Below are 121,896 nucleotides of genomic sequence, written 5' to 3'. Positions count from 1 at the left end.
TAGACTATCCTTTGTTAATGACTGCCGGTCTCTCGGTCCCACACCGAGAGAAGCGTTCGCCTCGCAAACGAGGAGAAGAGAGTCGGTCACAGGCAGCCGCACCAACACATTCTCGAGGGGCCCACGTGGGGTCCCAGATGGACGAGAGGGGGGCTGGCGGATGGTCGTCGGTCGGCACCGGATTTCTCGGAGGGACTCCTTGCTAGTCGCCGCCGCTTCCTTGGGCCCATCGCGTGTCGCGTCTGTAGCCGAGAGAAGAGCTCTCCGAGTCTTTTGCCCCTTGGGTGTTTTGGTTTTTGTTCGTACGTCACTCCCTTTTTTCTTCTTCTTATTCTTCGTTGTTCTTCTTTTCACGATTTTCGAAACCGCGGTGGATCGATCAACTCTCAGATTGTATAAAATCGATCCCGGTCTCGATGGTGGTTCACTCCACTCTCGTCGTTCACAGTGCGCGTTGATCAATGCGATCAATGAATTCCACCCCGTGTGACCCGTGTAATTAAACGTGCGTGATCGTCGGAAGGTGGTTTCTTTTTTTTTTTTTTTTATTTGACAGTGTCGTGGATGGTGCAGTTTTGTGTGTGTTACTCTTAGTTTGAGAATAATTCGGCTACGTGAGAGATATAGAGACGATGAAAACGATGCGTTTGGATCAAGGAACGTTTCTCTATTTTTCTGAGATGCTGGGATAAGCCTCGGGTACGTACTTGAGCATCTAAAAATCACGAATTTTCAATCCCGTATAAAAGTTTGTCCTCTCTACCTTCAATTTAAGTGACTGTTTATTTGGCCGGAAGGAAAAACTAGTCTGGATCGCAGACTGCGGGTCTGGACTGCATCGCGTCGTTTTTCATGCTTAGTTCAGCTTAGTTCGGAATGCGTTTCATATTTACCTTGTGTAGAACTGGAAGAGGAAGGAACGATCGTGTCCACCAGACTGTTTTCTAATTCGAATTTCACGCGCTTCTGAATGTTAGATCCTCTCATCCGTTTTTTTTTCCCCCGGCTATTGTCAGACGCTCCAAATAAACAACATCGGTATATTGATAAGCGTCTAATTCATTCCCTGTTAGTTCACGTGCCGCTACTGCTGTTGCGTTTTTCAAATTTTTATTCGGTTCATAAATTATTCTCTTCGCATGTATCTATATATAATCAATAACTTTTCACAACGTATACAACTAGTTCAAACATGCGTGAAAAAAAGCTCCATAATTATTTCCCGTATCATGTTTTTTTTAAATACTACGTTACAAATTTTCAAATTATTCTTCAAGTTCTGACTTCATCATCAAAAACTTCCTTAATTCAGGCATTCGCATTTACATGAGTATGATGAATATATTGATGCATGACATATGGCTTCGCTGCGTTCTGGAGTCCAATCACAATTACCGACATTGTTCTGCTTGTCCATTATCGTGAGTCAGAGAGCCTTATGGTGAATGTGGGAGGTGAAAGAGGGAAGATTGTAGATAAAAGATAAGAAAAAAAAAAAATGAAATTAACGCTTTCCGCACGCACACGGTGCATAAAACTAGTCCGAGATAACGCGTCCTCTAATCTACGAACGTTTCCGCGATTCTTCTTCCGCTCCTCGAGCGGATGCTGAATCCTAATCGCACGATGCAGAATCCGCCGTTCACGTTCACATTTCTGTCGTTACGATGGATGAAAAATTGAAAGTTAAAAAAAAAAAAAAAAAAATTGCAATGACGCGCTATTTTTTATCCCACTTCCGTCACGCGTCTGCACAGCAGAGTGAGATTTGACACCCGTATCAAAAAGGCTCTGGGGGGGAAATCCTATTTCTGTCGGTAGTATTGCAACGTAAGCACGTGTCCAGCCGCGTGACTCTTCCGTTATCTTATCTTCGTTCCCTCGTACCGTACATCATTCACAAACACGGCTAACGAATTACATCGAAACCGGGTAAATTTCCTCGCGTTTAATTTTCATCCAATCTAATTGAGAATACCGAGTCACGAGGAGCGGAAAAAGATGAAACGAGCCGTTTGATAAAGCTTCTAGACGCAGTCAGTCAGTCAGCTGCCCCGGACATCGTAAAGCACGCCCCCTCTCAGATGGGAAAAACAAAAAAAGAGAAACAAAAGGAGACGCGAAGCAACGATTGGGAGTCTCGTACAAAAGCTGTCCTAAGAAACACATCGCGCATCGTGATTTTTCCGGCCGATTCGTCGATCCTCCGAATGATAGATAGAAAGCTTCGCAAGCTCTCGGAACGGATTCTCGATCGATCAAATCCCGAGCGTAACGACGACGTCGAGGCGGCGGAAAAAAGCGGGAATTTCGGTAGGATCGACACTCTGCGTGACCGTAAATTTCAGCAATGGATGAGATTCTTATGTGTGTCCCGGGAGGAAGGGGGAGGTTGGCGTTTTACACACCTCCTAAACCCGGGCGCGTCCTCCTCGTCCTCGTGAAAGAGTCTGGATAGAGGGTCACGAGCCCGAGTTATGACTCCGGCGATTCGAGATACGGCCCATTAATCTCCGTAACAAATTGGTGTTAACCTTTTGCCCGATAAGGTGCGGTTCTTTCCTCGGTTCCTGTCAACTACGGTACCAACGCCGGGAGTTGTTAATGCTGCAACGCGGTCTGCAGTCACGTCGAACAGATTATACCCATTCACGGAGTATTCACACGTACCCGGCTGATATCTTCCCCACCTCAGTCTTTCGGAGATTCGTGGGAGTGAGATCACGTACGTCGTCGCTTTCGAACCTCGGCGAGTATTAATTCGTACGCACACTGTGACTCGTCTTGGTATATTTCATCGCTCCAAGATGAGCGATCTACCAAGACCCAACGCTTGTAACGTATCTCCTTTAATGCTCGTCAATGGTTAGGATGCCGCGATCCTCGCTTTGTTCACGAATAAATTACATCGACGATGATGCCGGTTCTTCGCGATATTTCAGTATGGATATTTTTGTAAATAACGATTAAACAAACTTCAGTTTTCCATTCAAATCACTATCATTCAAAAATGATAATTAATAATAAAGTACAAGTGTGAAAGAATTGATAAACAAAGTTTAAAAATTTATACTCTTCGTACTTTTTCTATCTTCGTACGGACTTTCTCGTATCAAACCCCAAACCTAATCTCCCATCATGCTATCGTTAAACCGCCCCTGATAGCGTTAATAACGACAAGGTCCATCGCATCTTAGCGAAAACGTTTTCCTTTTTCTTCCGAATATACACCCATATCAGCTATCAACCGAAAACTTCAAGACTTATTTATCGACGTGAAAAAGACAAAAACAAGCTTTGTAAGTAACAAATAAAGGTTTTGGTTAATAGTCGATGTACAGAATCGAAATTTATTTATCTGAATAGAAACTCTAAGAGGAATTTTTATTTTTTTTTTTGTTCACCTGTATAATTTTTTCAACAACTACAAAAAAAAGGCTCAAATGTGGATCGTACAAAGAGACGATTAGTTGCATATTTGGCTAAACTATCAGAAGAGTGTAGATTTTTACTCTACAATACAGTTGAAGGCGTAATGAAATCGTTGATCAGATTCAATATACCTATAAAAAAAAAAAAAAAAAACATTCATTTTCATCAGTTGAGACTGTTCTTCCCTGTGATATCAATTTCAGATTGCGAGTCATAAATTTCCGAACGTAATTTTCACTGGTTTTATTCGTTTTCCTCGCGAAGGCGTCGAATTTTCACAGCAACGTTACACCTTCCTTTCCAAAAGTATTTCAAGAGCCTCTACGTGTAAAGCGAAGTGTAAAAGTTTTGCTCCACGAGTTCCAAAGACTCCGTTGATCTTTCGGGATCACTGCGTTGGTCCGTAGAACCCGTTTGCTTCGGTTATAACGCTGACGTTTCGTAGAGTCCACATGTGTTTCGATCTTTTTCCAAACCGCTGTTGGTCTCCGTGGATATCTTCCTTTTTCCCCCCTTCTCTTTATTCTTCCTCTGCAAATAGAGCACGTGTAAACGTGTAGGCATATATACATACAATAACCGGCTAGAAATAAACGAAGCATAGCGAACTGCAGTTTGAAGAGACGTCGTCCTGTTCCGTGACTTTTTTTTCTCCTTCACACATGCATGTATACATATATAGACGTACTCGGTAATAACCGATGATCACTGAGATATTTTTAGGCGTTAATCCAACCGTCTGCTTTACGAACTCCGTTATAACAGAGACGTGTATGATCGTTACATCAGAATTAGCAAGTGAATTGACTCACGTTGCAGAGCTTGGCGATGACTGACATCACCGGTGGGCCAAAGTTATTATTACGATATATATATATATATATATATATATATATATATATATGTTTAGTAGTGCAAGAGTGCCCGTGACAATGGTGTAATTTAAGCAGTCGTTTGTAGTGGTTACAACGGCCCGGACCGAAATTTGATGCAAAGCAATTACAGATGCTTGACCGATAATTCCTCTTATTCCACCTCGTCGCTACGTCTTTTACGGACCCAGCTGCGTTGTTAGTACAATTATTGCACAATATCGCCGAGATTAGATCTCGCCCGTTCGTTGTTTACACGTGATTAACAACCGGTATACGGTTTTGATCTGTCTTCAGATTACAACCGTTGGTTAATAATGTGCGGCGAAAATTAATTATCTTCGCGTCGGTTATACGTATCAGAACGGCGGCAGCTTGCAATAGCCGATTGATCGTATTTCATTTATTCCGAAGTCCGGTGAAGGAACCAGATAAGTCGATGAGTAAAGTCTCGTAAGTGTATAAAAATAAAAAAAACAAAAACAATCAATGTTTCCGTTTACCTGGTCTGCGATTCACTTTGAAATGTTACAGTAGAATCCATTTAAGAGGTTATTTCTAGTTAGGAGGCCGAAAAAAGCGATATTTCAACCAGAGACATTTCAATTTGATGACATAAAAGTTTATATACATATTGGGGCAGCATTGAACTTGATTCTGATATTTTTTATTTGTAAAAGTGATGATTGTTGAAGCTTGATGCTTTAATGCATCTTGCGGTGAGCGAGATATCTCTGGACTGGATCGTGTGAAATGAAAAAACAAAAAATACGAAGGAATAAGCAAAATATTAATTTTTAACAAAAGAAGAAGTCGGACAGACGTGATATTTTCTTTGTAAGCACTTGAGCATATGCAAACAACGAAAATGAAATAGAAAAGAATGGATTTTCGAAATATCCAGACCAAGTACAACCCCTTAAGCAGTGTGATATCCCTGCTTCTCTTCTCGTTCTTTTTCATTTTCGTCGGACCGGTCACTAAGCTCTGGTACAATGCAGTTGACCCTCTGACGTTTGAAAATTGTAAATGAACACAAGGCACGTACACGCGTATATGCAGTCACATGGAAGCTGAGAGTGAAGAGAACTGACGAGTCGCTCGGAGCGTCGCCAACACTTGAAACCCGTTTGAAACGGCGCGAGGTAAAGTTTTTTCTTACCGTCATTCCGGCGCCGCTGGTCTTCCACAGGCTCGTGTGAACGGACCCTTAGAACTTCCAAGGCTGACAATGAGAAGACCGCGCGGTTCACCGTCCATTAAGACGAACAATCGCACTTCGAGCCTTACCTTAAGGGTTTTTATCACCAATGGAGTCCGAATTGTCCAGCGTCAATTCCTCCGCGCACATTCGCACGGAGACACCTTGATAATCCGTCGAACCAGTTCAGGGTCGAACCGAGCCGAACATGGCTAATTGTCCTCCATTTGGCCGGTCACGTACCTCGACGTTTCCATTTTCAATCCTATATCCGGTTTGAATTAATTCACCTATCGATTAGGGGCTTTGATAGGTCGTTAAACCCATGCATATTATACCTGGGGAACCGTGACTGGCGTGGCTAATCGGCAACGCGTAATTTCGTCGGTTCGTTGCGAGCATGTGCGGTAGGGTGGTTCATATTTAATCTTTATTCTTCTTTTTAAGGTGCCACTAGAAGAATTTGTGACAAATACTGAAAAATAAACGTCGTAAAACCTGCAGGAGGTGGGAAAATACTTAGAGGTGTGCACATAAAAATAAATAAAAAATATTACAACAATTGTTAGTAACGTCTAAATATTTTCCTACCTTCTCCAGGTCTTACAACAATTTTTTTTTTTTTTTCAGTATTTGTAACAAATTTTTCAAGTGGCACCCTAAAGAAAATAGTTCACAAATGTTTCAACCTAATGGGCAGTGATGAAATCACTCGACCAGTCACGACCAGTTTCACCAATTCACTGCCAGACGATAATGTCAAGACCGTTTTTGTTCAGTACATATTCTGATCACTTGTGATTTCTGTTTCAGACCGAGGAGTAAGGTATAAATCGAGTAAAACAAGCCACCAGATTCTCCCCCGCAAAATGTGACGTCGTTGGTACCATGATGAGTGGTTTCGAAGAGGTCGCATTCAAGCCGCTTACAGGAGGCGGCAGCATCCCGTTCGCCGACGATGACGCTTCGACGATACCGAGCCAATCGGCTCTCTACCCACCGGAGAACCTGCAAGTGTTTCCGGGGGAACCGGAAGCGCGGCTTACCATTGGCCACTTCCGGGGTCCGCTGCTGAAGAGCTGCACGGAGAGCAGCGTGCCGTCGACGCGGAGTCTGAGCCAGAGTCTCGGAGCGGCGAGATCGGCGCTGAGGAAGAGCCGGACGGACGGGTGCGTTCCATTCGCCGGAAGTGGAGCGGTGGGGACGCGGAGGCGACCAGAAATCGGTCCGGGGGTGGAGAACGGAGCGCAGCAGGAGTCGTCGAGCGGAGAGGACAGGTCGAAGAGCACGAACTCGATCGACGCCCACTCCGTGAACAACATCCTCGACCAGTACGAGGAGCTCGATTACAGTCCGTCGTCGGGTCTCAGCGACGTCGGTAGCATAGACGTGAACAATTTCGAGGCGACGATGAACCTCCAGAGGCAAAGGGAGGCGGCATCAAAGTTGAAGAAGCCGAAACCAGGGCCGATTTTACCGCAGACAAAAATTGGCGCGAAAATCGGTAAGCCGATCGGTCTGCAGACTGACCAGCATCGGGTCAACTCCGAGGTCGAGATCCTTCTGCGGAAGGGCGAGGTCCAGAAGAGGGTCGACGCCTGGCTCAGCCAGAGCCAGAGCCAGGGATTTAAGGGGGGCAAAGAGCGCCCTCTTGTAAGGTCTAACAGTAGCAGCTGCTCCGGGTACGGCAAGGCCCCGAGTGCCGAGGGTATAAGGGCGAAGCCTAAGGGAGGGGCTGAGACGCTGAGCTGCGACGAGCTGAGCGAGGAGAAGGTGCGTCGCGAGAAAGTCAGCGTGGGGGTGAACACAAGCCGTGGGCCCTACAAGGAGTACCTGGCGAACAGGAGTAGGGCCCGGCAGCAAGAGCAGGCACCGAAAACTACAGCGTCGCGGATCCCGCAGCGGGGAAACGCCGCGGTTAACGTGAGTAAAGCCCCGAAGACCGGTGGCGAAGCGGAGAGGGATAAGGAGAAGGCCCGGAACGGGCCCATCGCCGTGCCGACGCGGCGATCCTCGTTGAAGCGCGCTGCCGCCGCCGGCGGTGAAGTCGGGACAGTCAAGGCCGCGGGGCCCTGCGCGAAGGGCCCGAGTCCGATCGGCGAGTCGCGGCCAAATAAGGAGGGAGAAAGCTGCCGCTCGGTTATCGACGCGACCTTGGTGCCGACGCTTCGGGCCCCCGCCGATCGGAAGGAGGGCCGATCGCGGGCCCCGCCGGTACCGAGGAAGGCGAATCCCGTGTCGAGCTTCAAACCGAACAACGCGATGTACGCGACCCTCCAGACCGAGGAGGATCAGCCCTTCGCCACCAGTCTTGGTAGCGAATCGGTTGTCCGGTCTCATTACGCGACCCCGAAGATCATTGAGAAGATTTACGAACGACCGATGCTCGTCATTCATGCCGATGACCTGGAGGACGTTCTCAGGCCGAACGCTGCCGCAAAGGTCTCGGCTTACGGCGATCGGCAAATCGGAAAACCGCGTACCACGGTCGGCGGGGTTTTTGCCCCACCGCCGGAAGACGATCGTGCCTTTATCGAGATCGAGGCTGGATCGCGGAGTGAGCTGCTTGAGACCATCATGGAGGACCAGAGGAAGGAGAATGGGGACCACCGGGAACCCAGGTTCGGCACCGCGAACCACCTCGAGACGATTTATGCCTCTCCGAGATCGTCGGGGATAGGGAAGGTCGGAGAATCGGCCAGGAACACCTTCACTACTTTCCGACAATCGCCAAGCGTGGTGAATTCTCAGGACGTGCAAAATGGGAACCAGGAGCTCGAAGCGAAGCCGGAAACGCCGTTGACGAACGGTGCTCTTCGTCCGGAACCGGAAATCGGCAAGGAGAAAATTCCGCCGGTTGTCAACGCGGTCCTGATGAAGACCCTGCGGTTTGAACAGGATCTGCCAGCCGTTGTGATAACGCCGAAAATCGAGCCACCAGAGAAAATTGAACCGGTTTTTAACCCACCGATCAACGGTTTCAACTCGCGGGACGTTCTCAGCAGCGATTACGACAACGTTTTGCTTCAGGATTCGCTCAGGGCCAAGGAAGAGAAGCTCTACGTTACGAAAGAGGAGATGGAGCATGAACGGTTAATGGAAATGCTGCGGAAGGGCGACTTCGAGGCAGCTAAATCGGTAAGTAAAATCATGAAAATTGTTTTGTGCGGGTTCTTTTACCGCCACTGCGGCGCATTTCCGAACAAAAAAAAAAAAACTTGGTCCGAGGTTCAGCCGTTCTTCGCTCCTCGTCAGAGATCACTGCTCGACACGCGGGAGATTCAAGGGTCAGACGGATTCGGTATTTCTTGTACCTCTCGTTAGTGCCGTTACGGTCTACAAATCGCGTTATCCTACGCGCGGTAAAAACTGCGTGTAATTTTTCTACGGTTTCGGATTACGGGAAGCGTAAGAAGAAGAATTATTATCACTCTTTTACTATTCTGCCTTTGAAACCTACTCTTCTTGCTGTACGAGGTCGAAAAAAGAGCCAGGAATAATGGATGGTAAAATCGTACTGGATTTTAGACCTTCCAAACTGTACCCCTCCCGCCCTTAAACAAGAATTACTGATTATGAATACCACCTATAAACCATCTTCGAGCAATTTATTACGCTTATGGTCTCGGGAATAAAGGACATTATAAATATTGTACCTAAGTATTCGTCGGTAAAAAGGATCAGAAAAGATGATGAAATCCCGAATGAACTAATCTAACAATGAGACTGTACTTGCAATAATTCTAGCCAAAACAAATGACAAATTTTGTCTACCGATGTGCTAGCGCGTGTTTTCTTGCACGAGATGGAAACGACGGGTTTGTGAATTATGTCGCAATTGCGGAGATTGATGAGGCGAATGACGTAAGTTGGAATTAAGCCGTCGGAGGGTGCAATCAAAGGGTAAACCGTACACACGCGGTTCTCGTTTCGGTGATAAATCGAGGCGGATTTTCCTGGCGGCGATTAACCCGCGGCCAAAGTAACTCCGGATAGACAATTCCCCGTTCGTAAGTTCTCCAACTCGCTATTCGGGAAGAGATTAGCGGTAACCCTTCAACCGACGAGTCTAGAATCGGTACCGAAACGCCAGGTTATAAAATCAAGAGAGTGAGCGAGCTTCGATTGATCCTATTTCTCAGATATAACGGAACACACTGCTACCACGGTTTTCCGCAAAACCACGGGGAGGAGAGATTTTCCTTTGAAATATGCCCGCCATTCCTCTTACCCGAATAAATTACACCACCACACCCTCAAGGATCTTTCATTTCACCGAATCTGACTCCTCTTGTAGGAGATTTTCCCTGAATTCGGAAATTCAGTCTTGGCCTGGATCACGGAATAAGTAACAATATAATAATAAGTAATAATAATTTCTTACTCGCGACGTGAATGATTTGATTCACTGCGAAACAAGGTAAACACGTGTATTCCACTGTCGCTCGAAAATTCGTTCTCCTTCGTAATTACTAACGCCCGCAAATGAATTCCAAAGAAACTCCTAAATCGAATGGTTGAGAAAACTTCAAATCGATCATCAATTACTGACATCATTCGGTGTAGATGTGCGAAATGCATTTTTAATTATTCGTAAAGCGACAGTTGCGTCAAGTTTTTTTTTTTTTCTTCTCTTATTTCGCTTTTTGGCTGATATTTCTTACAAGTTTCTCTTTATCTTCTCTACTCGCAACTCTACGGCGTGAACATCGTGCGGCTTGTAAGACTCCGAGGCGAATCTTCACCGCGTTCACTTAGGTTCTCACTCCTGGCCGCGACCTCGTTGAGCAGTCAACCTGTCCACCCACACCTCTATAGTCAACCACCTCGGAGATCGTGCCTTATTGGCCTTTCTCTGGCGCAATAAATTCCTATCGACAACGCCCGCTTGACCGTCCAAGTGTGGTGAAAAAAAAAAGGAAAAAGAAAAGTAATATAAAATGAGAAAATAAGAAAAATGATAAACACCCGGCTAGATTTAATACGCGCGTTTAAACGCGTGTCTCTCGAGAACGCAATAAAGCGAAATATACGGCTACGAGTTGTTGCCGGAGCTTTCCGAACGCGAAGAACGAGAGATTGCTTCTTCGTTTTTACTTTGTGTTTGTTTTTTTTTTTTTTTTTCTCTCAGTTTTTTCTTCCAAATCACTACCGCACGGTAACCTTAACTCGGATTTGCCAAGTTTTCACCCTTCGGGTTATTACTGCAGTGTAACGCAGGATGAGCTGGAAGCTCTGCTTGTACAGGATTATTTCCGGCCGTCTGTCTCTCGCGAAAACCCTTCCCTTCTGTACACTGAAAGGGCGAACAGGAACCCCATACCTATCCAAAGCGAAACTTGAGCACGAAAGGAAATTGAATTTTGCGCAGGTATACGGATTCGCTGCCCTGCTCGATTAACGCTGACAATATCCTATACGTAGGTATATATCCGTCTCTATGTGTCGGTTATCAAAGGCTAAAGAACTCCGCGAAGCTGCTGTTTATTATGCTTGTATGAAGCAAGCATGTTTTATTCGGGTTTCATGCTTTACGTACGCAGTTTTCGTTTTCACGACCGTAGAGTCAGTCTGCTGATGCGCATGCGCGGAGGTGTTAAAAGCGGTCCTTTCCGTACTCCGCGCAGGCGCCGTCGGGAACAAGTCCGACATTACGTGACCCTAACCTCAATTTCGCGCATCGTGAAAAACGCGTAACATACTCGCGTTATGTAAAGAATCGTGTGTCCCACTGAAATTGAACCGAAGTTAGACTCATATTTCACTCCGATTACGAAAGAAATCATTACTGTACAAGCATTTCAATGAAATTCGAAACAGATTATGCAATAAATTTCCGCGTGTTGAAAATCTACAAAATATCACATTTTCGAAAATCCCATGCCGTAGCTCGATTCTATTTTCCGATCCATCGGCATTCTCACCCTCGGACGAATCTTCATAACGACGGTGTAAAACCGAACTCAAGGACATATCGCCTTCCGAAATAATTGTATAATCTATCGAAGGATCCGCCCGACGTAGCCAGAGGCGAGAAAAGTTACGGGACGCGTCGTCGCGCGATTCGGTTGATCTATTCACGGTGCGAGGGTGGCATTTTACCTCCAGCATTGCGGGGGGTGAATCCCGCAGAGCCTCGGTCGCTGGCGTCTCTCGCTTCGTACGTGATGAGACTCCGGTCTCCGTAGCTCCATACCGAACACGCGGACGACTTCCGGTGCGGAACACCTTCCCCGCGAAACCCCTCAACGGCCTCCGGATCCGGACTCGGGTGGCTCTACCCTGGGGAGCATTCGCCCAGCGAATCGTCGGCTGTTCCGCTAAACTCTGTGTTTAGGGTCGGCGTGTATACGTATAAGCTCCGAGTCACAAGTGCCGGGGTAATTGAAACGCTCACGCGATTTCGTAGTATGCTAAATAAATTGATGGTTAATAGCGTTGCAACAATCTTTGAAACGTCGTTGATATAACAAAAAAATATCTAGCAAAAAGTAACTGTTCAGTGTAGGTATACTTATAATATCCAATTATAAATTTCTTGAATATTTTTTGATTGTAATAAATAATCAATATACACATATGAAATTTTCTCCCTGCGATGGCGACTTCTTTGTTTTTTCAGTCCATTTTCAACAAATTTTGTGCGCCTATTTTACATACTTAAACACAGACTTTTCTAATCCTGAGACACGGTTGCATAATTTGTTTATGTTGCATGTATATGTACGGCAGTGAATAGCGAAGGGGCGAAAGTTGTGCGATAAAATTTGTCTTAATTTTATGGCAGGTTCCATATTTTGGCAGCCCTTTGGGCGCAGCCCTTGCCACGCGATGGGCATAAATACTAATTACCAACAAGTTTGCCACCTGCCGTTGGAAAATCCGCGAGGTAATTGAGCCTGAGACCCGACCCTCGAATTCGCGGCTAAGGATCATCCCTAGCAAGCCTCGAGAATAATATCCGACCTGGCTGGCTCCCGCGAGATCGCAGAGAGACAAACGGGGCGACATCGGCTTTAGTTAATCTTCGTTTGGACCGGTGGTTCTGTTACAGGGGCGAGAAATGACCCCGCGGGTCGAAAAATGGTCGACATTGACGTTCACCATCCGAATATCGCACGGTGTTTTTTTTAAATCAATGTGATTCGTGTGAGGTGGAAATCGAGGCTTTTTGGTATTATTTCGATCACGGGCTTTATCGCACGTTGTTGAGAAATTATCTAATTAAATAACTTATTAAATATAACCGCGACAATTGTTTTAAGAATGAGGGAAAAACGATAACTGAAATGATAAACACGTGCTCAGATATCGATTTTTCGTTTTAAATAGTTTTTGAATATCAAAAAATTGAGTACATTTCGTTTACTTCACTACAAAATAACTTGTACTTTGTTAGGAAAACTTTTTTTTTTTTAAGGAAGAAATTCGCTGAAACGGAGCTCCTTCTTCCTTCAATAGTCAACTAAATGTTGTTGTTTGTTGATGAAAAATGAATGTCAGTGCAATCGTGAAAATTTAAATATTCGACGATACCGAAAACGTAGCGAAGAAAAAGGGGATCAATAAACTGCTGGGGATATAATCTTCTTATGGGAAGGGGGGTGAGGCTGAGAATGTGCGCCGTGCCAAAAGATCAGTAATCACTTGGTGAAATCGAATGAATCTGTTGGATTTTTAACTATTTTGAAACAATTTGAAATGCAAAATCAGCATGATAATATCTTGGTAGTTACTTAGTGATTTTTATTCTCCTTGGATTCTTTGTAAAAATTGAAGTTTCGCAAACAGTCGATGCACGATTATCTCTCAACGAAGAATCGTCGAAAAAGTATCGACCCTTGCCACTGCACGAACCCCTTCTCGACTCGAAGAAAACTGTGTAATATCTATTCTGCTTACCTGCCGACGAAGCGCACGAAATTTACTCGTTAGCTACGATAGGCGGTGCAGTGAGTCGAGGAGGTGGATTTCCGGAGAAAGAACAACTCGGCAAACAGGCAGGCAAATAATCCCATACCTCACCAGGCACAAGAACTCTCGAAGTATACCTCGAATTGTGGGGTGTGCGGGCAATAACCGTGAGAAAAGAAAAGAAAATCGCAACTGAAATTACGAGAGGGAAAATAAGGGGGAATTTCCAGCGTGTATGAGCCAATCAGCAAACTGCGCAACCCTCTCCCGTAGATGTGTCGGAAACAATTTGCGACCCCCCCGGCCATTCACCGCGGACAAGAACAACGTGGTCAGCATCCCAGATCGAGGGACTGTGCCAATCCTGAATTTCTGCGAGGATAACTCATTTACTTCCACTAAGGAAACGGTGCCGGATACCGAGCTGCGATCAGCTGGGAACAGAATTTCAACTCCACAGGTATAAAGGCACTTTTGTCCGTCTCGAAATCGGTTTAAAGAATTCTGATACTCGTTTCGAAAGGCGATGGGAAAACTCGATTTATACAAAGCTCTCTTTTCTTTTGCTGTGCGGTATGAAATATGTCTGATATTTCTTGGCCAATATTTGATAGTAACAATATTTGACACTTTTTGGTAGTTTACAATGCTGGGAACAACGATAAACGCAGGTTAATTGGCTCGGAGCGATAAAAGCTCGCTATAAGAAAGGCGAGGATGTTTGACAGCAAGGACAGCGAGGAGAGGATCGGGCACCGCATATCGCATATCCTGCAGACAGTGACTAAATCGAGGCAGGCGGTACATGGGGAGAGTTGCAAGTAAGGCCAAACCGCAAGCTCTGCTAATTAAGTCTGGCTCTGGCACACCGGGTTTATATATCAAGTCTAAAACCGCCGGGTGTGCACCGATGAAATTTGTTTGTTGCAGTGGTAACCGCGGTAATTAGCCGGGAACAAAGCACAACTCGTTGCAGTTGCAGGAAGGGATGAAAATTCCGGGACCAATGCATCTGAGTGTAATTAACGTTACAATGATGCATTAAGGAAAATTAAGCTCTTTGCGGAATCGCGTTTTGTTCGAGACAACTGACATACCAGAGACTTTAGGCTGCATCGCGACTAAACCAGCTGCGGTTTGTTCGTTCACTCGGTCATCCGATCTCCGTGGTTTCAATTCTACCGCCCCTGCCCAAAGCTCACTGTTATAGTTTCTCTCCAGCCAGTTGATGTATTCAGACCGAATTCAAACGCGGTGCCGTTTCATTCCTGACTGACTAACCCTCTTTGTTCTCGCTCCTTGATTGGTATCGAAGCGACCTGCAGGTAGCCGGCAGCGAATTTCACCTTGTTGTACCTAATTAGGATCATGAGAAGAGCGACTGATCAATGAGAAAGTGGAATTAATTTAAGACGGTTGAACCGGTGCTGGTTAATTGTCGAGACTTAAAAATTCTTTCCCAAACCATTTCAATTCGATTTCGGCTACTTTGCCAATTTCGAGATCCTGTTTGGTCGGTGTTGAGAACAGACGGTGGATGACTGATGACGAATGACGCTGGAGTTTGGCTTTGACTGAGGAACAATCGGTGTGGGGACGGCTCACAACGATCGTCGACGAACTGGGTTGGGAATAGAGAGAACGAGGGTGTTAGAGAGGGTGAAAGGGAGGCTGGAGGTTCCCGCTGTGGCTTCAATTACTTATCAGCATCTCACGCGGATGACAGATCGCCTCAACCGATGTGATACAAACGTGAAAGTGTGAGGGAAACGGGAATCGAATCCGCATTAGGGACGGAGGGGAGGTTCAGAAGAGCGGGAACAGCTGGGATTCAAATCGCGATCAGAGTGGATAAATGATCGGGAAAATTCTCCCCGATTTCAACAGGAATTAAGCGAATGTGCGTATCATACTTACGTCTGGCACAGGTGCAACAGTTTAGAGAGAAAAAGAATACCGAAATACGATGAAGAAGGAATGGCGAATTACTCCGTGGAACGGGTGTACAAAAAATTGGAAACTATTTTCTTCCCTCAGCGATGTGTTGGAGTATATCGAAAAATATTGAACACGTATTTCTCATCACGTTCTAATTTCTCTATTTAAGGGGTAGAAGACAGCCTTGAACTTCACCCCCAATAAATAAGGTACGCAATTTATCGTCTGTTGATGATCAACGATGTTAATCGGTTTTATCAAGAAAATCATGGTCATTATCGAGAACTTTTACAATACCGATTTTTGGGGTCAAACTTTAAGGGCGCTTCTTTCCCTTCAACGGCTCAGTTGGCACGTGAAAAAAAATACCTGTCCAATCGTTTTTGGTGTACAACAACATATCCCAAAATCAGTAAAATCGATGATGTACACTTCGAGTGCTTTCCACGCGAGTTGATCGCCCCTGTTTTTCTACCAGGCGTAGAATCATGGGCGACGGGTTTTTGCTACCGAAAATATCCGTCGAAAGGATAGTCCGTGACCCGTGGAAGATGTCGGAGGGCAGAGATCACGGGACGAGCTATCGTCTCGCAAAATCTGGGATGTCACCCACGGGACGAGGGGGATACATGGACATGAAATCAAATCGAACCACATGGTCGAGGTCTCGGGTGATCGGAGCGGAAAAACAGGAGCACATAGGAGGAGAAATAGAGATCAGTGGGACTTGGTTATTTCCCTGCATCGCGAGAATTCTCAACCCGCCCCCCTTATTGTCCCCGGCGTTAAAACCGACGCAGCTCGCGTGCTTCGCCGAGGTTATTAGACGTCCGGGTGTCGTTCCGGTAAAAAAGTGTCCCGGCACCTGGACCCGGGGTCTCGTTCCACGAGTTGATGGCCGTTGTTCGGCCATCGTGCAAGAGTCCGAGCCCCACTTCGTCGAATTGACTCTTACTTTTTATTATTCAAACTTTGCCACCCCGAAACCCTCCTCTCGTACCGCTTGTCAAATATTTATCGAGGTCGAATTCCGGCCAAAAATATACTATACGCACATAGGCTTGACCTTGAAATAAAGAGTTGCGCCACTATTTGATGTACCAAATCAGAACTCGTGTTTCACGCTTCAAACGGTGACATCCACGCGTCCTGATCAATGGACCTGGAAACTTATTCAGGATCACTCCGACCGGTGAACCTCGTTCACGGAATCCTTCCTACGAAATCTCTCGCTGCTTCTTTCACGTATTTTGATACCGATTCAAAAACGGCCCCTGCGAATTCACCGGTTCACCGAGGAAAGAGCTTGGAACTGGATCGTTGATTTCGCCATTCAGACCGATTCCCGCAGTCTGCACCGTCACAGCTGCATTCGCCCGGAGGGCAGCGGCCTTTGGTGCTCTCTTGGTGTGTACCCTGGATGCTCCACGCTTCAGCCTCGCCGCTGACAATGGCTTCGAGATTGTCGAGGGCTCTTTGTGGCGAGGTGCACGACTGGTCTTGGCAGTCCTCCTCGCCTAGACCCCCGTCTCTGAAGATGAATTCCGGAGAATTTTCCGACTGCGGCAGGGCGTCAAGACAGCAAACGCTTCCTTCTTCCTCTCTCCGCCTAGCTATGATACAATTTCACGGCTAGGTGGGATCGCCGGCAATAAAACCACCCCGGCCGTGAATCCTTGACAAAACTCAACAGCACCCATACCCATCTTCGTAATTGGAGCTTGTTTCGCGAACTTTTTGCAAGGTGTTCCGTTACGGATCACAAAGTTCTCGGACCGCTGTTGCAAGCATCCGTACTCGCCGTTCAACCGACGAGCAAACTTTCTTACAGCCTATTTATAAACGTCCGACGATTTCGCCACGTCTGCAATTAAGTTCAAACGGGTAGCGATAAAAACTTCACCACCGACGATCGTTTCCTCTGCTTGTCGATTCGTTTCTCCTTATCTTTTTTTTTGACTTCACCCCACCGCCGGTATCCGCCAGTTATTGTATTCGCGAGTCGTCGCGCCTCTGGACGTCCGAGAAACGCGAATCGCGATAGGTGCTGTAAATCAGGAACCAGACGGACCGTGAGTCCTGGACGACGCGTACACCCCCAAGCCTGGTCATGGGACCCAGAGAAGGATCCACGGCACATCCGCACCATCAGCTCGGAGATTGGATTGAATCGTAGATGGGCGAGAGCGGAGGGTCCGCCCTCGCGAATCAATTTGGTTGTGGCAGGTCATGCATCAAAACGCGAACCCGACACGACATTACCGCCGCCCTTGTCCAGACCACGGACTTCCCACATCAACCAGCCCATTTCCTGCATCCCTCGAGCTTGAGCCGGCGATGCGGAATCGACGGTATTCGGGGGCGAATCCAGCGATCGGTGTTTTCGAACTTGACACCCCATTGCGGATGGCTGCGATGACGTACATCCATACCCATAAATGTAATCCGAGAGACAATGCAGCGTTCGGATATGTCAGACGGTGCTGGCAACTTGTATTGTCCAGGACTACTGGTCTCCGGGTTGGCATTCCGCCTCCGGGACGCGTGCGTCGTGTCGGGTTGCTGTAGCAACCGTTGGGGATGAATCTGGCGACGCCGGGCGTCGCGTCGCGGGCGGGGCTGTTAGACTCTCAGTGCGCCTTGCGACGCCGGACTTGTTGGTACCGCGTTGGCGGTGGTCAGCCTGGGAGAATAGACTTGTTTCCGAAACGAATACTTCGAGACAAACTTTCTCGCTGGGTGAGAAAAGTCGCGTTAAAGTGCTTCGGTTCTGTGAAGTGCTGAGAATAGTACAACATCGAACTTATCGCGCGACGGAGGAATATACTTAGTCGAATGTACAGAAACGCGAAGTAAGGGAGACAACCGAGCGCGTCGCGATGAAAAGCGACGAACAATGAATTATCGTTTATTGCAATAGTAAGGACACGTCGTCGCTCCTTTATTCCTCGATGTGCGGACCATCAATCCTGAAACACATTTTGCACGTAGTCCGACCGGCTGGTTCGACGACCTCGCTATTCTCAACTTCCTCGTTTCTTCCAATATCTGTTCTTCGTTACACCTCGTAGGGAGAATTTTTTTTTTTTTTCCTTTTCTTTTCTTGTTCAAAAAACTTGTTATATTAATTTTTACTCGATGAGTACAATGCGACGCGGTATGACAGGGACGATCAACGACGGTTGAATCATCGTTCCCGAAACGCACGAGCCAACAGGTTACTCACGCATTAACTCTGCCGAAATACACCGTCCCACGGTAAAAGTTCTGGCTTTAATTATAAGGGCGGAGAAGAACGGCTCGTTTCGGATTAACCCTCGTCCTTATCCCTTTTTACCACACGGCGCCATGCGCCCTAATTATAACCGATTTATTCACCTCCGATTTACTTTACTTTCCTGCATCTCACTGTCAAGATTTACCTGAAAATAATACACAACTAAAACCATTTTCTCACGAAATATAAACAAGTGATAGTAAATGAAGAGACGAGTCGCGAAACAGTCCGTTTTTGACTTTTCATCCGAAATTAAGCTCCCGGAATTTTCAACACCCGTTAAGCTGGGTGCTTAGTTTAACCAACCGTGGTTTAATTAATTGAAAATACACGATGGGCGATCCCATCACCCTCTCGGCTCGACAATATTCGCGGTTTGTTGTTGGCGACTCCTAAGCCCCGTTCGTTTTCCTTTTTGATTTACCTTTATTCCCTATATTTTAAGTGCGCTTTTTTACCATTTCTTTCTTCTCACCCTCATTTTTCGCTTGAAGCAGCTGCTACAGCCGATGGTGGATGCCTGTCGTTTTCCCGTAAGTCCGGGGTAATTACAGGTTTATATTTTACGCGCGAATTACGATCTCAGGACAGCGGTTAACCGCATCGGCGTTAAGGGGCAAAAATTTGTACAAACAGCTGCAAGCGTGCGATCGTATTGCACGAAAACTGCAGTTTCGCACTTTATATCCTAGGCACTTTACGTTTTTTTTTTTTTTTCATTTCCGATCCGTTCTACGTGTGTCGCCGCAGCGTTATTGTGAGCAAAATTTCCCTGCGGCGATGTTACGTTAAAATACGTACCTACGTCGGGAAAATGCAACAGAAATAAAAAATATGAAATATAAAAGGAAAGAAAGAATAGAGTAAAACCGAAGAAGAATAATGAAATAAAGAGGAGGGGAAAATAAACAGGAATAAAAATCTGGTAAAATGTGGTCAGAGATATCGCAGAATTTTATACATTGTGGACATAACCGCGCGCATCTATGTATATATTTTATATACATATTATACGTATAGGTACAGGTATATCAGGATGTACAGGCATTCATAATATTTTCCAGAAACATTTCAAGCGAAAAATTTCGATGGAGGATTTTTTTTCACAGCAACCGCGTCTTGTCGGTATATTTTTCCTATTTTACAAAAACAAAAAGTACGTGTCCATATTTTCTCACAAATTTTGATTCAAATTTTCGATTTTCCATGATATTAAAAAATACTCTCACGTGTTGCGTGTTACGGCAAGTACCGATGTAAATAATAACAATAATAATAATAATAATAATAATAATAATAATAATAAAAATAATAATAATAATAATAGTATTATTAACAGAACGATAAGAACGCGAGCGTTGTTCAAACTGTACGGAAAATTGATTTATTAGTACAAATGGCAAAAATTCTATAGATAAAAAATGAAATATTGAACGTCGGGGTTGTTTATTTTGATGTTTTTTTTCACCGATCGTTCATCGCGTGAAATTTTCATAATTAGCATAGTAACGGAGACGATTGTAAGGGAAGAGCGTTGATAATAATAACAGTTATTAATATTCGTATAATAAGAATGAAATAGCGGTAATTAAGAGACGGTCCTCTTGAATCGAAACTACCTAACCCAACGCTATCTCCACCCTCTCGTATAACTGCGCCTTTATGTGTGTATATACATATATATATATATATATTTACATATTTCCCTCTGTCTCGTTGTGAATAATGGGTTTTAAGGATTGGCCGCGAGAACTAAGAGAATTTATCGCGTGCTAGAGACGGATGCACCCGCTGCAGACATAAATGCATTTAAACAATTACGCTGCATCTGCTAGGAACGAAATTAATGCCTTTTGTGATATTCGTTCAACGACGTAATGATATTATTAGAAAATCCTTGAAAAGTTCGGTATATATTAATTACGCAAGTTGATTAAAGTCGATGTATTATACTCTTTTCGCTATATACAATCAGAATAAAATACTTCCCTTAATTATTTTCAATTACTCAACTTTGCGAGAGCGATCGAATTACAGCGGCGTAAGGTCGTTAAGGTATGATTCGAAAAAATTAGATCTCAAACTCTCGGGACACGTGAATAAGTAAGAAAAGAAAAGAGAAAATGAAAAAAAATATATATATATATATATATATATATATATATATATTATATATAAGGCAAAATGAGAAAGGAGAGGGAAAATATTGCGCGACAAGATCGTGTCTCGCATTTAAGACGAGCCTGTCACTCTCTGGTAAAAGTCAAGCAGAAATTCTCTGCCGTTGAAGAAGAGCGATGAATATAATATTAATTTATCCGGTTGTACCAACTCCGTCAGCCTCCGAGACGTCGGTGAATTTTCTTCCTCTTGCCAATTTCAGCGCAAAGCCTTCGCCCCTAAATGCCAATTCATTCCTTTGCTGCAAAATTCATGGTATGTAAGGGTGCGATTAAAGAGCTCCGACCTGCGAATCGCTAATTGTTATACGTATAAGTAAAATGAATTTTACGGATTAAAAATTGTCGCCGATTCTCCTTAATTTTTTTCTTCGTTCACTCTTCGCTCCTCTTTTCGCCGTATGCTCAGTAATGATCGCGATCGAAACGTCTCCTTCAGCTCGGGCAACGATTAAGCGGTGAAACGAAATGAAAAAAAAAAAAAAAAATCTAAAAAAACCGTCCCAAGTGCCCGATTTCGCCCGGGGGAAAAGATAAATAATCTCGTGTCTGCGGTGTTGTGTGCACGCGAAAAGGGACCGAGGGGTGGGAATCGGTATGCTCGACGGGATAACTTCCGTCTCAGCGAAATATCCGTCGTATCCGGGACGCCGGGGCGTCGCGACGTGCACAAAGGGCGCGGATTCGAGCCAGAGTTATAGGTGTGTTGTATACATGTATATACCTAGGCGTATTTCAACCCTGGGAAAACTTTCATACAAGATCCTTAGGGGTGGCGTGGGACGAGTTCCTCGGACTGCAGAGACTGGATTCGATGCAGGGCGGCAAGAATTTACCCTCCGTGACGTGGGTAACTGACCCCGAGAAATCAACCTTCGGCTAAAGAGAAATAATGGCGTAAACACGTATATATATATGTATCTATATATATAAGTCGGAAATTTTCCTCCCCAAGTCCATTTTGCTCTCCAGCTTTCAACGGATGACCAGGAAAGTATTACGAAACTTTTCGCTTATCGTTCATCAACCCTTGTGCTTATATTTTTTGGTTCAGTTCCCGTAGACGTTAAAAAAATTTAAAAAAACATATATATATATATATATATATATGTATATCCAGCCCAGAGATGGATTCGATAGCGAAAGGTGAATGAAACGAATGAATTTTCGCACCCTCGGAGAGTTGGAATAAGAAAATGGGGTCCAGGAGAGCGATTACAGGAATAAGAAAAAAGGGATGAAATTAATTAGTGAAATTAACCGTTTGCGAGGGCTGGAAAAATTAACGCAAGGGGGCTACTCGATTTTCGGTTAAATTCGTTTCCGTGTGAAATTAGCAGCGAGTCCGCTTGCTGGATGTACCCGGCATCGAGGGTATCGAAAATCGAATCTCCGTACTATAAACATTCACCTTAACCCGCGTCAACCCCTGTCTGCTCGAAGCGAAGGTCTCCTACCCTCTTGCCGGCTATAGACGTCACTCCAAATCGCTCGTTTCGAGCTGTTTGAAAGCGACAATGACACATTAATCTCACTGCCATTCTGCCGGACAACGATCGCTTCGCTCATTTTTTCATTATCGCACAGGTCGATAAGAGAGAAATTTTTTTCTAGAGTTTTATACATCGGGTGATAAACCAATACCTTTATTTGTTAATTATAAACTCGAAATTCGTGTTAACCGGTGTTATCGTTACCACTGCTATTACGTTCATTCTTTCCATAATTCTCCCCTCGATTCGATTGTTATTCACACGTATTGTCTTCGCCACCCTGCATTGAATTCAGAATGTTTTCCTCTCGCGATTTCAATTAACACCTCAAATCCATTATGCATGTCTATACGTATGCGAGTGAACTCTGCATACGCGCGAGTTTCACCGCATTAAATAATATCTCGATGGCTGCACCGGGCGGCGGTTAAATTGGGGCTTAAATACCGGTCGCAAAACAACGGAGCTTTTGTCTAGCATCGTGGTGACCAGCTGTTTGCCAAACCGGATGATTGAGGAACTTTTTTAGTTTAATTTGCGCCCACATAAAGGAGCCAACTCCACGTGCCTCCGACTTTAATAACACCCCGTGTGCTTTATTCTATTTTCCTCGACCGTGAAACGTCGAACAATTTGTCCGAGAATCCATCCGAGGATTTCGATCCGAAAAATCCTCCAAATTTTCGACGCGCGATGCTCTAAACTCAAAAATGAAACAAAGAAAGGAAAAAAAAAAAAATAACAACGACGCAGTTTTCAAGATGATTTACAAAGAAATAGACCAATTGTACGGAAATTAAATAGTTATCGGAACAAAATAAGGAATAAAGGAAAAGAAAGATTAGAGAGACGGAAAAATGTGAAGCTAGTACAGCCGTGATGAGATATGGAAGCGAATGGCTCCGGTTTTCCGTTTTCAGCAGCAGTCGTGAAAGAAGCCTTGAAGTGCGCTCTGGTTGATTGCGAAATTACTGTGGCGAAGTGAAAGAATTTTCAAATTGTTCGTAGCGGGGAAATTTTGTCTAAACTCTTTGAAACCATCTGGTATCTACACAGTTAACGAAGAAATATTCGTCAACGCGCGACGTTTTCTAATTTATTATAAAATAATTGCTCCGTATTAATCAAGCAGCCCGATAGTTGAGACAACGAATTAGCCTCGTTCAATTCAATTCACGATCTGCAGAGTTGATTCGGGAACGATGAATTTTTTCCTTTTAATCAATCGATAATTGCGATACGAAATAAATCGTTCACGAAAGTTTAAACGGAAGAAGTGACAGAAATTTATACAATATTTGTTTAATTATGTAAAAAAATTTGAAAAAGCTCAATCATCTCAAAAAAGGAAAGTTGGAAGCCTCTTTACAACGGATGGGAAATTATATTAAAACGAAGATGATTAATTCCGTGTCCCGTTTTCGAAGATTATAAATTCCGAGGATCCAAGAAATACGAGGCTCGTGATCTAGATCCGTTCGCCGTTCGTGCAGCGCTTCGCTCTCAGCCGTCAAAAGTTTGAAAGTCTCGAAACTCACGGGGCTCGTTACAACCTCGGCTAATTATCTCTCCCTCTCCCTCTCTCTCTCTCTCTCTCTCGGAAGATTAGTAATTGCAAGTAAGTGAGCAACGGGGGAACAGGTACAAATTACGCAGCAATCTAGTCGAATTATCGTGCCGAACAAAAACTCGGCTCACTCGAACACGTCCGGAACTTTCTCAGATCATCCTTGTGAATTTTCAAACCGCGAGTTCTTTTTCTCTCTGTTAGAAACAGCGTCAAGCGCCAATAATTTTCCACCCCACCTTAATTCTCTCCCTTTTCTTTGCGTAATATTTGACTTTCCGCCCCCGACGTTTTCAGAAATATACACACATACAATATATATATATATATAAATAATACCGCGACAATTGTGTGATGAACCGAAATCGGGGTTTTTCTCAGTTTCAGGGAAGCTTCTCGCCCCCATTGGGATTTCAAACATCCAAAACGAATTTGAATAATTTCGCCCTTCCGTAGCTTCACGATTTACGGTTCCGGTTTTTTTTTTTTTTTTTTTTTTTTGGTTCTTTTTTTTTGGTTTTTTTTTTCGACACGCTTCCTCCTCCCCTCGTCACCCGTATACGCTACACCTTTGAATTTCTCCTTTACTTCCACCCTCTCCACCCCCTCTCACTTTTTTCCGAATTACCGCAGGTGCGCGCCTCTTCTCCTCGCCTCGGCGTAATGTTATAGGCTTCTTGCATATTTCATCTCGGAAGGGAAAAGTGTCACGAGAAAAGTGGAAAGACAAGAGAGCGAGCTTGTCCCGGCTTCTTTTTCTTCCTATTATTGTTATTATTATTATTCTTCTTCTTCTTCTTCTTCTTCTTTCTCCTCGTCCCCTTTTATTCGCTTATTTCGCCCCAGCGAGCATTTGTTTTCGCGTTATAGAGACTCGATGGAAAGTTTTTCGTCTCGCGGGTTCTTCTTTCTTTTTTTTGCAAAATAAAATGTAAAAGTAAAAAAATCTCGAGTCGCAAAATTCCTTCGGTAGAAACGCGTATAATTTTGAATGAATAAACGATGTTATTATACACGCGTAATATATTTATTATTATTGTTATTATTATACCTTCGCGGAAAGAGGAAAATTTCTCGAAAAGGAGTGTAATTTTCACGGAGCGTGACGCCTTCCAATGACCGCAAAAACTTTACTGCGAATAATAAGGAAACTCACGGCTCCATCGCTTGTACAACGATAAGCGGCACGAACATGCGGAATTTCACTCAATGCGACCATGCTCGTCCTTTATTACAACGGATAATTAAATTCGGTCTACGTTTTGGCCGCGGCTTTATTTAACGCGTGCGAGAGATCGGCGGATAGCGGGAAAAGGGTTGAGAGAAAGTGCCAAAATTCGAGTACATTAAACGCGAGAATGGCGGGTTAAAACTGAACTTTAAAAATTTTAATCTCTGATCAGTAATTAATTGACGAGGGTTACGTGATTCCAATGATTTGATCAAGGTAGCAATTTATCGGTTTCAACGGGGTTGGGGTTGAAATTGCGAATTTTGAAAGTTCCGGAAGCGTCTAATTGCGAATTAATTTTATGGCGAAACTTGAAGTGAAGGAATCATACTTTGAAAAAACAATAAAGTTTCGTATGGTCGGAAATCAGACGGCTTAAAATTCTGCAATGCAAGATTCCAAAAATTCAAATTACGGTAGAGCAAAATTCTAAACAATAAAGTTTTGATACGGTAAAATTCTGAAAATTAAAATATACCAACATAGCGTAGTTTAATCAACGAGTCGGTGTGAAGAATCAGAAAAACTGAAAGTTAGAATGACCAGGATTCCGAACGTAAAGATATAGAAAATCCAAAACAAAAAAAGATAAAATTTGTGAAATTTCACCGAGCCAGATATTCGCGGAACTGAAAACCGTGGATCATTCGGAATTTCGATGTTTCAGATTTTCAAATTTTCTCATTTTCGGAACTTTCAACGTCTCGTTTCGAACCATTCAAGACTTTTGATGTTTCGTCAAAGTTTGATTTCCTTACTTTAGGTTTCGCCACAAGAAAATTCGAAATTTGGCGGTTTCGGAACTTTCCAAATTTTGAATTTCAACAGCACCCCGTATCAGAGCAATTAGATCCTACGCTAGAGTGTAGAAGTTTTTGCGGACCAGTAATGTAATAAATCGCAGCTCTTCGGTGAAAAGTATTTTAAACCGGATATCATAGCGACACGGGAAGCAGCGTGCGTCATTTTCCGTTCGACGATAGGATTGAAATCCCTGCGGTTCCCAAGGGAGCATGGAGAAGAGGATCGAGTGTGGGAATAGAGGAAGGAAGGAAGGAAGGAAGGAAGGAAGAGAGGCGCAGAATGAGGTGGAGCAGCAGGTTGACGGGGCTAAGAAATCGTGGCACTGTTGGTTCCATTCCGTTTGTCGACGGGGGAAGAAAAAGTCGAGCTTTGCTCACGCGCCCGTTGTGCGAAGAAAAGGAAATGAAAGATTGCGTTAACCGGCGAAGCGTAAAAGTGGAAAATATGAAAATAGAGTTGAGGTTTTATCTGAAATACCACCACTGAACTCAATTTCCGTTTTCATCCGGTTCGCGGGTTATTGACGTTCCATCGAGTTACCGGAATGAAAAGCGAAGAAAGGAATGTAGCTGAGGAGAAGCTGAGAGAGAGAGAGAGAAAAATATGAGAAAAAGGACCAAGTAAAATGGGGGAAAATGAAAGAGTACAGAAAAGAGCGTCTTAAAAGGTCAATAAAAATTCCCCCCCTTTTTCATCCTCCTCAACGGGGATCAGAGAGTCACTCTCTCGTGTTTACCTCCCTTCCTATTTTTCCGTGCTTTTCCTTCACTCGAAAGAAAAAAAGAGAAAGAAACAAAGAAAGAAAAAAAGGAGAGATGGCGAGAGAGGAAAAACCGCAATCAACTAAAATAGAACGCAAAAAAAAAAAAAAAAATTCTTCTCGATACTTTTCATCGGCAGCTCCGTCGGGGGTTGCAATTCCGTTAATTGCGGGGGATGAAAAATTCGTAGATCATCGAGTTACCGGTGCAATTTTACGCGGTGGAAAACGCGACGACGAATGTAGCGGAAAACTACGGGAATGAAATTACATTGACCAGGGTTGTCGGCTCCCACCCCTCGGCTTCACCCCCCAGCCGCCTCCCTCTTTCCGTATTATACAGGCGCGTTGGATCCGATGTTTTATTGAAATTTTCCAAGCCGTTCTTTAAACCCCGTTACGTGGTTTGCGGCTCGATCTTCTCCGCCTTCTTTCGAATATCCGAGCTCGGCCCCGTCTATAAGCTCGCTGAATTTATCACCGCGTTTCGAGAATATGATTCACCCTGTTCTAGACTATGGGGAAAATGCTTTCTCAGGAAAAAAAAACGCAGGCTTTTCTTTCTTAACATGGCAGTTTCTTTCAGGAAACTCTGTATCGACTCACTGAAAATAATCGTAGAATTATCCCAGCGCTGTTTTTGAACACAGAAAACAGGAATCGATTTTCGATCACGCTACCGATGAAGCACTGCGTTATCTTTTTTTTTTTTTTTTCTATCGCGGGATTTCATTTCTGTACTTAAATACGAGTACATGAAATGATTTATAAGTTTGTAAGAATTAATCAAGTCATTACTTGAAGACATTTACGAAAGTTAATGAATTTCTACGAGCTAGGTTAAAGTTGGTTACGTTATCGTGTAGCGAGACTTCAGGAAAGTGATCGCTGTTTTCCAGTTGTCGGACGACTGCGAAGGAGCCAAGTTTTCGTAACACGAGTACGTCTTACTTTGTTACGAAAATAACGGTTTTTCCTTTACATCGGTATAACAGCGTTGCTAATATTAACGGGGCGGGGTTGAAATGCCGAATTTGAAAAGTTCCGAAAGCTCCAAACTACGAATTTTTTGGTAGCGAAACTTGAAATAAAGAAATCAAACTTTTGACGTAATATCAAAATTTCAAATGGTCTGAAACCCGACAAGTCAAAGTTGCGATAGTGAAATTTTGGAATATAATTTTTTGAAAATTTGTTTTTCATAATTTTGCTCTATCGTAACTTGAATTTTCGGAATCTTGAATTCGGAACTTGGAGCCATCGGCTTTCCGAAGATTCGAAATTTTGTCGTTTCGTGAGAGTTTGATCAATGCAGTTCAAGTTTCGCCAGCAAATAATTCGGAACTTGTCAAATTCGGAACTTCAATAAACTTAGTACTGCAGCTCGAGCCGATCTCAGAATTTTTATAAGAAACGAGGATGACCCTGTAAAGACCTAATTAATTATTCCCACGCGAGTGTAAGATCGTTGAAAAATCGTGCGGACCGAATTGACTTTGGTGTCAGCGGTGGGACGATCCTCCAGTGCGACAAAAAAAATGTCGAAAAATCACTCTCCCGTTCCGGAGGGTTGCGGCACGATACCGCGTCATTGAATTGCGAGGGTGAAGTCGTCCTCCCGAGTTCCGGGGGGGGCAAAGCGTCACGATAGGTTGCCTGCAGAGCGGGGGTGGCGGGTCTCGGGGGTTGGAGGAAGAGTCGAGCATGTGCTGCGTTCTTCAGGGTGCCGAGCGGGTCTTTCCGTCGACGGGGATGCGGCCGGGAAGCGGTTCGTTGTGTCCCGAAGGCGCGGACCTCCCGCTGGAGTCGCTCTGGGCAGCGGGCCTCGACGAAGGGATGGGTTTCCCTCAGCGTTGCTCCTACGCCCACCACTCTCTACCGACGCCGGAAGACCCGTGGCGGGACCGGAAGCCGGGCTGCAGCCGAACCCCGACGACGTCTACGGGTATCGGCTCCTCGGTGACGGACGAGATATGGACCTCGGCTCCGGAGCGTCGTCTGCTGCGAACCTCGACGACGTCGACGGGCCTCGGCTCGTCGTTGAACCTCCACGAGTCTCGCGACGCCGAGCTCGACGACTGCCGTCGCTTCTTTCCCGGCACTCCGGCGACTTCCGGCCTCGGATCTTCGTGCGAACGTCGCTCCGTCGGTCCCCCAGATCTACCCGACCACCTGTGGCCCGTCTCCGTCGACGACTCCGGCTGCTACTCGGCCCGCCTTAACGCGTCGCTTCGCAACACCGTAACCAGACAGCCAAGGCCCAACCACGATTGGATGCGCGCCGAGCGTGTGTCCAGGTTCAACAAGCATCGGACGATCGGAAGATCCCCGCAGAGGGAGCCCGAGGTTTGGAGGTCGAGGATCGACGATCTTGATCCTGGATACGCTACCGGCAGGATCACCCTGCCTCACAGGTGTCATCATCAGGCTAGACGCAGCTTTTCTACTTCCATTGTCGCCGACCTCGCAAACGCCTCGCCTAAGGGCTCCCAGCAGAGCCTCGGAAGTCGCGAGTTCATGGTGAGTTTTATGTGAACGTAAATTTCAGGACTTGACGAATGAACGTTGACGAATTAATCGATCTTGTTGATTTGTTTGTGATTAAAAAAAAAAAAGAAAAAAAATGAAAAAAACACCCATAGATGCTGTCAACGTTTCAGCCCTTTGGTCGGAGCCCTCCTCGGCACTGTGACAAATTTTATTTCACATCACTTAAGTTATATATGGTCCGTTTCACAACGATCAAAAACGAGAAAAAAGAAAAACGAGGAACTACTCTTGCTATGTGGTACAACAATTCTCAAGAATCAGTAGGCGTTGCAGACACAATAAACAATTCAAAACCCGATAGTATACTTACTAATCTTGACATAAAAGGACCACTCAAGGTAAATTGCTGAACCGTAGATGAATGAACACCTGAAATTTGAAAAAATGGAAATTATTTTTATTTTTTGGACCATCAGCGGCGCCGATGTGGAAATTTTATCGATTTTATTTCGTATAATTTTCTCTCAGTGTAAGATAAAATTCAGGATAATTTTCACAACAAAATTGAAAGGAACCCGATTTTTCTGCAGATTTTTCAAAATCGACAACGACAATCCGAAGCGTATAAACGATCTATTAGAAATTCGATGATTCCGGCCTAAGCTTGTTACTCGGGGATTTTCGGGGTCGCTGATCACGAATCTGAAGTCAGAATTTGATCGTTTCTAAATCCAAGATAGCGGATCCAACATGGCGGATGTAAAATCTAAAAACCTATAAAAATTCAATCACACTGTTCGAAACTTGTTACTAGGAGGTTTTTGGGGTTGTACGAAGCAACAAAGATCTTCCGAAGTTGTACAATAAACTGTGATAAGGCTATAAGGACATGGACATTTTTTAGGTGATTGAAAGGGTTGATACATACACGGTTAAAAAAAAAAAATGTCCCGTTAAATCCACTAAAATTTTTGGGTTGATTAAAACCATTTGTTAGTATACGACTAAGTGGGGGAAAAAAAAGTAAAAATTACAACTCGAAGATTGATATGATAATTCAATTGTAAAATTACCAAAAATTTTTGTCACACTCGTTAACAGAAATGTAAGAAATTTCACAAATATGAAGTCAATCTCTTGTTGTTAGTCAAGTTTTTTCTAACAGTGATACGACGCGAGTATGCACGACATATATATCGTATATATATATATATATAAGTATATGTGCATTACATATGTATCAAGGATCACCGAACGGTATTAATTAACAGAAACTAGAGCCGTATTTACGGCGAGCTTACCAGTGTAAATTCTCGAGAAGTTGCCTGCGCGTGCATAACCGAATCCAATTACCGGCGGTACCGGTAAAAGGGGCGAAACTCGGTGACGCCGGGGGGTGGAAATGGCCGAGGGTAAAGCCCGTGGCCCGTGACGGGCGGATTCCGCGGGTTGCACCATGAAGGTTATACGGGAAATAGTGCGTCCCGTTAACGTCATCGAGTATACGGTAACGAAATTGCGTTCGCAAAACGGCTGCGAGCTCAAAGACCGAGAGCGCGAGGATGGGGTTGATTAAAAATTTTTAAACTTCGTGGCCCTGCATGCATGCGACCGTGTTCAAATTAAACGTAAATTTCTTCCTACTCCTGGAGGGCGGCTCTGAAATTGGAGAGGAGTTTGAAAAACGGAAGGTTGTAAAGTCGGAGGGGGGAAAAAAAAAAACGATAAAAAAAAGTAAATAAAAAACCTACACGACGGGTTAATTTTTGCAACGCAGCTTCTTTTTTTCAAATTCTTTTTACCGTTATCTAGGGGGGGTGGAGGGAAAAAATTGCGGATGATCGATTTCAACTCTTCACCTACCGGCGTTTGTTAATTGATAGCCCGACTAAAACGGATCGCTCGGCAATTTGAGGGAAAAGTTCGACGCGTGGCTGCAATTGACGGTCCGAAAGAGAGATCGTTGAAAATTATCACACTTGAGCGTAAAAATATTCCAATTTCGGGCGCAAGGTGTTTTCGTTACCAGGTGGAAAATCAAATTCGAAGGACGTCGACTTTGACCCCTTCGATATATGTTACAGTGTATCCTTCCCACTATCCTGCGGGATAGTTTAATAATCCCCATTTACGATAATCCAGTATAATCGGGATTAACTTGATCCCGTTTGCTCGATGGCGCGTAGCTTTGTCACCGCTTCGACGATATTGCTCCGAAGGCCTAAAAGACGACGCGATTCCCGGTTTGTGCTGAAGGAATTCAACCTACGGGATATTAATCATCGATGAAAAAATAAACAAGTATTATCCTGCGATAGATTCTGCGAGAAGTTGACTTTATTTCAGATAATTGGAGAGAAGGATCGATAAAGACACAGCGGTTTTTAATTTAACGTAATTATATTCAATGTTGTTTATTTTGTCATTCTTTTTCTTCTTCTTCTTTTTCCCTCCGACGAATGACGAACGAGGGATGAACGCGACTTTCACTCTTTCTCTCTCTAACTTCCACCTCTCGGGGGTTTACGTATAATTAGACTTGAATTTCAAAGCCCCCCCGTAACTCTGCCATATTTTCATTTCATCCCATGAAAATCCGACTAATCCCGTAACCTTCCCCGACAGAATATCGAGCCTCCTTTCGTTTTCACCTTCGCATCCGAAACGACGTTAAAACGGCTCGAGCTTCGTTAATCCGAGTATTTGAGATAAAAAATATTCTGCGGGGTTTCAAAGCTCGTTACAGTTATTTGAAAATTTTTGTCTCCAGATTCTAAAAAAAAAAAAAAAAAAGAATATTACACTACTATAAATAACGAACCGTGCGGTGTGGGAAAAATCACAATTGCGAAAAGTACGAACGCGCGGTACGTATTGCAAGCGAAAACTCGGAGTAAATTGAGTTACAGTTTCCTCAGAAGAATAAAGTCGACTAGGTTATATTACGTGTACATATATAAGAGAGGAGACGAAGCAGAAGAAGAATAAAAAGAAGATAAATGAAAAGAAACACTGATGAAACAAGAAAAAATAAATAAAAAATAAAAAAAAAAAAATGTTAAAAAAACTCTCGCGCTCACTCTTGCAGCTGCTTTTGCTTTTGCTGCAACTGCAGCGACGAAACTTTTATATTAAACCCCACGGACTCGTCTTCAACCCGTCGCCTCGCTTCAGTTCAAACTATTCCCCCGTGAAACGGTGTTTTCGTCGCCGTTTATTCCCAAGAATTTACGAAAATGCGATCTTGCGATAAAACAATACGCGTGGCATTTGTGCATTATTTATTTATTTATTTTTTTTTTTATTCATCTCACGCTCGACGAAACTTTGCTTTATTTATTTTTTATAACATACAACATCGACAAGTTTCCGAAATTCTTTTTCATCCGCAAAGTTCGGACCAGCTGGCGAGTAAATGACAAATTGATACGGTTTCGGAACGAGACGGAAGAAAGAAAGAAACAAAAATTTACAGAAACTTGAGCAAGTGGTGAGGAAATTGCGAAAAAGAAGCTCGAAGGTAGGAACAAGAATAAAAATTAGCCGACAACTTTGAGGCCGTTTTTATTACGACTAGTCGGAAAAGAGAAGCGCGGATAAAACGAGTTGATATCCGAACCGGTACGTATGGAAGTTGAAAGTTCGTCATAATCGTGGGTGAAAACACCGCCGTGCAATCTTGCGCTGCAGCAAAGTGCGCCAAAGCTTGACCCGATTTTCCGCAAGCTGCGTTATAGTTTCCAAGGGATATACGAGGTGGGAAATCCACCCGATATTAGCCGCCGTTTTCGCGATATTAAGAATGCGGCTATCGGAGCCTCGAGCTTTCATTATACGCCCCGGTTAAATCGACTTCTCCGCGTCAAAAAAAAAAAGCTCGGATTATACTTGAGCGGAATTTATGCGAGGCGTGCGAAATATTTCTTATTCTCATAACGGCAGCTCGTTTATATATGCGTGTATATATTTAATACTTCACATTTTCGGTCGTTAATGCTTCAACGTGGACTAGATATATTGCCGCAAACTTCAACGTTTGCCTTTATCCGATTGTATATTAAAGCACGTATGTATTTGTCGTTGGTAAAATTTTAATTTATTATATTTACACGCGTGAAAATATTTATTTATAATAATTCATGTCGCACTTGACCGTTTTCGAAATTACAAGAGAGACACGTAAAATCGATTAAGAATGTTGAGAATGAAAGTATACGCTCGATAAATCGATCGCTGCCATTCCAATGGGTTATATATGTATTTACACAATTATGAATTGAATCGCGAGGTTTTCAACTACGAGTTGAATTAAATTCGATAGATTGAACACTCGATTTGAATCAGTAATAACCATTAATTAAACCGGCAGGCGAGTTATTCTCTACGAATTGAATACGGTGAAATTTGGAATGAGGGGAAACTTTTTTAACGACGAACGAAATCAATCGAATGGGTAAAAATTTTCTGGCCATTAAAAGGAATAGGTCCAATTTTTCCGAAGCCGAACCGAAGCTTCGGAATGCATTCTTAAACAGGCGAACGAAGAAATAACTTTTTGCAGATTGGAGGTGACACCGTTGAAAAACAGGTTTAAACGAAGAGACTTCTCACTCGCGTAGCTAGTGGAGGTCTATAATCTACACATGCAGCAGAACCAACGAACCGACCAAACGAGCCATGGCTCTAATAATCCTTGCGGGTGTCCGAGTAAGAGGAAAACTTTCTCGATGCAAATGTAATTAGTCGAGTCAAGGGTCAGCAATTCCTGCCGCGGATAGTAAAAGCTGCCGGATCGCGTTTTCCACGTACCAACAGTAAAATAACGTGCACCACCGACGGTAAATTTCCACCAGGCCGGGTTTGAAATTCCCAAATTTGAGAAAGTTCCTAAAGCGAAATGTTTCAAATTATTTGATGCTGGAACTCAAAGTGAAGAAACCAAACTTTGACCAAACGTTAAGGTTTCGAATGGTCCGAAACTCGCCGCTCAAAGTTTCGAAAGGACAAAGTGCCGAAAGGGCGAGAATGAGAAAATTTGAAAATCTAAAGTATCGAAATTCCGAATGATCCAAGAATTTCAGGTCTGTGAATTTCTGGCTTGGCGAAATTTCACCAGTTTGATCTTTCCTTGTTTTGGATTTCCGATATTTTTGCGTTACAAATCCTGGTCATTCGGCTTTTCTGTTTTTCTCATTTTCTCTACACCCACCCGTTGATTAAGCTACGCTGTGTCAGTATATTTTAATTTCCGGAAGTTTGCTCTATCGAAACTTATTTTTCGGAACTTTGCTCTATCGTAACTTGAATTATCGGAATCTTGCATTTCGGAACTTTGATCCGTCGGCTTTCGGATCATTCGAAACTTTGTTGTTTCTTCAAAGTTTGATTCCTCAACTTCAAGTATCGCCAGCAAATAAATCAGAATTACGCGCTTTCGCAACTTTTCAAATTCGGAACTTCGACCCCACATCCATTTCCTCTTTACTTGTCTCGTGACAAAACCGTTTGGCTAGATTAAAAAAAAAGAGAAAAAAAACCGCTCAACTGAAATCCGAAAATTGTTCTCCCGCCACTCTCAGACAAACAGATTACACAAAAACCGTTCGGGATTCCCGATTCCACCCACACGAATCGTCTACATAAGTCGGCTACTAATAAGTGGACAAGAATAGACGCTGCGGTGTTTCGAAAATAGTAAATATTAAGGCACGAGGAGCCAGCTGCCGACCCGAAAATGGCGGGAAAATTGCGAATTCCGAGGGAAGACGGCTGGCTAGACGGGCGGAAGATCAAAGTCTCGTTGCACCTTCTTTCACCACCACCTCCGGGTCTCCACTCTGGCATTTTGCGATCACCGAGCGTAAGACGCGGTGACGTGACAAACGGTGACTAAACGTGTTAAAATAGTGACAGAGGCCGGGAGCGGCGAGAAAAGGGGAACGAGAGAGAGAGAGAGAGAGAGAGAGAGAGAGAGAGAGAGAGAGAGAGAGAGAGAGAGAGAGAGAGAGAGGAGTTGCATTCCAGTCCAGGAGACCACCTTCTCGGAGTCGGCCGGCTTTCGTTTAGTCCGCGTTCCAAGTTTCGAATCGGGTCGAAATTAATCGGGAACCATTACAAATGGTCGAAAGAAAAATATTGTGCGATGTAACGAAGAGTTCAGTGCAGGTCTTGTGTATTTAACAAGTGAAGTGAATTCCTGCAGCCGATCTTCACCGGATGTGAGAAAATCTACGTTGTTTTGCCGAAAAAAATATACAATTAGACGGGATGGAAAATTTATTAAAGTCGGATAAGCGAATTTTGAGCACGAAGATTGCGATCTAAGTTTCGACCAAGGGTGGTGACCGGAGTTTGTTCCGGTGTCTGGTCGCCGGAATTGCTTTCTCGAGTTGGAGCGTGAAGGATAATACGTAGTGCAGTCGGCGGATAGCGAAGTGCATTATACAGGTCACGTGGCATTTTGCAGAGCGTGAAGAACCGATACGGTATTCTTGTGTTATTGTGTCGAGGAAGAGAAACGAGAGATCGAGTTTGCGCGGAAGGAATGCCTGCGTGCATCTTACGGAAAAAGGATTATTACAAGGATGTCGATAACGCGAGGTTCGCGGGATCGAACTTTTTGGCTGGCCGAATGGCGGGAACGGTGGCTTTTTCCTTTAATATACGTTTATATTTGTTCCGAATAATGGAGAAGAGTAATTAGAAAACAATATGCCGCAGCAGAAGTTTTATTGCGGTGATCGTGACAGCGGACGATTACCAGATCTCAGAAGTGAACTTTGTCAGTTGATTTCTTACAGAAATCTTAACGGCACGATTTTAAGAACCGGTGAGGAACCGATCGTTGGAGAGAAAATCAAGGTACGAAGGGGCGAGGTTGGAGTTACGAATTTCGAAAGGTTCGAGAGCGCATAATTATTTGGTGGCGAAACTTGAAGTTAATGAATCAAACTCTCACGAAAGAACAAAATTTTGAATGGTCGGAAAGCCGACGGCTCAAAATTCCGGATGCAAGATTCTGAAAATTCAAGTTACGATAGAGCGAAATTCCGGAAATTAAAATGACCAGGATTCCGAACGTAAAAATATCGATAATCCAAAACAAAGTAAGATCAAATTGGTGAAATTTTACCAAGACAGAAATTCATGGAACTGAAAATCTTCGATCATTCGGAATTTCTCATTTTCACACTTTTGGAACTTGGAGCCTCGATTTTCAGCCAATTCGAAACTTTGATTTCTTTACTTGAGCTTCGCCACCAAAACATTCGGAGTTTAGCGGTTTCAGAAATTTTCAATTTCGGAATTTCAACCCCGTCCCGTTATACAATAATTTCGGCACTAATATGAAGGACACGGATGCTGCAATTTTTGAAAACTTGCAGAGAGACAAAGAACGAACAATTTATACAATCTTGCCTCATTCGTTTTTCCGTATTCTAACTCAACTTACAACTCTAATTAATAGCAATCCGCTCAGATTGTATAAAAGGAGCTAATGATCGTTTATAATTCTCTTCTTGTTTCGTACAATTTTCTCCTTTGTCTTATGAAGAAGACTGGCAAACATAAAAAGACGCTCCGCGATGAAAAAGTTGGAGCTACGCGTTTTCCTCGTTCTCTCGGGGTTTGTTTCTTCTCTCCGAGCGGTTGAATACTTTCTTATCGTTGGTGAAAAAAAATCTCGCTCTGATACTGAAAATATCGGACAAGAGTGAAGCAATTTTTGTATAAAAAATGCGAGACTACGTCGAAACTTTTTATCGTTACCGTGAATTGCGGATCTCCTCGCTAATTAAAAACTACGCAAATCGCGAGTCCCGGCTTCCCGTTCCCACGGTAAATGTTGACACGTTATAATTCAAGGCTCAACGGCCGTTCTAATTGTATAAAATACGAGTTTAAACAATTCATAGTGATAAAGCTCATCCCGCGGATTAGAGCCACGTACAGAAATCCGTACAGTCTGATTAACGCCGCGGGTTCTGCAAAATATGCTTCACACACACGCGCACACGGATATTAAATACGTGATTTTATCCCCGAGCTTACGTTCAACGCTGAAAAAATATGTCCAAAATAATGAATCACCGAAATGATTTACACATGGGGAATTCCATGCGGATCCGACCCTCGCCAATTCTGATTTAGTCGAAAATAATTTCTGTAATATTCTCAACCCTCAAACAATACGCTGAAATTTTTCAGATTTTTTACTCAGCGTCTCAATTATTCATAAATATTTAAAGTGATTTCGAAAGTGACCTTGTTTAAGATTCTCAAAAAATTTTTACAAACTTTATCTTCTATTAAAAACATTTCAAGACCGGTTCCATAACGGGCCGAGTTTTTCCCATTTATTTTCAACACGTTCAATTTTTTCACTAATATTTCTATATCGATCCCATCGTGAAGCGATTTCTGTCTATTTTTTTGGCACGTTCAACTTTTTTTTTATCAAGTTCATAACGATCCCGTGTATAAATGTTTCAAGTGAAAAGCCAAAGTTTTGAAATTTTTTCGGGCATTCCCAAGCCGTTTAAACGATGTTTCGGTTGATCAAAAAAATTGAAGGTGCTTTAAAAAAATTGAAATAAAATCTGCTCATTATGCGCCTGGTCTCGGAATGTTTGGAAAATTAAATAAAGTTTTGAAAAGAATTTTTGAGACTCATAAAAGAGGTTCTTTTTGAAATCATGAATAAGAGTTGTGTTCGCATGGCATTCCCCATATGCATATAAGCGTGACGCACGTGACACGAGTTTAAGTAAAAATCGTATTTCACTCGGTTGATTAACGCCCTACGTATATTTTGCGTCGATGAGCCGAGCGAGGGTGACGTCAAAAAATAAGGGCCACCCTAGAACTTTATCCCATGCTTTTTTACCCTGTAAAACCGTAATCGCCGATGCGGACGATAATCCGTTCACTATATTTAGGCACAAAGGAGAAACCCCCCGTTCACCTTAACCAGGAAAATACCCCATGGCCAAGGAGTGGCTATTTTATATGCATTGTATACGTATACGGTGTACCACGTACGGTTAGACATAGGCGCGAAGATATTTCAAACCGTTGAGCGTGATTAATTCGACTGGACTCGCCGGACGGCGTATAATATGCGTAATATCATATTCGTTTTCGGCGAGTGAATTTAAAGTTCACAAAAACCACTTCGCAGTGAATTAAAAAGAGTAAATAAAGTATCGCAATATTTCCCCGATTTCTAGCTGTAATACGTAGGTTATATCGTATTCGAAATTGGAATCGCTTTTCTTCCGACTCGCCGATAATTACATTCGTAGAACGACTTCTGACCTTCCACTCCCGCTAAAACAATTTGTTTTACGCTGGAAATTCCGGCGTCTCAAAAATTTCATCAGTTTTTTCTCAGGTGGGCGGATCAATCCACGCGTAATGAGATCCGATCAAGCACATCTTTCCCGGCGGGCGTTAATTAGTACACCGGGTGAATATCGTGTCCCGGTAATTTAATTAACGATGCTGACAGAGAAAGCGATACACCTGTGAAATTCGTACATATGTCTGCATAAATATACGCGGTTGGAAGCGAAGACGCTTCGGGACTCGGGATGAGAGATAGTTCGATATTTCTCCGGGGGATGGAGAGCGACGAATTAACCTGAAATCGTCTTCAATTTCGTCAGACAATTATACAGGGAGAGAATACCGGGTGCAGGGGATGCTTCGCAATTCTACAGCAGGTTGAAAGCGGCCGGGAGACTCGAGACGTTTGAAACCTAAATCAACCCGCGCCTCACACCCCCTTTTCCCACCTCGCCCCGCGAGTGTAATAAGAGAGATTACAATTCACGTGAACACCTCAAGCCCCTCGAGGAACTCGAATTATTTTCTTAATTCAACCCTCTCGATCTCCTTCTTACACAGGATCGCAAATTGTTACAGCTATTAGTTCTCAGTCTTCGTCCCTCTGTAAGGGTGAAATAGACTCGCTTTTCGGGGGGGGGGGGGGGGGGGGGGGGGGGGGGGCGAGTTTTTGACAAGAAAAAGAAACGAGAAAAGGATATTCGACCGGAACCCTTATGATTTTATTGATGTAATTGGAAATTTGAAACAAATTAATATCGCGTTGTCAATAATTTCAAGGATATTATCCATCGCTGTATCGTTGTTTTAATGTTTCTTTGTTTTTTTTCTTCAAATTGTCACACGTTTCGATTCGTGAATCAATTCTATCGATGTATACAATTATTGTAACTTTGTGTTGCAGTAATAAAGCAAATACAGCGAAACATAGAAGATACAGAGCAAATTCTTATATCCAAGTAAATAAGTGCTCTCAAGTTAACGTTTAGAAAAATACTGTTTTTACAATAATAGCAACTGGCACAGCAACCAAGTAATTTATCTATTTTTAACATGCTTTCATCGCGAAGAGCCAAGATACCCTTGTTTGAATATACAGGGTGAGAAAGTATTTTCTTATTTCTAATTATTACTATTCTATACTCGTTAAATATTCTGTGAATAAAGTCAAACTCGAGAAGCTTGAGTTTCATTCTCCAGCCTCGATCATTGTTCGAATAGAGTTAATTTTCCGACCTGACTTCAGAGCTGATTTTACCCCAAAATAACTTTCAAGTTTGAAATTGGGGCTTTAAACAGCTGCTGTGCATCGAGAAGCGTCTTGATTGAATGCGGAAATACAGTTGAAGTAAAAGTTGAATCCATCTAAAGCCGGGAGTACCCGATGTTTGAAATCAGCGAGTTTGAAAGCGCAGCGGGGAAGAAGTTGAGGGGCGGAACCCCGCGAGAATTTAGATAGCCTTTAGACGATCGCGAAAGCGCGAAGAAGAAAGTTCGGATGTATCTGAAATGAAATCTAAAGTCGTTTAATTCCTGCACAGAAGAAAATATCTCCCCTCTATACGTTGCATATATATATATATACATATAAATATATAGGGTGAGCCGAAAGAAAAAAAGAAAACGGGACCGATTTGAATCGTGAATAAAATATGAAACGACAGAATTAATTATCGCATCGCGATTTCAGAAGGAAATTTAGTTGAACGTTCATATTGAATGTTAATTTAATTTGTTTAATTTTCCCAGCGACTTTTTGAAAATCTGTTTTTTCCAAGAGCGTCTATCTGAACAACGAATGAAGATTTTTCATATTTTCAGACGCGAAGTGGAAGATTCGTTCTTTTGCTTTGAAGGGAAAAAATTTATTCACGTTTAAAATCGGTCCCGTCGTTTTTCCGCTCACCCTGTATACCTGCGGAGGCTCGATATTTGCGGATTTAAGATTACAGTTGTAAAAAAATATAATCCAGAAGCTATTTGCTCGGCTGTAGGTATAATAAGCAGTGGCGCTTTGTTTTCCTCGAGTGCAACGTGCAGCAGCAGCAGCAGCAGCAACGCGAATGGCACTAATGGCAAAAGGCGTCCGTCGCCGAGTCGAGAGTCTACAATTTATAGTAATTAAGCTCGTAAAACGGCGCACACACCGTCTGTACCCTGTTATTGCGTTTCGAATACTCCGCGAGTTATGATCCTCCGTATTTCAGACCGTTTAAAACACCGCCGCCCTCTAGGGTGGGGAAAAGAGAGGGAGGAAAATAAAAAAAAAAAAAAAAACATCCCCCTTTTTAACCCGCATCAGACGCAAGGAAAAAAGGGGACGAACGGCTAATGCGGAAGCCACTGCACCTCTGATCTTCCTTTTACAGTTGGAACCAAAGTGAAATGTCTTCAATTTTCAACCCCCTTGAGATATCATTTTTCATATTTAATTCGCAGTAATCGGAGTGAAAGTGATCGGTACGTAACGAAATTTATTTATCTGAATAGAATGTCTGAAATTTTTTTAACAACAATAAAACAATGGCTCAAATATGGATCGTACAAAAATACGATCAGTTGAATGTTTGGCCAAACTATCCGGGTCAGAGAATTTTTGGCATCTCGTTTCGGTGCTCGGCGGTTTCAAAGGGACGAATCCCTGCGTGCCGGTCGAAAGGGCAAGGGGAGAAAAGGGACACACGAGTTTTCCCGTGTCGGAAAATTTTACCGTATCTACGTGTTCCCCAAAACCAGGGTTAAAATTCATTCGAGGGGTTGTGAAAGTTTTCTTTTTTACGCCCGAGAAATTGACAAGTCTGACCGATTTATGTAATATCCGGTCGAAATTTCTCGATCTCTGTTTTTCTCTCATACACGTTGTTATAATTATCGTTGCATCTTTCCTCATCTTATTAGTCAATTTTGCTAAATAAAATAAGCGAATTATTTTTATTCCGCAGGTGTTGAAATTCTCCTTTACAAATGAATCGGAACATCTTCGTTTCAACAATTCTCTACATCGTTCAGCTTTCTATTTTGTATCTGTACACGAGCATCTTTTTTTACTCAGAACTGCCAGAAATCTGTTTTCGCGAAGTTCAGCCTAACAAACTTCTCGGTGAAATCTAATAAAACGTCACGGCTCAGCCTCTGAACTTCTCAAGCTTATTTCGTACCGAGAATACGATACGTGTTTGTGATGTATATAATATGTGTGCGTATATATATATATATGTACATATATATTATATACTTGAACTGTTTGTATCGTTTTATCTCATTAGCCCGAAATCTGGAGACGAGCTACTCAGTATATTTGCTTTACTGAAATTGGACTAATTGCTGTTGAAAACCGCTGCGGAAAATTTATCCTAAACTTTGAGAAATTCCACTTACACCCGTATCAACTTGAAATTTCAACACAAGACGCAACGATATTACTTGAAATATAATCCATCAATTTAAAACTAAAACCCCTTATATAATTTACCGAACTCTGCGGTGAATCATTGAGACTGAATAAATATTTCGTATACGAGATGTTTAAATTTTAGCAACAACTTTTTTACACGTCAAACTTTTCTCGCTATCGCGGTGAAAAGTTTGACAATGACGTTGAACAACATTCGCCGAATAGATCCTGAACCTAAAGCCGCGATCCTTGCGATCGGAAATTCTGTCCTCGAGGAGGCAATTTTCACAACGTGTCGAGAAAATTCTTGAAACTTGGCCGGTATTGACGCAGCGATTTCTCGGCCTCCTCGCTCCTTAAACATCGGAAAAGTTTTTCGGCCGTGTGTGAATGCGTGTCTGTCACACCTACATCCGTGCCGATTCGGAAGCGAAAATTACGTGGCTAAGCGTTTCCAACTTCCTCGGCAACATGTACGCACGTGTATTAAGGTTCACCCACACATTGAGCACTCGTCGGATCGATCGTGAAACGTCCTGTTTTCGAACATCCGTGGAAAGGACTCAAGGACCAACGGATCCTGGACAAATACACGTGTTTATCTACGGTGACACCGCAGTGAACAGAGACCGTAATGGTTCGTTTCTTTTCGTTCTTTATTTTCATCGCTGTACCGATTTTACTGATTCCTTTTTTTGCTTCCAAGCCTCGTTGACTCGAAGTAATTATAATTCAGATTTTAAGACTTGTTCGGGTTTTTTTTTTTGTTTTTAACTCATTTTCTTTTACTTCTTACGTTTCGTCGTTCTCATTTTACTGATTTTCTGTAATTTTGAATTTCATTCCTAGAACCTATAATATTCTATAAAACGACGCTGTAAAAGCTCTCTGATACGTGGTGAGATAATTCGACAAACTTTCGTGAAAAATCGCTTTTGTTGCGAACGAAGAATGAAAGGATCGATGATTCCTTTGGCGGTGCTGCCTGGACGTGTCAATCCTTAAATGATGCCCCGATTTTCGTCTTTGAAAAAACGCAACCGGACATCTCAGGTGGAACTCGGATATACTTTATTTTTTCATACGCGTTCAATCACAAAACAGAGTTCTTTGTGGTTTTCAAAAGAAACTGAAATTGATTGAATAATGGTAAGAAAAAAAAAAAAACAAAAAAGAAAAAAAAACTGGTTTCCTCAAATTTATGTAAATTAATATTTAAATCTTTAAGCGCGACGTATTTCGAAATTATAATTCAATTTTCCGATTCGTATTGTCACGCGTAACGTGTCACAAATAAATATGTATACACGGTATAGACGTAACTGAATTTGTTCGAAAAATTTTAGCCACATTTTATTACAGGTAGGACATACACGTGCGAATATTTATAACCGTCGCAAGGCGATATGCTTCTATAATTTCTCGGGGGATCTAAAAGCCGTAGCCGGTTGCAATGTGTTTTATATCCCGCAAGGGACATTCGAGATCTTCGATCGGTCGGCTCGGTGCTTCGGACGTGTAATTTTCCATCCCCAAGGAAAAAAGGAGTCTGAAAAGTATGCGTATAAACGGCGAAACAAATGCAACAAAAATGTCGAATAAAAGAAAAAAAAAAAACCGTGAATTATCCTCCCGGGATGTATTGCCACTCTCTTTTTATCCTCCCGTGTTGAATTTTCATGTTCTAATCTTGGATATCAAATTTACGGAGCAGAATAAAAAAAAAATTTTTTTTAAACTGCATGCATGTTGCACCGCCGTTACACGGTGCAGATATATCGAGAGTACGAATGTTGACACGAGTAACAAGAGACGATGCAGAAAAAAGGAAAAAAGGTGGAGAGAGGGAGGAGAAATAATGGTGATAATAATAATAAAACGAAAAGGAATTGGAATAAAAAAGCAAATGCGGTAGCGAGTAAAGGAGAAACCGTGCGGGCAGAAATCAAGCTGATATGCGATAGTTTGTACATCAACGGCTCGAATAAACAGCATCTCATGTATTATACGTCAGGTGTATTATTTTGCAGCATATAATATCAGCTTGCCGTGTAAAGTTTTCAACGTGTTTCATACACAGGTATACGTCTGGTGTTAGTGACGTGTCCACATTGCACGCGTCGCGTTACGTTACGGCTCGTCTTACAGTCCTTCGCGAATTGAATTCGCATGTGCGTCGATACCTGCGTCACCTGACCAAATTGATTATCGATAACTCGCGAGAAATGAATTGGAAACGGGTGAATCGGTGTTGCGAGCAGTGGTGGAAGATTGCGGGAGACCAAAAAGTGGACTCGACGAAATTATGGAAGTCAAATTACGAAACACATTAGAGAACGTGGAAAGATCGTAAATTGATAAATACGAAACGCTGTCTTGTAGAAAAATAAATATCGAGAACGCAAAAATGTATAAATAAATTTATAGCGAATTTTTTTTTTTTTTTTTGAGCATGGGTAAGATTTAAGAAGGGCAAAATATTAAATTGCGAAAAAATCGAACAGTCTAGTTGACTTCTGAACTTTATTTCTCGACAGATAATTTTTCTGGTTTTTTGGCTGTCCGAAGTATCAGCCGATCTCAATTTTTAATTTCGGAACTTTCATTTTTCTACACCTTCACATTCTGTGCTTTCTTCATTCGGGAATGCAGACTGCAATGAAAACGGTTTTTCAGATAAAAGAGGTTTTGGTTAAATGAACTTTTGGGAAAACAGTTATTCTACTAGGTGATTTATCGAAACTCCCGATTACGTTGCACTGATTATTTGTAATTTTCAAAATTCGTGTCTCGAGAATTTCGGGTCTTCGACCAGTCGATTCCTCGACTTTTCGCTCTTTCGAGATTTTAAGCCCCACCCAAAGAAAAAGATAGAAAAGAAAAGAAAAGTAGAGAAAAAAAAGACAGTGAAAAGGAAAATGTGCAAACATTGTAAAACAGAGATTTTTACTTCTGCAAAAGGAAGTAGAACGGGCGAGGGGGGGAGGGGGGGGGGGAGGAGAGAAAGAAAAATTCACCCCACATTTTAATGTTATCCCAAACGTCGTGTAAATTTCGTGTATATAACCGCAGGCGGTCTAGTCGAAGAGGAAAATGGAGAATGAGTGATACAACGTACGTGCTTCGAGTTCAGCCTCCGTTTTTCCTTTTCTCTTTCTTTCTCTTTGCGTTCGCTGCCTTTTGCATTTTTTTCGTTCCTCTATTTTATTTTTTTCAACCGTCACGCCACCGAGTGGAGGGAAGAATATTTTCACCGCGTGAATATTCAGCAGCGCGTGTACCGAGGATATCGTTGATAGGAGTTGGGAACAAAACTCGGGACGATACACTGACTCGTTTTGCAGTTCCGAGCTTCCGGTTTTAACATCCGGACCGTTTAGGAAACGACGGTGCAATTTTCACCAGGCTCAAAGTCGGTAAACCGAAAACGTATACGGTTTGGAAAAAAAAGTCTGTCAATATTTGTCCTACGTTTTTTTTTTAAATATTTTTTTCCCCACTTTTGCTGTTCTTGTTACCGTTTAACAGCGAGTTTTACACGATTTCCGCAATTTTCCATCCTTGGCAAAATATCGGAGTCGTTTTAGGGAATCAAAGTGGATATTACCGAACTTCAACCCTTCGTGGGGCGAGATAAAAATCGCTTCCTCTTTTCCCGGCCGTACACAACCCTCGATGTCCATCGTTCGATCTGTGTTCGTTCATGTCCCGCGTAGATGTGCGGACTTTGTTCGAAGGGTTGGGGGTAGTTTTGCGGGGCGCCAGCTCGTCGAACGTCGCCGCACACAATCGCCTAACGCGGCTGTGTACAATAACTGATATACAAAAAAAGTATACGGCACGTCGAAGGATAATAATAATGATAAGAATAATAATAGTAATAGCGATACCGGCAACATTTGCATATTGTAATAACAGCGAAACGTCTAGGGGAGAAAAATTGAGAGATAAGATAACCACGCTGATTCCTTATAATTCGCGGATTTGTCAGCAACAAAAAGGCCCGCGGCTTCCGGTAATAGATGATCTTCCGTGGACCGGAAACGTACTCAATCACCGATCGTTTTTGATTTTTTTTTTCTCTTTTATCTCCAAGTATAAACCAGACTTCAGCAACTCGATGGAACGGGGTTGAAATTCTGAATTTAAAAAGTTCCGAAAGAGCCACATTCCGAAATATTTGATGGCGAAACTAGAAGTTAAGAAATCAAAGTTTGAGGGAACATCAAAGTTCCGAAAGTGCGAGAATGAGAAAATTTGAAAATCTGAAGCATCGAAATTCCGAGTGATCCAAGATTTTTAGTTCCATGAATTTCTGGCTTGGTGAAATTTCACCACTTTCTTTGTTTTGGATTTTCCATATTTTTACGTTTGTAACCCTGGTCATTCCGACTTTCGGTATTTCCAATATTTTTTACACCCACTCGTCGAGTAAACCGCGCTGTGCGATTATGTTTTAATTTTCCGAATGTTACTTTATGGTAAGTTTACTTTTTGTAACTCTGCTCTACCGTAACATGAATTTCCGGAACTTCGAACCATCGGCCTTCCGACCATTCGAAACTCTGTTGTTTCTTCAAAGTATGATTTCTTAACTTGAAGTTTCGCGATCAAATAATTCGGAATTAAGCGCTTTCGGAACTTCATCCCCTCTGAATCTGATTTCAAATTCAGCCCCTCGGTTCATCATCCCTCACGGAAATATCGAGCGAGCTGCAAAACACGGTAGCTGGAGTCAAGTGTTATTCAGAGAGGAAGAGAGAAGGGCAAGAGTAACAAAGGTGAGGATTCTGAAGTCCGAAGAGAATGGCTACTGCCACTCAAAAAGGGGTGGAGGGCGGCCTCCCTTCGTTCTTTTATCATTCCGACGAAGGTGCAGAGAGCGCCGAGGGCACTCAGTGAGCACGAGAGTTCTCGACTTGACTCTCTCTCTCTCTCTCTCTCTTTGCTTTCAGCGAGGTATCATGCCTGCTTACAAGTGAGCTTAATAAACAGCCCGGCCTCGAGAGCGCGCGAAACAAATCGCGATTTTTACCCCCGGCATGAAACTTTTCGGCGAGCTTTCACCCCCTCCTTATAAGACTTTTCTCCCGTCAACCGAGACGTGGACTTTAATGCCTGAGGGACAGTCTTGTTGCCTACAGATTGCGGAGGTATGCTTTATCGCTGAACCCTCTGAAGAATTCACCCGCCAAACGGAGGACGAAGGACGACGTCCTGCTGAAAAAAAAGAAAAAAAAAAAACTTGGGGGAATTAGGAGGGAAAACTTATTCGACAGCTGTCTTGTTTTCACCGGAATTGTTTCCGCGGCAACTTTGTAGACTTTAAGCTGTGTGCGTCGTGTGTCACGGACTCGCTGCGAACTGGAGAAACGGGCCTTTTCAACTTTTTTTTTTTTGCATTCCTGCTTTGGTTAGTTATTTTTTGTTTTTCATTATTTTCCCCCAGATGTCGACGTCGATGTTTCGCTCCCCATTCGTTTCCTGGACATTGAAAAATGATCTCTTTCTTCTGCTGCCCGCGTCTCTGAATCGGGTTAATATTTTAAACCACTCGAGCCACCCGAAAGGCCAAAACCACCACCCCAGCTTTTGGTCCCATCCTCGGTACCGTGTCAGTGAAAAACTTGATTTTCTGAGGGGAAAAAATGTACGAAACACGTTGGTACGTTCAGTCAACCCTAAAGAACCTCAAAGTGGATCTGTAATTGTGGAGAATTGCAAAAATTGCGAGGTTTTAGCAAAAGCTCTGTAATAAGTCCAATTAATTACCGGTATCTTTTAATTACTCGATGCTTTAATCCGGCTTAATCAATTCACCTTTCACCGTCCGCGAAAAAACCTCTCGTTGTTAAGCGTATAAATCTCTCGACGTTTCATTCGCTGCAGTCTTCGCTGTGCAGGATCATTCTACTGTTATGTGCAGATATTTTAATCGGGTAGAAAAGAAATCGCCAAGAAAGCTGCTCCTTGAGCCAACCTCTCGAAATTTCCAGCTATCTCTTTCGCCCTAAAAGTTTTCCCCTTTTTTTCCCCGCTTCGCGGCGGCTTTGATTATTCCCGTACATAGCGTATTCCGCGATAACCGCGCTTCCAGAGCTTGCAACGAAAAGCGTATAGGTATACAATGAGAGCACTTCCACCATATAGATTCGGCATTCCACCTGGACCGTGTTCAGTTTTCTTCTTTCCGGTTCTATAAACTGGGGTTCTCGGTATTCGCGGAAATTCACGATTCTTGGCAAAGGATCCCAGGATTACGGATAACGCGGTGAATAAATATCAGAGACGATTTTCACGGCGTGGGAATGCCAAATTTTTTTCTACATTTTCTCTCATTCTTTCTTTGATACCCCGCCCCCCGGTTTAATTAAACTGATCCGACAAAGCTTTTATCGGAAATTATTAAACACTCGGAATCGTTCCTCGATTTTTATCCTCCGTTCTATTCACTCGCACATTCTTAATTCATTCCATTCATTTTCCCCTATCGCTTAATTATCCACTTATCAAGCATTTCATTCGCATTCGCGAGCATCTATGAATAAAATACGATAAAATTTGCTACCCCAATTTTCACCGCGAAGTGGCTCATGCAGTTTTTAAATATAATTTCATCTCAATTTCCAGGAAGACTTTACACGTGTAGTTGTACGTGGTTCCTGCTCTCGGGTCCTTTTCACTGCGGGCAGTTAATAATGCGCAAGCTCCTCTTACCGCAGTTTTCTTTCATTATAACAAGTGGTCAGCAGCAGCAGGTCTCGGTTAGAGCAACGAGGTATAATCCCAGGCAATTAGTCTTCGCCCGGTTTTACCTCCAGGACTATTTTGTTCCTTTCATTTTATTTTTTTTACTTTTTTTATTTTCTCCCGTTCCGTCTCGTTTTTAGGACGATAAAGAAAGCCTCACGGTCAGCATTAGGTAATAAATAGGAGAAAAACACGAGCCCCTAATTAACACTCATTGCGTGAAATTTGGCCGTTTATTCTGCCAGAGATAGCAATTTAAACCGAATTCAGTCAAAAATTATCACAATTGCAATTCGTTGCTTGCAAATGATATGTATGTTTTTACCGTATGATTAAGGGAAAAACAAATAAACAAAATGAAAGTTGAATCTACGAAGGTAGGAAGTTAAATTCCGGTCTCTTTTATGGCTTGTTTAAGGAATTGGAGCGAAGCTACACCCTCTCAACACCTGGAGGCGGAAGTCCGATATGTTGTCCACCTTGCAGCCCGCCACCAGCACCAACGGCTTACATTTCGAGCGCCAGAGCGTCGTCTCGTCGTCTGGGAGTCGGAGGACCTTCATCCCCGGAAAGAGATCCGCTCGGAAGATTGCTCAGGTTAGCTTGAATCGGTGTATTTTTGTCTATTTATTTCAATTTATTTTATTTTTTTTCTTTAGAATTAACGAAAGCAACGAAGTTGAGAAAGCAGTCGGTTTCGGTCTTTACTGACCGAAAATCCGGACGGCACGGTGCAACTTTGAACTAAAACGCGTTTCCGGACTTTTGAAATTTCGCGAACCGAACTCGGATAGTCAGCCGTTTGTCAATTGTAACAGTTTCCATCCAACCTTCGACCGAAACTCGGCGGGCATTCTGCGACCGGAACATCGTTTAATCTTCGACGATCCGCAGAGTGCAAAACTCTACAAATTGAAATTTGTCGAACGTACTTCTGCGAAGTCGGGATCGGACTCGTGTATTGTGCGAATATTACAGAAGCGTGTTTTCCGTCCAACAAGGCATCGTTTCTGCGGTAGGTAAATAAATTCAAGAAAAAAGAAAGAATCAATCAATAAGTGAATATAAATGAGGAGTAAAAAACCGCGAAGCTTGGTTCATTGTCGTCTGTTGGCGGAAGAAGGCATTACCATATCATGTTTACGGTATAAAGTACCGAAGCACATTTGCCGCGAGGTGCGCGGGGTGGGTATCTCGTTTGACTGATCAACCGAGTCAACATTTGTCGAATCCGGTTTCGCGTAGATCAAAGGTTACACGAGTTCCTCAGCCGTGGTGGAAGGAGGAATGGATTTCAATTCGTGCTGAAATCGAACGGAATTGACGCTGCATCCATGATTCGGTCGCATGGCACTTTTTTCGCTACTAATTGCAGTAATCTTGAGGGGTTGTACGCAGTCAGGAGGCCACAAAAAAAAACAGCGATTTTTCAAGGATTTTTTACCAGGCAACAGTATTTCGATTTATTGATAGAAAAAGTTATGTACATATTGGGGTAATATTGAACTTCGTTCTGATATATTTTATTTACAAAAATAATGATTTTTAAAACTGCTAGAGCACCTCTAAAAGAAGGCTTTTTCCGGTGAGCAAGATATCTCTGGACTGGATCATCCAAAGTGAAAAAACAAAAAAGATTTAGTTAATACGAGGTATTATCTGATCATTGATCGAACGAATATGCATAACATTAATTTCTTATAAAACGGTGGCTTCTCAAAAAAAATTTTCGCCTTTGTCTGTTTGTGAAATGGAAAATATTTATCGGCGAGAAAAAGCCTTCAATCAAGGACTGGAAAATATATTCATAAAGCTTGCATAAAAATTTGATACTGATCGGTTCAGCCGTTTCCGAGAAATCTCGCTCACCGGCTTTGAAAACGTTATTTTGAGAAAAACGCGTTCAAAGTTTCCAAAGCTCTTTCATACGCTTCGGGGCGTCTTTGAAATTATACGCGTAACTTTGAGAATATTTGTCGAATTGACGTGAAATTTCCTGCACATATACTTGAACGTATGAACATTACTGAAGAAAAATTTAAGAAAAATCGATTTTTGAAATATGCAGACCAAGACCGACTGCATAATACAAGAAGAAAAATATCCCTCTGATTATTTTTGATTATGTATATAAGTTGTTGCATCGACTAATCCTCTCTCACGGCATTGTTGCAGATTCTTGAAGACCTTCTACCGGGAATTGGGGACCAGGGATCCACCCCACCTTCCGGCGTGGGCGGCTCCTCTACCTCTTGGCACCCTCTGCCCGGCTCATTTTCAGCCTCATCTACAGCTGATTCACAAAAGCGAGCAGGAGCATCGCCTCGAGAACATAAAAATCGACCAGATCTTCGCCCCCGTCAGGGTGAGTCGATTTTCGCTTTGGTTAATCAACCCCTTTTTGATACGTTTGCATTAAGATAACCGCTTTTAACCCCTTATTGCATAAATTGTGAAGGCAATGGAATAAAAATTCACTCACTCGAATAGTTAACGGAACAATTGGAGATATTTCTTGTGAAACCAGGCACATGGGGTACCTGAAATTTCACAGTATGTTTAGGGTTGGACCGGCCGATAGAGGACTCCGCAATATTACCGCGTGCACCGAACAAACAACACGCAAACGGTATCGCGAGTTTTCCATGCCTGGGGGAAACGGAGGACGGTGGAAATTGGGCAGTGTGCCATTCCGACTGTTCATGTTATGATTATACAGATAATTGGAATTCCCCGGTCTACCACTGCATTACGAACGGCTTTTCGCAGCTGCAAACACTCGCGCATTGCACACGCGACAGCTTCAATCAGATTATAAAAGTGGTAGAGAAGGATTGAGGGATGATATAACGTAGAAAAAACATTCAAGACTTTTGTACCACGGAAGTAATTGGAACCAATTTTACTCGTGAATGAGAAAGAGATACAATTTCCAAGGGGAGGGGGGATAGTTTGAATGACGTCGACTGTATGATTAGCCCCGTTTTCACCGGTACAAAATATAACCGGAAGAAGTTCCCCGGGCGAAAGGGATCCTCGATTTTTACCGATCACGGTTCAAGGAAGGAATCAGGCGGTGGAAGAAGTCGAAACGGGGTGGGATTCGCGGGGTTCTTCAACCGTGGATAAACAGATGAGACGAGGCTACCTGGAGCGGATCAGAGAGTATCGCGGGATGTATTTTATTGTTGGAGAGATACAGGCACGAAAGAGAGGAAGAAAGGAAGAAAGAAATAGACTTCCGTCGGTTTATAGCTTCAATCCTCCGAGTAGCGGGTAGCCAGTTCTCTTCTCCGAAACAAACCCCTACGCGAGAAGCGCGCACACACGCGATATAACGCAGCCCAAGATATCAAACCAAAGTATGATAAATTGGCAACGAAAAACGCGCACGCCAACATTTTTACGAGGAACGAATAATGCCGTTGGAATTGTAGTGTGCGTGCGGCGTATATTCATCGGTACCGATATTGCGATACCGAGAGTTCTGTGCACGTTTTTCTCGCTCTTCTGATGCATCACTTTGCTAATGGAACCAGCTCGAGAAGAAACGATTTTTCTCCAGTTTACGGTGCCTTCCTTTTTCTGATCATAGCGAATTGCGCGATTTCGAGGTTTACCTTTGTGCAAAAGTACCAGGCCTTGCTTGGGGGATATTATTTTCAATTTGTGTCTGACGTCGGGTGGAAACTGGGGGACAATTCTGTAAACTGGTTCATACTGTCGCTAATTATACTAATGCTTCCAAACTGCCACCGCGCTGGTCGCTTCAATGGAATGCAAATTAGTATCTGATGCAAAGGTGGAGAGGTTTCTGTGCCGGTTGGACATGTTACGTATAGGTATATGTATAAATGTACCTCGAGAACTAAACTGTATTCAACGGTGCTTGGTTTACATGGAAATGTACTGCTGGGGGAGGGGCTGTATTATTTACATACTTATGCGTATCGCTATGCATATGATATAATATTATACACGACGTTCTCTCGGGAGAGTAGGTACATCCATGCTGTATATTTAAATTTACGAAAATTTGTGTTGCTGGTTGAATCGTGCCTCTGTAAATGATCTACATATGTATTTAGATATGTGAAATAATATCTGCAGCGCGGATACGGGCACTTGTAGTGTAATTGCTTTACGCGTCGTTGCACAGAATCAGGTGAACCGTGCACGGTAATATTATTACCATATAAAGCTCGAAAATTGTCGAGATCAAACGGTAAGTTCGACTTTTTCCGAAGCTATCGAAACACTCTGGAGTTGCACTTCTTTAACCTTTATGGGTGACCCACACCTCTTAAACTTCTGAGTTGGCGCGTAAAAATAAAATACGTATCGAATATTTTTAGGTCCCCTGAAAAATATCGCAAAATGAACGAAATCGGCGATATGCATCTCGGGTATCTTCCAATGTACTCTCACATCGAGAGTAGACCTCAACCAACGAATATCAATGAATTCCAGCTCAGTGACGGCTCGGTGTCGGAAGCGCCTCGTCGAGTGGCTATCGAAGGAGGACCAGGAAGCGGTCGAACGACGCTGTGCCTGCGGCTTTTGCACCAATGGGCGACCCAGGTCGACGGCGGTTCACCGGCACTGGCGCTGATCGTGCCGCTCCGTGAACTCCGGGGAAGTTCGGTGCTGAGTTACCTGTCGCGAGAGCTACTGCCACGGACATCGGGGCTGGGGGACGCGGCTACCCAGGTGTGGAGAACGCTGCACCTGATGGAGGACCGCGTCCTCTTCGTCCTGGACGGGTACGACGAGTGCGTGGGAGGCCGGCCCTCCCTCAGCGACGCGATCGACCTCTTGGAGGGTCGCCTCTTCCCCGACGCCCGCATCCTGGTCACCTGCTCGCCCAAGAATTCCGGCGCTCTTTCGCCCCTCGTTCAGAGACGCGTTAACCTCGCTGGCCTCGAGTGGCCCCACGTCGAGAGATTATGCGCGGCCTATTTCATCCACAACGACATCGCCGATCGCGTACGCGACTTCCTCGAGGTCCTTAACGCCCAGCCGCAACCCGTTCGACAACTTGGACAACATCCCCTTGGATGGGTTATGCTGTGTTCGCTGTACCAGGACTCGGGTACGTTGTACGCTATATTGAACTAATTTTTGGGGGAGGGTTCGATTCGAAAGGTGAAGATTGGGCGACGGATTCGTTGTTATTAACTCAGAGCACCAATGAACAGCTCGCATTTCAGGTAAACTAGATGAAATTTATTGTCCAAAACTTGTATTAAAGACAGTAAGTTCGACGTCCAGAGGATAGTTAATCGTTGTAATCGCGACGTACTTTGGTCACAACATCTTAGAAATTGCATGAAATCGATTTCATTTGTTCAAAATCAGCTTGAAATAACTTTGAAAACGATTCTTGATCCGTAATTGCATAAACCTTTATTTCACTTATAGGAATATTTGTAACGCGTAGATTGAAGTTATTGCATACGTAAATGAAAAACTTGGGGTACTAAATAAAATACTTTTTTTTTTTTTTTATTGAAGAATACAAAAAGAAAAAAAACAGTCAATTTTGAAGGTCATATTTTTGCATTAACGAAACGTCCAATTTTCCAATCACGAAGTAACCGAAAGCGAGACGAAACGTGATTTCTTCGCGGACGATTTTTTCGATTTTGGCAAAAGACTGAGAAAGAAATTCTCCATCCGACATTCCCCGTGTCATTTATTTTTCCACCTTCGCTCTCATGGCTAATTAAAAATTCCTTCACCCCCTTCAGGCAGCCTCCCGGAGGAAGGGAGCGCACTGGTCCAAGCAGCGGTGAAATGCATCGTAAAGCGAAGCCTGGACCCGCCACTCTCCTACACCGAAGAAATACCGGGTCACTGCAGAAAGCGGTTGGAGGACTTCGGCCGACTGGCTTTGGGAGCGCTCCGCGAGGGGCGCTGCTGCTACACGGAGGCGGAGCTTCGGGCCCGAGGTGGGGGGTTAGAAGTGACGCGTCTGGGTTTCCTCACGCGGGGCCTGACCTTTGGCCAGCGCAGGAAGCCCGAGCTTTTCACACCGATCCACGCGGCAGTCACCGAGTTCCTGGCCGCCTATTACCTAACCTCGGTTGCTCAGTACGCCAACATCCTGCGCCGAGAGCTGGAGGGCCTTCCCGCCGGTATAATCGGGCACCTCGCGGGCCTGCTGGGCCCCAAGACCCACCTGATCCTAAACCAGCTCTGCCCCCTCGAGGTTCCGCCGCGGGCCGTCTTCTCCCTCCTTAAATCGGCCGGCGCAAGTGACGGCAACATCACCGCCGTCTGCAGACTCGTCGGTGCTGGCCCCGGGTTTGGGCCCGCTCCCAACGAGCCTCGCGTCGCTCCCCTCGTCCACACTGTTCCTATAGAGCTTGAGGGCTGGGCCCGCATCCTCGAGTCCTCCGCCTGCACGCTCGAGGCTCTCGAGGTCGTTTTTCAGGTCGAAAGAGGCTCGGATCCCAGGTTTCTTGACGACTTTTTTGAGGCCCTTGCCGCAAACGAGAGCGTCAGATTGGTCAGGATCACCTCGCTTCTCGGGCACGAGTTTCCGGTCGACGAGGCTCAGCGGCTTGCTCGTCACCTGAAGAGCGTACTCGGGAAAAATCGACTCAACGATTTCGAACTCGTCATTACCTGTCTGGAGGAGTCGGCGCATGACAGGTGAGTCGATTCGATTAATTCCACAACTCACCGTTTCTTTACGCTTATACATGTGTTAGAAAAATCTTGGTATCGGTAACTGTTGTAATCGTACGAGAAATGAAAAGTTCACTTTTTAAAATTTGGGAAATTTGATAAGGCTTAGTTTTATTTTCGCTGATAGTATCTAATATACAACTGCGTTATAGATTCGGTGGGTATTACTAAACAGCTGCAGTCAGCTGGACTTCGTAGATTTGTTTCAAAGCTGAAACATTCCTTTTCAATTACAACACTCCTGCCGAAACGAGGCAAATTTCGCAGCACGGTATCAAGAATATTCAATTAAACCGGATTACTCCGCCTGCGTATACCGAAGTATACACCCTGTGACTATTCCGAAACCCAGATAACTCGAGGGTCACAATGCTCGGCGCCTCTACTCGCATATAGACTGCAGATTGTGCCGGAGAAGTTTGTCGAGTCGATGTAACGGCGGGGTTGCATATAATGCAGCGTGTGCATGCATTGTTAAATTTTCAGCTTATACCGTATCTGTGTCCATATACCGTAGAGGTTTACGTAACTTTGCACGTAGAACTTGTCGCTCAAACTTCCGAGCAGCAAGTACTTTGAGTATGTATCCGAAGCGTTTGCCGCGATCCGTATTACCCGGTTCATCATAGACATCATACACACGTCGACCTATCGTCGAACTTTCAAAGTACCCCGGGTCTTCCATCTCGTTAATAACACGCTTACCATTATACGCTGTAAGCCGAGAGTTTTCTGTGAAACTCAACGCTGAACGCCTGCCGATAGGCAACCGAAGCTGCACTTTGGATATTTCGCCGTGAGTGATGTAGCTTCGGTTGCCTATCGGCAGGCGTTCAGCGTTGAGTTTCACAGAAATTCACCGATATAATATAGAAATGCGAAATGTTTTATTGTACTCGATTTACCCTTTGAAGCGTACACTTTTCGTTGCAGTTCAAATTTTTTGAAACTGTGTATTTAGGGGTTCTCGAGGTCATCAAAAATGGGGCCAGATCTGAGAAACTTTCGAAAGCGAAAATGGTGGGTCTAATATGAGCGAATAGAATCAAATTTTATATTTAGAGCCCGCCGTATTGGATCCGCCATCTTGAAGTTTCAAATTCTGACGACGGATTCGTTTTCAGCGACCCCAAAAACCAAAGATTACCGAGTTCCACTTTTCTAGTCCCCATAGCTTTCCCAGAATTACATTTATCCTGCAAAAACAGACATTTTCAACACTTTGTTTATTTATTTATTTATAGCGCTAACTATATTCGCGGAATCATCATAATCCCTATTAAAACAACAACACTGAAGTCTTAGAAGTTCAATTGTGCAAAAAAATGACTGCGATATCTAAAAAGTTAAATATAAAACTTGAATAACCGATTCAAAAAAGGTGTCTCGTATACGAGACGCTGTGCCGCAAAGGGTTAAACGATAATCGAACACTCACTCGAAGTAGACGGGGGAAAATTTGTCAATTTTTTTTTTTTTCGTTCTTCAATTCAGGCTCGAGTGCGTTGTCAGCGCACTCTGTCGGGGCTTGGCCAACGCCTCGCCGCAATTGGCTCGCTTAGTTTTGGACATGAATTTGTCCGGTGAACAAGTTTCAAGGGTCTGCGAGGCCCTAAGAAGCTGCGTCCAGGTCCAGGCTCTCCATTTGCCCCATCTCGGATGTGGCCGTGAAGGACTCGCCTCGGTCGCTGAACTCCTCAAGGAGCGGCCTCTCCTCGCCCTGAATCTCGCCGGAAGTTGGGGTGCCAAAAACGAGGATCCGTCAAGCTCGGGAATCAGCATGGGTGAGTTAATCTTTTGCCAATTTAAAAAAGGAAGAAGAAATTTTATAATATAAATAATCAATACGTCATCAAGAATTTGATATATATATATATAAATACAAATTATCGTACGGTGTTAAGTTTATAATTTCATTTTTAATTCTCTTTTCTTTTTCCTCTCTTTGTTTCTTTATCGTCGAAGATCGTAAAGTGAAGAAATCCTTGAAAACTTTACCCCCCTGTTTACGTATCGTCATCCTAGCCTGATGTGTAATTTTAATCCTAATATTTTCCGATACGAGGTGATCGTTGCCAAGGAATGAGAACAAAAATAATGGGAAAAATTATTGATACCAGTAAAAAACAAAAAAAAAAAATAAATAAATAATAAACAAAAATAACGACGAAAAACACGAGAGGGAGAAAAAGGGGGGTTTGAATGCGGATATAAAGTTTTGATATACCTAAAGTGCGGACGGAGTTTGGGAAGCTGTATCAATTTCGGTGTACATACCTAAGCACGATTCCCGTTTCTCGATATATCGCTATCTTTTATATATACGGTTATACGTGCCGCAAGCCGAGAGATATCATTTGAATATCAGCGTGTCAGCAAACAGCCTATTTTCAAACTCTTCGAAAGAGGGAAAAAGAGAGAGAGAGAGAGAGAGAGAGAGAGAGAGAGAGAGAGAGAGAGAGAGAGAGAGAGAGAGAGAGAGAGAGAGTGAAAGATAGCCAAGGATATATATAATATATATATTTTCCCGAATTTCAGCTTCCCGCATTCCGCGAGTTGTAGCTGCGTAAACATTTCTATACACACGTGATACGGGTGACGTTTGCGTATCTTTTGCCGGAGTTTATAGGATGAGTGATTCATGCAAATATCACATTTTTACTATAACACATCTGTACCTGACAAATTTGATTTCTCCATATCTTTCGCACAACTTGCGTCAATTTTTCTTTTTCAAATACGACGTGAACGTAATAAATTTAACGAATTTCGTTATACATACGATAAAATGATTGAAGTTTTCAATAATATCTTTAAACGCAACGTAGGTTGAATTTTTTTTTGTTTTTTTGTTTTTCAAAAAATTTCAAGCTAACCATGGTGGTTTCCAGTGATCCCGGAAGTCCTTGAGGTCCTGGAAATGTTCTTGAATTTTCCTTATCCTTGAAAAGTCCTGGAAATAATCTATTTTTAAGATTTGCCGCGAATGATATATTTATTTGTGTTTACTGAGTAAAAGTATTTTTAAAAATTGGTTACTTTTACTTTGGCCGTATTTTTATTTCTTCCTGAATGTTCTTGAAAACCAGAAAATGTCCTTAAAATGTCCTTGGATTTTTTGTGATCACGCGTAAAAAACTAGCAGCATAATTGTTAAACTTGACAAATCCCTCCCCCAAATTTTCTTGCGCATAACGCAAAATCAAGACTCTATACGTTATATATATATATATATATATATATATATATATATATATATATATATATTGACAGGGTTATTTAAATTTCGGCAAACTCATTTTCCCAGTATGTATTACGAAGGTATTACCTATCACACTGCATACATACATATATACATATATAAATATACTCTGTAGACTTCATGCGAGAAAATTGAAGATCCTTCTTCTACGGTAAAACAGGCTATATTATATTACAGGGTTAATATGAATAAAGATGAAGGCCTATTCGGTTAAAAGACGCCTGGCAGCTGAATGTTGACGAGAAGTGCGCAGGCTGGTACAGCTTTAAGCTTTGGCTTTATACCCGGGGAATAAATTCGCGATTTATAATTCGCGCGCAGCATCTCGCGGCTTTTCGACGCACCAGACAACGCAGATATTAATAACAATTTCGCGAATAAGGGGTGTGAAGGGGGTGAGATGCGTCAGGGAGCGGATCCCCGACAAATTCCGATTTCCAACCGCGAGTATATTCTCCCAACCCGCTTAATTCCACCGATTCGCAACTCGCGATTATCCCGCGTATTAATCAACAGTGTCAAGCCCCGTTCTCATCCCTCCTTAATGGGTTATACGCAATAGCTGGTTCCTCCATTTCCACCCCCTGTTTTACCGCCCCCGATTTTGCCCACCCTCACCGCGCCCCGTCTCATTCACTTAAGACGAACGAGAGTTCGCCAAAAGCACTCGGGATTGCGGTAATCTCGTTGCGCGTTGCTCTGGTTATACTCTGTAATGTTGTTCGTTATTCAAGTTCAACTTCTAGTAGATTAGAGAAAGGGTGAGAGGAGAGATTGAGATTCGGCGTGGCTAACAAACCGGAAGAATTAATTCTCTCCGACTTGTGGAAATGATAACTTTCTAACGCGTTCATTGACGCGAGAATATTAAATTAACAATATTTACAAATATTTGCATTACACTATGTGCGTATACGTAAGTACGCGAGAGGAAATAATTAAAAACAGACCGAAAATATAACAACAATATCACCGAAAAAATAACACCCGAAATTCTTCACCGAGATATTTTCGACAACGTTCAATATTGTTTTTCTCCTCGTCGAAAAGTTTCTCTAATACTTTTGCGTAGTCCTCCACTTGTTATTCCCGGCGAATTGATCGGTGCTATAAATCAAGGATTGCTGCGCGACCTAGAAACAAGCGGGGGAAAAATAACTCCTAGATCGTATTATTTTAGCGATGCTGTAATAATTTCTCGTCCACGAAATGAAACTGACGACGCGACGCACCGAAAATCCAATACTCGAACAACTTTTTATTTTATTTTTTTTTTGCCGAAAATTAAACAAGAGAAGAAAGAAAGAAAAAAAAAAAACACACAGACACGGAGGATCCAATTCGGGTTGAAATTTATCGCCTAAACTATGCAGGCGACCCGATAATTGGCGCCTGCAGAATTTTTCCACGACTCATCTACGTCCCTCGGTCTCTTGTTTTTCACCCCTCCGACCTTACGGGTCTCTTTTTTCCCTCGTATTATTTTATTTATTTATTTCTTTCTCACGCCAATTAATCCGTCAGCGTTTTTCGCCCGTCTTTCTTTTTCCGCCAGTTTGGACTTTTATTGCGCGCGTTCCGGCGATCAGAAATACTCGACGTTGGGTCAGGTCTCTTCTTGTAATGATTTAGCGACTTCGGAATACAACCGCGTATCTGTCTTGTCGCCGCTTTGAAATGGGTTGACGGATCGATTGACGACGGGAAAAAGAATCTGGACGATGAGTCGAAGACTCTTTTCTGTCCGCGTAACGCCGTCCCTTATTTCACGTGTATGAAACTCCTCGAGGCGACAGTTTACCGATAGTTTTCTTCCCCCTTCGCATTCTCTTCCACTTTTTGTTACTCTCTGCATTTTTTATGCCTCTTATCATCTTCCACCCCAACAGATACTTTCTCCCTTGTACAGTCCCTATTTCCCTCCTTTCTTTTATGTATATTTTTTCATCTTTCGTCTAACGCAGATTGAATTTTTGAAAAATCTGTCACACGTGTTCCTGCAGTGAAACTGCGAAAAGTCGTAAAATCGGGATAAAAGCGTCGACAGATGATTTGCAAAAATGGATAACAGTCAACGATTTTGGATATTCTTCGCCATTTTTATAATCATTTTTAGGGGGTGTCGCAGCTGCGAGATAAAAGAAAATTTCAACCCCTGAGACGCCTCTCGCGTTTAGGTATAACTTATTTAATAGATAATTGTTTCGACAAGCAGCGTAAAATTGTTGTGTCTAATATTGAAAATCCATGATAGATTTGTTATCGGTTGCGCACTTTGTCGGTAGGTATTTTTCCCGGAATTGCGAAACCACTCAGACCAATTGCCCCTCGCCTCGAGGTTTAAACTTGACGTAGACGTATTGCAGAACTGTCGGGTATTGAGGAAAGAGGGATAAAGAAAGAGAAGTTCAGACACCCGTTTTCAATTTACTTCTTCTATTATCGCGCCCGTCCGTCCGAAGGCTGATAATTGCCAATAGAAAACGATTTAGATACCTTCGGAGAGGTGGAAATGGAACTTTCCTCTTCGGGGAAATGCGAAAACGAATTCGTCAACGTCGCCGCGATTTTTCCTTCCCCGGAGAAATAAAACGAGCCGAAACGCTGAGGTGAAACTTCGTCAAAATACCTACCCAAGTTCGGAAGCGCTAGTTCGTGAAGTGGAGAAAATTTCGAGAGCTTTAACGCGAACGTGAGGGAGAATAAACGGAATAAGCGATCGAAACGACGCATTCTCAGGACTTGTTCACGAACTGCACGAACTGCAGTCGCTTTTGCAGATGAAAATAGAGGACGAGGACCGAATTGCCACGTGTTGTGAATGTGCCACCGAACCAGGCACCTCACGTTTTCGTATGCTAACGCCGTATATCCACGGCCAGTGCAGGATCGAGAGATTAGGTAGAAGGCTTGAAATTCCAAGTTTCAAAAGTTCAGAGATGCGAATTTTTTACCGTTGAAACTTAGCGTAAAGGAATCAAACGTTGAATAAACATAAATAAACTAGAATTGGCCACCAGGATAAAATTAATCGAGTCCAAAAAAATCATCCAACATGACTCGATTGAATCGATAAAAATTAATCTATTATTCGATTATTTCGTATTGTTTTGAAACGATGCATATGAAACAAAAATTTCGTAAATTTCAGTATGCGGTCTTAATAGCGGAATTTTTTTTTTGATAATTTACAGTTTCATTAAAAATATTTTTCAATTTCAGGTACAAATATTCAAATAGGTACTTATTGTTAGTAATTAAGACAATAATCGCATAAATTGACTGTGTATTGCATCGTTCGTGGTGTTAAAAAAACAAAAACCGATTGTGAGATAAAATTATCGAGTCTCTCGATCAATAAATTATAGTCGATGAATCGGGAAAAAATGATAGATTTAATTCGAAAATCGTTTGTTTTTTCTCATTTTCATCTTAAACTGACCCCTGCAAATTTCCATTGATCAGTGATTCCTTTTTTCAGGTTCCGGTTCTGGCTCGGGGAGCAGCGGTTGCGCTTCCAGCACCCTCGGAACTTTGCCTCTGAACCGATGCTACTCGTCGCTTCCTCGCGGAGCGCCAACGGCTTACGGAAGTCTGACGAGGCCCGCGACACTTCCTCGACTTCCGCTGGGCCTTGGGCCTGTCCCTATGCCCACTGACAGGGAAAACGGCAGCAAACGCAACAGCGACAGCGTTCTCTGTCATCGACTACCCCTTCTTCATCCCCTACCGACCTGCGATCTTCCGAGTCATCAGGGCACCGGTTTTCACGAGATATTCAGCGCCATAAGGTGAGCATTTCCCCTGGTATTTTTTTCTTTGATTTTTTCCGGTGGGGGTCAAAGTATAAAGAAATCAAAAAATAGAAGGGTCACAATATCGAATTTTTAAAGAAGTAAAAACTTAATTTATTGAATTTAAAAGTAGGGAAAATCGAGGTATGAAGGGGTAGAAAAATAAAAAGGTCAGAACACGGAATTTCGAAATTTCAAATCTTCGCAATTCGTCTTGATATTAATATAAAGTCGTGTACGGATTTCAGAATTTTTGTTCTATGTTTTGACCTTTTTATATTTTGTTTTTCATTATTTCGACTTTCTATATTTTCGATTTTCTATACGTGGACTTTCTACATTTCGATAATTCTGCGAATTAGATTTTATAGTCTTTGAAAATTTGATATTTGGGTCCTTCTATTAATCGGCTATTCCTCCGTCTTCTGTTTGAACGTGAATTTTTTCATCACCCTAATGAAGGGTTGTAAAATTTACATAGATTAAAGAATTTTTTAAGAAACTATTTCTCAGATTGTTTTTCTTCTCTCAATTTTTAGTGACAAGTATCCGAAGAGTTTTTTATCCCGATAATTATTGTTTCAAAACGTTTCTGTTACTTTCCGATCTTTTCTCAACATTTTTATTCCTCTCCAAAAGTGATGTACAAATTTTTTTTACTTATCTCATTCGTCATGACGACTTAATTCAGATCTATTAGAATCGAAGTCCACATACCTCTGTTGATTTTAATATTACACATACGTATTATACATAATTCATAATTTGAGAAGTAAAAGAGTCGAAGAATCGACCGTGAAATAGTTCTGCATATATTTTTCTTGGGGGAAAATTTTACTTCTTCCACCTCGAGGAGTAAGACGCGAGGGTAAAAAATTCATGGATACCATTCGTGCTTCCCTTATATATGGCGGTTCTATAGAACGATGGATCTCTTGAAGGACCACCTCTCAGGCGGTATAATAAACCTGCAGGAAGCGTCTCTGGGGCAAACATTCTTAACCCAATTCCTAACGAACGATTGTAGAAAACTCACCCCTGATAAAACGTGCCACCGATATTCAGCCGCTGATCAGAAAGTAAGAGAAGAAGGAAAAAAAGATTATTTCCACCGTCGAGTGGCGTCGCATGAAAAATGTGACGGGATTTTAATTAACTCATTATTACACGTGTGACAAAATCTACATTCGTATGTACGTACAACACAAACATTACCGTGTATAATTCTAACACCTCGCGGAATCGATGAGATATTGCTTAAATATTTAACAAACAGATCAGCGAACTCTTACAGTTTTGTATGATAAAATACGGTTCGAAAATTTCAAACTGTTATAAATCAGTGAAGTATTGTTGATAAATTCACGGGGCCGAATTTTAATTTCCGCACTTTTTTCCCGTTCACGTGTATAAAGAAGGTAGAGAGGAGAGAGTAAATTGCAGATGAAGTCAAGAAAGAGAGTCGAGTATTCGTTAAGGTCACAAAGTGATAATAATAATATAAATAATAATTATCTTTTCTCGCTGTGTAAAAATTTGCATTACTCGTCGCTGTGATAATTGAATGAATAATCTTGAAAAAACGCGTTGCTGGCCCCTGTATAATTTCCCCTTATTTCCGCCTTCGTGTAAATTATATTGTAGTAAATCGATTATCTCCCCAAATCGATGAGGTAGACCCATTCTCTCGCCCGTTTACCCTCTCGAGTCTCCTTCTTCTCTCCTTTGCCAAGTTCCACGGCCGAACTCCTTAAAAGCATTCAGTGAATTGAGTGCCTAACTACCAAACGCCCGTCGAGCATCCATTAGCCAGCGCTTCGTCATTTTCTACCCCTTAACGCCTCCCCGAGGCGTTTGCGGTTGTGCAAGTTTCAACAGGCAGGGGGAGAGTTTTCAAAAACGTTCGATTTTCGTCGAACGTCTCATTTACTCCACCGCGCTTTTCAAGCCTCGTGATAAAGTTCGCTGTCATTCCCTCCAACGATCCAAGAAGTCCGTGATAATAGCGCTAAGCGATTCTTCTGACGAAGAAAGAAAAAAAAAAAAAAACATGCTACAATAAATTGAATCACAGCCAACAAAGATAACAATCAGAACAGAGTTACACAAGAGCAGGAAGTCGGCAAAGCCTTCGCGGCTCAGAGTGTAATAATCGAAGAATTTCAACCAACGCGACGGTTGGATGTAAGGAAAGATGGAATGAAGAAAGGGGGAGTGGGCGGAAAATCATGGAAACAAAGAAGCAAGGAAATCCGGCAAAATTGTGGTAGTTGAAATCCTCCACCCCCTGTCTCCTGGCGGCTAACCGTTGTTTTATTGTTCATTCAATTTGACGGGTTTGCGAGCGATGCGTCTGGTTACCTCTGACACTTATAACGCACGTATCACAGCCCTCGGTCCTTTTTCGTGATCGATGGGGCTTCGAAAGCAGCCCCATGCCGCGGTATCATGTCTGTCCATACGTCGTGAGTGTGTATGAAATATCGCGAGGCGGGGGCGAGGAAAAGTTCTCCTTGAAAAAGCTTTAGAAATGTTTCGTTTCCTTTTATTTTTCACGAGAGGGAGCGAGGGCGTGTCGATGCTATATGTATATTCACGTGTTATACGTATGTACATACTTACGTATATTCGCCGCGGATGGGTTGGGAAATTTTCCAATTTTCCCATTTTCGCCAATGAAATTCAGAATTGTAAACAACCCTCGGCGGTGAGCCGGTGCAGATTACACGGATGACTCTCATTTGGCAGATCAGCAACAGCAAACGATTACATCCTCGATTTCCATTAATTCATACCCGTATTGCGTTACAGCAATTTTGACCGCGTATTTCACGGTTTTGCTGTTCCGAAAGGAACAAACATTATTCGAAAAAAGATAAACAACCTGCTGTCGCGTTGTTATTGCACACGCCCCGCGATAAGGCAATATTTTTATTTATTTATTTATTTATTTATTTTTTGAAAAACCGCGTAAACTCACGGGGTCGGGATATTAACGGGCTAAAATTATCCACCCCCTGGGGCTGATCGAAACTCGTCGTCGATCGTGCGTAACAGCGAGAGTATGAATTATAACTCAACGTCAAATGACGTTCCTACCGTCGAGTGCGGTAGCAACAATTTAACAGAGTACGGTAAATAACGCTTGGAAGCTAGAACCCCATTTTAATACTCGGGTTTGTAAAAAACGCGTCTTGAATAAATTTTACCCTACAATTTATTGTTCTCCTCGCGATTCGACTAATCACAACGGAATTTCGCTGCAAGCTCGAGTCACGCGGTCAAGTTAATTTCCCTTACATTTCTGCTCACCTTTTACGTGCGGCTATCAATTACCGCAATGCCCAAAATTCCGAGGAAAAAATTTTTGCCAACTCGTCGATGCTTTTCCGCCGCTTTCAGAGAGCCGAACTGCAAACTCCGGTCCTTGAACGTGTCCAAATGTCTTCTGGGAAGTCTCGACGCCGGATGTCTCGCCGAGACTATCAGACTGGCCCGAAATCTCGACGCTCTAAGGGCCGCAGGAGCCTCCCGACCAGCCGACATGATGCCCCTGGTTCTGGCCCTGACCGAGGCCCCCTGTCTTCAGCTCCTGGATCTGGCGAGTCCTCGATTAGCCCTCGACGATCATCCGTCCCGACTGCTGTGCCACGCACTCGCCAGAAATTCGACCCTAAAGCTACTCAGTCTAGAAGGATGGACGTTCAGAATAGAGGTGAGTCTTTATTTTTTCTTTTATTAATTACAGATACAGATTCCTGCACCGACACAGTTACCGATAGTTAGCCAAAACGCAAACCCTGTTCTAGAATGCTTTAGGGTGGATGATATCCAGTGATCGCAATTCCCCCATGGAGTGAGGGTGAGAATTTCGACATATTGAAGAATCCAATAGGATTTCAAAATTTAGACAATCTAAGGGGTAAAGAGTTGAAGATATAACAGAACTACAAAAAAATCTGAGATTATGAGAAATATATCAGATGAAAGTGCGCGTGGATTTCTATACTTTGTTGTTGCTACATGTTGAAATTCTGGAAAACGTGTAATCTACATCTTTGCGTGTTTGAAGATTCGGTGTTGTTACGGGAATTCTGTTACACAATGACGAAATTCGCCAGCATCGCTATGCGGTATGCATGCACAGTAATTAATTACCGATCAACGGAAAGAAGCGATTGTTTCGTGTCCTGCTAATTACCCGTCTCATACCGTCTATGGTTACATAATAGGTACACGCATACGAGGCAAACAACAATCTACCCCTCATACACACGAGTGTGTACGTGTACGTACAAGTACACCGAATTTGCTCGCCTCATTCGCCTTAAACCATCGTCGTGCGTAGCCGAGGCAGCGGAGACAAACTCCTCAGCACCTCGAAACTTCCTGAAATAATGGCCGGTATTCTGTTATCCAAACCCCCGGCAGCACCAACTCGACGGTTAAGCTCCTCGCAATAGACGAACCTCGTTAAGGCATCCCCGAGTTTACCAACCCTTGGATTATACGCGGAATTCTTTGTAAGACCGCGGAGAACTTTGTAAGCGAAGAAACACGTGATTTTGTGAATTTTTTAAAAGACCCCCAAATTGCACTTCATTTTACATCGTATTTTTTTTTTTTCATTTTTCACTGGTAAATTGAAGCGGTAAATCATCGAGTAAATATAAATAAGTATTCCAATCGCTGAACGAGTATATTATACCTGTATGCCTATAATGCGCACGGCACGAGTTGGTAACAAGTTTTTTATTCCGTAACAATATATCCTTTTCCGTGATATTACCTGCAATAAATTTCACAGCTTGGTGGGGGCAAAGAGGCAGAGAGACGGGGTTTTTCGGGGTTGGTGGCCCCCCCCAAAATTTGCATGAGAATACGCGTTACTTAGCGGGCCCGTGGGTATAGAGCGAGATAGCTGAACAGCAGAGGTGTAATATAAAATACTTGTATAATATCTGGAGGCGGAAAATACGGTCAGCGCAAGAATAACACAAGCATAATAATTCGCAAATGAAATTATTAGAAATTATTATATACCTATGGTGTGTGTATATATCGCAACTGCAAGCTGGCGCGCGATTCACGCCGGCGGTGGGATTCGAGCAACGAACAAAGGGAGATTTACCTGCGCCCTATTCACAATCTGCACCCCGCGATGCCGCCTGGTATAATACCTGCAACGATTCTCGAAACAATAGGCCACCCCCGTAATTCCCACCCCCGCATTCTCCGACAGAATGCAGGGAACCATTTGGCTAGAAATATTAGCGAGCGCCGAGATTTCAAACGCATCGAATCTGGATGTAGACAATAATACATCGTCCGATCGATGCTGAATTGTATTACGCAGGATTATTGTGGGCGTACCATTCCTGTTAATTTTATTTCTCTAAGAATAATTCTAGCTCAACAAGTAATCGTTAATTATATACATTGATCGATAAAATTCGAAGTAGGTATACCAGAAGGGTTCCGGATACAGATTCCTGCACCGACACAGTTACCGACAGTTAGGTATAGAAGAAGAGTTCTGGATAGAGATTCCTGCATCGACACAGTTACCGACAATTAGCGAAGACACAAACTCTATTCTAGAATGCTCGAGGATGGAGGATATCCTACACTCTTGAACATTTCATTCAAACATCACACAAGCAGCTCGGGCAGATAAAGACGCGCGTTTCTTGGGCTGGTTTTACTGAAATTCAAAATACATTGAAAATCCGTGTGAAATATTCCCTTCGCGGGGATTTACGAGGGTTTTGTGGAAATGATCCGATAGAATCGATTCGTCGATTTCGCCCGAATATGTATTCCTTCAAAACCAGTGGGGGATGATTTAGCCGGCAAACACAGGGCAAACGCTGCGGTCTTGATGACGGGTATCCGAGCAGCAGCATATTGTTTGGTTTTGCGAGCAAAGCTGGCGAGGATCACGGAACTGAAATTGCCTCGAGTATAACAGGGGTCTAGAATCGAGATCAGGAGTCTGTGTGTTTGTGTAAAAAGGGAAAAGAACACACCCCGACGACATATTATTCGACGCTCGAATATTCTTGCGAAGCTGCGAGCTTATCCGGGTTTCAGACGACCGCGGCCACTTTTCTCCTCCCGCGGTTTTTTACACCCGCAGACGGAAAAATCCCTGCCCGAATTTTCATCCGACTACGCGCAAGAAAATCCACTCTCAACCCTCCAACCATTAGTCATCGTATACACATATACGTCGAGTTTATCGCGGCGTGAATCAAAAAAATTGTACTACGGAGGTTAAAGCTTCCAGATAACTTATAATTGCTTCGATTGATTCGTAAATTATTCGCCCGAAAGTTCGCAAAGTTTTTGCGCTCATTTTGTACCCGACGAAACTCCCGTTTGTGATTTTTTTTCCGCCGTCGCGTGTTGCCCTGATATTACGCGAGGTCCTATACTTTTCCCTTTTCTCGCTTTTTCGTGTATACACACGCGGCTGTACAATTTCGAGAGGCCCTCTCAGCGATGGGGAGAACGAATCCCATAACCGTTATGTTTCATCGTCTTAATAGTGAGTTATCTCGAGGAGCAGTGCAGAGTCGCGTAGCGGGGTTGTATAGCCCTGTATAATATTCCGCGAGGGAAATTTATACAAGCTTCCAGTATAAGGTATATTATACAGGGATATACCTACCGGCGGCGGCCGGCTCTGCAGGAGTTAACGAGGCGTTTAAAATCGCCGACATCGTTATTTAACCGGTATAATGAGAGGGTGTTAACGTTTTTAAGGACGTGAGAATATTATCTCTTATGTATACGTATTTTCGTACCAGCTACGTAGGCGTGTTGAACATTTTTTTTTTTTTTTTTTTCGTCACGAAAATTTACCTCCGCGCTGTATCGCGGGGAAGGGTCACGGAAGGGTGCGGATAAATATAATTAATCATTGTTAGTTTTGCCAGAATTATTCGATGAATATATTATACGTACGACGCGGAGATTGAAAATTCAATTCTATACACGAGATATACGTATACACGTTATACGTGTACATAGTTACGCGATATAATAAGGAAATTTACACGTACGTAGGTACACACGCGTACACACACCCAACTACTTTCAAAGAGAAACGAGAACAAACTACACAGCTAGCCTGTGCAAACGCCTGACCTTTTCAGGAACTAAATGAATGAATTAATTGATAATGAGTTTAATTAATTATCAGCGTATTAAAAACCGCACTATTCCAACGTTTGTACTTCAGTTATTAATTACTGCACGTGAATGCTGCAGTATAACCATTCGGCACAGTTTGCAGGTTTTTATCATCATATCATAAATATCATAATTTCATAAATTTTTATAAATATAGATCGATGCTTGTAGCAAATCAGTTAATAACCTTTTGAATAAGGCGAGCCAAAATCCTATAACGAAACCGAAGGAATCTGGTGGAATTTTCAGAAATTTTAAAGCAATTCGAAATGAGTCATTGATGCGACAAAGCTCTTTCAAAATCCAGTAAATATTATCCAATTACTTTTGTTCTTCCTTACGAATTCGGCAATTCGATGAAATACGAAAAAATGTTTTTCCCCAGGAATCCGACAGCTTGACGGTATTTTCCGAGCTTTTACGATGCACAAGTGTCCGGGAACTGAGCTTGTGCAACGCTCGACTTCACCTGGCAGTTCACGAAGGGCCTCTCTCGAGGTTGGGTCGTCGAGACGACGCGGGAGCCGAGCTTTTAAGGGCTGCGGAACCGCCGGCGTGCCCAGCGATAGTTTTCCTGAGACTGGCGGGTTTCCAGGTGAGTTTCGGGCGCCGATCCCTCCGCCAAAAGGTCCGTTTCACCCTTCGCACCCCGAGTAAAACCCCCGAATTCTCCAGGTGACCGTGAACGACCGACTCGCCTTGCGAGGTCCGCTGCTGCTGCCGTTCCTGGGCGGTTTCACCGCGCTTAGCGAGCTCGATCTGTCTCTGGACAAATCGACGATCGGAGGAAACAGCGGTTCGCTTTTATTCATCGACGACAAGATCCTGACGAGCTTCTTCGGCTGCCTTTCTTCTAACTTCCGGAGCCTCCAGTCACTGAGGATGAACTTCTGGCGTGTCACGCTCGAGGATTGCGACCGGACGATGCGGCACATATCCAAATACCTAAAGCTCTGCGGGCTGAGCTTCCTCAAGATGAACGGTCTCATCGTTACCGACAGCGTCAAGAAGGTACAGGTCGAGCACAGCTTCCTCGGCACCGTCGTCGCCAGTCTCCAAGCACTCACCTGGCTCTGCATCGACGGCATCGAGCTTTCCGAGGCGCAGGCCTCCTTTATCGGCAAAATCCTCAGGGACCGTTTCCCCGGTTCTTCTCTCGAGATTAGCGCCAAGGACGTGAACGTCAAGGCCGTCAAGGCGCTCGTCGCTGCCGTCGAGGACGCCGGAAGGGCCGAGGTCCTTTACACCGGTGGCGCCCATTGCAGACTACGGTTAACGAAGCTCCAGAAGAACGGGAAGCACAAAAAGAAGTGAGACTCTACGCTGCGATTCGGCTAATACCGATTCGACACGTCTGATTGATGGACGAACTGTAATATCGATCTGCAGCAGCTCCGAGGGTTGCAGGGACTCAATTTCTGGTTATATTTCGATACCGGAGTAAAGGGAGCTGCTAGGCGACTTTGATTCACGCTCGGAAGTTCGTATCCTTTATCCGATCATAATATATTATATATTATACGCGGTATCGTATATATAGCATACATATGGGTTTTTTTTTAGAGCGGATATAGATCGATGTGGCTTTTGACCCCGTTCGCTCGGTAAAATATCTGCAAACTTTCGTATCAGCGAGAAAAATGTCGAGAAATATTTTTTTTCTTCTTTTTCTTCTTCTTATTTTTCTCAAGATGTCACACGATATTCTTATTTTATTATACAAAGCTCGCGATCGATTCCGCATACGTAATTTTATTTCCCTCTTATGTAATATACAGTAAGGTATTAAAGCCATTTTTCTCTATCGTTTTTTCTTTATCTCCTAACGCGACGTCTACGTAGATTAATATCGAGCGTTGCGTCGAATTTTCGGATGTTGAATATTTAAGTTATTCTGCAGTTTTTGAAATTGACCATACACGCGATAAATCGACATCGAAAATGCAGAAAATAAAGAAATCAGTATATCGTTGAACGAGCCAAACTCGTTTTTTTTTTTAATGTTTTTAATCACCCAATTAACGTTTTAATTATATTTGTATTTAAACGCGGAGATGTTTTTTCATTTCCGAATCGTCGGATTCGTAATTTAAGTTTTATCTATAACCGTGCCAAAATAAAATAAAAATATAGGGTATAATAAAATTTAATACCAAATAGAGGCTACAATATAATTCATTAATCTAGAGGATGATAGTGTTTCAGAATCAAGTTTCAGGGACACATTGTTAAGGAAATATATTCATCGCAGGCTTAATTAGGCTGTATCAATATTTATTACTCTCAGAGTAATTAATGAACTAAAAAATTCTGCAAGATCTTTATTTCTATTTGCTAACCGAAAGCCGGTTGATTGTTTTTTCTACAATTATTTATCCAACGGATCGTCGAATCATTCGGACGCCTGAAAATTATGTTACACATCAATTGCAGACGCGTGCGCAGCCTTGTCCCAAAAATTATTTAGATACCTTATATATCGCTTTCTTATCTATCGTACAAAATGTCGTATCTTGTTTAATCGGGTCAACGCAAAGTAGAGATTTGTAGTCGCTTTGTAATAGACAATATACGTACAACACTCGAAGTGTAATTGTTGAAAATTTATCTTAGTTCGCCCAAGGGATTGCATAATATATATATTATTTATACATCTGTCTAGAGTCTACTTTATCCATCGTGGATAGAAAAAGTATTGTAAAAAGTTTACGCAGCAAGTAAATTCGTAATCCGTGTATATATAATAACATACGTATACATATACGTGACGTTGAACAAAATTTTGAAAAAATTTCTAGGTTTCTTTATCATTTGCAAAAAACAGGCTGTCCATGTTATATTATGATGAAAAGTGCGAATTATCCGAAAAATCATTTGTTGCTTAGATGATAATATATGTGTATACTACGCAAAGTTTTAAATGACATTTTTCGAAGTATATTCGATGGATATTGGATCAGCTGAGCTCTGTATAATAGTAATTAATTATATATGCATTATATAACTCAAAGATATATTATATGTATATATATATATATATAATATATTTACGAGTGTGGGTGTACATATTATATATTATACATATATATATATATATATATACGTATGCATGCGATATTGCTGATCAGATTGTTGGAAATTTAGAAATTTTATGACACATGATACATAATACAGATTATTGTTGTTGTTTTTATTATTATTATTATTATTATTATAGGAATATACACGTACCTATAAACACATAAAAGTTATCTTCAAAGAAAAAGGCTATTGTATAAATTTATAAACTGATCTTTCCTATATAGCGTATAAATTATAATCACACGATGATACGATTATTATTATTATGAAAAAAAAAAAAAAAAAATTACAAGTAACGATTATTATTAGTATCGTACAAAACATGACAAATGAACCGATAACCGAGTGATTTGTAAAATTGACTGCCAAACGATATTGTATAATTGTATCATAGAATAGAATTTGAGATTCTTTATTGATATTTATATATATATATATGTGTATATTATATATACTATTATTATTATAACAGTATCATTATATTAATTAAAGGCATAATCCGTCGCTCGTGTGTGCATATAATTATCGTAACTATATAATATATATTATGGACGTACGGTATAAAGTAATCACAACACAATTAATAACAGGAACGGTTGATAAATTTGTTTTTGCCTATAAGCGTTGAAGTGATGAATTTTTAGGGTCGCACTAAATTTGATACAATATTGATTATTCATATGACATATGTATAATTCCAGAATGTATCGTAATAGTCGATTGTTATAGCTTTATGCGACAGAGACGAGATAATTAATCGATCATTTCAAACAGCGTGAGATAATAACAATAATAATAATAATAATAATCATAGTAATTGATTGGCAAAATTAATTATACGCGACAATTTGTATTTTTTTCCAACTTTTATATTATACTTTCGCATAGGTATTATAGGTATATTATACATGTAAATAAGGTGGAAAAAAGTAAAATAATGAAAAATCAATTCAACAATAATGAAGGAGATTCGAAGAGAATTGAAATACATAAATTTGTAAACAGACAAATGACCGTATGCAGATATACAAAGTATATTTCTGCATTGTATAATCTGTGAAAATATCAAATTGTGGTTTCTGCATAAATTTTACACAACTGAATCATGCTGCATGGGTATTAAAGTTTCAGCTTTGGAGAAAAAAAGAAATTATGAAGAACAGATGAGACTATAAGATTGAAATTATTCTGCGAAACGCGGAGCGAAAATCGTTCCTTTCTCCACGACGCTATTGTACCGTAGCTTGAAAGCGATTTTACTATGAAAAATATTTATGTATTTATATATGTATACACATATCCTCCAAATAAATGTAATACGTGTTTGAAGAGCCCGTTACTGCTTTGAAAACCCATTGATTATCATTTATACGTACGTTTTTAAATCACGGAACGGATGCTTTTTTTTTCACTTGATACATTTTTCAACCGAAATACAGTCGACTTAATAATTCAGTATTCACGTAACAGGTGAAGAGATCAGAGATTGAATTGCTTCGCTGTGACGGTTTGAATTTGAAGACGTCTCTAAAAATCACAATATGATTTCTTCAGATTTTTTTTTGTCCTTTAATGGAGTAGGAAGAAATAAGCGGAATCCAGATTTCAAAATTCTATATTGAGCGTTTCATTATCGTTCGTTTATTTGTTTTTAATTCTGTTATTTCTCAATCATTATTATTTACATCATTTTCGTGTGGTATATAAATTACAAAAATCAGAATGATATTATTATTATTTCATAGATACATATTACAGTAACCTGTTTAATAATCAATGACGGTATAATGATAATGACAAGAATGATTATAATTCAAACGGAACATTACAGTGAAAAATTAAATGCAGGAAACACCGATTGTGAGTTAAATTTATTCCCAAGTAGGAGCTGAAAAACCGCATCAATTTATTTATTAAATACGAATTGAAACGATAATGGGTAGCGATAAGAGAATCAGGATTGTACCTGATTTGCTTCTCCATTTTACAACGTATAACTAACTCAACGCGCTATTCGGATAATAATTTATATTACCATTTATAATCATATTAGCATATTGTATTATAGAGGGCAATTGCGTATAATAAATATATTATTTATAGATAGAATATACATTTACAATGTATTTACGTCGTCTACATAGAGTAAAATTTTTCATATCACTTTTAATCCTGTTTTACGATGGAATTCGCTACCTATTCGCACGTGTAACGACGAGGCGAAAATACGTGCAACCGCAACTATATAAGTTTCATCGTGATTAATGAATTATGCATGGAATGTTCCGATTCTCTTTATATTTATTTGTAGTATTGAACTAAAATTATCTATTACTTGCTGACGAAAATTTATCGGCGATATATATATATGTGTGTGTGTGTATTATTTTTTAAATAGATCATATATTTATTGTATATTACATGCACCGATTCGTTTATTACAATGTACATCATTTGTTTTACTTGTAATTATACATTTAGTGTCATTATTCCTGTAGAAATTTTTAGAATTTTACGTCAAGATGATAGCACGATTTAAATTATCCTAAATTTTGGTCCTAAGCGTGATAAATGCGGATTGATATAAAAAAATGAAAAAATAATTAGGCAAGGGAGTAACAAAATGCAATTTGTATATTATTAACTTGATGAATTTTTAACGAGGCGTTTGTTTCTTACTGTAAGTTTAATTTTGACTGGCCTTTGATGATACTCCTAACTACGTTGAAGAAAAAGGAAACTAGAAATTTTTCAATATTAATTGTGTACTATTTAACCACGTGTGCTAAGTTTAACGATAAATAATAATAACACTTAAATTACCTATTATACACTGTTGCACATATACAGATTAATATTGAGAACAACCTTTCTTTCTTTCATTTTTAATATATTAAATACGTATTACGTGTTAGGCCAGTAAACGAAAAACTCAGCACCACGGATTAAACGGAACGAAAAACGATTTAATTATTACAACCATGATGCGTTTTTTAAGTAAAATTCTTTTCCTATTAAGATTACACAGTATATATAATATACACGTGATATATATATATATTTATATATTCTTAAAAAAGTAAAAATATTCAACGATAATATTATATATTGATTCTACGATATTCGCGCCCCGATGCGAAGACCGACGACAGGCTTAAATAATATTACAGTAAATTATACATGGTCTAATTTCACTACAATTTTTAACGTCGATCGTCTTCCGGCAGGACTCAGAAGTAATATTTTAAATTAAACGGTAAGATCTAAAAAAATATAATTATCTATGCTGACTCGAGTTCACTGCGAAATTGAACTGGAAATGGAATAGATCGATCGTGAACTAATTTGTGACAAGGAAAACTGTGATGCAGGAAAAAAAAAACACAGGCAAGTTTGTCCATTAATTCGTCCATGCAAAAGCAAGGAATGACGTGTTCATAGTGGTACGTATGAAAAAAGAAAATAAAAACAAACTCTGCATCGAGTCCCTGTTCTTTGATCGTTAAACGACTTGCAATCTAAGTTTGTAACCGCGTCTGCCTACCGCGTTAGAACCACAAAAATTGAATACAGTAAATAGGCTTTTAGCTAAGGCGACGTTCCTCGCCTTTTTGCCACAGGTGGCACAGACGAAAAGGGCATCCTCGTACCTCCAATTACAATTATTTGTAAAAAGTCCATCATCATCAACGTTGTCATTTCCTACTCCAATTTTACTATCGATCGTCGATCACATAGGCGCATAGTCGAGCTGAACGGTAAGTTGTTTGACGCCGGCAGCCTGGAATATCATTTGAGTATGCGCGACGACGTATTTTGGATCGACGGTCCTTGCGACCTCGAGTTTCAAACAGCCGACGTAAATGTCTGAGCACAGTGTCCAAAAGTGTGGCTCCTGCACGCTGTAGACCCCGGCCAACTGCGTGATCTTGTTATAGCACTGGGGAAGAACGTGATCGAGAGCCGCCGGCTGTCTCTGCATGAGAATGGTGACGGACTCGGAAATCAGTGACAAAACGCTGAGTGCTATCAGGACGGCAATGAACATCGAGCAGATCGGATCGGCTATCATCCAGCCAAACATCTGCATCAATACAGCCGATATTATTACCCCGACGGATCCGAGCGTGTCGGCCAGAATATGGAGGAACACTCCCTTCATTATCTGGGAATTACCACCGCCCTGGCTTCCATCTATCTCTATGTCGTGGTGGTCGTGGCTGTGGCCATGACCGTGGTTATGCGAGTGCCCGTGGCTGTCCCCGTGAGAGTGCCCATGGCCTCCGCCGTGGCTGTGACCGTGGCCGTGCTGAAAGGCGTAAACGCCGACAAGGTTTACAAGCAGTCCAAGGACGGAGACAACGAAGAGGCGTTCATGCTTTACTTCTGGGGGCTCAATGGCTCGTTCCACTGCCTCTGACATTATGAAGAAAGCGATGAAGAGGAGGAAGAGACCGTTTACAAAGCCGGCGAGAACCTCGGCTCTCACATAGCCATACGAGAAACGCTCGTTGGCGCGCCACTTGGTTATAACTGACGCCGCGAGTCCTGCTACAAGGCCTGTGCAATCGAAGAACATGTGAAAACTGTCCGATATCAGACCCAGACTGTTGGTCCATATTCCGTAAGTGAGTTCGACAAAGGCGAATGAGAGGTTCAGTATCAGGAAGAGAAACAAGTTCCGGGAGTTCTTGTCGGAGAATATCAGACGCTTCCAACTCAGGACCTTCTCCTTTATTCGACTACCTAATCCTCGAGAATCCTTGTGCGAGAGGGGAAGCATCCTTAACGATTGTACCAGCAACCTGAAATAGGAAAAAATTAACATCCGACAAGAGAGGATTTTCGCCGGTTTTCATTCTGTTTATTAGTATTTTATAAAAAATTTCGATTCACAAGATGTGAACCATACAGAGTAATGTATTCATCAAATACGAATGAATTTACTTGTAGTAACTACCTGAAGTCTGAAAGGACGATAATCTAATCGAAGCTAATCGAACAATTAACTCGATCCCATTAAGTCTTGATTTTATTAAATATAAACCTGAGCAACAAGTGGCAAAAAGAAAACTTTCCGAATTCCATACATTAATAATATCATACAAGCTATAATCAACCTTTAATTCCGATGCAAAATTGATTGTGTTCGCAAAGAAATACACTTCATTTATTTAATATTAGCCTATCTTAGAGACGACATCACACGGGATCACACACGATACGAACAAGTGTAGTCGTATAAATAAAAAATACCTATCGAATGTGCCCGCCAAGGACATAGCTCTCAAATAATGTGTCGATATCGCTACACGTAACAGCGAGATTCGACTTCGCGACGTGGGATTCCTTACTGATTTCACGACAGAGACCAGCAATATTTAAGTTGTTCTAGTATTTTTATTGCAATGTAGTTTTGGTACTTGGCGAATTTTTTTTAAATCTCTGATGTTTTTGCTTAAATTGGTATTCTACCTTATGGCAGAGGTTTGGCCGGCAGTTGGACAGTTTCAAATTCGAATACAGATATGTTTGGGGCAGTTTTAGGAGCGTGCAATAAAACCGAGCTATCCGCGCTGAGATGACGGAAATCGTCAATGCTCCCTCTTTTCTATCAGACATTCGGTGAAATAGGCGAGCGACACGTCGTCCACGTAAACAGAAGGTTAAGAACCGGGAGTTCTTCCAATTTATGATCATACTTGCCAGGCTGACAGATGCGGTGAAACGTTGGAATCGTCGGTTGCGAGAAAGGCTTGTTTACTTCAGGCGTGCGGAGTCGCAAGACATCTTCGGGGCATCAAAATATCAGGAATCCCGGCGGCAGTAAGTCCACCGAGTGCGCCATGTTCGCTGATTCGACTCGACACGCTTCTTCGAAAGCCCGCTGACTCGATTGCTGGCACTCTTGCCGCTCTCGCTGTCACCCATCGCAGTGGTAACTGGGTAACGGCAATTCCAGTATACTCTGTCTCTCTCGCGCTATGCTGTGATTGGCTGAGTCTTCTCGCTCTGCGCCGTGATTGGCTGAGCAGCCATGAAGCCCAGCCAATCACGGCGCGGAGCAAGAGAGACAGAGTATACTGAAATTCCTTTAACCGGTCACGCATGCGAGCATTGGTATGCTATGTCTATGTGTAGGTATCGTGGTAGGTATAAAACTCGATGTGTCAATCTGACAACTCAGCTGACTGCGACACGCGATAATCCAGAGCAATGCTCGCACTCACAACTCTCGATACTATCGAACTTCCTTCAAAAAGGAACTTTAATGATAGATAAAAAGCTGGTATAATAAATATAATGGAAATCTGAAACAAAAGCCTTTCATTCTTCTTCGTTCCTCGTTTCAATAAACCGTCTTGTAAACCAGTCGGATTGACGCATCGTTATTCCTGAAAATCAAACGACTACGGAAGCCGGAAATCGACGAGCGACAATCCAGAGGTCGCAGCGGTCGCGGATTTCCAGAATGGCTGAAGTCGGGTTTCCCTTTTCTTTCCGAGTCGTCAGCCATCATGGTGAGTGGATATTTCGCACGCTGTTCCGCGCTATTTTACCAGTTCTAGTGCCTCGAGAGGCTTCGATTATTCCCCAATTTAACCTCTGTTATTTAGTCCCGCTTTATTCGATCAGCCGCACTGGAAATACTCGCGCAAATATTCGCCAATGAATCACAAACCTCGAGCCTCGTTATCACGGCCACATGGTGTACACAACAAACCTGCACGCCTTTTGAATCGTTTTAAATAACCTCAGTTTTTCGTGTCCCGTGTAAGAATCTTGTGACGAGATTTTTATTAGGCTGGAAAAATATGATTTAACCACTCTCCAAGCTTCGGTTGGCCTTTTGACAGAGAACACGACAACCTAACCTGTCTGAATTCGGTCAGCAACGCGATTTAATTGTATTTTTCGGCTACTACAATTACTTCACGAATGATGAGACTTTACACTGCTAGACAAACACTGTGGTGGTTGAAACTGATTTAATGAGTCTGACGTACAGTTGGCAAACTACTGCCCAACGCTGAAGGATTCTTTCACTCAACGTCAAGCTCTAACGATGGATGTTATTTAATTTTATATATTTCATTTTACAGCCGCCTAAGAAGGACACGAAGGGGTCTTCTAAGCAACCCCAGAAGACCCAGAAAAAGAAGGAGGGAGGATCTGGTGGCAAAGCCAAAAAGAAGGTTCGAAATTTTGTTCACCTCATTATTTGTTGTTACATGGCGCAAGCCAAAACAAATTTGCAGTTTAAAATTCTAAGGAGCGCAGACATTTTTACTACATCTTTTTGCACAATACAAACTGAAATAACTTCTCGTATACAATAATTCTTAAATCGTTCATTGTCAAGGATAATTATCTCAAATGACGATCATACCAATTGCCTGATATTCTATGAAGGCGAAAATACTGATTTAATGAGACTGATGAGAAAAATTTGAAACACAAGATTTTTGAATCAGGGATGTGTTGTGTAACAATTATGTAAACTTTTTTTTGTGTTATCGTAATTGCAGAAGTGGTCCAAGGGAAAAGTTCGCGACAAGTTGAACAACCAGGTCCTGTTCGACAAAGGAACATACGACAAATTGCTGAAAGAAGTGCCTCAGTACAAACTGATCACACCCTCAATCGTCAGTGAAAGATTGAAGATCCGTGGATCTCTGGCCAGGCGAGCGCTCAACGAACTTCAGCAGAAGGGACTGATCAAGCAGGTCGTTCAACACCACGCCCAACTTATCTACACCCGAACCACAAAGGGTGATGACCCAGCTGCATAAGCTGCTGTTTCCACCTTACCATGTATAATTTGGTTTAATAATAAATAAGGAAAAACCCAAATTAACTTTTACCCTGAGTATATTATACATCTTGAAAATATTTGCGAAATTCAGCGTCACCAATATAAAAGATAAACAACAGATGCGATTTCAATATACAAGGGATAGCCTTGACAGTTAAAGTAATTGTGGTATATTCTTAATAGTTAATTAAAATTATTTCGCTAGCAGTTACGCGACACCGAAAAGTGCAGAAGCCAAAGCGGCCTTTAAATTTACGCCTGACGCGCTATCTGACGGCAACTTGCCATACAGGGGCGACTACCGCAAATTCGTTCGAAATCATTCGACGTTTGCAAGCGTGCGGAGACACTCGCAGCCGAGATTTGCACGCCACGTTATACAAATATTAAATCATTATCGTCTATAAATATTCTACTAAAGTACCGTTAGCTTTCTCGTTTACGAAATATAGGAAAATGACAACAAATATCGTTAAACGAACGGCTCCGTAAGATAAATACCGTCTGCGTCAAATTATTCGAAAACAAAGTATGATAAATTCGAATTCTTTGTCGTGGAATAAACTTCCAGGGGATACCATGTTTAAAAAAATACGCTAAATGAATATTGAATTAATTAGGTAGAATTACAACCTTCGGTGGTGTGGAAACGAGTATATATTTGAAATAAGTATCAGTTTTTAATATTCCTCAAAATTGTTGTTCTGAGATAAATTTGTTGGTTGAAGGTCTGTGCGCGATTCATGACATTTCCTTTTATTGTAGATAGAATTTCACGACTTTATCCAATAACCGTTCAAACTTTTTTGGTGTTGAAAGTCAGTAAACAAACTGTCAACTGTGTGTTGATTTTTCGGTCCTTTAAGAAGGGCTATCCTCAGAGATTATCAATACACAGAAGCAAAGGAGAAAAATTAAGAACCCCTCGGGTTGGCGTCAAAAGGCAACGGGTGTCAACAAAGAAGGCGGGAATAGCAAAATTTACTCGTTGACAAAATAACAAAATAAAGTAAAATGACAAAGTGAAGTAGACCGCATATTTACTGACCTCCGGCACCGAAAACGTTTCAATCATTTCCTTTCATTTCTTGTACGTTGCCAAATGTCAGATTGCGAAACGCTCTGTACCTGATGACAAGGTTGTCAAACAACAGTTGAAGAAAATATGAAGAGTGTTTGACGGTTGACACAGGCAACGGAGAGCGATATTTTCGCGGTCGTAAATTAACCAGTAATTCATATGATCTCGAGTGAAAAAAAAATCCGTATTCCATGCAAACCGTACTTCTCTCGTTGAAATTAGATCTCTCCAAACCGTACGTAATGAGTAATCCGCAATCGTCAGAGAAAGCTGTTTAATTTTTTTCCCTACGTTACATTTCGGCATTATACGTATATTATCTGTGATAAACGAAACCCCCAGGTGAGAAATAGACAGATGGGGAGGCCGTGGCACCGGTCAATTGTTTATTGTTTTATTATGGCCACGGTTGAATGAGACAAGCATTTTTCTGTGCCAAATTTTCCTCCAGGTACAAGTTGGACTTAATGCCAAATTTCCAGTGATCTCTGCACCTGCCTCCAGCACAATCTTCAATGACAGGCCAGGTAGGCCTCCCCATTTCCGTATTGCAAGTGTTTCGCCTCGGTCTATGACCTGGATTCTAAAATTTGTTCACCAAATAGAAGGGCACCGAAAAAGAGGTACATTCACGTAGTCTAAAGCGCTTTTCTTTCCCTTCAAACGATCGCTTTACTGTATCGTAACAAAGAAAAGATCGACAAATGCGAACAGACAGTCCAAAGAGGCTTGATGAAGTACTTTGTTATTTCAAAGGAGTCAGGGCACCTCCAATGAAGAGCCTTTGGCATGGCCACGCGACTCAGCCCCCGAAATTCGGAGGTGAACGCGCTTGAACAGCGAGGCTATCTAATCGGGAAAAAAATTGGACAAGTAAGTAAACCATTTTATTTCCAAAAAATTCATGATTATTTGCACCACAGTTTGTTATGAATTAAATATAAGTTTTAATAGAGTCTATGAATTGAGGTTCCGTAGAGAAAAATGTAGAGATACTGGTACAACAATTTTCGTGTGAATTTCTGCTTCATTCTTGTCGCGCAATAGCTGCAGTTTATCGGTAGAACACAGATCTATGTGAAAACTTATCTTCACAATTCTTAAAACAAGAATGTATCGAGTCTTACGAAATATCAAATCACTGTTTTACCAGGGTAGCAGTATTCAATGGTTACAAAGTGATTGATTCACCCCAGTTAGCACAAAACTTGAAATCGTCAAAATGACGTCTAAAGGATGTCTTGTGCGCCATTTTTTGAAAAGATATCTCAATGCCTAAAAGATGTCCTTGGTACCTCATAGACGTCAGAAAATGGTGCATGAGACATCCTTTAGACGTCTTTTTTGACGACTTCAAGTTTTGTGCTAACTGGGTCTTTACTTACTTGCACCGCTATTTCAAAACTCAGTATGTTTGATTGATAAATTCGATGCTCTGAATGAAGATCAATTGACCGATTCACAGGGATCGTACGCCACGGTCCATTTGGCCGACTATGTGGACGGAACGAGTCCAAAGAAGATGCGGCTGGCGTGCAAGATATTCGATAAGGAGAAAGCCCCCCGTGATTTCCTGGACAAGTTCTTCCCGCGAGAGTTGGAGATCCTGACGAAGATCGAGAACCCGCACATAATCCAGGTGCACAGCATCCTGCAGCGCGGTCCTCGCGTCTTCATCTTCATGAGGTACGCGGACAACGGCGATCTCCTGGACTTCGTGAAGAGGAACGGCGTGGTCCCGGAGCAGCAGTCGAAGTTGTGGTTCCGGCAGATGGCATCCGGGCTTCACTACCTCCACGGGAAGAACATCGCGCATCGGGACCTCAAGTGCGAGAATATCCTCCTATCCCGTCGGTTTAACGTCAAGCTCGCGGATTTCGGGTTCGCCAGGTTCTGCGCCGACAACGATGGCCGTCGGGTGCTGAGCCAGACGTATTGCGGATCGGCGGCGTACGCGGCGCCGGAAGTCGTCTCGGGGACGCCGTACAACCCGAAACTGGCCGACGTCTGGTCCCTCGGGATAATCCTCTTCATAATGCTGAACGCCTCGATGCCGTTCGACGATTCGAACCTCCGGAAGCTCCTCAAGGACCAGATGTCCAGGAACTGGGTCTTCCGCTCACGCGTTCGCGACACCGTCTCCGCCCTCGCCAAGAGCATCGTCCGTCACATCCTCGAGCCCGACATCACCCTCAGACTCACCCTCGACCGGGTCCTCGGTCACGAATGGGTTCGCACGAGGAAAGAAAAGCCCGGATCTCTCGGCAGCAGGCTAGTTCATTCTGCGCCCCCGATCCACCCCCAGGTGAATAGAACAAAACCAGTTAAGCCGAGGTCCTTGCAACGCGATCGCGACCTTTCACCTGTCGACGCTAATGACGCAGCATCCACTCGCTCGCGTTCAGAGATCGGTCGGAAAATCGAGTCCGCTGTAACGAGCTTTGTCAGATATTGGGGGAGGATTTTCGGCTCCGGAGCTCAGTCTTCGTCTGCCTCATCTGCCGATCGGAAAGACCAACGAAATCTAACTTGCGGCCGGAAGTCGATCGTGGTTATCGCAGGGCCTTCCAGTTCTCGCTCGTTTCCGTCGACTGAAAAAGAATACGGTTTTCGTATCGCTGTCGAACCGCCGGAAAATTTCCCAAAATTTACAACGCCGGTATCTGAAGAGGTCAGGATCAAACGGTCGCAAAATATTGACACGGAATTTGCATACATTCCAGATCTTATAAGCGAATTAGTATTCCGGCGGCATCCGGTGCCTGAGAAACTTCAGTCATTGATCGACTCGATTCAAAAGGAAGCTGAATTATCTCTAAAACTTGATTTATCCTCGGCACCGTCTGCCCAAAATTCTATTGCTGCTTATTCCGTTGATCAGGAAACAGCCGCTCAGGTTTCTCTGGGGGAATTAGAACCAAGTCCGTTGATCGAGTCACATTCTAACGACAAATTTTTAAAGGTTGAGAAGTATGACGATCACAGTAAATTAAACGGAACCTCAATTCGTCGGGCATCCGTGATATTTAAAGTGAAGGGATCAGTTTTCAGCCTTCGTCAGGCTAAAAACGTCCAAGTAACCCGATAATGCGCATGAAATTAAAGAAAGCTTGTATCAGGTGAATTTTTCTTCATTTATTTTTCTATTTCTTTCCAAAGTCGAGGCTTGGCAGGAAATGGGAGAAACAATTTTTTATCAATAAACTATTGTAACATGAAAAACTTGAGTATTTTATTCTTTTTTTCACAAACTCTTAGGATGCGGTAAAAATAGATTACGATATTGTGTACATGCTAACGATAGTATTTTTGCCCAAAGGTCAGCGGGGGAGGCGTGAACATGGGTGGTTCGGGATTAGCACCGACCGGAAGTCCTCCAGCGGCGGCTAGAACGGGGATAACAGTGTTCAAGAACCAAGAAAACGCCGTCCAAAATACCGGTGCTAAGTCTATGGATGCAACGACTAAAGATTCAGCTGGACAGCCGCCGATTGTCGTTGAATAAGCGACAAGTGTGAATTGCTACTACAAATTAGAAAATAAAAAAAAGTTTTTACAAACGCACAATGAATTTACCATGTAGAAATTGAAACTACCAACCCTCGTACTTACTTCAATGTTGTTATATTCTTATACAATTTTATGATCAATTTATTATATGTCAAATAAACTTGTTAAAAACTATCAATGACAATTTGTTCGAATCTGTATTAGATTTAAGAGCAACCCAATGAACACTATGCATATCTCAAGTAACGTACGTCGGTACTCGATTTTGACTGATTCCATAACCCTATAATGAGAATTTCGATCACAGTGGATTGGAGCAAATCGTATTGACCGTGATTCAATTTTATTGCGGTGTATTTATTTTGATTTAGATTATGGTAAACAATAAAAAAAAAATATAATGCTCATATTTGGGATACTGAGATTCTGTTGACGGAGAAAGAAAAGAATCGCACCATTCATCAGCATAATTCGTGTTTTTGTGGCATTGCCTATATTTTCACATTTAGGAACTACAATGAATCAATTAGCTTGCGATCGGATGTAACAGCGAAAACGTGCGAAGACTTTTATCTGGTTCCGGATTAGCTGGATCGAAGATCGCTGAATTTGAATTGATGGGTTCTTCCGGTCTGAATCGGTATGACTAAGCTCAACCGATTACGTGTTTTGAATGATTCGATAAACCTAGAATAACATGCAATGTCAAAAAGCATTGCTAAAGACGATTGCACACGATACGAGATCATTATGAACAACAGATCGGACGCAAACGCCGCAGGACATACGATTTCGTCGTATTTCTATAGTAATTTTTCAGGTATCGGTTCTACGGTCTTTTTGGAGTGTTTCGTGCATTCTCCAGATTCCAGTTGGTCTGAAAGACGTCTGACGAATCAATTCTGAGACTGAAGACTTTGTGCTGACGAGAAAAGAGAGCTAACCCCTTTGCATTTTTGGCGAGAATTTTCGCGACTTTAAAAAGTCCTGGAAAAAAATTCTTTGATGCGCTATTCCGACGTAATTTTGCGAGAAAAATCGATTGGGCGCAGTCCCAATACGCTGCGATCAACGCATCGAAAGTTACAGCCGAAAAACGAAAACCTGAATTTTCGACATTTTTCAGCAGGTGCTTTTTTCCTCGTATCTTCTCTCCCGTCAATCCCACGCTCCTTTTGCTGCGTTTTCTGAGTTCCTTGGGGTCCAACTGGTCGGGAAAGAGTCATACGAATCAATTCTGAGACGAAAAATTTTTTGGTCAAAAAAAAAGGAAGGTTAACCCCTTTGTATTTTTGGCGAAAATTTTCGCGATTTTCAAAAGTGCTGGAATAAATTAATTGTGGCACTATTCCGACGTAATTTTGCGAGAGAAATCGATTGGGCGCAGTCCCAATACGCTGCGATCAACGCATCGAAAGTTACAGCCAAAAAACGAAAACCTGAATTTTCGACATTTTTCAGCAGGTGCTTTTTTCCTCGTATCTTCTCTCCCGTCAATCCCACGCTCCTTTTGCTGCGTTTTCTGAGTTCCTTGGGGTCCAACTGGTCGGGAAAGAGTCATACGAATCAATTCTGAGACGAAAAATTTTTTGGTCAAAAAAAAAGGAAGGTTAACCCCTTTGTATTTTTGGCGAAAATTTTCGCGATTTTCGAAAGTGCTGGAATCAATTCTTTTAGGCACTATTCCGACGTAATTTTGCGAGAGAAATCGATTGGGCGCAGTCCCAATACGCTGCGGTCAACGCATCGAAAGTTACAGCCAAAAAACGAAAACCTGAATTTTCGACATTTTTCAGCAGGTGCTTTTTTCCTCGTATCTTCTCTCCCGTTCATCCCACGCTCCTTTTGCTGCGTTCTCTGAGTTCCTTGGGGTCCAATTGGTCGGGAAAGAGTCATACGAATCAATTCTGAGACGAAAAATTTTTCGGTCAAAAAAAAAGGAAGGTTAACCCCGTTGTATTTTCGGCGAAAATTTTCGCGATTTTCAAAAGTGCTGAAATGAATCGATTGTGACACTATTCCGACGTGATTTTGCGAGAGAAATCGATTGGGCGCAGTCCCAATGCGCTGCGATCAACGCATCGAAAGTTACAGCCAAAAAACGAAAACCTGAATTTTCGACATTTTTCAGCAGGTGCTTTTTTCCTCGTATCTTCTCTCCCGTTGATCCCACGCTCCTTTTGCTGCGTTTTCTAAGTTCCTTGGGGTCCAATTGGTCGGAAAAGAGTCATACGAATCAATTCTGAGACGAAAAATTTTTTGGTCAAAAAAAAAGGAAGGTTAACCCCTTTGTATTTTTGGCGAAAATTTTCGCGATTTTCAAAAGTGCTGGAATAAATTGATTGTGGCACTATTCCGACGTAATTTTGCGAGAGAAATCGATTGGGCGCAGTCCCAATACGCTGCGATCAACGCATCAAAAGTTACAGCCCAAAAACGAAAACCTGGATTTTCGACATTTTGCAGCAGGTGCTTTTTTCCTCGTATCTTCTCTCCCGTTGATCCAACGCTCCTTTTGCTGCGTTCTCTGAGTTCCTTGGGGTCCAATTGGTCGGGAAAGAGTCATACGAATCAATTCTGAGACGAAAAATTTTTTGGTCAAAAAAAAAGGAAGGTTAACCCCTTTGTATTTTTGGCGAAAATTTTCGCGATTTTCAAAAGTGCTGGAATAAATTAATTGTGGCACTATTCCGACGTAATTTTGCGAGAGAAATCGATTAGGCGCAGTCCCAATACGCTGCGATCAACGCATCGAAAGTTACAGCCAAAAAACGAAAACCTGAATTTTCGACATTTTGCAGCAGGTGCTTTTTTCCTCGTATCTTCTCTCCCGTTGATCCAACGCTCCTTTTGCTGCGTTTTCTGAGTTCCTTGGGGTCCAATTGGTCGGAAAAGAGTCATACGAATCAATTCTGAGACGAAAAATTTTTTGGTCAAAAAAAAAGGAAGGTTAACCCCTTTGTATTTTTGGCGAAAATTTTCGCGATTTTCGAAAGTGCTGGAATCAATTCTTTCAGGCACTATTCCGACGTAATTTTGCGAGAGAAATCGATTGGGCGCAGTCCCAATACGCTGCGATCAACGCATCAAAAGTTACAGCCCAAAAACGAAAACCTGGATTTTCGACATTTTGCAGCAGGTGCTTTTTTCCTCGTATCTTCTCTCCCGTTGATCCAACGCTCCTTTTGCTGCGTTCTCTGAGTTCCTTGGGGTCCAATTGGTCGGGAAAGAGTCATACGAATCAATTCTGAGACGAAAAATTTTTTGGTCAAAAAAAAAGGAAGGTTAACCCCTTTGTATTTTTGGCGAAAATTTTCGCGATTTTCGAAAGTGCTGGAATCAATTCTTTCAGGCACTATTCCGACGTAATTTTGCGAGAGAAATCGATTGGGCGCAGTCCCAATACGCTGCGATCAACGCATCGAAAGTTACAGCCAAAAAACGAAAACCTGAATTTTCGACATTTTGTAGCAGGTGCTTTTTTCCTCGTATCTTCTCTCCCGTTGATCCAACGCTCCTTTTGCTGCGTTCTCTGAGTTCCTTGGGGTCCAATTGGTCGGAAAAGAGTCATACGAATCAATTCTGAGACGAAAAATTTTTTGGTCAAAAAAAAAGGAAGGTTAACCCCTTTGTATTTTTGGCGAAAATTTTCGCGATTTTCAAAAGTGCTGGAATAAATTAATTGTGGCACTATTCCGACGTAATTTTGCGAGAGAAATCGATTAGGCGCAGTCCCAATACGCTGCGATCAACGCATCGAAAGTTACAGCCAAAAAACGAAAACCTGAATTTTCGACATTTTGCAGCAGGTGCTTTTTTCCTCGTATCTTCTCTCCCGTTGATCCAACGCTCCTTTTGCTGCGTTTTCTGAGTTCCTTGGGGTCCAATTGGTCGGAAAAGAGTCATACGAATCAATTCTGAGACGAAAAATTTTTTGGTCAAAAAAAAAGGAAGGTTAACCCCTTTGTATTTTTGGCGAAAATTTTCGCGATTTTCGAAAGTGCTGGAATCAATTCTTTCAGGCACTATTCCGACGTAATTTTGCGAGAGAAATCGATTGGGCGCAGTCCCAATACGCTGCGATCAACGCATCGAAAGTTACAGCCAAAAAACGAAAACCTGAATTTTCGACATTTTGTAGCAGGTGCTTTTTTCCTCGTATCTTCTCTCCCGTTGATCCAACGCTCCTTTTGCTGCGTTCTCTGAGTTCCTTGGGGTCCAATTGGTCGGAAAAGAGTCATACGAATCAATTCTGAGACGAAAAATTTTTTGGTCAAAAAAAAAGGAAGGTTAACCCCTTTGTATTTTTGGCGAAAATTTTCGCGATTTTCAAAAGTGCTGGAATAAATTAATTGTGGCACTATTCCGACGTAATTTTGCGAGAGAAATCGATTAGGCGCAGTCCCAATACGCTGCGATCAACGCATCGAAAGTTACAGCCAAAAAACGAAAACCTGAATTTTCGACATTTTTCAGCAGGTGCTTTTTTCCTCGTATCTTCTCTCCCGTTCATCCCACGCTCCTTTTGCTGCGTTCTCTGAGTTCCTTGGGGTCCAATTGGTCGGGAAAGAGTCATACGAATCAATTCTGAGACGAAAAATTTTTCGGTCAAAAAAAAGGAAGGTTAACCCCTTTGTATTTTCGGCGAAAATTTTCGCGATTTTCAAAAGTGCTGGAATAAATTAATTGTGGCACTATTCCGACGTAATTTTGCGAGAGAAATCGATTAGGCGCAGTCCCAATACGCTGCGATCAACGCATCGAAAGTTACAGCCAAAAAACGAAAACCTGAATTTTCGACATTTTTCAGCAGGTGCTTTTTTCCTCGTATCTTCTCTCCCGTTCATCCCACGCTCCTTTTGCTGCGTTCTCTGAGTTCCTTGGGGTCCAATTGGTCGGGAAAGAGTCATACGAATCAATTCTGAGACGAAAAATTTTTCGGTCAAAAAAAAGGAAGGTTAACCCCTTTGTATTTTTGGCGAAAATTTTCGCGATTTTCAAAAGTGCTGGAATAAGTTAATTGTGACACTATTCCGAAGTAATTTTGCGAGAGAAATCGATTGGGCGCAGTCCCAATACGCTGCGATCAACGCATCGAAAGTTACAGCCAAAAAACGAAAACCTGAATTTTCGACATTTTGCAGCAGGTGCTTTTTTCCTCGTATCTTCTCTCCCGTTGATCCAACGCTCCTTTTGCTGCGTTTTCTGAGTTCCTTGGGGTCCAATTGGTCGGAAAAGAGTCATACGAATCAATTCTGAGACGAAAAATTTTTTGGTCAAAAAAAAAGGAAGGTTAACCCCTTTGTATTTTTGGCGAAAATTTTCGCGATTTTCAAAAGTGCTGGAATAAATTAATTGTGACACTATTCCGACGTAATTTTGCGAGAGAAATCGATTGGGCGCAGTCCCAATACGCAGCGATCAACGCATCGAAAGTTACAGCCAAAAAACGAAAACCTGAATTTTCGACATTTTGCAGCAGGTGCTTTTTTCCTCGTATCTTCTCTCCCGTTGATCCAACGCTCCTTTTGCTGCGTTTTCTGAGTTCCTTGGGGTCCAATTGGTCGGAAAAGAGTCATACGAATCAATTCTGAGACGAAAAATTTTTTGGTCAAAATAAAAGGAAGGTTAACCCCTTTGTATTTTTGGCGAAAATTTTCGCGATTTTCGAAAGTGCTGGAATCAATTCTTTCAGGCACTATTCCGACGTAATTTTGCGAGAGAAATCGATTGGGCGCAGTCCCAATACGCTGCGATCAACGCATCGAAAGTTACAGCCAAAAAACGAAAACCTGAATTTTCGACATTTTGCAGCAGGTGCTTTTTTCCTCGTATCTTCTCTCCCGTTGATCCAACGCTCCTTTTGCTGCGTTCTCTGAGTTCCTTGGGGTCCTATTGGTCGGAAAAGAGTCATACGAATCAATTCTGAGACGAAAAATTTTTTGGTCAAAAAAAAAGGAAGGTTAACCCCTTTGTATTTTTGGCGAAAATTTTCGCGATTTTCAAAAGTGCTGGAATAAATTAATTGTGGCACTATTCCGACGTAATTTTGCGAGAGAAATCGATTGGGCGCAGTCCCAATACGCTGCGATCAACGCATCGAAAGTTACAGCCAAAAAACGAAAACCTGAATTTTCGTCATTTTTCAGCAGGTGCTTTTTTCCTCGTATCTTCTCTCCCGTTGATCCCAGGCTCCTTTTGCTGCGTTTTCTGAGTTCCTTGGGGTCCAATTGGTCGGAAAAGAGTCATACGAATCAATTCTGAGACGAAAAATTTTTTGGTAAAAAAAAAAGGAAGGTTAACCCCTTTGTATTTTTGGCGAAAATTTTCGCGATTTTCAAAAGTGCTGGAATGAATTAATTGTGGCACTATTCCGACGTAATTTTGCGAGAAATATCGATTGGGCGCAGTCCCAATGCGCTGCGATCAACGCATCGAAAGTTACAGCCAAAAAACAAAAACCTGAATTTTCGACATTTTGCAGCAGGTGCTTTTTTCCTCGTATCTTCTCTCCCGTTGATCCCACGCTCCTTTTGCTGCGTTTTCTGAGTTCCTTGGGGTCCAATTGGTCGGAAAAGAGTCATTCGAATCAATTCTGAGACGAAAAATTTTTTGGTCAAAAAAAAAGGAAGGTTAACCCCTTTGTATTTTTGGCGAAAATTTTCGCGATTTTCAAAAGTGCTGGAATAAATTAATTGTGGCACTATTCCGACGTAATTTTGCGAGAGAAATCGATTGGGCGCAGTCCCAATACGCTGCGATCAACGCATCGAAAGTTACAGCCAAAAAACGAAAACCTGGATTTTCGACATTTTGCAGCAGGTGCTTTTTTCCTCGTATCTTCTCTCCCGTTGATCCCACGCTCCTTTTGCTGCGTTCTCTGAGTTCCTTGGGGTCCAATTGGTCGGGAAAGAGTCATACGAATCAATTCTGAGACGAAAAATTCTTTGGTCAAAAAAAAAGGAAGGTTAACCCCTTTGTATTTTTGGCGAAAATTCTCGCGATTTTCGAAAGTGCTGGAATAAATTAATTGTGGCACTATTCCGACGTAATTTCGCGAGAGAAATCGATTGGGCGCAGTCCCAATACGCTGCGGTCAACGCATCGAAAGTTACAGCCAAAAAACGAAAACCTGAATTTTCGACATTTTTCAGCAGGTGCTTTTTTCCTCGTATCTTCTCTCCCGTTCATCCCACGCTCCTTTTGCTGCGTTCTCTGAGTTCCTTGGGGTCCAATTGGTCGGGAAAGAGTCATACGAATCAATTCTGAGACGAAAAATTTTTCGGTCAAAAAAAAAGGAAGGTTAACCCCGTTGTATTTTCGGCGAAAATTTTCGCGATTTTCAAAAGTGCTGAAATGAATCGATTGTGACACTATTCCGACGTGATTTTGCGAGAGAAATCGATTGGGCGCAGTCCCAATGCGCTGCGATCAACGCATCGAAAGTTACAGCCAAAAAACGAAAACCTGAATTTTCGACATTTTTCAGCAGGTGCTTTTTTCCTCGTATCTTCTCTCCCGTTGATCCCACGCTCCTTTTGCTGCGTTTTCTAAGTTCCTTGGGGTCCAATTGGTCGGAAAAGAGTCATACGAATCAATTCTGAGACGAAAAATTTTTTGGTCAAAAAAAAAGGAAGGTTAACCCCTTTGTATTTTTGGCGAAAATTTTCGCGATTTTCAAAAGTGCTGGAATAAATTGATTGTGGCACTATTCCGACGTAATTTTGCGAGAGAAATCGATTGGGCGCAGTCCCAATACGCTGCGATCAACGCATCAAAAGTTACAGCCCAAAAACGAAAACCTGGATTTTCGACATTTTGCAGCAGGTGCTTTTTTCCTCGTATCTTCTCTCCCGTTGATCCAACGCTCCTTTTGCTGCGTTCTCTGAGTTCCTTGGGGTCCAATTGGTCGGGAAAGAGTCATACGAATCAATTCTGAGACGAAAAATTTTTTGGTCAAAAAAAAAGGAAGGTTAACCCCTTTGTATTTTTGGCGAAAATTTTCGCGATTTTCAAAAGTGCTGGAATAAATTAATTGTGGCACTATTCCGACGTAATTTTGCGAGAGAAATCGATTAGGCGCAGTCCCAATACGCTGCGATCAACGCATCGAAAGTTACAGCCAAAAAACGAAAACCTGAATTTTCGACATTTTGCAGCAGGTGCTTTTTTCCTCGTATCTTCTCTCCCGTTGATCCAACGCTCCTTTTGCTGCGTTTTCTGAGTTCCTTGGGGTCCAATTGGTCGGAAAAGAGTCATACGAATCAATTCTGAGACGAAAAATTTTTTGGTCAAAAAAAAAGGAAGGTTAACCCCTTTGTATTTTTGGCGAAAATTTTCGCGATTTTCGAAAGTGCTGGAATCAATTCTTTCAGGCACTATTCCGACGTAATTTTGCGAGAGAAATCGATTGGGCGCAGTCCCAATACGCTGCGATCAACGCATCAAAAGTTACAGCCCAAAAACGAAAACCTGGATTTTCGACATTTTGCAGCAGGTGCTTTTTTCCTCGTATCTTCTCTCCCGTTGATCCAACGCTCCTTTTGCTGCGTTCTCTGAGTTCCTTGGGGTCCAATTGGTCGGGAAAGAGTCATACGAATCAATTCTGAGACGAAAAATTTTTTGGTCAAAAAAAAAGGAAGGTTAACCCCTTTGTATTTTTGGCGAAAATTTTCGCGATTTTCGAAAGTGCTGGAATCAATTCTTTCAGGCACTATTCCGACGTAATTTTGCGAGAGAAATCGATTGGGCGCAGTCCCAATACGCTGCGATCAACGCATCGAAAGTTACAGCCAAAAAACGAAAACCTGAATTTTCGACATTTTGTAGCAGGTGCTTTTTTCCTCGTATCTTCTCTCCCGTTGATCCAACGCTCCTTTTGCTGCGTTCTCTGAGTTCCTTGGGGTCCAATTGGTCGGAAAAGAGTCATACGAATCAATTCTGAGACGAAAAATTTTTTGGTCAAAAAAAAAGGAAGGTTAACCCCTTTGTATTTTTGGCGAAAATTTTCGCGATTTTCAAAAGTGCTGGAATAAATTAATTGTGGCACTATTCCGACGTAATTTTGCGAGAGAAATCGATTAGGCGCAGTCCCAATACGCTGCGATCAACGCATCGAAAGTTACAGCCAAAAAACGAAAACCTGAATTTTCGACATTTTGCAGCAGGTGCTTTTTTCCTCGTATCTTCTCTCCCGTTGATCCAACGCTCCTTTTGCTGCGTTTTCTGAGTTCCTTGGGGTCCAATTGGTCGGAAAAGAGTCATACGAATCAATTCTGAGACGAAAAATTTTTTGGTCAAAAAAAAAGGAAGGTTAACCCCTTTGTATTTTTGGCGAAAATTTTCGCGATTTTCGAAAGTGCTGGAATCAATTCTTTCAGGCACTATTCCGACGTAATTTTGCGAGAGAAATCGATTGGGCGCAGTCCCAATACGCTGCGATCAACGCATCGAAAGTTACAGCCAAAAAACGAAAACCTGAATTTTCGACATTTTGTAGCAGGTGCTTTTTTCCTCGTATCTTCTCTCCCGTTGATCCAACGCTCCTTTTGCTGCGTTCTCTGAGTTCCTTGGGGTCCAATTGGTCGGAAAAGAGTCATACGAATCAATTCTGAGACGAAAAATTTTTTGGTCAAAAAAAAAGGAAGGTTAACCCCTTTGTATTTTTGGCGAAAATTTTCGCGATTTTCAAAAGTGCTGGAATAAATTAATTGTGGCACTATTCCGACGTAATTTTGCGAGAGAAATCGATTAGGCGCAGTCCCAATACGCTGCGATCAACGCATCGAAAGTTACAGCCAAAAAACGAAAACCTGAATTTTCGACATTTTTCAGCAGGTGCTTTTTTCCTCGTATCTTCTCTCCCGTTCATCCCACGCTCCTTTTGCTGCGTTCTCTGAGTTCCTTGGGGTCCAATTGGTCGGGAAAGAGTCATACGAATCAATTCTGAGACGAAAAATTTTTCGGTCAAAAAAAAGGAAGGTTAACCCCTTTGTATTTTCGGCGAAAATTTTCGCGATTTTCAAAAGTGCTGGAATAAATTAATTGTGGCACTATTCCGACGTAATTTTGCGAGAGAAATCGATTAGGCGCAGTCCCAATACGCTGCGATCAACGCATCGAAAGTTACAGCCAAAAAACGAAAACCTGAATTTTCGACATTTTTCAGCAGGTGCTTTTTTCCTCGTATCTTCTCTCCCGTTCATCCCACGCTCCTTTTGCTGCGTTCTCTGAGTTCCTTGGGGTCCAATTGGTCGGGAAAGAGTCATACGAATCAATTCTGAGACGAAAAATTTTTCGGTCAAAAAAAAGGAAGGTTAACCCCTTTGTATTTTTGGCGAAAATTTTCGCGATTTTCAAAAGTGCTGGAATAAGTTAATTGTGACACTATTCCGAAGTAATTTTGCGAGAGAAATCGATTGGGCGCAGTCCCAATACGCTGCGATCAACGCATCGAAAGTTACAGCCAAAAAACGAAAACCTGAATTTTCGACATTTTGCAGCGGGTGCTTTTTTCCTCGTATCTTCTCTCCCGTTGATCCAACGCTCCTTTTGCTGCGTTCCCTGAGTTCCTTGGGGTCCAATTGGTCGGAAAAGAGTCATACGAATCAATTCTGAGACGAAAAATTCTTTGGTCAAAAAAAAAGGAAGGTTAACCCCTTTGTATTTTTGGCGAAAATTTTCGCGATTTTCAAAAGTGCTGGAATAAATTAATTGTGGCACTATTCCGACGTGATTTTGCGAGAGAAATCGATTGAGCGCAGTCCCAATACGCTGCGATCAACGCATCGAAAGTTACAGCCAAAAAACGAAAACCTGAATTTTCGACATTTTTCAGCAGGTGCTTTTTTCCTCGTATCTTCTCTCCCGTTGATCCCACGCTCCTTTTGCTGCGTTTTCTGAGTTCCTTGTGGTCCAATTGGTCGGAAAAGAGTCATACGAATCAATTCTGAGACGAAAAATTTTTTGGTCAAAAAAAAAGGAAGGTTAACCCCTTTGTATTTTTGGCGAAAATTCTCGCGATTTTCGAAAGTGCTGGAATAAATTAATTGTGGCACTATTCCGACGTAATTTTGCGAGAGAAATCGATTGGGCGCAGTCCCACTACGCTGCGATCAACGCATCGAAAGTTACAGCCACAAAACGAAAACCTGAATTTTCGACATTTTTCAGCAGGTGCTTTTTTCCTCGTATCTTCTCTCCCGTTGATCCCACGCTCCTTTTGCTGCGTTTTCTGAGTTCCTTGTGGTCCAATTGGTCGGAAAAGAGTCATACGAATCAATTCTGAGACGAAAAATTTTTTGGTCAAAAAAAAAGGAAGGTTAACCCCTTTGTATTTTAGGCGAAAATTTTCGCGATTTTCAAAAGTGCTGGAATAAATTAATTGTGGCACTATTCCGACGTAATTTTGCGAGAGAAATCGATTGGGCGCAGTCCCAATACGCTGCGATCAACGCATCGAAAGTTACAGCCAAAAAACGAAAACCTGAATTTTCGTCATTTTTCAGCAGGTGCTTTTTTCCTCGTATCTTCTCTCCCGTTGATCCCAGGCTCCTTTTGCTGCGTTTTCTGAGTTCCTTGGGGTCCAATTGGTCGGAAAAGAGTCATACGAATCAATTCTGAGACGAAAAATTTTTTGGTCAAAAAAAAAGGAAGGTTAACCCCTTTGTATTTTTGGCGAAAATTTTCGCGATTTTCAAAAGTGCTGGAATGAATTAATTGTGGCACTATTCCGACGTAATTTTGCGAGAAATATCGATTGGGCGCAGTCCCAATGCGCTGCGATCAACGCATCGAAAGTTACAGCCAAAAAACAAAAACCTGAATTTTCGACATTTTGCAGCAGGTGCTTTTTTCCTCGTATCTTCTCTCCCGTTGATCCCACGCTCCTTTTGCTGCGTTTTCTGAGTTCCTTGGGGTCCAATTGGTCGGAAAAGAGTCATTCGAATCAATTCTGAGACGAAAAATTTTTTGGTCAAAAAAAAAGGAAGGTTAACCCCTTTGTATTTTTGGCGAAAATTTTCGCGATTTTCAAAAGTGCTGGAATAAATTAATTGTGGCACTATTCCGACGTAATTTTGCGAGAGAAATCGATTGGGCGCAGTCCCAATACGCTGCGATCAACGCATCGAAAGTTACAGCCAAAAAACGAAAACCTGGATTTTCGACATTTTGCAGCAGGTGCTTTTTTCCTCGTATCTTCTCTCCCGTTGATCCCACGCTCCTTTTGCTGCGTTCTCTGAGTTCCTTGGGGTCCAATTGGTCGGGAAAGAGTCATACGAATCAATTCTGAGACGAAAAATTCTTTGGTCAAAAAAAAAGGAAGGTTAACCCCTTTGTATTTTTGGCGAAAATTCTCGCGATTTTCGAAAGTGCTGGAATAAATTAATTGTGGCACTATTCCGACGTAATTTCGCGAGAGAAATCGATTGGGCGCAGTCCCAATACGCTGCGATCAACGCATTGAAAGTTACAGCCAAAAAACGAAAACCTGAATTTTCGACATTTTGCAGCGGGTGCTTTTTTCCTCGTATCTTCTCTCCCGTTGATCCAACGCTCCTTTTGCTGCGTTCCCTGAGTTCCTTGGGGTCCAATTGGTCGGAAAAGAGTCATACGAATCAATTCTGAGACGAAAAATTCTTTGGTCAAAAAAAAAGGAAGGTTAACCCCTTTGTATTTTTGGCGAAAATTTTCGCGATTTTCAAAAGTGCTGGAATAAATTAATTGTGGCACTATTCCGACGTGATTTTGCGAGAGAAATCGATTGAGCGCAGTCCCAATACGCTGCGATCAACGCATCGAAAGTTACAGCCAAAAAACGAAAACCTGAATTTTCGACATTTTTCAGCAGGTGCTTTTTTCCTCGTATCTTCTCTCCCGTTGATCCCACGCTCCTTTTGCTGCGTTTTCTGAGTTCCTTGTGGTCCAATTGGTCGGAAAAGAGTCATACGAATCAATTCTGAGACGAAAAATTTTTTGGTCAAAAAAAAAGGAAGGTTAACCCCTTTGTATTTTTGGCGAAAATTCTCGCGATTTTCGAAAGTGCTGGAATAAATTAATTGTGGCACTATTCCGACGTAATTTTGCGAGAGAAATCGATTGGGCGCAGTCCCACTACGCTGCGATCAACGCATCGAAAGTTACAGCCACAAAACGAAAACCTGAATTTTCGACATTTTTCAGCAGGTGCTTTTTTCCTCGTATCTTCTCTCCCGTTGATCCCACGCTCCTTTTGCTGCGTTTTCTGAGTTCCTTGGGGTCCAATTGGTCGGAAAAGAGTCATACGAATCAATTCTGAGACGAAAAATTTTTTGGTCAAAAAAAAAGGAAGGTTCACCCCTTTGTATTTTTGGCGAAAATTCTCGCGATTTTCGAAAGTGCTGGAATAAATTAATTGTGGCACTATTCCGACGTAATTTCGCGAGAGAAATCGATTGGGCGCAGTCCCAATACGCTGCGATCAACGCATTGAAAGTTACAGCCAAAAAACGAAAACCTGAATTTTCGACATTTTGCAGCGGGTGCTTTTTTCCTCGTATCTTCTCTCCCGTTGATCCAACGCTCCTTTTGCTGCGTTCCCTGAGTTCCTTGGGGTCCAATTGGTCGGGAAAGAGTCATACGAATCAATTCTGAGACGAAAAATTTTTCGGTCAAAAAAAAAGGAAGGTTAACCCCTTTGTATTTTTGGCGAAAATTCTCGCGATTTTCGAAAGTGCTGGAATAAATTAATTGTGGCACTATTCCGACGTAATTTTGCGAGAGAAATCGATTGGGCGCAGTCCCACTACGCTGCGATCAACGCATCGAAAGTTACAGCCAAAAAACGAAAACCTGAATTTTCGACATTTTTCAGCAGGTACTTTTTTCCTCGTATCTTCTCTCCCGTTGATCCCACGCTCCTTTTGCTGCGTTTTCTGGGTTCCTTGGGGTCCAATTGGTCGGAAAAGAGTCATACGAATCAATTCTGAGACGAAAAATTCTTTGGTCAAAAAAAAAGGAAGGTTAACCCCTTTGTATTTTTGGCGAAAATTTTCGCGATTTTCAAAAGTGCTGGAATAAATTAATTGTGGCACTATTCCGACGTGATTTTGCGAGAGAAATCGATTGAGCGCAGTCCCAATACGCTGCGATCAACGCATCGAAAGTTACAGCCAAAAAACGAAAACCTGAATTTTCGACATTTTTCAGCAGGTGCTTTTTTCCTCGTATCTTCTCTCCCGTTGATCCCACGCTCCTTTTGCTGCGTTTTCTGAGTTCCTTGTGGTCCAATTGGTCGGAAAAGAGTCATACGAATCAATTCTGAGACGAAAAATTTTTTGGTCAAAAAAAAAGGAAGGTTCACCCCTTTGTATTTTTGGCGAAAATTCTCGCGATTTTCGAAAGTGCTGGAATAAATTAATTGTGGCACTATTCCGACGTAATTTTGCGAGAGAAATCGATTGGGCGCAGTCCCACTACGCTGCGATCAACGCATCGAAAGTTACAGCCAAAAAACGAAAACCTGAATTTTCGACATTTTTCAGCAGGTACTTTTTTCCTCGTATCTTCTCTCCCGTTGATCCCACGCTCCTTTTGCTGCGTTTTCTGGGTTCCTTGGGGTCCAATTGGTCGGAAAAGAGTCATACGAATCAATTCTGAGACGAAAAATTCTTTGGTCAAAAAAAAAGGAAGGTTAACCCCTTTGTATTTTTGGCGAAAATTTTCGCGATTTTCAAAAGTGCTGGAATAAATTAATTGTGGCACTATTCCGACGTGATTTTGCGAGAGAAATCGATTGAGCGCAGTCCCAATACGCTGCGATCAACGCATCGAAAGTTACAGCCAAAAAACAAAAACCTGAATTTTCGACATTTTTCAGCAGGTACTTTTTTCCTCGTATCTTCTCTCCCGTTGATCCCTGGCTCCTTTTGCTGCGTTTTCTGAGTTCCTTGGGGTCCAATTGGTCGGGAAAGAGTCATACGAATCAATTCTGAGACGAAAAATTTTTTGGTCGAAAAAAAAGGAAGGTTAACCCCTTTGTATTTTTGGCGAAAATTTTCGCGATTTTCAAAAGTGCTGGAATAAATTAATTGTGACACTATTCCGACGTAATTTTGCGAGAGAAATCGATTGGGCGCAGTCCCAATACGCTGCGATCAACGCATCGAAAGTTACAGCCAAAAAACGAAAACCTGAATTTTCGACATTTTGCAGCAGGTGCTTTTTTCCTCGTATCTTCTCTCCCGTTGATCCCACGCTCCTTTTACTGCGTTTTCTGAGTTCCTTGGGGTCCAATTGGTCGGAAAAGAGTCATACGAATCAATTCTGAGACGAAAAATTTTTTGGTCAAAAAAAAAGGAAGGTTAACCCCTTTGTATTTTTGGCAAAAATTCTCGCGATTTTCAAAAGTGCTGGAAGAAATTAATTGTGGCACTATTCCGACGTAATTTTGCGAGAGAAATCGATTGGGCGCAGTCCCAATACGCTGCGATCAACGCATCGAAAGTTACAGCCAAAAAACGAAAACCTGGATTTTCGACATTTTGCAGCAGGTGCTTTTTTCCTCGTATCTTCTCTCCCGTTGATCCAACGCTCCTTTTGCTGCGTTCTCTGAGTTCCTTGGGGTCCAATTGGTCGGGAAAGAGTCATACGAATCAATTCTGAGACGAAAAATTTTTTGGTCAAAAAAAAAGGAAGGTTAACCCCTTTGTATTTTTGGCGAAAATTCTCGCGATTTTCGAAAGTGCTGGAATAAATTAATTGTGGCACCATTCCGACGTAATTTTGCGAGAGAAATCGATTGGGCGCAGTCCCAATACGCTGCGATCAACGCATCGAAAGTTACAGCCACAAAACGAAAACCTGAATTTTCGACATTTTTCAGCAGGTGCTTTTTTCCTCGTATCTTCTCTCCCGTTGATCCCACGCTCCTTTTGCTGCGTTCTCTGAGTTCCTTGGGGTCCAATTGGTCGGGAAAGAGTCATACGAATCAATTCTGAGACGAAAAATTTTTTGGTCAAAAAAAAAGGAAGGTTAACCCCTTTGTATTTTTGGCGAAAATTCTCGCGATTTTCGAAAGTGCTGGAATAAATTAATTGTGGCACCATTCCGACGTAATTTTGCGAGAGAAATCGATTGGGCGCAGTCCCAATACGCTGCGATCAACGCATTGAAAGTTACAGCCAAAAAACGAAAACCTGAATTTTCGACATTTTGCAGCGGGTGCTTTTTTCCTCGTATCTTCTCTCCCGTTGATCCAACGCTCCTTTTGCTGCGTTCCCTGAGTTCCTTGGGGTCCAATTGGTCGGGAAAGAGTCATACGAATCAATTCTGAGACGAAAAATTTTTCGGTCAAAAAAAAAGGAAGGTTAACCCCTTTGTATTTTTGGCGAAAATTCTCGCGATTTTCGAAAGTGCTGGAATAAATTAATTGTGGCACTATTCCGACGTAATTTTGCGAGAGAAATCGATTGGGCGCAGTCCCACTACGCTGCGATCAACGCATCGAAAGTTACAGCCAAAAAACGAAAACCTGAATTTTCGACATTTTTCAGCAGGTACTTTTTTCCTCGTATCTTCTCTCCCGTTGATCCCACGCTTCTTTTGCTGCGTTTTCTGGGTTCCTTGGGGTCCAATTGGTCGGAAAAGAGTCATACGAATCAATTCTGAGACGAAAAATTCTTTGGTCAAAAAAAAAGGAAGGTTAACCCCTTTGTATTTTTGGCGAAAATTTTCGCGATTTTCAAAAGTGCTGGAATAAATTAATTGTGGCACTATTCCGACGTGATTTTGCGAGAGAAATCGATTGAGCGCAGTCCCAATACGCTGCGATCAACGCATCGAAAGTTACAGCCAAAAAACGAAAACCTGAATTTTCGACATTTTTCAGCAGGTGCTTTTTTCCTCGTATCTTCTCTCCCGTTGATCCCACGCTCCTTTTGCTGCGTTTTCTGAGTTCCTTGTGGTCCAATTGCTCGGAAAAGAGTCATACGAATCAATTCTGAGACGAAAAATTTTTTGGTCAAAAAAAAAGGAAGGTTAACCCCTTTGTATTTTTGGCGAAAATTCTCGCGATTTTCGAAAGTGCTGGAATAAATTAATTGTGGCACTATTCCGACGTAATTTTGCGAGAGAAATCGATTGGGCGCAGTCCCACTACGCTGCGATCAACGCATCGAAAGTTACAGCCAAAAAACGAAAACCTGAATTTTCGACATTTTTCAGCAGGTACTTTTTTCCTCGTATCTTCTTTCCCGTTGATCCCACGCTCCTTTTGCTGCGTTTTCTGGGTTCCTTGGGGTCCAATTGGTCGGAAAAGAGTCATACGAATCAATTCTGAGACGAAAAATTTTTTGGTCAAAAAAAAAGGAAGGTATTGTATTTTTGGCGAAAATTTTCGCGATTTTCAAAAGTGCTGGAATAAATTAATTGTGGCACTATTCCGACGTGATTTTGCGAGAGAAATCGATTGAGCGCAGTCCCAATACGCTGCGATCAACGCATCGAAAGTTACAGCCAAAAAACGAAAACCTGAATTTTCGACATTTTGCAGCGGGTGCTTTTTTCCTCGTATCTTCTCTCCCGTTGATCCAACGCTCCTTTTGCTGCGTTCCCTGAGTTCCTTGGGGTCCAATTGGTCGGGAGAGAGTCATACGAATCAATTCTGAGACGAAAAATTTTTTGGTCAAAAAAAAAGGAAGGTTAACCCCTTTGTATTTTTGGCGAAAATTTTCGCGATCTTCAAACGTGCTGGAATAAATTAATTGTGGTACTATTCCGACGTAATTTTGCGAGAGAAATCGATTGGGCGCAGTCCCAATACGCTGCGATCAACGCATCGAAAGTTACAGCCAAAAAACGAAAACCTGAATTTTCGACATTTTTCAGCAGGTGCTTTTTCCCTCGTATCTTCTCTCCCGTTGATCCCTGGCTCCTTTTGCTGCGTTTTCTGAGTTCCTTGGGGTCCAATTGGTCGGGAAAGAGTCATACGAATCAATTCTGAGACGAAAAATTTTTTGGTCGAAAAAAAAGGAAGGTTAACCCCTTTGTATTTTTGGCGAAAATTTTCGCGATTTTCAAAAGTGCTGGAATAAATTAATTGTGACACTATTCCGACGTAATTTTGCGAGAGAAATCGATTGGGCGCAGTCCCAATACGCTGCGATCAACGCATCGAAAGTTACAGCCAAAAAACGAAAACCTGAATTTTCGACATTTTGCAGCAGGTGCTTTTTTCCTCGTATCTTCTCTCCCGTTGATCCCACGCTCCTTTTACTGCGTTTTCTGAGTTCCTTGGGGTCCAATTGGTCGGAAAAGAGTCATACGAATCAATTCTGAGACGAAAAATTTTTTGGTCAAAAAAAAAGGAAGGTTAACCCCTTTGTATTTTTGGCAAAAATTTTCGCGATTTTCAAAAGTGCTGGAAGAAATTAATTGTGGCACTATTCCGACGTAATTTTGCGAGAGAAATCGATTGGGCGCAGTCCCAATACGCTGCGATCAACGCATCGAAAGTTACAGCCAAAAAACGAAAACCTGGATTTTCGACATTTTGCAGCAGGTGCTTTTTTTCTCGTATCTTCTCTCCCGTTGATCCAACGCTCCTTTTGCTGCGTTCTCTGAGTTCCTTGGGGTCCAATTGGTCGGGAAAGAGTCATACGAATCAATTCTGAGACGAAAAATTTTTTGGTCAAAAAAAAAGGAAGGTTAACCCCTTTGTATTTTTGGCGAAAATTTTCGCGATTTTCGAAAGTGCTGGAATCAATTCTTTCAGGCACTATTCCGACGTAATTTTGCGAGAGAAATCGATTGGGCGCAGTCCCAATACGCTGCGATCAACGCATCGAAAGTTACAGCCAAAAAACGAAAACCTGAATTTTCGACATTTTGCAGCAGGTGCTTTTTTCCTCGTATCTTCTCTCCCGTTGATCCAACGCTCCTTTTGCTGCGTTCTCTGAGTTCCTTGGGGTCCAATTGGTCGGAAAAGAGTCATACGAATCAATTCTGAGACGAAAAATTTTTTGGTCAAAAAAAAAGGAAGGTTAACCCCTTTGTATTTTTGGCGAAAATTTTCGCGATTTTCAAAAGTGCTGGAATAAATTAATTGTGGCACTATTCCGACGTAATTTTGCGAGAGAAATCGATTGGGCGCAGTCCCAATACGCTGCGATCAACGCATCGAAAGTTACAGCCAAAAAACGAAAACCTGAATTTTCGTCATTTTTCAGCAGGTGCTTTTTTCCTCGTATCTTCTCTCCCGTTGATCCCAGGCTCCTTTTGCTGCGTTTTCTGAGTTCCTTGGGGTCCAATTGGTCGGGAAAGAGTCATACGAATCAATTCTGAGACGAAAAATTTTTCGGTCAAAAAAAAAGGAGTGTTGACCCCTTTGTATTTTCGGCGAAAATTTTCGCGATTTTCAAAAGTGCTGAAATGAATCGATTGTGACACTATTCCGACGTGATTTTGCGAGAGAAATCGATTGGGCGCAGTCCCAATGCGCTGCGATCAACGCATCGAAAGTTACAGCCAAAAAACGAAAACCTGAATTTTCGACATTTTTCAGCAGGTGCTTTTTTCCTCGTATCTTCTCTCCCGTTGATCCCACGCTCCTTTTGCTGCGTTTTCTAAGTTCCTTGGGGTCCAATTGGTCGGAAAAGAGTCATACGAATCAATTCTGAGACGAAAAATTTTTTGGTCAAAAAAAAAGGAAGGTTAACCCCTTTGTATTTTTGGCGAAAATTTTCGCGATTTTCAAAAGTGCTGGAATAAATTGATTGTGGCACTATTCCGACGTAATTTTGCGAGAGAAATCGATTGGGCGCAGTCCCAATACGCTGCGATCAACGCATCAAAAGTTACAGCCCAAAAACGAAAACCTGGATTTTCGACATTTTGCAGCAGGTGCTTTTTTCCTCGTATCTTCTCTCCCGTTGATCCAACGCTCCTTTTGCTGCGTTCTCTGAGTTCCTTGGGGTCCAATTGGTCGGGAAAGAGTCATACGAATCAATTCTGAGACGAAAAATTTTTTGGTCAAAAAAAAAGGAAGGTTAACCCCTTTGTATTTTTGGCGAAAATTTTCGCGATTTTCAAAAGTGCTGGAATAAATTAATTGTGGCACTATTCCGACGTAATTTTGCGAGAGAAATCGATTAGGCGCAGTCCCAATACGCTGCGATCAACGCATCGAAAGTTACAGCCAAAAAACGAAAACCTGAATTTTCGACATTTTGCAGCAGGTGCTTTTTTCCTCGTATCTTCTCTCCCGTTGATCCAACGCTCCTTTTGCTGCGTTTTCTGAGTTCCTTGGGGTCCAATTGGTCGGAAAAGAGTCATACGAATCAATTCTGAGACGAAAAATTTTTTGGTCAAAAAAAAAGGAAGGTTAACCCCTTTGTATTTTTGGCGAAAATTTTCGCGATTTTCGAAAGTGCTGGAATCAATTCTTTCAGGCACTATTCCGACGTAATTTTGCGAGAGAAATCGATTGGGCGCAGTCCCAATACGCTGCGATCAACGCATCAAAAGTTACAGCCCAAAAACGAAAACCTGGATTTTCGACATTTTGCAGCAGGTGCTTTTTTCCTCGTATCTTCTCTCCCGTTGATCCAACGCTCCTTTTGCTGCGTTCTCTGAGTTCCTTGGGGTCCAATTGGTCGGGAAAGAGTCATACGAATCAATTCTGAGACGAAAAATTTTTTGGTCAAAAAAAAAGGAAGGTTAACCCCTTTGTATTTTTGGCGAAAATTTTCGCGATTTTCGAAAGTGCTGGAATCAATTCTTTCAGGCACTATTCCGACGTAATTTTGCGAGAGAAATCGATTGGGCGCAGTCCCAATACGCTGCGATCAACGCATCGAAAGTTACAGCCAAAAAACGAAAACCTGAATTTTCGACATTTTGTAGCAGGTGCTTTTTTCCTCGTATCTTCTCTCCCGTTGATCCAACGCTCCTTTTGCTGCGTTCTCTGAGTTCCTTGGGGTCCAATTGGTCGGAAAAGAGTCATACGAATCAATTCTGAGACGAAAAATTTTTTGGTCAAAAAAAAAGGAAGGTTAACCCCTTTGTATTTTTGGCGAAAATTTTCGCGATTTTCAAAAGTGCTGGAATAAATTAATTGTGGCACTATTCCGACGTAATTTTGCGAGAGAAATCGATTAGGCGCAGTCCCAATACGCTGCGATCAACGCATCGAAAGTTACAGCCAAAAAACGAAAACCTGAATTTTCGACATTTTGCAGCAGGTGCTTTTTTCCTCGTATCTTCTCTCCCGTTGATCCAACGCTCCTTTTGCTGCGTTTTCTGAGTTCCTTGGGGTCCAATTGGTCGGAAAAGAGTCATACGAATCAATTCTGAGACGAAAAATTTTTTGGTCAAAAAAAAAGGAAGGTTAACCCCTTTGTATTTTTGGCGAAAATTTTCGCGATTTTCGAAAGTGCTGGAATCAATTCTTTCAGGCACTATTCCGACGTAATTTTGCGAGAGAAATCGATTGGGCGCAGTCCCAATACGCTGCGATCAACGCATCGAAAGTTACAGCCAAAAAACGAAAACCTGAATTTTCGACATTTTGTAGCAGGTGCTTTTTTCCTCGTATCTTCTCTCCCGTTGATCCAACGCTCCTTTTGCTGCGTTCTCTGAGTTCCTTGGGGTCCAATTGGTCGGAAAAGAGTCATACGAATCAATTCTGAGACGAAAAATTTTTTGGTCAAAAAAAAAGGAAGGTTAACCCCTTTGTATTTTTGGCGAAAATTTTCGCGATTTTCAAAAGTGCTGGAATAAATTAATTGTGGCACTATTCCGACGTAATTTTGCGAGAGAAATCGATTAGGCGCAGTCCCAATACGCTGCGATCAACGCATCGAAAGTTACAGCCAAAAAACGAAAACCTGAATTTTCGACATTTTTCAGCAGGTGCTTTTTTCCTCGTATCTTCTCTCCCGTTCATCCCACGCTCCTTTTGCTGCGTTCTCTGAGTTCCTTGGGGTCCAATTGGTCGGGAAAGAGTCATACGAATCAATTCTGAGACGAAAAATTTTTCGGTCAAAAAAAAGGAAGGTTAACCCCTTTGTATTTTCGGCGAAAATTTTCGCGATTTTCAAAAGTGCTGGAATAAATTAATTGTGGCACTATTCCGACGTAATTTTGCGAGAGAAATCGATTAGGCGCAGTCCCAATACGCTGCGATCAACGCATCGAAAGTTACAGCCAAAAAACGAAAACCTGAATTTTCGACATTTTTCAGCAGGTGCTTTTTTCCTCGTATCTTCTCTCCCGTTCATCCCACGCTCCTTTTGCTGCGTTCTCTGAGTTCCTTGGGGTCCAATTGGTCGGGAAAGAGTCATACGAATCAATTCTGAGACGAAAAATTTTTCGGTCAAAAAAAAGGAAGGTTAACCCCTTTGTATTTTTGGCGAAAATTTTCGCGATTTTCAAAAGTGCTGGAATAAGTTAATTGTGACACTATTCCGAAGTAATTTTGCGAGAGAAATCGATTGGGCGCAGTCCCAATACGCTGCGATCAACGCATCGAAAGTTACAGCCAAAAAACGAAAACCTGAATTTTCGACATTTTGCAGCAGGTGCTTTTTTCCTCGTATCTTCTCTCCCGTTGATCCAACGCTCCTTTTGCTGCGTTTTCTGAGTTCCTTGGGGTCCAATTGGTCGGAAAAGAGTCATACGAATCAATTCTGAGACGAAAAATTTTTTGGTCAAAAAAAAAGGAAGGTTAACCCCTTTGTATTTTTGGCGAAAATTTTCGCGATTTTCAAAAGTGCTGGAATAAATTAATTGTGACACTATTCCGACGTAATTTTGCGAGAGAAATCGATTGGGCGCAGTCCCAATACGCAGCGATCAACGCATCGAAAGTTACAGCCAAAAAACGAAAACCTGAATTTTCGACATTTTGCAGCAGGTGCTTTTTTCCTCGTATCTTCTCTCCCGTTGATCCAACGCTCCTTTTGCTGCGTTTTCTGAGTTCCTTGGGGTCCAATTGGTCGGAAAAGAGTCATACGAATCAATTCTGAGACGAAAAATTTTTTGGTCAAAATAAAAGGAAGGTTAACCCCTTTGTATTTTTGGCGAAAATTTTCGCGATTTTCGAAAGTGCTGGAATCAATTCTTTCAGGCACTATTCCGACGTAATTTTGCGAGAGAAATCGATTGGGCGCAGTCCCAATACGCTGCGATCAACGCATCGAAAGTTACAGCCAAAAAACGAAAACCTGAATTTTCGACATTTTGCAGCAGGTGCTTTTTTCCTCGTATCTTCTCTCCCGTTGATCCAACGCTCCTTTTGCTGCGTTCTCTGAGTTCCTTGGGGTCCAATTGGTCGGAAAAGAGTCATACGAATCAATTCTGAGACGAAAAATTTTTTGGTCAAAAAAAAAGGAAGGTTAACCCCTTTGTATTTTTGGCGAAAATTTTCGCGATTTTCAAAAGTGCTGGAATAAATTAATTGTGGCACTATTCCGACGTAATTTTGCGAGAGAAATCGATTGGGCGCAGTCCCAATACGCTGCGATCAACGCATCGAAAGTTACAGCCAAAAAACGAAAACCTGAATTTTCGTCATTTTTCAGCAGGTGCTTTTTTCCTCGTATCTTCTCTCCCGTTGATCCCAGGCTCCTTTTGCTGCGTTTTCTGAGTTCCTTGGGGTCCAATTGGTCGGAAAAGAGTCATACGAATCAATTCTGAGACGAAAAATTTTTTGGTAAAAAAAAAAGGAAGGTTAACCCCTTTGTATTTTTGGCGAAAATTTTCGCGATTTTCAAAAGTGCTGGAATGAATTAATTGTGGCACTATTCCGACGTAATTTTGCGAGAAATATCGATTGGGCGCAGTCCCAATGCGCTGCGATCAACGCATCGAAAGTTACAGCCAAAAAACAAAAACCTGAATTTTCGACATTTTGCAGCAGGTGCTTTTTTCCTCGTATCTTCTCTCCCGTTGATCCCACGCTCCTTTTGCTGCGTTTTCTGAGTTCCTTGGGGTCCAATTGGTCGGAAAAGAGTCATTCGAATCAATTCTGAGACGAAAAATTTTTTGGTCAAAAAAAAAGGAAGGTTAACCCCTTTGTATTTTTGGCGAAAATTTTCGCGATTTTCAAAAGTGCTGGAATAAATTAATTGTGGCACTATTCCGACGTAATTTTGCGAGAGAAATCGATTGGGCGCAGTCCCAATACGCTGCGATCAACGCATCGAAAGTTACAGCCAAAAAACGAAAACCTGGATTTTCGACATTTTGCAGCAGGTGCTTTTTTCCTCGTATCTTCTCTCCCGTTGATCCCACGCTCCTTTTGCTGCGTTCTCTGAGTTCCTTGGGGTCCAATTGGTCGGGAAAGAGTCATACGAATCAATTCTGAGACGAAAAATTCTTTGGTCAAAAAAAAAGGAAGGTTAACCCCTTTGTATTTTTGGCGAAAATTCTCGCGATTTTCGAAAGTGCTGGAATAAATTAATTGTGGCACTATTCCGACGTAATTTCGCGAGAGAAATCGATTGGGCGCAGTCCCAATACGCTGCGATCAACGCATTGAAAGTTACAGCCAAAAAACGAAAACCTGAATTTTCGACATTTTGCAGCGGGTGCTTTTTTCCTCGTATCTTCTCTCCCGTTGATCCAACGCTCCTTTTGCTGCGTTCCCTGAGTTCCTTGGGGTCCAATTGGTCGGAAAAGAGTCATACGAATCAATTCTGAGACGAAAAATTCTTTGGTCAAAAAAAAAGGAAGGTTAACCCCTTTGTATTTTTGGCGAAAATTTTCGCGATTTTCAAAAGTGCTGGAATAAATTAATTGTGGCACTATTCCGACGTGATTTTGCGAGAGAAATCGATTGAGCGCAGTCCCAATACGCTGCGATCAACGCATCGAAAGTTACAGCCAAAAAACGAAAACCTGAATTTTCGACATTTTTCAGCAGGTGCTTTTTTCCTCGTATCTTCTCTCCCGTTGATCCCACGCTCCTTTTGCTGCGTTTTCTGAGTTCCTTGTGGTCCAATTGGTCGGAAAAGAGTCATACGAATCAATTCTGAGACGAAAAATTTTTTGGTCAAAAAAAAAGGAAGGTTAACCCCTTTGTATTTTTGGCGAAAATTCTCGCGATTTTCGAAAGTGCTGGAATAAATTAATTGTGGCACTATTCCGACGTAATTTTGCGAGAGAAATCGATTGGGCGCAGTCCCACTACGCTGCGATCAACGCATCGAAAGTTACAGCCACAAAACGAAAACCTGAATTTTCGACATTTTTCAGCAGGTGCTTTTTTCCTCGTATCTTCTCTCCCGTTGATCCCACGCTCCTTTTGCTGCGTTTTCTGAGTTCCTTGTGGTCCAATTGGTCGGAAAAGAGTCATACGAATCAATTCTGAGACGAAAAATTTTTTGGTCAAAAAAAAAGGAAGGTTAACCCCTTTGTATTTTAGGCGAAAATTTTCGCGATTTTCAAAAGTGCTGGAATAAATTAATTGTGGCACTATTCCGACGTAATTTTGCGAGAGAAATCGATTGGGCGCAGTCCCAATACGCTGCGATCAACGCATCGAAAGTTACAGCCAAAAAACGAAAACCTGAATTTTCGTCATTTTTCAGCAGGTGCTTTTTTCCTCGTATCTTCTCTCCCGTTGATCCCAGGCTCCTTTTGCTGCGTTTTCTGAGTTCCTTGGGGTCCAATTGGTCGGAAAAGAGTCATACGAATCAATTCTGAGACGAAAAATTTTTTGGTCAAAAAAAAAGGAAGGTTAACCCCTTTGTATTTTTGGCGAAAATTTTCGCGATTTTCGAAAGTGCTGGAATCAATTCTTTCAGGCACTATTCCGACGTAATTTTGCGAGAGAAATCGATTGGGCGCAGTCCCAATACGCTGCGATCAACGCATCAAAAGTTACAGCCCAAAAACGAAAACCTGGATTTTCGACATTTTGCAGCAGGTGCTTTTTTCCTCGTATCTTCTCTCCCGTTGATCCAACGCTCCTTTTGCTGCGTTCTCTGAGTTCCTTGGGGTCCAATTGGTCGGGAAAGAGTCATACGAATCAATTCTGAGACGAAAAATTTTTTGGTCAAAAAAAAAGGAAGGTTAACCCCTTTGTATTTTTGGCGAAAATTTTCGCGATTTTCGAAAGTGCTGGAATCAATTCTTTCAGGCACTATTCCGACGTAATTTTGCGAGAGAAATCGATTGGGCGCAGTCCCAATACGCTGCGATCAACGCATCGAAAGTTACAGCCAAAAAACGAAAACCTGAATTTTCGACATTTTGTAGCAGGTGCTTTTTTCCTCGTATCTTCTCTCCCGTTGATCCAACGCTCCTTTTGCTGCGTTCTCTGAGTTCCTTGGGGTCCAATTGGTCGGAAAAGAGTCATACGAATCAATTCTGAGACGAAAAATTTTTTGGTCAAAAAAAAAGGAAGGTTAACCCCTTTGTATTTTTGGCGAAAATTTTCGCGATTTTCAAAAGTGCTGGAATAAATTAATTGTGGCACTATTCCGACGTAATTTTGCGAGAGAAATCGATTAGGCGCAGTCCCAATACGCTGCGATCAACGCATCGAAAGTTACAGCCAAAAAACGAAAACCTGAATTTTCGACATTTTGCAGCAGGTGCTTTTTTCCTCGTATCTTCTCTCCCGTTGATCCAACGCTCCTTTTGCTGCGTTTTCTGAGTTCCTTGGGGTCCAATTGGTCGGAAAAGAGTCATACGAATCAATTCTGAGACGAAAAATTTTTTGGTCAAAAAAAAAGGAAGGTTAACCCCTTTGTATTTTTGGCGAAAATTTTCGCGATTTTCGAAAGTGCTGGAATCAATTCTTTCAGGCACTATTCCGACGTAATTTTGCGAGAGAAATCGATTGGGCGCAGTCCCAATACGCTGCGATCAACGCATCGAAAGTTACAGCCAAAAAACGAAAACCTGAATTTTCGACATTTTGTAGCAGGTGCTTTTTTCCTCGTATCTTCTCTCCCGTTGATCCAACGCTCCTTTTGCTGCGTTCTCTGAGTTCCTTGGGGTCCAATTGGTCGGAAAAGAGTCATACGAATCAATTCTGAGACGAAAAATTTTTTGGTCAAAAAAAAAGGAAGGTTAACCCCTTTGTATTTTTGGCGAAAATTTTCGCGATTTTCAAAAGTGCTGGAATAAATTAATTGTGGCACTATTCCGACGTAATTTTGCGAGAGAAATCGATTAGGCGCAGTCCCAATACGCTGCGATCAACGCATCGAAAGTTACAGCCAAAAAACGAAAACCTGAATTTTCGACATTTTTCAGCAGGTGCTTTTTTCCTCGTATCTTCTCTCCCGTTCATCCCACGCTCCTTTTGCTGCGTTCTCTGAGTTCCTTGGGGTCCAATTGGTCGGGAAAGAGTCATACGAATCAATTCTGAGACGAAAAATTTTTCGGTCAAAAAAAAGGAAGGTTAACCCCTTTGTATTTTCGGCGAAAATTTTCGCGATTTTCAAAAGTGCTGGAATAAATTAATTGTGGCACTATTCCGACGTAATTTTGCGAGAGAAATCGATTAGGCGCAGTCCCAATACGCTGCGATCAACGCATCGAAAGTTACAGCCAAAAAACGAAAACCTGAATTTTCGACATTTTTCAGCAGGTGCTTTTTTCCTCGTATCTTCTCTCCCGTTCATCCCACGCTCCTTTTGCTGCGTTCTCTGAGTTCCTTGGGGTCCAATTGGTCGGGAAAGAGTCATACGAATCAATTCTGAGACGAAAAATTTTTCGGTCAAAAAAAAGGAAGGTTAACCCCTTTGTATTTTTGGCGAAAATTTTCGCGATTTTCAAAAGTGCTGGAATAAGTTAATTGTGACACTATTCCGAAGTAATTTTGCGAGAGAAATCGATTGGGCGCAGTCCCAATACGCTGCGATCAACGCATCGAAAGTTACAGCCAAAAAACGAAAACCTGAATTTTCGACATTTTGCAGCAGGTGCTTTTTTCCTCGTATCTTCTCTCCCGTTGATCCAACGCTCCTTTTGCTGCGTTTTCTGAGTTCCTTGGGGTCCAATTGGTCGGAAAAGAGTCATACGAATCAATTCTGAGACGAAAAATTTTTTGGTCAAAAAAAAAGGAAGGTTAACCCCTTTGTATTTTTGGCGAAAATTTTCGCGATTTTCAAAAGTGCTGGAATAAATTAATTGTGACACTATTCCGACGTAATTTTGCGAGAGAAATCGATTGGGCGCAGTCCCAATACGCAGCGATCAACGCATCGAAAGTTACAGCCAAAAAACGAAAACCTGAATTTTCGACATTTTGCAGCAGGTGCTTTTTTCCTCGTATCTTCTCTCCCGTTGATCCAACGCTCCTTTTGCTGCGTTTTCTGAGTTCCTTGGGGTCCAATTGGTCGGAAAAGAGTCATACGAATCAATTCTGAGACGAAAAATTTTTTGGTCAAAATAAAAGGAAGGTTAACCCCTTTGTATTTTTGGCGAAAATTTTCGCGATTTTCGAAAGTGCTGGAATCAATTCTTTCAGGCACTATTCCGACGTAATTTTGCGAGAGAAATCGATTGGGCGCAGTCCCAATACGCTGCGATCAACGCATCGAAAGTTACAGCCAAAAAACGAAAACCTGAATTTTCGACATTTTGCAGCAGGTGCTTTTTTCCTCGTATCTTCTCTCCCGTTGATCCAACGCTCCTTTTGCTGCGTTCTCTGAGTTCCTTGGGGTCCAATTGGTCGGAAAAGAGTCATACGAATCAATTCTGAGACGAAAAATTTTTTGGTCAAAAAAAAAGGAAGGTTAACCCCTTTGTATTTTTGGCGAAAATTTTCGCGATTTTCAAAAGTGCTGGAATAAATTAATTGTGGCACTATTCCGACGTAATTTTGCGAGAGAAATCGATTGGGCGCAGTCCCAATACGCTGCGATCAACGCATCGAAAGTTACAGCCAAAAAACGAAAACCTGAATTTTCGTCATTTTTCAGCAGGTGCTTTTTTCCTCGTATCTTCTCTCCCGTTGATCCCAGGCTCCTTTTGCTGCGTTTTCTGAGTTCCTTGGGGTCCAATTGGTCGGAAAAGAGTCATACGAATCAATTCTGAGACGAAAAATTTTTTGGTAAAAAAAAAAGGAAGGTTAACCCCTTTGTATTTTTGGCGAAAATTTTCGCGATTTTCAAAAGTGCTGGAATGAATTAATTGTGGCACTATTCCGACGTAATTTTGCGAGAAATATCGATTGGGCGCAGTCCCAATGCGCTGCGATCAACGCATCGAAAGTTACAGCCAAAAAACAAAAACCTGAATTTTCGACATTTTGCAGCAGGTGCTTTTTTCCTCGTATCTTCTCTCCCGTTGATCCCACGCTCCTTTTGCTGCGTTTTCTGAGTTCCTTGGGGTCCAATTGGTCGGAAAAGAGTCATTCGAATCAATTCTGAGACGAAAAATTTTTTGGTCAAAAAAAAAGGAAGGTTAACCCCTTTGTATTTTTGGCGAAAATTTTCGCGATTTTCAAAAGTGCTGGAATAAATTAATTGTGGCACTATTCCGACGTAATTTTGCGAGAGAAATCGATTGGGCGCAGTCCCAATACGCTGCGATCAACGCATCGAAAGTTACAGCCAAAAAACGAAAACCTGGATTTTCGACATTTTGCAGCAGGTGCTTTTTTCCTCGTATCTTCTCTCCCGTTGATCCCACGCTCCTTTTGCTGCGTTCTCTGAGTTCCTTGGGGTCCAATTGGTCGGGAAAGAGTCATACGAATCAATTCTGAGACGAAAAATTCTTTGGTCAAAAAAAAAGGAAGGTTAACCCCTTTGTATTTTTGGCGAAAATTCTCGCGATTTTCGAAAGTGCTGGAATAAATTAATTGTGGCACTATTCCGACGTAATTTCGCGAGAGAAATCGATTGGGCGCAGTCCCAATACGCTGCGATCAACGCATTGAAAGTTACAGCCAAAAAACGAAAACCTGAATTTTCGACATTTTGCAGCGGGTGCTTTTTTCCTCGTATCTTCTCTCCCGTTGATCCAACGCTCCTTTTGCTGCGTTCCCTGAGTTCCTTGGGGTCCAATTGGTCGGAAAAGAGTCATACGAATCAATTCTGAGACGAAAAATTCTTTGGTCAAAAAAAAAGGAAGGTTAACCCCTTTGTATTTTTGGCGAAAATTTTCGCGATTTTCAAAAGTGCTGGAATAAATTAATTGTGGCACTATTCCGACGTGATTTTGCGAGAGAAATCGATTGAGCGCAGTCCCAATACGCTGCGATCAACGCATCGAAAGTTACAGCCAAAAAACGAAAACCTGAATTTTCGACATTTTTCAGCAGGTGCTTTTTTCCTCGTATCTTCTCTCCCGTTGATCCCACGCTCCTTTTGCTGCGTTTTCTGAGTTCCTTGTGGTCCAATTGGTCGGAAAAGAGTCATACGAATCAATTCTGAGACGAAAAATTTTTTGGTCAAAAAAAAAGGAAGGTTAACCCCTTTGTATTTTTGGCGAAAATTCTCGCGATTTTCGAAAGTGCTGGAATAAATTAATTGTGGCACTATTCCGACGTAATTTTGCGAGAGAAATCGATTGGGCGCAGTCCCACTACGCTGCGATCAACGCATCGAAAGTTACAGCCACAAAACGAAAACCTGAATTTTCGACATTTTTCAGCAGGTGCTTTTTTCCTCGTATCTTCTCTCCCGTTGATCCCACGCTCCTTTTGCTGCGTTTTCTGAGTTCCTTGTGGTCCAATTGGTCGGAAAAGAGTCATACGAATCAATTCTGAGACGAAAAATTTTTTGGTCAAAAAAAAAGGAAGGTTAACCCCTTTGTATTTTAGGCGAAAATTTTCGCGATTTTCAAAAGTGCTGGAATAAATTAATTGTGGCACTATTCCGACGTAATTTTGCGAGAGAAATCGATTGGGCGCAGTCCCAATACGCTGCGATCAACGCATCGAAAGTTACAGCCAAAAAACGAAAACCTGAATTTTCGTCATTTTTCAGCAGGTGCTTTTTTCCTCGTATCTTCTCTCCCGTTGATCCCAGGCTCCTTTTGCTGCGTTTTCTGAGTTCCTTGGGGTCCAATTGGTCGGAAAAGAGTCATACGAATCAATTCTGAGACGAAAAATTTTTTGGTCAAAAAAAAAGGAAGGTTAACCCCTTTGTATTTTTGGCGAAAATTTTCGCGATTTTCAAAAGTGCTGGAATGAATTAATTGTGGCACTATTCCGACGTAATTTTGCGAGAAATATCGATTGGGCGCAGTCCCAATGCGCTGCGATCAACGCATCGAAAGTTACAGCCAAAAAACAAAAACCTGAATTTTCGACATTTTGCAGCAGGTGCTTTTTTCCTCGTATCTTCTCTCCCGTTGATCCCACGCTCCTTTTGCTGCGTTTTCTGAGTTCCTTGGGGTCCAATTGGTCGGAAAAGAGTCATTCGAATCAATTCTGAGACGAAAAATTTTTTGGTCAAAAAAAAAGGAAGGTTAACCCCTTTGTATTTTTGGCGAAAATTTTCGCGATTTTCAAAAGTGCTGGAATAAATTAATTGTGGCACTATTCCGACGTAATTTTGCGAGAGAAATCGATTGGGCGCAGTCCCAATACGCTGCGATCAACGCATCGAAAGTTACAGCCAAAAAACGAAAACCTGGATTTTCGACATTTTGCAGCAGGTGCTTTTTTCCTCGTATCTTCTCTCCCGTTGATCCCACGCTCCTTTTGCTGCGTTCTCTGAGTTCCTTGGGGTCCAATTGGTCGGGAAAGAGTCATACGAATCAATTCTGAGACGAAAAATTCTTTGGTCAAAAAAAAAGGAAGGTTAACCCCTTTGTATTTTTGGCGAAAATTCTCGCGATTTTCGAAAGTGCTGGAATAAATTAATTGTGGCACTATTCCGACGTAATTTCGCGAGAGAAATCGATTGGGCGCAGTCCCAATACGCTGCGATCAACGCATTGAAAGTTACAGCCAAAAAACGAAAACCTGAATTTTCGACATTTTGCAGCGGGTGCTTTTTTCCTCGTATCTTCTCTCCCGTTGATCCAACGCTCCTTCTGCTGCGTTCCCTGAGTTCCTTGGGGTCCAATTGGTCGGAAAAGAGTCATACGAATCAATTCTGAGACGAAAAATTCTTTGGTCAAAAAAAAAGGAAGGTTAACCCCTTTGTATTTTTGGCGAAAATTTTCGCGATTTTCAAAAGTGCTGGAATAAATTAATTGTGGCACTATTCCGACGTGATTTTGCGAGAGAAATCGATTGAGCGCAGTCCCAATACGCTGCGATCAACGCATCGAAAGTTACAGCCAAAAAACGAAAACCTGAATTTTCGACATTTTTCAGCAGGTGCTTTTTTCCTCGTATCTTCTCTCCCGTTGATCCCACGCTCCTTTTGCTGCGTTTTCTGAGTTCCTTGTGGTCCAATTGGTCGGAAAAGAGTCATACGAATCAATTCTGAGACGAAAAATTTTTTGGTCAAAAAAAAAGGAAGGTTAACCCCTTTGTATTTTTGGCGAAAATTCTCGCGATTTTCGAAAGTGCTGGAATAAATTAATTGTGGCACTATTCCGACGTAATTTTGCGAGAGAAATCGATTGGGCGCAGTCCCACTACGCTGCGATCAACGCATCGAAAGTTACAGCCACAAAACGAAAACCTGAATTTTCGACATTTTTCAGCAGGTGCTTTTTTCCTCGTATCTTCTCTCCCGTTGATCCCACGCTCCTTTTGCTGCGTTTTCTGAGTTCCTTGGGGTCCAATTGGTCGGAAAAGAGTCATACGAATCAATTCTGAGACGAAAAATTTTTTGGTCAAAAAAAAAGGAAGGTTCACCCCTTTGTATTTTTGGCGAAAATTCTCGCGATTTTCGAAAGTGCTGGAATAAATTAATTGTGGCACTATTCCGACGTAATTTCGCGAGAGAAATCGATTGGGCGCAGTCCCAATACGCTGCGATCAACGCATTGAAAGTTACAGCCAAAAAACGAAAACCTGAATTTTCGACATTTTGCAGCGGGTGCTTTTTTCCTCGTATCTTCTCTCCCGTTGATCCAACGCTCCTTTTGCTGCGTTCCCTGAGTTCCTTGGGGTCCAATTGGTCGGGAAAGAGTCATACGAATCAATTCTGAGACGAAAAATTTTTCGGTCAAAAAAAAAGGAAGGTTAACCCCTTTGTATTTTTGGCGAAAATTCTCGCGATTTTCGAAAGTGCTGGAATAAATTAATTGTGGCACTATTCCGACGTAATTTTGCGAGAGAAATCGATTGGGCGCAGTCCCACTACGCTGCGATCAACGCATCGAAAGTTACAGCCAAAAAACGAAAACCTGAATTTTCGACATTTTTCAGCAGGTACTTTTTTCCTCGTATCTTCTCTCCCGTTGATCCCACGCTCCTTTTGCTGCGTTTTCTGGGTTCCTTGGGGTCCAATTGGTCGGAAAAGAGTCATACGAATCAATTCTGAGACGAAAAATTCTTTGGTCAAAAAAAAAGGAAGGTTAACCCCTTTGTATTTTTGGCGAAAATTTTCGCGATTTTCAAAAGTGCTGGAATAAATTAATTGTGGCACTATTCCGACGTGATTTTGCGAGAGAAATCGATTGAGCGCAGTCCCAATACGCTGCGATCAACGCATCGAAAGTTACAGCCAAAAAACGAAAACCTGAATTTTCGACATTTTTCAGCAGGTGCTTTTTTCCTCGTATCTTCTCTCCCGTTGATCCCACGCTCCTTTTGCTGCGTTTTCTGAGTTCCTTGTGGTCCAATTGGTCGGAAAAGAGTCATACGAATCAATTCTGAGACGAAAAATTTTTTGGTCAAAAAAAAAGGAAGGTTCACCCCTTTGTATTTTTGGCGAAAATTCTCGCGATTTTCGAAAGTGCTGGAATAAATTAATTGTGGCACTATTCCGACGTAATTTTGCGAGAGAAATCGATTGGGCGCAGTCCCACTACGCTGCGATCAACGCATCGAAAGTTACAGCCAAAAAACGAAAACCTGAATTTTCGACATTTTTCAGCAGGTACTTTTTTCCTCGTATCTTCTCTCCCGTTGATCCCACGCTCCTTTTGCTGCGTTTTCTGGGTTCCTTGGGGTCCAATTGGTCGGAAAAGAGTCATACGAATCAATTCTGAGACGAAAAATTCTTTGGTCAAAAAAAAAGGAAGGTTAACCCCTTTGTATTTTTGGCGAAAATTTTCGCGATTTTCAAAAGTGCTGGAATAAATTAATTGTGGCACTATTCCGACGTGATTTTGCGAGAGAAATCGATTGAGCGCAGTCCCAATACGCTGCGATCAACGCATCGAAAGTTACAGCCAAAAAACAAAAACCTGAATTTTCGACATTTTTCAGCAGGTGCTTTTTTCCTCGTATCTTCTCTCCCGTTGATCCCACGCTCCTTTTGCTGCGTTCTCTGAGTTCCTTGGGGTCCAATTGGTCGGGAAAGAGTCATACGAATCAATTCTGAGACGAAAAATTTTTTGGTCAAAAAAAAAGGAAGGTTAACCCCTTTGTATTTTTGGCGAAAATTCTCGCGATTTTCGAAAGTGCTGGAATAAATTAATTGTGGCACCATTCCGACGTAATTTTGCGAGAGAAATCGATTGGGCGCAGTCCCAATACGCTGCGATCAACGCATTGAAAGTTACAGCCAAAAAACGAAAACCTGAATTTTCGACATTTTGCAGCGGGTGCTTTTTTCCTCGTATCTTCTCTCCCGTTGATCCAACGCTCCTTTTGCTGCGTTCCCTGAGTTCCTTGGGGTCCAATTGGTCGGGAAAGAGTCATACGAATCAATTCTGAGACGAAAAATTTTTCGGTCAAAAAAAAAGGAAGGTTAACCCCTTTGTATTTTTGGCGAAAATTCTCGCGATTTTCGAAAGTGCTGGAATAAATTAATTGTGGCACTATTCCGACGTAATTTTGCGAGAGAAATCGATTGGGCGCAGTCCCACTACGCTGCGATCAACGCATCGAAAGTTACAGCCAAAAAACGAAAACCTGAATTTTCGACATTTTTCAGCAGGTACTTTTTTCCTCGTATCTTCTCTCCCGTTGATCCCACGCTTCTTTTGCTGCGTTTTCTGGGTTCCTTGGGGTCCAATTGGTCGGAAAAGAGTCATACGAATCAATTCTGAGACGAAAAATTCTTTGGTCAAAAAAAAAGGAAGGTTAACCCCTTTGTATTTTTGGCGAAAATTTTCGCGATTTTCAAAAGTGCTGGAATAAATTAATTGTGGCACTATTCCGACGTGATTTTGCGAGAGAAATCGATTGAGCGCAGTCCCAATACGCTGCGATCAACGCATCGAAAGTTACAGCCAAAAAACGAAAACCTGAATTTTCGACATTTTTCAGCAGGTGCTTTTTTCCTCGTATCTTCTCTCCCGTTGATCCCACGCTCCTTTTGCTGCGTTTTCTGAGTTCCTTGTGGTCCAATTGGTCGGAAAAGAGTCATACGAATCAATTCTGAGACGAAAAATTTTTTGGTCAAAAAAAAAGGAAGGTTAACCCCTTTGTATTTTTGGCGAAAATTCTCGCGATTTTCGAAAGTGCTGGAATAAATTAATTGTGGCACTATTCCGACGTAATTTTGCGAGAGAAATCGATTGGGCGCAGTCCCACTACGCTGCGATCAACGCATCGAAAGTTACAGCCAAAAAACGAAAACCTGAATTTTCGACATTTTTCAGCAGGTACTTTTTTCCTCGTATCTTCTTTCCCGTTGATCCCACGCTCCTTTTGCTGCGTTTTCTGGGTTCCTTGGGGTCCAATTGGTCGGAAAAGAGTCATACGAATCAATTCTGAGACGAAAAATTTTTTGGTCAAAAAAAAAGGAAGGTATTGTATTTTTGGCGAAAATTTTCGCGATTTTCAAAAGTGCTGGAATAAATTAATTGTGGCACTATTCCGACGTGATTTTGCGAGAGAAATCGATTGAGCGCAGTCCCAATACGCTGCGATCAACGCATCGAAAGTTACAGCCAAAAAACGAAAACCTGAATTTTCGACATTTTGCAGCGGGTGCTTTTTTCCTCGTATCTTCTCTCCCGTTGATCCAACGCTCCTTTTGCTGCGTTCCCTGAGTTCCTTGGGGTCCAATTGGTCGGGAGAGAGTCATACGAATCAATTCTGAGACGAAAAATTTTTTGGTCAAAAAAAAAGGAAGGTTAACCCCTTTGTATTTTTGGCGAAAATTTTCGCGATCTTCAAACGTGCTGGAATAAATTAATTGTGGTACTATTCCGACGTAATTTTGCGAGAGAAATCGATTGGGCGCAGTCCCAATACGCTGCGATCAACGCATCGAAAGTTACAGCCAAAAAACGAAAACCTGAATTTTCGACATTTTTCAGCAGGTGCTTTTTCCCTCGTATCTTCTCTCCCGTTGATCCCTGGCTCCTTTTGCTGCGTTTTCTGAGTTCCTTGGGGTCCAATTGGTCGGGAAAGAGTCATACGAATCAATTCTGAGACGAAAAATTTTTTGGTCGAAAAAAAAGGAAGGTTAACCCCTTTGTATTTTTGGCGAAAATTTTCGCGATTTTCAAAAGTGCTGGAATAAATTAATTGTGACACTATTCCGACGTAATTTTGCGAGAGAAATCGATTGGGCGCAGTCCCAATACGCTGCGATCAACGCATCGAAAGTTACAGCCAAAAAACGAAAACCTGAATTTTCGACATTTTGCAGCAGGTGCTTTTTTCCTCGTATCTTCTCTCCCGTTGATCCCACGCTCCTTTTACTGCGTTTTCTGAGTTCCTTGGGGTCCAATTGGTCGGAAAAGAGTCATACGAATCAATTCTGAGACGAAAAATTTTTTGGTCAAAAAAAAAGGAAGGTTAACCCCTTTGTATTTTTGGCAAAAATTTTCGCGATTTTCAAAAGTG

General features: G+C 42.1%; 4 protein-coding genes and 1 non-coding gene across 6 annotated transcripts; 4 read left to right on the top strand and 1 right to left on the bottom strand.

Moving 5' to 3' along the window:
- The first annotated feature begins 221 nt into the window (after positions 1-221).
- LOC124179504 lies at positions 222-72,653 on the top strand. Its single transcript, XM_046563961.1, has 11 exons — positions 222-699; positions 6,319-8,643; positions 49,070-49,248; positions 50,827-51,016; positions 53,122-53,743; positions 54,402-55,308; positions 56,839-57,128; positions 62,088-62,397; positions 65,803-66,115; positions 69,983-70,192; positions 70,273-72,653. Exons 2-11 carry the CDS (start codon positions 6,394-6,396, stop codon positions 70,909-70,911), a joined length of 5,910 nt encoding a protein of 1,969 aa, XP_046419917.1. The 5' UTR covers positions 222-699; positions 6,319-6,393; the 3' UTR covers positions 70,912-72,653.
- Positions 72,654-73,543: 890 nt separating this feature from the next.
- On the bottom strand, positions 73,544-78,595 carry LOC124179505 (zinc transporter 7-A). 2 transcript variants are annotated; one of them, XM_046563963.1, is made up of 2 exons: positions 78,381-78,595; positions 73,544-77,483 (listed from the first exon to the last, which is right to left on the bottom strand). In XM_046563963.1, exon 2 carries the CDS (start codon positions 77,459-77,461, stop codon positions 76,409-76,411), a length of 1,053 nt encoding a protein of 350 aa, XP_046419919.1. In that variant the 5' UTR covers positions 77,462-77,483; positions 78,381-78,595; the 3' UTR covers positions 73,544-76,408. The 2 variants fall into 2 exon arrangements, with proteins under 2 accessions (XP_046419919.1, XP_046419918.1); XM_046563962.1 differs by having other exon boundaries at positions 78,385-78,595.
- Positions 78,596-79,056: 461 nt separating this feature from the next.
- Positions 79,057-80,536, top strand: LOC124180006 (40S ribosomal protein S25). The gene is made up of 3 exons (XM_046564968.1): positions 79,057-79,199; positions 79,782-79,874; positions 80,208-80,536. The coding sequence occupies exons 1-3, from the start codon at positions 79,197-79,199 to the stop codon at positions 80,469-80,471; spliced, it is 360 nt and encodes a 119-aa protein (XP_046420924.1). The 5' UTR covers positions 79,057-79,196; the 3' UTR covers positions 80,472-80,536.
- Positions 80,051-80,121, top strand: LOC124181768. Its single transcript, XR_006870573.1, has one exon. It is a non-coding gene; the product is annotated as a small nucleolar RNA SNORD57 (small nucleolar RNA).
- A 1,828-nt stretch (positions 80,537-82,364) lies between the features above and the next one.
- On the top strand, positions 82,365-85,080 carry LOC124179736 (testis-specific serine/threonine-protein kinase 2-like). Its single transcript, XM_046564436.1, has 3 exons — positions 82,365-82,448; positions 83,041-83,880; positions 84,895-85,080. The coding sequence occupies exons 1-3, from the start codon at positions 82,365-82,367 to the stop codon at positions 85,078-85,080; spliced, it is 1,110 nt and encodes a 369-aa protein (XP_046420392.1).
- The last annotated feature ends 36,816 nt before the right edge of the window (positions 85,081-121,896 follow it).

The sequence above is a fragment of the Neodiprion fabricii genome, chromosome 4 (assembly GCF_021155785.1).
Source record: "Neodiprion fabricii isolate iyNeoFabr1 chromosome 4, iyNeoFabr1.1, whole genome shotgun sequence".
Classification (NCBI taxonomy): Eukaryota; Metazoa; Arthropoda; class Insecta; order Hymenoptera; family Diprionidae; genus Neodiprion; species Neodiprion fabricii.
This window is presented reverse-complemented; position numbering and strand designations above follow the sequence as displayed.

Coding starts and splice junctions, on each gene's coding strand:
- LOC124179505 (XM_046563963.1), bottom strand. CDS start 77,461: ATGCTTCCCCTCTCGCACAAGGATTCTCGAGGATTAGGTAGTCGAATA.
- LOC124180006 (XM_046564968.1), top strand. Junction 79,875..80,207: donor GTGGCAAAGCCAAAAAGAAG/GTTCGAAATTTT, acceptor TCGTAATTGCAG/AAGTGGTCCAAGGGAAAAGT.
- LOC124179504 (XM_046563961.1), top strand. CDS start 6,394: ATGATGAGTGGTTTCGAAGAGGTCGCATTCAAGCCGCTTACAGGAGGC. Junction 62,398..65,802: donor GAGATATTCAGCGCCATAAG/GTGAGCATTTCC, acceptor CGCCGCTTTCAG/AGAGCCGAACTGCAAACTCC. Junction 66,116..69,982: donor GATGGACGTTCAGAATAGAG/GTGAGTCTTTAT, acceptor GTTTTTCCCCAG/GAATCCGACAGCTTGACGGT.
- LOC124179736 (XM_046564436.1), top strand. CDS start 82,365: ATGGCCACGCGACTCAGCCCCCGAAATTCGGAGGTGAACGCGCTTGAA. Junction 82,449..83,040: donor TCGGGAAAAAAATTGGACAA/GTAAGTAAACCA, acceptor ACCGATTCACAG/GGATCGTACGCCACGGTCCA. Junction 83,881..84,894: donor CGCCCCCGATCCACCCCCAG/GTGAATAGAACA, acceptor TTTTGCCCAAAG/GTCAGCGGGGGAGGCGTGAA.